Here is a 144,179-nt window from a genome sequence, read left to right as displayed (position 1 = left end):
TCAATGCTATAAAAATGCACTGATTACTGTATAAATGTCACTGTCAGGGAAGGGGTTAACACTAGGGGGCAATCAAGGGGTTAACTGTGTTCCCTATGTGTGTGTTCTAACTGTGGGGGATGGGACTGACTATAGGAGATGAGAGATCATGGTTCCCAGCTCGTAGCAACTCACGATCTCTCTCTCCTCTCCTCTCCTCACAGAACTGACATATGTGTGTTTACATATACATGTCCCAGTTCTGCCTCTCGTGCCCGCTATCACTCGTGGCCGGCGGTCATCACGACCATCAATCACGAGCATTGGCACCCCCGCTGTGCAGTGGGCACGTGCGCGTGCCTGCTATCCTGCTTAAAGGAAGCGATGTATAGCTAAGACAGTTTGCGGGATCGTGCCGACCTGCCGGAGTATAATGACAGTGGCTGGTTGGCAAGTAATTAAGAAGACTTTTTTTTTGGGGGGGGGGGGGATATGTAGTATAGCAAAAAGTCAAAAATATTGTTTCTTTTTTCAAAATTGTCATTTTTTTTTTGTTTATATCACAAAAAAATAAAAACCGCAGAGGTGATCAAATACCACCAAAAGAAATCTCTATTTGTGGGAAAAAAAGGACATCAATTTTATTTGGGTACAGCATCACATCAGTTAAAGCGTTATTGTCAGTTAAAGCTACGCAGTGAGGTAGCGCAAAAAATTGCCTTGTCAGGAAGTGGGTAAAACCTTCCAGGGCTGAAATGGTTAAAGAGGTGGAGATCTACCCAAACAACATGGGAGAAGTCAAAGATCACTGGGCTTCTCAAAGATTGTGTTGTTCAGAGGAGCAGCAGAGCCTGCTGCACTTGTGAATGAGCCCTTAGTTGCACCCTTAGGCCTCGTTCACGTGAAAGTTGGGGGGGAGGGGGTTTGTAAAACAGCAGGATATAATAGAAGTTTATGGCTAAATGCAGCTAACCGACAGGAAAGCTGCAGGTACACTGCACTGCACCTGTGGTGTGGGTAAACCGCAGAACATCAGTGTAAAAGCAGTCCTATACTATTAACCTCCCTGGCGGTTTTCCTCAGTGTGGCTCTGGGATAAATTTTGGTACCATTAACAGTAACCCCGAGCCACACTCGGGATTGCATTGCAGGATCCTGGTGAGGTATACTTACCTTGTCCCCAGGATGCTGCGACGCCCCCCCCCCCCCCGCTGTGTCCGTAGGTAGGGATGGCCTTGCGGTTCGCCCGGCGGTCAGTTCGCAGCGAACTTTGCTCGTTCGCGATTCGCCAAACCAGCGGATTTCTAGCGCTGTTCACGGCGGACATATTCGTTTACATTACGAAGGACTTTGACCCATGACAAATCCATCATGGTGTACAGGACAGCCAATTGAGACATTTCAGCACATGAACATACCTTTTAGCCCCTGTACACACGGTCGGACATTCTGCCAACCAAATCCATCGGATTTTGTCCGTCGGATTTTGCCCGTCGGATCTTGTCCGAAACTGTTGCCTACACACGGTCGGACTACGTTGTCGAAAAATCCGATCATTCAGAATGTGATGACGTAATTTTGTTACGATGGGACTAGTAGCCAATAGCTTTGATGTAGGAATTTGATCTGAGCATGCGTGGCACTTGGTCCGATCAAAATTCTCTACACATGATCGGATAATGTCCGATCAGGGCTGGTGCACCCACTAGGTGGATTAGGCAGCCGCCTAGGGCGCACTGCCGCCTAGGCGCGCAGCTGACCCTTGCCTCCCCCTTTCTTCCTCTTCTCCCACCCCCAAGCTCCCAGCAGAGCCACTGACAGGGGACCTGGAGAGCAAGGAGTTCAGTGTGGCGGGCGGGTGGTAGCCTTGCGCTGTGGTGTGCAGCTTCTCCCCTCTCCCTCCCAGGATTTCACAATGCTGGAGGGAGATGGACGTCTGTGTAATAGGCAGGCAGCCAATAGCGCTCCTCTTCTGAGTGGGAGGGCGTGACTGCTAAGTTGCTCCGCCTCCCACTAACTCCTTAGCCAATCATATTGTCCAGCCCGCCACATTTGACCAGAAGATGTTGGCCAGAGCAGGGCGGGATGGAGAGGACCTCACCCGACATACCTGAGCATGGTGAAGGTATGAGATAAAAGCTGTCACAATGCTGGCTGCAGACAGGTATCAGTGTTCTCCTTCTCTGGTGCTGTGTGTAGGATATGCAGAGATCACACTGATTGGATGACTTCCCCTTGTGCTGCTTCTTATCTGTGGTTTTATTTACACTGAACACAGGACAGGAGAATGCTGATTAGACTTCTGCAAGACCTGCAATGACTGCTGTTTCTATAGCTATATGTGTCCATCCATGATTTGTTTGACCTTTTATTTATCTTTGAAGGAATTAGGTTGGTCAGGCTGGGAGCGTCTCAGACCTGTTAACCATTTACTGTCCTCCTTTGCTTGAGAAATTACTGTTAGTTTTTTTGTTTTTTTGGCACATTGTTATATCTTGTAAACTCCTGTTTACACATATTGCAGTGATCAATGTTTTTCCACACTGGTCACTGCTAGCCTAGGAAAAGCTTGTACTATGTCCCCAGTCTCTGACCCTCTTCTGTACCCTGTCTGCAGTCTCTGACCCTCTTCTGTACCCTGTCCGCAATCTCTGACCCTCTCCTGTACCCTGTCGGCAGGCTCTGACCCTCTCCTGTACCCTGTCGGCAGTCTCTGACCCTCTCCTGTACCCTGTCGGCAGTCTCTGACCCTCTCCTGTAGTACGTTTTGCAGTCTGTGACCCTCTCCTGTAGTATTTCTGCAATAAAGGGGGGCTACAGGTATGTTGGGTGGTGAGGGAAGAGGGCTGTGGGTGCAGTGGGTGGTAAAGCAAGGGAGGCTGCAGGCACAGTAGATGATGAGGAAAGGGGTCCCAGATGCAGTGGGTGGGGATGAAAGGCATGCCTAGGCACAAGTGATGGTTAAGGCGGGCCTGTAAAGAAAAATTTAATGTATAATTCAGGTCAAGGGGCTTTATAATCCAGAGCCCACCAAAATCTTCAGCACCAGGCCCATGATGCTCGTAATCCAGGCTGAACGGTCGCACTTGCAATTGGCCCTGGTGTTCACAGTGAAATAATTAAAACTGACAGATTGTCACACAATACACACTGGGATCTGTGATCAAAGAGTGTGTTGTGCTATTATTTAATGACACTTCACAAAGCCATGCAGGGTATGTTTTTTTTTTTTTTTTTTTTGGGGGGGGGGGGGGGGGGGCGCAAGTACCTGGTCTTGCCTAGGGTGCAAAATAGTCTAGCACCGGCCCTGTGTCCGATCAAACTAGTTGGTCGGAAAATATTTCCAACATGTTGGAAAATTGGGTCCGACGGAGATTCGGACGGAATCAGTCCGATGCATACCACACACAGTCGGATAATCCGATGACACGGTCCGATAAGACGCATTCCGACGGATTCTCCGACCGTGTGTACAAGGCTTTAAATAGACCTGATCTGGTGGCCATCTGTCTTTTGTGAGTGTAGGGAAAGGACGCTGTGTGGATCAGGGACAGTCAGTAATCACTAGCTATTACTATTAGGTCCACAAAGGTCCTTTTAAGGACTGGTAGAGGTGTACAGTATATAGGGTTGTAATACACTTATAATATACTTTCTTTCAAATATAGAAAGCATATTATAGTGCACTGCAGTGCTGACCGATTCTGCAGCTGACTTTTCTCAGTGTAGGGACAGTTTGGTGTTTGGAGCAGGGACAGTCTGCAATTCACTAGCTACTAGCTAGCTACTATTAGGTCCACAAAGGTCCTTTTAAGGACTGGTATAGGTGTACAGTATATAGGGCTGTAATACACTTATAATATACTTTCTTTCAAATATAGAAAGCATATTATAGTGCACTGCAGTGCTGAAGTGAAGTGTACTATTTGGTGTGCCGTATATAGGGGTGTAATACACGTATAAAATACTTTCAAATATAGAAAACATAGTATAGTGCATTTCCACTGTGCAGCATTGTGACTGCTGAGCGGTTCTGCAGCGATACTACAAAGAGTGACAAACGCAATTAGAAAAAAGTATTATAACTGGTGTGATAGACCAGTGGCCCCCCAAAGCGACAGATTGAAGCGGAGTGTTATATACCTTCTTCCACATATACTGCACTTCTCTAGAGACTTTTGTCACGGGGTCATTTAAAAAATGACAGGCAGAGGAAGAGGCAGGCCCTTCCGCAGGGGTGGTAGGGGTAGGGCAGGAGCAACAGGCTTGAGCCAAAGTAGCAAATTGCAGAAGGTGCATTCGATTACATCAAAGGATGCACCTGACTTGTTTGAATGGCTCACTCAGCCTTACTCTTCTGCACCTTCCTCATCCTCTCGATCTGCACCCTCTTCACTCTCTGTTGTGTGCACCCCCAAAGACAAGTCTTATTATGTAACTATACTGTAAATTATTATTATTATTATTATTATTATCACTATACAGGTTTTATATAGCGCCAACAGTTTGCGCAGTGCTTTACAACACGATATATGGAACTAGAATCCACTTTTTGTCACCTGCATTTAACTATCAGAATTAGATAAACTCTGTAAGCCCTGTCAGGTTTGATCATGCAAGCATAAACCAAACCAAAAAACATTCAAAGTGATAGCGTAACAATCCATTTTTATTCTTTAAATTGCAGGATAGTAGAAGAAATTTGGAATAAACATCAAACTGGTAGAAATGACTTGCCAAATTCTGTAACCCTTTTCTCTTTCAATGTTTTTATTAAGGTTTTTCATGAGAAGTACATATCAATCAGTAGGCTTATACATGAGAAACAGTCAAAAATATGAATAAGAAAAATGAATATAGAAGTCACTGTATGGTTAACAAGACTCATATCCGAAAACAAGGCTTATAATAAAGTAGAGCCACTTAAAGAGCCAGAATTGGAACTCCCAAAGTGTTGGCGTACTTAATGAAACATGCCTCCGGACCACCCATCCACCCCTAATGGGAGCAAACTATGGATGGGTGGGGGCACAAATGTATAAACCAGGAATATTAATGGCAAAATTATATTATATATTGTAAAAAACATAAAGGGGTCCAGGTATTCAAACCGTAACCCTTTTCTATGTGGCTAAAAGGACTTTAAATCAAACTGCAATGCTAAGAATCAAAACCTAACATATGTTTCTCTTTACAGATCCAATATTTCCTCCAGCGGTGGTGATAGCCCAAGGTACGTAAGCTGAAGCACAATCACATCTTTTCTTTGTACACTTTCTGATATCTTATTATTTTCCATGTCTCATACAGTGTAAGATATAAAATGCACTGATCCCCAGTGGTGAGACAAACAGATGTGTGAGGACTTATATGGGAGCATGAAAATCACTGCCACACAATCCATTTTCTTTTAAATAGTGCTGCAGGGAGACTCAATGATTGGAGGAAGGGCCTGTCACTTGACTTTGGTGGGTCATGTGACCATAGAGTTGCCACCTGTCCAGGATTCACCTGGACAGTTCGGGTTTGGAATCAAGCGTTCGGGTTTCAGACTGCCTGAAACCCAGACACATTATTCAGACTGGACTATGGCTTCCCAGCAGGGTTGCTGGCTGCAGTTGTCTAAGCTGAGAGTGTATCTTACTCTTTCACAGCCCCTAAAGCCAGCATTAACAAACCCCACCCCCACCCCCCGAAACACACACATAGATGGGAGAGGAGAGAGGGCTCAGTCTGTACCTCTTCCCCCCCGCCCCTACTCCTCTGTGTCTGCCCACACTCCAAATTTCCAGCCCCAACTTTCTTTTTCTGAGGCATAGCGCCAGGGATAGAAGTCCAGCAGCCTCAGATACATCCGGATGAGAGGTGCTGAGTGCCAAGAGGTGAGTGAGCTCACCATACATCCCTGTCTGTGGCTGAAGTCTCCGCTCTTCTCTCTCCTGCCTCTGAGTAAGTACACTAAGGTAAATCTGGGTTCTCAGAGCACCCCTTACATCAGATTTCCCCTTTACACCAGAGGCCACAGTGTTTTCCCTTACATCAGAGTCCTCTCCATACAGAGTTCTCAGTGTTCCCCCTTAAATCAGGGTTCCCAGAGCATCCCTTATGTTAGAGTCCCTAGAGTTCTCCTTTACATCAGAGTCTGCAGAGTCCCCCCTTACAGTGAAAGGGAACTCTACGAGTTCAGATGTAAAAGGGGAACTCTGATGTAAAGGGAGACTCTTGTTATTAACTTCATATGATTAGAAATGTTATTTAACCCCTTACCTACCAGGCACCAACACCCCCTTGCTGCCCAGGCCATTTTTCAGCTTTCAGTGCTGTCGCATTTTGAATGACAATTGCGCGGTCATCCTACACTGTACCCAAACACATTTTTTATCACTTTCTTGACACAAATAGAGCTTTCTTTTGGTGGTATTAAATCACTGCTGTTTTTTTTTGTTTTTTTTTACAAAAAAAAGACCAAAAATGTTGGAATTAAAAAGTTTTTTTAACTTTTTTTCTGTCAGTGAATTTTGTAACTAAGTAATTTTTCACCTTCACTGATGTGCGCTGGGGAGGCAGCACCGATGGGCACTGATAGGCTGAACTGGTGAGCAGCGATGAGGTGGCACTTATGGGCACTGATGAGGTGGTACTTATGGGCACTGATGAGGAGGCACTAATATGCTGCACTTATGGGCACTGATAGGTGGCACTGATGAGCACTGATAGGTGGCACTGTTGGGCACTAATATGTGGCAGTGGTGGGCACTGAGAGGCGGTACTGGTAAGCACGGATAGGCAGCATGGATAGGTGGTACAGATAGGCATTGATGGGTGGAACTGATGGGTGACAATGATAGGCATTAATGAACAGCAGTGATGGGCATTGATAGGCAGCACTGACAGGCAGCAGTGATTGCCAGCACTGACTGGCATGGCTAATGGGCACTGATTTGTGGCATTTGTGGGCAGTGGTGGGCACTGATTGCTGCCACTGTTTGCTGGCATTGGTGGGCACTGTATTTTAAATGTTATTTATTTTTTTGTAATCAGGGCACTGATAAACAGTGCCCTGATTACATCCCTAGATGTCCCCCTGTGAGGAGATGCCGCTGATCGACTCTCCTCTCCTCACACTCTGTCAGTGTGAGGCAAGGAGAGCCAATTACCGGCATGTCCATGTTTACATTTGACTGGCTGTGATTGGACACAGCTGATCACATGGAAGCCGTGGAAGCAGCTCTTTACACAGATCGGGGTCACGCTGTGTCCTAGCAACATGGCGCGGCTGCGATGCGCTCTGAAGGTCAGATGTATCGCATCGGAAACTTCGGAGCTTCTAGCCGGAACCGAGGGTTCCCGCACGCATGTGTGGGAGTGACATCATTGCGGCTCCGGTCACTCCCAGAGCCGAGGCCCACGAACCCAGGAGGTGACACAGGGGGAACATGTAAGCCCCCTCAGCGGTGAACAAGCACCTCTGCGGGGGCTTCGTTCTAAGGTACGTATTTCAAAATGAGCTAGTATGTGGTGCATACTAGCTTATTATGCCTTTGTCTTACAGGGTTATTTTTTTTTGGGGGGGGGGGGTTCACATGGTTTACAACCGCTTTTAGGAGAACACAGGATCACTTTATTCCTGAAGTGAGAATTAATTTGCTAAATAAAAAAAAGCCTCTAGCGCTTTATAATAGAAACCCCTCTGTATGTGTTAGCAAATACACCTCTAATTTACTGTATCTTTCTAGTGCAGTAAATCTTTTGGGAATGTCACATTTGTAGATTTAGAAATGTTCTGCCGAGCGTGCAAGATATCAACTAACAAAATGTCTGTTTAACAATTTATTTTGTAATGTGGAGAAAAAAAAAAAAAAAAAAAAAAATATATATATATATATATATATATATATATATATATATATATATATATATACACACACATTATACAGTATACAGAATCAGGATGACAGGGGGGTTTCTGTGAGGATCCACAACATATTAAACATGTCATATAACTAAGATTTCATGTTTGCTGGGCCTGACCCTTTCAACTCATATACACAGAGGATTATTCTTAAATTCTTAAATAAGATTATGGTTTTGCATTTTATGATTATTTTAATTAATTTGAATACATTGCATCTTCAGATATTTCAGTAACTACCCCTGCAATCCCAACTACTTCTGAAGCTCCAACTACAACTGCGGCTCCAACTACTACTGCAACACCAACTACCACTGCAGCCCCGACAACTATAGCAACTCCAACTACCACTGCAGCTCCAACTACTACAGCAGCACCCACTACTACTGCAGCTCCAACTACTACAGCAGCACCCACTACTACTGCAGCTCCAACTACTACAGCAGCACCCACTACTACTGCAGCCCCAACAACTACAGCAGCACCCACTACTACTGCAGCCCCAACAAATACAGCAGCACCTACTACTACTGCAGCCCCAACTACTACAGCAGCACCCACTACTACTGCAGCCCCAACAACTACAGCAGCACCCACTACTACTGCAGCCCCAACAACTACAGCAGCACCCACTACTACTGCAGCCCCAACAACTACAGCAGCACCCACTACTACTGCAGCCCCAACAACTACAGCAGCACCCACTACTACTGCAGCCCCAACAACTACAGCAGCACCCACTACTACTGCAGCCCCAACTACTACAGCAGCACCCACTACTACTGCAGCCCCAACAACTACAGCAGCACCCACTACTGCTGCAGCTCCAACTACTACAGCAGCACCCACTACTACTGCAGCCCCAACAACTACAGCAGCACCCACTACTACTGCAGCCCCAACAAATACAGCAGCACCTACTACTACTGCAGCCCCAACTACTACAGCAGCACCCACTACTACTGCAGCCCCAACAACTACAGCAGCACCCACTACTACTGCAGCCCCAACAACTACAGCAGCACCCACTACTACTGCAGCCCCAACAACTACAGCAGCACCCACTACTACTGCAGCCCCAACAACTACAGCAGCACCAACTACTACTGCAGCCCCAACAACTACAGCAGCACCCACTACTACTGCAGCCCCAACTACTACAGCAGCACCCACTACTACTGCAGCCCCAACAACTACAGCAGCACCCACTACTGCTGCAGCCCCAACAACTACAGCAGCACCCACTACTACTGCAGCCCCAACTACTACAGCAGCATCCACTACTACTGCAGCCCTAACAACTACAGCAGCACCCACTACTACTGCAGCCCCAACTACTACAGCAGCACCCACTACTACTGCAGCCCCAACTACTACAGCAGCAACCACTACTACTGCAGCCCCAACAACGACAGCAGCACCCACTACTACTGCAGCCCCAACAACTACAGCAGCACCCACTACTACTGCAGCCCCAACAACTACAGCAGCACCCACTACTACTGCAGCCCCAACAACTACAGCAGCACCCACTACTACTGCAGCCCCAACAACTACAGCAGTACCCACTACTACTGCAGCCCCAACTACTACAGCAGCACCCACTACTACTGCAGCCCCAACAACTACAGCAGCACCCACTACTACTGCAGCCCCAACAACGACAGCAGCACCCACTACTACTGCAGCCCCAACTACTCCAGCAGCACCCACTACTACTGCAGCCCCAACAACTACAGCAGCACCCACTACTATTGCAGCCCCAACAACTACAGCAGCACCCACTACTACTGCAGCCCCAACAACTACAGCAGCACCCACTACTACTGCAGCCCCAACAACTACAGCAGCACCCACTACTACTGCAGCCCCAATAACTACAGCAGCACCCACTACTACTGCAGCCCCAACAACTACAGCAGCACCCACTACTACTGCAGCCCCAACAACTACAGCAGCACCCACTACTACTGCAGCCCCAACTACTACAGCAGCACCCACTACTACTGCAGCCCCAACTACTACAGCAGCACCCACTACTACTGCAGCCCCAACAACTACAGCAGCACCCACTACTACTGCAGCCCCAACAACTACAGCAGCACCCACTACTACTGCAGCCCCAACAACTACAGCAGCACCCACTACTACTGCAGCCCCAACTACTACAGCAGCACCCACTACTTCTGCAGCTCCAACTACTACAGCAGCACCCACTACTACTGCAGCCCCAACAACTACAGCAGCACCCACTACTACTGCAGCCCCAACTACTACAGCAGCATCCACTACTACTGCAGCCCCAACTACTACAGCAGCACCCACTACTACTGCAGCCCCAACTACTACAGCAGCACCCACTACCACTGCAGCCCCGACAACAACAGCAACACCAACTACAACTGCAGCCCCGACAACTATAGCAACTCCAACTACCCCTGCAGCTCCAACTACTACAGCAGCACCCACTACTACTGCAGCTCCAACAACTACAGCAGCACCCACTACTACTGCAGCCCCAACTACTACAGTAGCACCCACTACTACTGCAGCCCCAACTACTACAGCAGCACCAACTACCACTGCAGCTCCGACAACTACAGCAGCACCAACTACCACTGCAGCCCCGACAACTACAGCAGCACCAACTACTACTGCAGCACCAACTACCACTGCAGCCCCGACAACTACAGCAACTCCAACTACCACTGCGGTTCCCACTACTACAGTAGCACCCACTACTACTGCAGGCCCATCTACTACAGTGGCACCCACAACTGCAGCCCTGACAACCACAGCAACTCCAACTACCACTGCGGCTCCAACTACTACAGTAGCACCCACTACTACTGCAGCCCCAACAACTACAGCAGCACCCACTACTACTGCAGCCCCAACAACTACAGTAGCACCCACTACTACTGCAGCCCCAACAACTACAGCAGCACCCACTACTACTGCAGCCCCAACAACTACAGCAGCACCCACTACTACTGCAGCCCCAACAACTACAGTAGCACCCACTACTACTGCAGCCCCAACAACTACAGCAGCACCCACTACTACTGCAGCCCCAACTACTACAGTGGCACCCACAACTGCAGCCCCAACAAGTACAGCAGCACAAACTAGCACATCAGCTCCAACTACTACAATAGCACCCACTACAACTGCAGGCCCAACTACTACAGTAGCACCCACTACTACTGCAGCCCCAACAACTACAGCAGCACCATCTACTACTGCAGCCCCAACAACTACAGTAGCACCCACTACTACTGCAGCCCCAACTACTACAATTTCACCCACTACAACTGTGGCCCCAACTACTACAGTAGCACCCACTACTACTGCAGCCCCAACTACGACAGTGGCACCCACAACTGCAGCCCCAACAACTACAGCAGCACAAACTAGCACATCAGCTCCAACTACTACAATAGCACCCACTACTACTGCAGCCCCAACAACTACAGCAGCACCAACTACCACTGCAGCCCCGACAACTACAGCAACTCCAACTACCACTGCAGTCCCAACAACTACAGCAACACCAACGACCACTGCAGTCCCAACAACTACAGCAACACCAACGACCACTACAGTCCCAACAACTACGGCAACACCAACGACCACTGCAGTCCCAGCAACTACAGCAACACCAACTACCACTGCAGTCCCAACAACTACAGCAACACCAACTACCACTGCAGTCCCAACAACTACAGCAACACCGACAACCACTGCAGTCCCAACAACTACAGCAACACCAACGACTACTGCAGTCCCAACAACTACAGCAGCAGCAGCCGCAGGTACTAATAAATTACCATTTCTTACATCAGAATGTACATCTTGTACACCTCAAATTGCTAATTCAGGGAATTGTGTTAGAACATTTTCAGTTACAACTACTTGAGAAGCAATAACTATTATTTACTACTCACTTATCCAAACTATCACTATAGCTTCATGTACTAGTGCAGGCTGCTTTTCTTCTTCTTTTTTTAAACTACTACTTGCTCTAACCCCCCCTCAGTCAAAAGTGACATAGATTACATAGATTTATCAGTCCCTTTCTCTGCAACCTCAGCTGCACAAATTAATAAACAGTAAGCTCTCTAAGGCCGCGTACACACGGGCGGACTGTTCGCCCAACCTTGTCCGCTGAACAGTGTTTGGGCGGACAGTCCGCTCGTGTGTGGGCTTTCAGCGGACAGTTTCAGCGGACAGTTGGACGGACAAAGTCTTTCGGAAATTCCGAAAAACTGTCCGCTGAAACTGTGTTTGAGCGAACAGTCCGCCCGTGTGTGGGCCTGTCCGCTGTACTTTCGAAATGAGCGGACTGTTCCCTCTCGGAAAGTCCGCCCATTTCGAGCGCGTGTACAGGTAGGCGGGGCCCGCGAAGGAGACGTCGCGGGCTCCGCCGCCTGGAATGGGCTTAAAGGGGAACCCCAACGCCGAAAAAAATCGGCGTGGGGGTTCCCCCAAAGTCCACACCAGACCCTTGTCCGAGCACGCTACCCGGCCGGCCAGGAAAGGGGGGCGAGCGAGCGCGCCCCCCCTCCTGAGCCGTACCAGGCCGCGTGCCCTCAACATGGGGGGTGCCTTGGGGAAGGGGGGGCCGCGCGGCCCCCCCACCCCAAAGCACCTTGTCCCCATGTTGATGAGGACAAGGGCCTCTTCCCGACAACCCTGGCCGTTGGTTGTCGGGGTCTGCGGGCGGGGGGCTTATCGGAATCCGGGAGCCCCCTTTAAGAAGGGGGCCCCCGGATACCTGCCCCCCACCCTATGTGAATGAGTATGGGGTACAATGTACCCCTACCCATTCACCTGTGAAATAAAGTACAAAAAAAAACACAACACAGGGGAAAAAATATTTTATTGCACAGCTCCGGGGGTCTTCTCGCCGGACTCCTCCGCTATGTGTGTGTAGCTCTTTTACTAGCGGAGGAGTCCGGCTTTCTTCCTCCCCGCCGCCGGCCTCTTCTCCCGACTTCGGGGGTCTTGTCCCCCTCTTCGGTTCTTCTGCCGGGCCACCGCGCCTTCTTCTAGCTCTTTTACAGGCGGTAGCCCGGTCTTCTGTCGCCGCTGCCTTCCGTTCTTCTGTCGCCGCCTTCGGTTCTTCTGCCGGGCCACCGCGCCTTCTTGTAGCTCTTTTACAGGCGGTGGCCCGGTCTTCTGTCGCCGCTGTCGCTGTCGCCGCCTTCCGTTCTTGTTCTTCTTCTTCTTCTCCAGGCGATGTTGACACGTCGCTCCCTCCGGCCGGAATGCCAGAGCCGCGCTGTGCGGTCACTTATATAGTGACAATGGGGCGGGGTCACATGGTATATGTCACATGGGTTGGTCACATGGGTTGATGTCACATGGGGACTATGACATCGTAAGGGGGCGGGGTCACCATGTGACCAACCCATGTGACATATACCATGTGACACCGCCCCATTGTCACTATATAAGTGGCAGCGGAGCGTGTCCCTGGCATTCCGGCCGGAGGGAGCGACGTGTCAACATCGCCTGGAGAAGAAGAAGAAGAACAAGAACGGAAGGCGGCGACAGCGACAGCGGCGACAGAAGACCGGGCCACCGCCTGTAAAAGAGCTACAAGAAGGCGCGGTGGCCCGGCAGAAGAACCGAAGGCGGCGACAGAAGAACGGAAGGCAGCGGCGACAGAAGACCGGGCCACCGCCTGTAAAAGAGCTAGAAGAAGGCGCGGTGGCCCGGCAGAAGAACCGAAGAGGGGGACAAGACCCCCGAAGTCGGGAGAAGAGGCCGGCGGCGGGGAGGAAGAAAGCCGGACTCCTCCGCTAGTAAAAGAGCTACACACACATAGCGGAGGAGTCCGGCGAGAAGACCCCCGAAGACGGAAGACCCCCGGAGCTGTGCAATAAAATATTTTTTCCCCTGTGTTGTGTTTTTTTTTGTACTTTATTTCACAGGTGAATGGGTAGGGGTACATTGTACCCCATACTCATTCACATAGGGTGGGGGGCAGGTATCCGGGGGCCCCCTTCTTAAAGGGGGCTCCCGGATTCCGATAAGCCCCCCGCCCGCAGACCCCGACAACCAACGGCCAGGGTTGTCGGGAAGAGGCCCTTGTCCTCATCAACATGGGGACAAGGTGCTTTGGGGTGGGGGGGCCGCGCGGCCCCCCCTTCCCCAAGGCACCCCCCATGTTGAGGGCACGCGGCCTGGTACGGCTCAGGAGGGGGGGCGCGCTCGCTCGCCCCCCTTTCCTGGCCGGCCGGGTAGCGTGCTCGGACAAGGGTCTGGTGTGGACTTTGGGGGAACCCCCACGCCGATTTTTTTCGGCGTTGGGGTTCCCCTTTAAGCCCATTCCAGGCGGCGGAGCCCGCGACGTCTCCTTCGCGGGCCCCGCCTACCTGTACACGCGCTCGAAATGGGCGGATTTGCCTCCTCCTTACGTGGGCGAGTCCGTTCATTTCAAAAGTTGAGCGAACTGTTTGCCCAACCTTGTTCGTCAAACAGTCCGCTCGTGTGTGGGCAAGTCCGCTCATGCAAATTTTGAGCGGACTGTTTGCCGAAACTGTTTGACGAACAAGGTTGGGCAAACAGTCCGCGCGTGTGTACGCGGCCTTAGCCCTTGTACACACGGTCGGACATTCTGACAACCAAATCCGTTGGATTTTGTCCGACGGATTTTGTCGAAACTGTTGCCTACACACGGTCGGACAAAGTTGTCGGAAAATCCGATTGTACATAACGTGATGACGTTATTTCGTTACGACGGGACTACGTTCAGGCTAGTAGCCAATAGCTTTGGTCTAGGAATTTGATCTGAGCATGCATGGCACTTTGTCTGTCGGAGTAGGCTACACATGATTGGAGTATGTCCTATCGGAGCATTTTGTCGGAAAATTTTACCGGCAAGTTGGAAAAGTTGGTCCGACGGAAACAGTCCGATGGAGACCACACACAGTCGGAATATCCGACAAAACGGTCCGATAGGACACATTCCGTCTGAATCTCCGACCGTGTGTACAAGGGCTAAGGCTTCCCGCTCATTCACAAACTGAAGCATAGTAAATACAGTTTACTATTATTCAGTGATGAATGGACGCAGGAGTGATTGGCACCAATCACACCCTGTGTTCATTCGGGAAAGGAAGGGGCCAGAAAATGCCATATTTACAGGCACCTTTCCCATTCTCCCTCCTATGTGCCTGCAGCAGCTGCCGGTGGGAAAGGAGGGAAGCCAGCAGTGCTGCAGGGGAAAGGGGGCCTAGACAGATGGAAGCAGCGATTGTGCTAGAACCATTCTTCCTGCAGTGCAGCCGGAGGAAGAAAGAGGAGTAGAAGATGGCAGTGCTGCAGGGGGGAGGCAGAAGAGGATTGGTGTCTGCAATAACACTGTACAGCCAGCCCTCTTGCTCAGCAGATGCCTGGGCCCACCTTTTGAACTGATGGGGCCCAGGCCCAGTACAGGAGGGCTGGCTGTACTGCCTTATCAGCAGCCCTGGCAGTACCCACCACTATTGCTGCTTCTATAATAACTGCAAAAAGTCATCCTATTTCTTGAAAAAAAGACCTTATGGTCCTTACACTTCCTTTAAGTGTTGCAGCTTGAGTGTTTGGGCTTCATTATAGTGAGCCGTGACTGATAGGAATCTAGAGACAGGATGGCTCAGTAAAGCTTTGAAAACTCCAGGAAGTGGCCAGAGCTTTAAATGATAAGAAACAGCCAAGCATTTTGGCATACCAGGGGAAACTGCAGGCTGATACAGATATGGGTCCCTAAATTTTATACCTGGTGACAATTTTTTTATATTGAAAAAATCAGTGTCTTCTTAACGGTTTTCGCCATTTACTTCTAAAATCACAATTTTCATGCCTCAATTTGCATTTCATCATCATCATTATTGGCAAAAACTACCATTAAAGTTCATAAGAGCAGTGCAGCTCCAACTGCTACTGCAAAGTGCACAATTGTCACGGCCCAAATTACTCCACCACCTTCCAGCTTAACTGCTACCTTGACTATTGCAGTTCACTACTCCTGCTTACTACACTACTGTAGTGCAAATGGTTATTACTATATATAGTACAGTTGTCCCCTTGATCCTGCTCTCTCCTCTCTTTACTATTACTACCATCATATCTCCTAAATCCACTACTGTTACATATTGTACTCTGTTTAACCACTTAAGCCCTGGACCAAATTGCAGCCAAACGACCAGGCCCCTTTTTGCGATTCGGCACTGTGTCGCTTTAACTGACAATTGCACGGTCGTGCAACGTGGCTCCCAAACAAAATTGGCGCCCTTTTTTCCCACAAATAGAGCTTTCTTTTGGTGGTATTTGATCACCTCTGCGGTTTTTATTTTTTGCACTATAAACAAAAATAGAGCGACAATTTTGAAAAAAACACAATATTTTTTTACATTTTGCTATAATAAATATCCCCAAAATATATATATATATAAAAAAAAATGTTTTTCCTCAGTTTAGGCTGATACGTATTCTTCTACATATTTTTGGTAAAAAATAAAAATCGCAATTAGCGATTATTGATTGGTTTGCCCAAAAGTTACTTACAAATAGGGGATAGTTTTATAGCATTTTTATTAATATTTTTTTTTTTACTAGTAATGGCGGTGATCAGCGATTTTTATTGTGACTGCGACATTATGGTGGACACATCAAAACATTTTTGATACATTTTTGGGACCATTGTCATTTATACAGCAATCAGTGCTATTTAAATGCACTGATTCCTGTGTAAATGACACTGGCAGTGAAAGAGTTAACCACTAGGGGGGCGGGGAGGGGTGTGTGTTTTTTTTTTTAACTGTAGGGGGCATGGCTTGGCGTCTGACGGAGCTCAGGACCGGGTCGGGAGCACGTCGTTAGCGGCATGCTCCCAAACCACAGCTGGGCATTTAAAAAGCAACATACAGGTACGTGATTGTGCCCAGCCGTGCCATTCTGCCGACATATATGTGCAGGAGGCGGTCCTTAAGCAGTTAAAGCTAGCACCACACGCAATACTGTCAATGCTCCCACAGCAATACTGTCAATGCTCCCACAGACTTCTGCTGCTACCGTAACTGCAGCTAAGGCACCTAGTGCCAGCATTATCTCCAGGACTAATTTTACTTTCTTGGTTCCTCTATATGAGCTCTTGTTTTATGTCAAAAGGAACTGCTATGACTGTCATAGTGCAGCCACTTAATGACTTCCCTATAGGAAATTTAATGCTACAGGGAGGCCATTCTGTGCAGAATCACACATATATATATACAGATCAATGTAAACAATGCAGAGCACCTACCTGTCAGCGGGGATGTGCTAGATTTTGGTAATAAAATCCAGCACATCCTTAAGTGAAAGCACCATGCTGTGTACTCAAAAAACTGGTTAAGCACACATTTAACCCTTTGATCAGCCTAGATGGTTAACCCCTTCCCAGCCAGTGTCATTAGTACAGTGACAGTGCATATTTTTTTAGCACTGATTACTGTATTAGTGTCACAAAGTGTCAATAGTGTCAGTTAGTGTCAGATTGTTTGCCACAATATCGCAGTCGTGCTATAAGTCGCTGATCACCGCCATTACTAATATAAAAATAAATTAAAAATGGCAGTATATATACCATAGTTTGTAGATGCTATAACTTTTGTACAAACCAGTATACACTTATTGGGATTTATTTATTTATTTATTTATTTTACTAAAAATATGTAGTAGAATACATATTAGCTTAAATTTCTTAAGAAATTCAATTAACTATTTAAAGTGAAAGCAAAGCTGGAGTATGACTTTAAGTAATGGTGACTATTGCTGTTGCGGTATGTTTCTTCTTTAGCTGCCTCCAGTCAAGATTTAGACTTGATTTACAAGATTTAGCCCATGCAGTCAAAAGACAAATTCTGAGATCAGGTACTGATATTGGACAAGAACATCTGGCTCAAAATCAGCATTCCCACTTATTACAATTTTTGTTCAGTAGGGTTGAGGGGCATCAGAATTCATGTACATTTACACTGTTTAATTTTGTGGCAAGAGTTTAACTGTCAACATTTTTCATCCCATGTGAATCCAAACAGTAGTATTATATCGCCATCTTGTGAGCACTTAGTCAAACTGCTCTACTATCTATCTATCTATCTATCTATCTATCTATCTATCTATCTATCTATCTATCTATCTATCTATCTATCTATCTATCTATCTATCTATCTATCTATCTATCTATCTATCTATCTATCTATCTATCTATCTATCTTTGCCTAGAGATGCAGTACACTCAGGTTAAAAAAAAGTACAGAAGAACACTTTACTTGTTATTTAGCCTGCCTTCCTTATGCAATAAAAAAAATTATGGTACAATTAAGACTTTAAAAATGACCAGTTCTCTCTTAAAAAAATGCATTACTTTCAAAAGAAAATCAGCAATGGTGGCTTAAACATTTCTATAGGTTTTGGTTTTGGTTTTTCGACTCAAGTTTCTCAATATTAATTTAACCTAAACTACCTGAACAATTCTTAGGCAATATTTAGACCTATCTAATAGCATTTATACTCTCCAGTGATTGATCATTTACTATTCATGTCATGGGGCACAGTGGACCCTCAATGCACCAGCAGGGGTCAAAGAACTTTCACTGAGGTGCCACCTTATTGTTCCAGGACTGCACTGATGGTATAGTAATATAGGGAAACGTAACACTTGAAAAGGTATAGATGGTAAGCAAAAATGCCAAGCAAAACCAGGCATAGTGCAAGATGGTGAGGTGAAATCAGAGTCAGACAGGCTGGAGGTCAGAGCAGGCTATGGACAATAAAAATTGGTTAAACAAGCAGGTCAAGGTAAGGAGTGGGCAGGAATAAATCCATGGATAACCCAAGTCATAATCAAAATCAATATGAAGTACAGGGCAGTAAGGCAAACTGCAATCACATGTGATCAGACAAAGTTTATTGCACTAAGGCTCTAACTGACTTGAGCCACCGTGCTGTAATAAAGAAAATATAGTACTTTTGATATATAATTATTTTTAACCCCCATGTTAAATTATATATGTACTCGCTAAAAATGCTCAAAACATGTCAGTTTCTAGCTCACTATACAACACCAAAAGATTACTGATGGGTCAGATACTACAGTTTCAGAGAAAGTTTCAAAGGTTTCTGTTTTTCTGGTAGCCATTTAGGTAAGTGGATGTTTTAACACCAACTCAGGAATTGGTGTTAGAACATTAGCTCATACTGTCCCTTTGAGGACACAACTCAGAAGAGCTATAATAGTAAAAGCCAAAAAGTCTGGGTGTAGGAATAGGGTGCTAAATTAAGTCTTCTAGCTCAATTATAAGGTCTGTATACTATGTTACATCCATCAGTTTTCCCCAAAGTTCAGAATTCCAACTAGGTAGGCAAATGTTAGTTCATATAGAAAACAAGAATTTCACATTCTCTAAAATAATATGTTTATAAAAGGAGCGAGGTAAAGAATAAATTTAAGGTATTTTATGTTGGTTAGTGCAAATGAGAAAAGATTATTTATCAAACATTTGCCATCACACAAATAGTCCTGAAATGCCACCTTCATTTAAACAGGGTGTTTATTTTAGATGAGCTCAACCATGCCCAGATCCTAGTCCAAAAATCACCTAAGTGATCTTTCCAGGGAGCTGTTATTTTTACTGTGCCTATAAGAAGCCGCAGAGGCATTCTCCACCCTACAGCCATACATATACAGGAGGCACATGTGATGGCTGGGAGGGGCTGTGGAAAATGCCTCTGCCGCTTATGAATGGCCCAATGCAGTGACAGCTTCCTGACAGGATCACTCAAGTGGGTTTGGACTAGGATTCAATCATGCCCAAGCTCATCCCTAGTGTTTATAAGTTGCAAGAGGCGACTTATTCTTGCACTGAAAAACTCTGCTGGGCTTAGCTGTTACCAAGAAGTTCTTGAAACTCCTCAGACTTTTTCTCTAACATAGGTAGACAATACCAAACTGCCATAAGTTTATACAATGGGTAGGATTGCACCAAAAATATATTATTTTTATGTTTCAGCTGCAGGAGCTGGTGGCGGAGGACTTCCATACTACAGCAACCTTTTCATTGCTTTAGGTAGCGCTGCCGCAGCAATTCTACTTGTCTTGGGTATATTTGGGGTAAGTTGCAACCTAGTTAGGCATTTACTATTGAATTGGCATATGTATCTATGTAAAATGCTATATTCCCTTTCCTTCTTTCCTTCTTTTTATGTCTGTATGGTTCTGTCTGACATTTCAGTGTGAGGCAGATTGTCAGAAATATTGCTACGTCTGCTATAATTTCTCTTTAGAAAACCCATAATTCTCTGGGAATTGTTTACTGTAAAAGGTTTATCTGTAAAACAAAAATAGTTTTTTTCTTAAAAAAAGAGAACAGTTTTTTTAAATATATATAAAAGACTTGGCAGCAAATCATTATAGTATTTTTAAACATGTGAAATTCAAATGTATTGAAAATTCCATAACTTAATTTTATTAAGACGCTGACACTACCCATATTTTACTAGCTCTAGATTTTTGGATAAACAACTTGGTATGAATTCTGACCCATTCCTAGCAGGCCCTTTTTAAATTGGCTTACCTGCAAACAGGATATTGCCTTTAATTTGGTTCAAAGTTGATTTATCAAAGAGGGACTGAATTCTGGAATCTGTGGTCAAAAAAAGATAGGTAATGAGCAAAAGGACTATTTACCAGTATTGCCTGTGGCCTCCTTGCAGCTGATCTCTCCCTTTTACCAACTTACCATGCTGTGTCTCTGGGTGGAAGCAGCCATCTTGGTAGAGGCAGGGCTTGCTTCTTATGTCAGAGCCTCCAGTGAGGACATAAGTGAGCAGCACAGTCTTCAAATCTCCTAAGACTAGCAGTCAGAGGCAGCAGTGCCTTAGATCTCCCACTGCAGACATACGACTATGGTTTTGGTGGAGTGCCTCAAGTTACTTTCATACTAGGAAATGCACTTTAAATTTTCAGGAGACATTTCGACAAATAGTAATTTTCTATGAACTGCTTTACTTTTTTGGGGTATTACTACTTTAACTATGTTCTGCTGCTGTGGATTTATCACATATAGCATTTTCCAGTCTATGAAAGAACAGACAACTGATGTTTCAGGACAGCCTGAATTTCTGAAGTGCATGATTCTGTGACGATCTGATAGATTTGCTTGGAAATTGTTAAAAAAAAAATCAAAAACATAATAAACCACTGATTCTTCTGATTCAATACTCATGGCCAACCTTGAGATCCCACAATTTCCATTATCTCATGTTAATGCACTAGATCTACAATCCTTTAGTGATTGTATTACTATGAAAACATGAATATTATTGACTGTATAGACTTTGAGGTGGCACATACTTGGAAGTGACCTTGTTGCCTAGATTCTAAAATAAATCTGAGATACTATGGAAATACGTGTACATTATGTTATATAACTTTTAACAAAATGTTAATAGTTGTCCTTTGTTTTTCAGGTTCTGGCATTGCTAAATTCTTTAGGATTTCTGGGCTTTGGAGCCGCTGCTGCACCTGTTGCCGTGGCTGCACCTGTTGCTGTGGCCCCCAGCACCGTGGGAGTTACTACAGGTTATCTACCTGCTGCTAATGCAGCAAACTATCCATTATACCATCCTCACACTACAGCATACAATATTCCACGGGCTAATGTAGTACCACGTGAAACACTAGTTCAACCAACAAGACAGCCAGCAATTCAGCCACCAAGGCATCCAGTGCATAATCAACCACATGAACTACCACATCGACCACCGCATCACCATCAACCATCGCATCACCATCAACCATCGCATCACCATCAACCATCGCATCACCCATCATGTGAAACACCACGGCATTCACCGCATCAACCACTGCATCATCCATCCATTCATCATCATCCATCCATTCAACCACCACATCAACCATCACTTCAACCACCAGCTGGCCCTACAGCTTCCAACCCCCCAAACTTTAATGGAGTAAGAGGAAATTATGGATTATAAGCTTCAGCGTGGGTTTCAAAGACAATTTTGCATAATTTTTGGTTTTAATGATTGGTTAAAAATGAACTATGGCTTATTTTTTCCAACCAACAACCAAACCAAGCAATGTTACTCACATCCAGTGCTTTCAGCTGAACTGATTAAATTGCTGGTTAGACCAAGGGTCATCTTGGCGCTTACCTTGACAGAATTGTTCTCTGTAACAATATAATCTAATTACACTTCTTCTAATATATCAAACAATCAAACCAATCAGCTTGTTAATGGTCTTGCACTGTGGAAGAGAACATCAGACATGCACTTTTTTTTTTAATCTTTTTTTCAGATTGGTAAAGGGTTGAATAGATTTACCTTCATATTCATATTCAATGAAAGGAAAGTCAGATCACTGAGCAGCAGAGCTGGACACTAACATTCAGAGACTGCTCTATCAGTGTGCTCTAATGATGGAAGAGGCTGGTGGGTGATTCATTCTAAAAGAACCCATTCCACACCTTAAACTGACCCGCCAATGTAAACAGATATACATACCTCATTTTAAATCAGTTATGTGTTTATTAAAATGCCATAAAATTTACGCTTAAATAGTTCCGTATCTTAGCCTCTTGTAGTTTCCAATACAGCAAGATCTAGAGTGGAAGAGAAAAACACAGCACTCTAAGCCAATCAGACTTTCCTTCTCTGCACATAAAGCAGGCTAATACCATAGAAATGCATAGTGCTGACCTATCTGTGTGCTGCCCTTTCACTCTCAATTCACATGTAGTCCTTGATTAAGCTGTTTTGCTTTAACTGTAGCAAAGAAAAGCAAGGTTGGATCCTAGCAATGATGTTGAAAGAGATGTCGGGATTAGAAAACTGGTTAAACAAAGTTACTATCTCTTGGTAGGAAAAAATAGCCTCCAATACAGTTTGCTGTCCCTTCTTTAAAATGTTCTAAATTAATATGTTCTGAATTAACATTAATATGTTCTAAAATGTTCTATGCCATCCAGCAGTGCCGGCCTCTGCTTATGTGACAATCTACACAAAGTATTCAAAACTGTGGAATGCATTTTGATGTTCTGTGCCATTTTTTTTACAATTATGTTTTATACCAAAATGGAACAATTTGTATTATTATTATTTTTTCACTGGAAGTGAAAAATCTATTTATTTACATTACTGCGCAGTAAATCTAAATCATAGCTTAATATGTTGTGCTTAAAAATAAAGAATTGGCAAAATGATGTTAAAAATGTGATATTTATTGACTCAAATGGGTGAAGTCAATGTGTAACATAACGGAATCCAACATAACATTGAAGTTAAATAAAAGATGGGCTGTAAAAGATAATTGCATGGAATAACACTACATTTAAGTAAAAAAAGAAAAAAATTTGGGTAGTGCTACAACTGAAAATGCATCAACATTGAAGAAGTCAAGCACTTTTCGTCTCCCACTTCCTTATGGAATGCCACAGTCATCAGCAACACACTGCCGGTACACAAGGACCTAAAATTTACATTTCTGCTCATAATTTGCTTCTGTAAAGTAGAATTCAATGTTTTAAATCACTTTCATAGTTTGCTTTGGCCATTAAAAGATGTGCGTGCGGTAATGCACTGTGGTAGCATTAGCTACACACAGTAAGTGGTGCTATATTCTGGTAGCAATACGGGTGGCTTCCTGTAGGCTGCCAAAATTAAAGAGAATAGTGCTGAGCACTTCTCCTCCATTCAGGAGAAGCCATGTATCCTGATCAGTGAACAGAAGACTTCCTTTGATTAGCTGAGGTGGAAATTGGGATATCAGCCACCTGCCTTTCAACCTCGGCCAATCAGAGGAAGTCTTGTACTCATTGACAAAAATGCAAGGCTTCTCCTGAATGGAGATGAGGCACTAATCCTGTTTCTCATTAATTCCAGGAAGATTCTTTTGTGTGGGAGTACCCTATTAACATCTATATCAGACCCTCATCTATGATAAAGGTCTGGTATAGGTGAAGGCAGGGGCGTACCTAGAGCATTTGGCACCCGGGGCGGATCCTATATCTGGCACCCCCCCCCCACCATAAAATGTAAAAACACCCACCGTGTCCCCTGCATACCTCTGCATCCTTCAATATCTTTTTGTCACTACTGTGTACCCCCCCTCTCCACAACTGCACCTCTGGACCCCTTTAAATTACACAGCACCCTGCACCTCTGGACCACTTTACATTACACAGGACCTTGCACCTAAGGACCTCTTTACATTACACAGCCCCCTGCACCTCTGGACCCCTTTACATTACACAGCAGCCTGCACCTCTGGATCCCTTTACATTACACAGCTCTTGTACCACTGGACCCCTTTACATAACATAGCACCCTGAACCTCCTGACCCCTTTACATTACACAGCGCCCTGCACCTCTGGACCCCTTTACATTACACAGGACCTTGCGCCTAAGGACCTCTTTACATTACACAGCAGCCTGCACCTCTGGACCCCTTTACATTACACAGCTCTTGTACCTCTGGACCCCTTTACATAACATAGCACCCTGAACCTCCTGACCCCTTTACATTACACAGCCCTTGTACCCATGGATCCCTTTACATTACACAGCACCCTGAACCTCTGGACCCCTTTACATTACACAGCCCTTGTACCTCTGGACCCCTTTACATTACACAGCACCCTGCACCTCTGCACCCCTTTACATTACACAGCCCCTCACAGCTCTGGACCCTCTGCATGTTACACAGATCCCCTACAGTGCAGACCCCCCTCCCTACCATACAGACCCCCATCTACAGTGTAGACCCCCCTACAGTACAGAATCCTCCCCTACAGTGCAGACCCTCCTACAGTACAGACCCCTCCACCCTATAGCGCAGACCCCCCCCCCCCCTACAGTGCAGACCATCCTAAAGTACAGACCCACCCCCCTACAGCGCAGACCCCCCTCCCTACCATACAGACCCCCATCTACAGTGTAGACCCCCCTACAGTACAGAATCCTCACCTACAGTACAGACCCCCCTACAGTGCAGAATCTTCCCCTACAGTACAGACCCCCCCTACAGTGCAGGACCCCTTCTACAGTGCAGACCCCCCTACAGTGCAGGACCCCCCTACAGTGCAGGACCCCTTCTACAGTGCAGGACCCCCCCTACAGTTCAGGACCCCTTCTACAGTGCAGGACCTCTTCTACAGTGCAGGACCGCCCTACAGTGCAGGACCCCTTCTACAGTGCAGGACCCCCCTACAGTGCAGACCCCCTACAGTGCAGGACCCCTTCTACAGTGCAGGACCCCCCTACAGTGCAGGACCCCCCCTACAGTGCAGGACCCCTTCTACAGTGCAGGGCCCCTACAGTGCAGGACACCTATAGTGCATGACCCCTTCTACAGTGCAGGACCCCTTCTACAGTGCAGGACCCCCCTACAGTGCAGGACCCCTTCTACAGTGCAGGACCCCCCCTACAGTGCAGGACCCCCTACAGTGCAGACCCCCTACAGTGCAGGACCCCCTACAGTGCAGGACCCCCCTACAGTGCAGGACCCACCACAGTAAAGAACCCCCCTACAGTGCAGGACCCACCACAGTAAAGAACCCCCCTACAGTGCAGAACCCCTACAGTGCAGACCCCCCTACAGTGCAGGACCCCCCCTACAGTGCAGGACCCACCACAGTAAAGAACCCCCCTACAGTGCAGGACCCACCACAGTAAAGAACCCCCCTACAGTGCAGGATCCCCCTACAGTGCAGGACCCTCCCTGCAGACCCCCTACAGTGCAGGACCCCCCTACAGTGCAGGACCCCTTCTACAGTGCAGGACCCCTTCTACAGTGCAGGACCCCTACAGTGCAGGACCCCTATAGTGCATGACCCCTTCTACAGTGCAGGACCCCTTCTACAGTGCAGGACCCCCCTACAGTGCAGGACCCCTTCTACAGTGCAGGACCCCCCTACAGTGCAGACCCCCCCTACAGTGCAGACCCCCTACAGTGCAGGACCCCCTACAGTGCAGGACCCCCCCTACAGTGCAGGACCCACCACAGTAAAGAACCCCCCTACAGTGCAGGACCCACCACAGTAAAGAACCCCCCTACAGTGCAGGACCCCCCTGCAGACCCCTACAGTGCAGGACCCCCCTACAGTGCAGGACCCCCCCTACAGTGCAGGACCCCCCCTACAGTGCAGACCCCCTACAGTGCAGGACCCACCACAGTAAAGAACCCCTAGTGTACCTGGAGCCCAAGGCAGCGGCATTGCAGGGGGGAGGTGCGAGCAGCACCCGAGTGGAGTGTCACCTGTCGGCTCAGTGATCCGGGACCCGGCGCAATAATCCCCTTCTCTCTGTAGTCACGTGACTCACATCGCGCCGTTCAGATCAGTCTCGGGCAGCGGCTGTCACTCACAGCCGAGCAGAGTGAAGCCGCCTCCCCCTCCTTGTCTACACAGTGCTGTGCATGGAGGAGGGGGAGGGGGGGTGCGAGCAGCACCCGAGTGGAGTGACATCTGCCGGCTCAGTGATCCGGGACCGGCTCCCCTTCTCTCTGTGGTCGTGTCGCGCTGCCGTTCTGATCAGTCTCGGGCAGCGGCTGTCACTCACAGCCGAGCAGAGTGAAGCCAGCCGAGCAGAGAGAAGTCACTCTGCTCGGCTGTGAGTGACAGCCGCTGCCCGAGACTGATCAGAACGGCAGCGCGACGCGACCACAGAGAGAAGGGGAGCCGGTCCCGGATCACTGAGCCGGCAGATGTCACTCCACTCGGGTGCTGCTCGCACCACCCCCCCCCCCCCAATGCCGCCCACTGCCAGTGCCTCGGGCTCCTCACGGCGCTGTCTGACACTTCAGTTGCGGAGAGGGGAGGGGGGGGCGCTGGCCTGACACCCCCCCCAGTGTGTGGCACCCGGGGCGGCACGCCCCCCGCCCCCCCCACTTAGTACGCCCCTGGGTGAAGGGAATCCTTAGCCGTTTATCTACAAACAGAAGTAAGGTGGCTAAACCTGTCATATGCCCATAATTTAAACTGCTTTTTTTTGTAAATTTTAGTTTTGCTGTCATGCATCACTTCACAGGCAGATTAAGGGCATTGGCGAGGTATTTTATTTAAAGGGATTTTATTTTTCTATAAAGATTTTATTCAGTATATAAAGGTAAACATACAGAACAAATATGAAGTCACATGTCATCAGAAAAACAGGACAATAAAATAGTGTAATTTGGAGGATACAACAAAAAGAGCAACATGGAGGGCCGTGGTCAGGAACAGAATTAAGACATTCAGAATTAGCGTCTGAGGACAGAGGGTCACGTTCTCAATTTGCACCTCCCCCCAAATCCCCCCCCCCCTTGATCAGATCAAAGTAAAGGAGGACCTTATGATATCGTTCCTGATCGGTAACTAGAATGTATTGTAACTTATTGTAGCATACTAGGCCACTAGGATAGAGGTGTCGAACAGAGTGCGCGAAAGTTAAGGTAAGGAGAGAAACAGAAATGTAGAGAAAGAGAGACGGGATAGTAAAGGGGGGGGGGGGGGATCTGCCGTACAAGGGGGAAGGGAAGGCCGGGAATAAGGCTAAAGATAGAGGAGGAGGGGGAGCAAGTGAGGGGGAAAAGGTATATGGGGGTATTTATTGGGTTAGTCAAGGTGGGTCCACACTCGCATCCCGCCCATCCGCTAAAGGTGATCTGCAGCTCATCTAAAGATTCATAGAGCAACCCTATTGAGTATACTGATGATATTTATCAGTGGTTATAAAATGGATCCAGCAGGTCCATTTAATTGGAAATTTGTGCATTCTATCTCGCGAGATATGGATCAGCTCCTTCATATCCTTTATTTTGGAAATTCTCGCAAACCATTCACTGATCGTCGGAGTGCAGGTGGAACGCCAATATTTGGGGATACAGAGTCTGGCAGCATTGACCATATGCATGGCCAAGGATTTGTGAGTTCTTTTTTTGGGTAGGGAGGTATGATGTAGCAGGAACTGGCCTGGGGTGAAGTTGAGAGTGAACGTAGTGATGTGTGTGATGAGGTCATGGACCTCTCTCCAAAAAGGCTGGAGTTTCTCGCAGGTCCACCACACATGGAGCATGGTGTTAAAGGGATTTTTAAGTGTTGATGCAATATTAAATTTGTTGCTCTCTGCCAAACAGAATTTAAAAAAAAGTTTTGACACATGTCTCCCAGGGCAGTGACCATCCCCCGTGCCATTTTTTTGACAATCCTCTGCCTATTAGCTTTGTCATTGTAAAATTTGTCTTCCATTGACTTCAACTGGGTTTAGATTTGGCAGCCAAGCACTAGTCATGGTCTGTTAACCTGTCTTGAACCTAATCCAGGTACATTTAGCTCATCTCTACCTAACAGTGAATGTTTGGTGAAAATAACATTCAGTTATTTTCCTCTTACAAAATTCTTCCCAGCTGCCAATATTTTACACAGTTTGCATGGAATCCCTGCCCATGTTTGCGTATGAGAAAAAAACAAAATGAAAAAATAATACAAATTTTAAAAAGAACATTTTTTTAACAAAAATAAAAAAGGTGATGGAAGGAAGAAGTACAAGTGCTCCTCACTTAACGACCAGGTTGTGAAACGATTTGGTTGTTAAACAATGAGTCACAAGAAATCAATATTTTAAGCAATCTTAACTATTGTACTGTACTGTATTTTGAAAAAAAGGGCTAAACACATAACTCCAGCTCAATAACTTTGTTTTAAATTTAAGTACAGAACACAAATGAAAATTCTGTACTGTACTGTACTATACAATGATGTATAGTGCGTTGTTCAGGTGGGGAGAGCTGGTCGTAAAGTCGAGCAGTTGTTAAACAGGTAAATCGTTACACAAAGAGTATCTGTGAGTTAATGTGGGACATCCCAGGCTATGAACTAGAGGAAGTGGGCTTTATCATGTATAAATCAAGGGCACTATTCTCTTTGCTCACCTTAGTGTGTTATGTCATGGAACAGAATACAGGGGTCACTATTCTCTGCAAACTAACAAAAACAGAACACAACTATAAATTGTGTAAATTGCAGTATATTGCAGGAAAATCTGACCCACAGGGTTTAGTGAACATTGGATACATTCAGATAACAAATCTGAAACCCATCGAAATCAGTGGGATCCTAATCTGTAAAATCGTTAATAGATATTTTCTTGGCTATTAGGCTAAGGCAGTGTTTTTCAACCTTTTTTAAGTCAAGGCACCCTTTAGAATTGTGCACAATCCTGGGGCACATGAGTCTGAGGGCTCATTTACAAAAGTAGATGTGTCTGAGTGATTTTTTGCATGTTCTCATGTGTTGTTTTTCTTTATAGGCTGCTCTTTGCTCATGAAACATGTAAAAAAGGTGCTGCCATGATTTTAAGATCTCTGCCCATAAAAATGCATGATACTGCGGTACCATGGGTTGTAATGGGAGAATATTTACATGCAATTGGTGGATGTGTTGGGGGGGTGCTACCCACGCATCTGCAAAAGGCAGCACATTTTTGTGTGATGCTGGAAAATGCATGATTTCATTAACGTTTCTGCACTGTAAAACAGCCCTAAAAGGTAGTTTTTAAGGCATTTAAGTAGTCTGTACATTGTAAATACCCCCTGTTAGCAAAACTCCTCCAATCCCCTGGAGTAGGGGGGATTTGTTCAGGACTGTGCATGGTTAAATTATTGCCCCCACTCTTTGGACAGAGCAGTCTGGAGAGGAGAGGAAAGTAAACAAGTCCTTTACAGTCATATCATCAAAGTTTTATTCCATTAATGTCTGTGTACAGAAAGGATGAGAAGATCTCACCCTCACCTCCCTCGGCTCTCCCATCTTCTACGCTGTAATCCATACTCTTGCTGGCAAAACTGAAAGCTGTGTAAGCTGCCCGACCTGCCCTTTGCCACCGACGAAATCATCAGTGTTTAGGAGGGGAACAATTAGTATTATTCCCTACCTGCACAGTTGGATAAGGAAGTGTAAAAAAAATTGTGTAATAAAATTGTAATCTAATTTTATTTAATGGAGCTGCCCATTCCAAAGTTGTGATAAACTAGTAAGTGAAAGTATGTGTATGATGAACCGTGCTCCCTATGGGTTAATACCTTAATATAAAGTGCATACAGTGCAAAATAAAGTTATGTAACCACCAGATTCACTCTAATGGAAAGTAGATCAAAACACTAAATAATAAGCATAAGTGTACATAAAAATGTGATCAAACATATAAATTCCATCAACTTGGTAAGAGTCACAAAACAATAATGTCCAAATAACCAAAATAAACAAAATAGTTTAAGTCCAAAAAAGCTCATCAGATATTTTCCAGTAAGAAGGTGATTTCATAGATCCAATGAATGGGTGACTGTAGGAATCCTTCACCAACACCAAGCACTCAGCTTACTCACCAGATGGAGACGATCCCTATTACAGAGATCATAACATTTGGAAAAATGAATATTCCTGGAGATTCATCTCAGCAAGTCCAGTGATACCTCCGATCAAACATTTCAAGAAGAGATGGCCACACGTATCCGGGTCAGACATGAAACAAGGAACAAACTCCCATGGTGAAGTACGGTATATCATAAAAGGTTTACTTGATAAAAGTGTTTCTTATGCCGCGTACACACGTAGCCGTCTATCTGATGGACTTAGTCTGGCGGACTTCCCGCCAGACTGTCCGTCGGACTTCCCGAACGGGCTACTTGCCCACACACGGCACTTTTTCAGCGGACTAATACGGCGTACTAAGTCCGCCGTACTATCCGTCCTACTTTTGAAATGAACAGACTCGCCCACACACGCGGAGGAAAGTCCGCTCATTTCGAGAGCGTCTCCAGGTAGGCGGGGCCCGCGAAGGAGACGTTGCTGGCCCCGCCACCTGGTATGGACTTAAAGGGGAACCCAACGCCAAAAAAAATCGGCGTGGGGGTTCCCCCCAGGTCCACATCAGACCCTTGTCCGAGCATGCTACCCGGCCGGCCAGGAAAGGGGGGACGATCGAGCGCCCCCCCCCCCCTCCTGAGCCGTACCAGGCCGCGTGCCCTCAACATGGGGGGTGCCTTGGGGAAGGGGGGCCCCGCCACCCCAAAGCACCTTGTCCCCATGTTGATGAGGTCAAGGGCCTCTTCCCGACAACCCTGGCCGTTGGTTGTCGGGGTCTGCGGGCGGGGGGCTTATCGGAATCCGGGAGCCCCCTTTAATAAGGGGGCCCCCATATACCGGCCCCCCACCCTATGTAAATGAGTATGGGGTGCAATGTACCCCTACCCATTCACCTGTAAAATAAAGTACAAAAAAAAACCACAACACACAAGATAAAATAGTTTATTGCACAGCTCCGGGGGTCTTCCGTCTTCGGGGGTCTTCTCGCTGGACTCCTCCGCTATCTTCTTGTAGCTCTTTTGCTAGCGGAGGAGCCCGGCTTTCTTCCTCGCCGCCGGCCTCTTCTTCCAACTTCGGGGGTCTTGTCCCCCTCTTCGGTTCTTCTGCCGGTTCTTCTGTCGCCGCCACCGCCGCCGCCTTCTGTTCTTCTTCTCCTTCTTCTTCTCCTGGAGATGTTGACTCAACGTTCTCTCCGGCCGCAATGCCAGGGACGTGCTGCGCGGGTGACTTATATAGGTACAAGGGGCGGGGTCATCGGTTGATGTCACATGGGTTGATGTCACATGGGTTGATGTCACATGGCGACAGTCCCAGCATCATCTGGGACTGTGACATCGTAAGGGGGCGGGGTCACCATGTGACATCAACCGATGACCCCGCCCCTTGTCCCTATATAAGTCGCCGCGCAGCGCGTCCCTGGCATTGCGGCCGGAGAGAACGTCGAATCAACATCTCCAGGAGAAGAAGAAGAAGGAGAAGAACGGAAGGCGGCGGCGACGACGACAGAAGACCGGGCCACTGCCTGTAAAAGAGCTAGAAGAAGGCGCGGTGGCCCGGCAGAAGAACCGAAGAGGGGGACAAGACCCCCGAAGTCGGAAGAAGAGGCCGGCGGCGAGGTAGAAAGCCGGGCTCCTCCGCTAGCAAAAGAGCTACAAGAAGATAGCGGAGGAGTCCGGCGAGAAGACCCCCGAAGACGGAAGACCCCCAGAGCTGTGCAATAAACTATTTTATCTTGTGTGTTGTGGTTTTTTTTTGTACTTTATTTTACAGGTGAATGGGTAGGGGTACATTGTACCCCATACTCATTCACATAGGGTGGGGGGCCGGTATCCGGGGGCCCCCTTATTAAAGGGGGCTCCCGGATTCCGATAAGCCCCCCGCCCGCAGACCCCGACAACCAACGGCCAGGGTTGTCGGGAAGAGGCCCGCGGCCCCCCCTTCCCCAAGGCACCCCCTCTGCTGAGGGCACGCAGCCTGGTACGGCTCAGGAGGGGGGGGCGCTCGGTCGTCCCCCCTTTCCTGGCCGGCCGGGTAGCGTGCTCGGACAAGGGTCTGATGTGGACCTGGAGGTAACCCCCACGCCGATTTTTTTCGGCGTTGGGGTTCCCCTTTAAGTCCATACCAGGTGGCGGGGCCAGCGATGTCTCCTTTGCGGGCCCCGCCTACCTGGAGACCCGCTCGAAATGAGCAGACTATTCTCCGGGCAGGAAAAGTCCACTCATTTCAAAAGTGCGGCGGACTGGCACACACACGGCCGGATTGTTCGCCGAAATGCGAGTCCGGCGGGAAGATTGGAGTGCAAAACTACTTTCTATGTCCGCCGTACTTTCGGGTCAAAAAAGTATGCCGGAGGCTACACACGGGGGGATTGTCTGGCGGACTTCAGTTTGCCAGACTTTTCCACCCGCTTGTTTGATCATGTGTACGCGGCATTAGAGACATCCAGCAAAACAAGGGTAAAAAACATAAAAATGGACGTGCGGACGTTTGAACTTAAACTATTTTCTTTATTTTGGTTACCGTATATACTCGAGTATAAGCCGAGATTTTCAGCCTCTTTTTTAGGGCTGAAAGTGCCCCCCTCGGCTTATACTCGAGTCACCGCCGTCTGTCTACACGATCAGCGTGTCGTGCAGACAGACGGCAGCCATTCCATTATTCGAAAGCCGCGCATCCCTGTCTGTGATAGGCGGAACACTCAATTTCCCAGCAGTCAGTGGTCCGCCTATCACGGACATCTGCTCATCCTCATACTACGGACGAGGATGAGAGGATGTCCGTGATAGGCGGAACACTGACTGCTGGGAAATTGAGTGTTCCGCCTATCACAGACGGAGGCGCGGCTTTTGAACAGTGGAATGGCCGCCGTCTGTCACAGACGAGAAGGGGTGCGGCGATCCTGGCATGTTTTTACATGCAGATCGCTGCAGAAGGACAAAGGCACAGGACAAAGGCACAGGACAAAGGCACAGGACAAAGGCACAGGTATGGACGGACACACACACAGGAATGGACGGACACACACACAGGGATGGATGGACACACACACAGGGATGGATGGACACACACACAGGGATGGACGGACACACAGGGATGGACGGACACACATGGATGGACAGACACACAGGGATGGACGGACACACAGGGATGGATGGACACACAGGGATGGACAGGCATGTCTCACCCTCGGCTTATACACGAGTCAATAAGTTTTCCCTTTTTTTTGTGGTAAATTAGGGGCCTCGGCTTATATTCGGATCGACCTATACTCGAGTATATACGGTATTTGGACATTATTGTTTTGTGATTCTTACCCAGTTGATGGAATTTATATGTTTGATCACATTTTTATGTACACTTATGCTTATTATTTAGTGTTTTGATCTACTTTCCATTAGAGTGAATCTGGTGGTTATATAACTGCACTGTATGCACTTTATATTAAGGTATTAACGCACAGGGAGAGCAGTTCATCGCACACATACTTTCACTTACTAGTTTATTACCACATTTTTGCATTTCCTTATCCAACTGCACAGGTAGAGAAGAGCTAATTACCTGCAGCAATGGACATTTTTGATTATATGAGCAATAGAACACCTGATATGAAAGATGCCTTCTCAGCGGTACAAACAACAGTGTAAAAAGATCTGGATCAAAATTTTAAAGCATTGAAGAATGTGATGGATAAGAAAATACATGTTTGGTGGGACATAGCTACTTTGGAACAATATGGTAAAGGTAAAATGACCCCCCGACGTCTACGTTGGGCTCTTGGTCCCAATGATGGACTTATAGACGAGGAACTGGAGGGTGAGTGGTATGGTTTTTTTAATTGATGTAAACAAAAGTTATTGGACCTTATTTTTATTTCTAGGAGGAATATTAAATAACAGAAATTGGAAACTAAGATCATAGAGTTGAAAGAGGCATTAATTCCTTTCAAGGGCACACCTGAATATAAAGACAAAAATTGTCAGGTTCAGAAGTATTTAGAAAAATTGGATAGGGACACCAAAAATAAAAAGATAAAAAATATCAGAGAGCATGCTGTTTATAAATGGCAGGAAGAATCAGTTTGTTGGCTTTGGTCCAGTCCATTGAGTCTTCATCTGAGAGGGGTGAGGGGGCTGGAACAGATCCATACTCTACACCGATTTCTGGGAATAACTCAGGTAATTGTAAGAGTCCACGGCTTATTATTCATGCACCAATGGCACATTGCCGCAAGAGGAAATCTGTGCCAACTGAACATGCACCAAAGACGCCTCAGGGCATCAAATGTCTCAGGGCAGAAAACGTCATGGAAAAGGGCAGGAAAATTCCCAGGACACGCACAGAAAGTGTCCTCAGCCTGATGCAAAAAGGCGGGAAAATACCCAGGAGGAGCACAGGAAGTAACATTACCCTGAGGGAAAAAGGTAGATAATGCCCAGGAGGCGTACAGGACTTGACCTCGGCTCAGATCCCGGACTAAGGCTTGCATGGTGCTTCGCACCCCTGCCACTCGGTGTCCCCACCAAGTCTCTGTCTCCATCTCCAGAGGCTTTAAGGATCCAAGGTGCAAGGGAGGCCCCCCCCCACTACTTTGTTCTCATATCAGTCTCAGCCACGTCTGAGACTGAGGGGAGTGCTGCCGCCTTTGAGGCCTTATGCCAACAAGTGGCCTCTGTGTCACAGGCCCTAACGTTCATACAAAAGGGGTACTTTCAACTGGAAGGTCGGCTGACTGCAATGGCCAGTCCCTCAGTTATGAGCCCTGCGGAACCACCTGTTATGGCTATGGAGCAGCCCATCTCTACTCCAGCTACTGAACCACAGGGGTTCGCCACAAGTTCCGGGCTTTCAGGAATGCCTGTTGGATATACTTTACCTTACAGCCTAGGACCTTCTCCTCAGAGGATACACAGGTTGGGTTCATAGTAGCCTTACTTACAGAAGAACCTCAAGTATGGGCTCATCGGCTATTGGAAAAGGAGAGTCCTACATTGCACTTGCTGTCTTCTTTCTTGCCATGACAATCCTCTATGATGACCCACAATGAACCACCTTGGCTAAAACAGTGTTGACCTCTCTACAACAGGGGAAACACCGTAAGTGGTCTGCAGACACTGCATGGAACAACGCTGCCTTGTGGCATCAGTATGACTTGGGCCTGTCCGTGTGCCTCAAAGATAAAATAGCAAGAATGGGGCTCCCTGATACCTTGGAACCTAAAATTCAGTTGGCTATGAGTCTTGATCGCAGACTCAGAGAACGTTGTAGGGAACGATCTGGTATGGCCCGGCCCACATGGATGCTCCCACGAGTACCCATGGCTCCACACCTGAGAACCCCTGAGACCCACGCATCAACCACAAATCATAATGAAGGACCAATGCAACTTGGCTTAGTTTGTGTACCCCTCACACCTGAAGAGCGACAATAGCGTTGCCTGAACAATTTATGCCTGTATTGTGGTGGAGCGGGTCACTCTCTTCAGGAATGTTCCATTGGGCCGAGTAAGTGGATCGAACCCCCATCTGTTTCACTGCATGTTGTTAAATCCTCACATCTCACTCTCTACCTCTCTTTGTAGATACCGGGAATGATAATCCGAGTAGCAACCATTATTGACTCTGGGTTTGCAGCTGCTTTATTGACATCTACTTCTCCAAAAATTATGGAATCCCACTATGTAAGAAGCTCAGCCATTTACCATTATAACATGGGGACATGCACCACATACTGGACCAGGCTTAAGTTGGGGCTGTGGCAGGGAGAAGGCAAGCAGGACTGGAAAAGGGTGGCCGTGAGGTGGCTGATGTGCTCTCCTTCTCCTAACATTGACATGGCATGGATTAATTGTCATCACTCCTCAGGACTCTCTGCAGGGGGCACTCTGGTGGTACTATCTGAGTGCCTCCAGAGTTCCCCTTTACTTCCTCCAGAGTGCTCCCTTACTTTCTCCAGAGTGCCCCCCTACATCCTCCCCTTACTTCCTCTAAAGCGCCCTTTACTTCCTCCAGAGTGGGCACTAAGAGGCACCTTGGAGGATGTAAGGGGGCTCTGGATAAGTTAGTACTGCCAGAGATCCTCCTTTACAGCCTCCAATGTGCCTCCTTAGTGCCTCCAGAGTGCCCCTTTACTTTCTCCAGTTCCTCTGCTATAGTAGTGGCTGACAGACTATCATGAGGTGGTACTGCACTCCTGTCACTACATTAACTGCTCTCCTGTACATACTACCCACTGCCATACACTCTGGACTCCTCTCTTGTCATACTATCCACGGCCATACACTCTGCACTCCTCTCCTGTCATACTATCCATGGCCATACACTCTGCACTCCTCTCCTGTACATTCTACCCACCGCCATACACTCTGCACTCCTCTCCTGTACATACTACCCACGGCCATACACTCCACACTCCTCTCCTGTACATATTACCCACCGCAATACACGCTGCACTCCTCTCCTGTACATACTACCAACCTCCATACACGCCGCTCTCTTCTCCTGTATATACTACCCACCGTCATACACTCCACACTCCTCTCCTGTACATACTACCCACCGGCATACACTCCAAACTCCTCTCCTGTACATACTACTCACAACCATACACTCCAAACTCCTCTCCTGTATATACTACCCACAACTATACACTTCAAACTCCTCTCCTAAACATACATACTAGCCACCACTAGGGATGAGCTTCAAGTTTGAGTCAAACTCATGTCCGAACAATTTGGGGTGTTCGTGGCAATAGCGAACAATTTGGGGTGTTCGTGGCAAATTCGAAAAGCTGGGGAACACTCTGTACGAGTCTATGGGAGAAATCTAAAGTGCTAATTTTAAAGGCTAATATGCAAGTTATTGTCCTAAAAAGTGTTTGGGGACCTGGGTCCTGCACCAGGGGACATGAATCAATGCAAAAAAAGTTTTAAAAACTGACATTTTTTTGGGAGCAGTGATTTTAATAATGCTTAACCACTTGATCACTGGGCACTTAAACACCCTTAATAACCAGACCAATTTTCAGCTTTCGGTGCTCTCACATTTTGAATGACAATTACTCAGTCATGCAACACTGTACCCATATGAAATTTTTGTCCTTTTTTTCACACAAATAGTGCTTTCTTTTGGTGGTATTTAATCACCGCTGAGTTTTTTATTTTTTGTGCTATAAAAGAAAAAAGACCGAAAATTCTGTAAAAAAATGAATTTTTCCCACATGTCATCATTTATTTGCTAGAAAATTACATAGAACCCCAAAACATTATATATGTTTTTTTAACAAAGACCCTAGAGAATACAATGGTGGTCGTTGCAACTTTTTATCACGTACGGTATTTGTGCAGCAATTTTTCGAAAGTGTTTTTAAAAAAAAAAAAACAGTTTTGTGCTTAAAAAAAAAAAAGCAGCAAAGTTAGCCCAATGTTTTTGCAAAATGTGAAAGATGACGTTACAACGAGTAAATAGATACCTAACATGTCACCCTTCAAAATTGCACACGCTAGTGGAATGGCACCAAACATCGCTACTTAAAAATCCTCATGGGCGACGCTTTACATTTTTTTTTACTGGTTACATGTTTTGAGTTACAGAGGAGGTCTAGGGCCAGAATTATTGAACTCGCTCTAACTTTCGCAGCGATACATCACATGTGTGGTTTGAACATCGTTTTCATATGTGGGCGGGACTTACGTATGCGTTCGCTTCTGCGTGCGAGCACATGGGGACAGGGGCGCTTTACATTTTTTTTCTTTTTTATTGTTCATTTTACTTTATTTATTTTAGTTTGACATTTTTTTCCCCCAAAAATAAATTTTTTGATCACTTTTATTCCTATTACAAGGAATGTAAACATCCCTTGTAATAGGAATATGGGATGACAGGTCCTCTTTACAGTGAGATATGGGGTCAATAAGACCTCACATCTCACCTCTAGGCTGGGAAGCCTGAAATAAAAAAAAATGGCAGGGTATTGGCAGGGTATTTGGTATGGCAGAGTATTGACAGGGTATGGCAGAGTATTGGCAGTGTATGGCAGAGTATTAGCAGGGTATTGCAGAGTATTGGCAGGGTATTGCAGAGTATTGGCAGGGTATTGCAGAGTATTGGCAGGGTATGGCAGGGTATTGCAGAGTATTGGTGTGTATAGCAGAGTATCGGCGGGTATTGCAGAGTATTGGCGTGTATTGCAGAGTATTGACGTGTATTGCAGAGTATTGGCAGGGTATTGCAGAGTATTGGCGTGTATTGCAGAGTATTGGCGTGTATTGCAGAGTATTGGCGTGTATTGCAGAGTATTGGGTATTGCAGAGTATTGGGTAATGCAGAGTATTGGGTAATGCAGAGTATTGGCAGGGTATGGTAGAGTATTGGCAGGGTATTGCAGAGTATTGGGTAATGCAGAGTATTGGCAGGGTATGGCAGAGTATTGGCAGGGTATGGCAGAGTATTGGCAGGGATTGGCAGGGTATGGCAGAGTATTGTCAGGGATTGTCAGGGATTGGCAAGGTATTGCAGAGTATTGGCAGGGAATTAAGGGGTTCAATTTCGGTGAGCAGCGATGTGGGCACTGCAGATGCAGCCCACAGCGCTGCTGACACCGATCTCTTCCCCCTCCGCTGTACCGATCGGTACAGAGAGGGGGAGGGAGGAACCGGCATCATAACATGATGCGGTTTGTTTACAAGTGATAGCTCCGTCATTTGACGGAGCGATCATGTGGTAAACAGCCGCGATGAGCGGCCGTTTACCGTGATCCGGCGGTCACAGATGCTCTCGAGTGTGCGCCCCAGGGGGCACGCGAGAGCTGAATTCTGGGAGGCCATTAATTAACGGCCTCTCTGAGTTAGACAACCGCCCTGAAGCCGTTAATCGGCTATGGGCCGGTTGTTAAGTGGTTAAAGTGAAACAATAAAAGTGTGATATTCCTTTAAATTTCGTACCTGGGGTGTGTGTATAGTATGCCTGTAAAAGGGTGCATGTTTCCCGTACTTAGAACTGTCCCTGCACAAAGTGTCATTTCTGCAGGAAAAAAAGTCATTTAAAATCACTCGCGGTTATAATGAACTGTCGGCTCCCCACAATACAGAGAACACTCATTGAAAGCCATTGATAAAAAAAAATGCGTGGGATTCCCACAAATTCAATTACCAGGCCCTTCAGGTCTGGTATGGATATTAAGGGGAACCCCACGTCAATTTTTAAAAAAAAATGACGTAGGGTTCCCCCCAATTATCCATACCAGACCCTTCAGGTCTGGTATGGATATTGGATGGTTTAGGTAGATCCTCGTGTTACATAGTTTTGGTAGAATTGATCACTTGAACTCCAGAAAATTTTACCACCCTACATAACTTTAACTGCTAATTGCGCGGTCATACAATGCTGTACCCAAATTACATTTGTATCATTTTTTCACACAAATGTTGGTATTTGATCACCACTGTTTTTTTTAATGTTATTATATAAACAAAAAAAGATCAACAATTTTGAGAAAAAATAAAAATAAAATTATATATATATATATATATATATATATATATATATATATATATATATATATATATATATATATATATATATATATATATACGGTATATATATAGTGTGGGCTCATTGAGGGTAGGGACTGATGTGAGTGTGCAATGTACAGGGATAGGGACAATTGTAGACACTCACTCAGGTTGAACTGGATGGACTGGTGTCTTTATTCAACTTTACTAACTATGAAACTATATATATATATATTACTTTCTGCTACAAAACAAATCCAATAAAAAAAAAAATACAGTTTCTTCACAAATTTAGGCTAAAATTAATTCTGCTACATGTAATAAAAACCCAATAAGTGTACATGGAAGTGTTTGTGTAAATGGTAGTCAACAACAATCTATGGTATATATACTGGAATTTTAATTTTTTTTATATTAATAATGGTGGTGAAAAACAAAAACAAAAAAAAAAACCTGCAAGACAAAGGCAAAATGAACTAGTATGCATAGCATACTAGCTCATTATATATTACTTACCTTAGATTGAAGCCCCCACAGTGGTCCTCGATCACCGCTCCAGCCGGCAACAACGCTCCCGGAGTTACTCCTGGATATTGTGGGCTCCAGCGCTGTGATTGGCCAGAGCCACAATGACGTTACGGTAAAGGCACAGTCTAACTGAACCAATGGCACGTATGTTTGCTTGCACATGCAAATACAGGGGATATCTCCTAAGCCGTGCAGGTTTAGGAGATATCCTGGGTAGCTACAGGTAAACCTTATTATAGGTTTATCTGTATCAAAAAGTGGTCTGTAAGGCCCCTTTCACACCTGCGGACCGTTCAGATCTGCCTGTCAGTTTTTCAGGCAGATCTGAACGGGAGCTCCATGTACCTCTATGGAGTGTCGGATGTCAGCGGAGGCATGTTCGCTGACATTCGATCAGCCCCGATCCGATTCTCTCCGCTAAAACCAGACGGATGCAAACCCTATTTTTCATTGGTCTGGTGGATCAGATCGGATGAAAATGGACAGGCGGTCCGTAATCATCTGATCCCCCATTTTGGAGAGCGGGGCAAAGTGTAGAGACGGACTTGTCATCCACCGGCTCAGCAGGGATCAACGGAGGGATCCCCACTGAGCTATTTACGGGCTCAATGCGGACAGCCTCGTGTGATAGGGGCCTAAGGGTTTCCAATCACTTTAAGCCGCATACACACAATCTGATTTTCCAATGGGAATTGTGTGATGACAGGCTGTTGGCCAAAAATCCAATCGTTGGTATTCTCCATCAGAGGACTGTCAGATTTTCCACGGACAAAAGTTGGATGGCAGGCTTTAAAAAAAAATTCTAAGCGTGTGTACACAAGTCCGTCGGACAAAAGTCCAAAGTATAAACTCGCATGCCCGGAAGCAAGCCAGAAGTGGTCGGTCTTGTAAACTAGCATTCGTAATGGAGAAATGATTGAACACAGTGAGTGAGTGTGTTCACTGTAATCATTTAAAAAAGGAAGGGGCTGGTAAAGGACTCCATCCTGAAATGCGCTCTCCATCCTGAAACATCCCCCGCAACAGCCAGGAGGAGGGGAGAGGAGGGAAGCCAGCAACACTGCAGTGGCTTGCGTGCAACGGAGGGGGGGACCAGGGCAGAAGGGGAAATATGCACCACAGAGTGATTAGGGTGTGCCCAGGTACACCTGGCACACCCCCTATGCATGCCTATGTATGGAGTTCAGCTTTCAAACACTATCAAATTAGAACAGAATTGACCAGATAAACTTTGGTGCCAACATTTGAGTATATTAATAGACTGTGCATTCGACAACAGAAAGATTCATTTGGCATCTTTAATACAAACCACAAAACACATAATTTACCAATGTACTTTTTTTTATATAAAGCAATAGACAGATATATATAATAAATATACTAATCATGTTGAGAAAATAAAATTCTTCTTTTGTTAGGAATCTAGCTATTTACATAATACTACATTCAGGGATCTTATTTAAAAAGGCGTTGGAGTATGTCCACTCCTCAAACTGCAGAACATCGCTGTAAATACTAAATTAAATAAATACATTTTCATTTTCATTTTTCATTTATTTGGAGAACATACGCTGATAGGTGGTATAACATGTCAGGTTTTCTCTGCCACTTGGCACACTTTTTTCATTTATCATAATGAGTGAGGCTTCACTTGCTTCAGAGTCCTTGCATCCAACAAACACACAGCAATGCTTTATACATGTGCTGGAGTATAAAAAAGTAGTGACGGTAGTTAGGACATACAACTGCTTTATAAGTAGACCCCATTAGTTTAATAAATATGAATACATTTAGCATATAAATAATTCAGCATAATTTATTTTGCAATACATTGGACCTACTGTGGTAGGTCCGCTATATAAACTGCTTTATAAATTGGTCCCTTCTAATAAGTCTAATAAATATAAACACATTTAAACAGAATAAGATTTACTTATAATTAAATTGCAATGCATTTGACTGCATGGTTATGCTATAAGCCACTGATCCATTGATTCCTTTTCCAAAGTCACAGACCCCAAACTAGTATGGCAAACCAGAAGTTACAACTTCACTTGCTACATGCTTGTTCTGGGTAAGTGCATTACACTGGACTGTATTTCAAATAATAGCTTTTAAATGTAAACTTGTTCAAACATTTAATACATTCAAATTCACATCTTAAAGTGAATACACTTGCTGAACTCCAGAAAAATATGTATGTAGACTTTAGAAAGTTTATCATTCCATAATCATTCCCCTAAGCTTCATGCATTTATGCCGCGTACAGATGATCGGACATTTTGACAACAAAACCGTGGATTTTTTTTTTTCCAACGGATATTGGCTCAAACTTGTCTTGCATACACACGGTCGCACAAATTTTGTCAGCATTTCCGATCGCCAAGAACACGGTGACATACAACGCGTATGACGAGCCGAGAAAAATTAAGTTCAATAGCCAGTGTGGCTCTTCTGCTTGATTCTGCACACGCGTGGACTTTTTTGCATCAGAATTGTGTACACACGATCGCAATTTCCGACAGCAAGTTTTGTTGTCAGAAAATTTGAGAACCAGCTCTCAAACATTCATTGTCAGAAATTCCAACAATAAATGTTCTATGGAGCATACACATGGTCGGAATTTTTGACAACAAGCTCACATTGAACATTTGTTGTCGGAAATTCCAATCGGGTGTAAGAACTGTAAAGTTCCCAGCACGTATTCATTTTCTCTGGATTTCCCTCAGCTGTTAATAATGAAGGGTATGGAATCACAAGAATTATTAATGAACCAATTTTTATATTCACTTCTATATTATATTACTATTTACTGTAGGTCTGTTTGGTTTACAGATAAACATACACTTTTAGGACTCAAGCCAATTGTAATTCATGAACAGTATGATTCTTTTCATATTGAACTGGAGAGTGCAAAATCTGGTGCAGCTCTGCATAAAAATCTGTTTCCGTTTTTTTTTTTGTCAAAGCCTAACTGAAGAAGTTGAAAAAGAAGCTGACTGACCACCATTAACAGCTGTACCAGGTTTTGCACTCTCCAGTTTTAGTAAATCACCCCAGTAGCTGCCCTTTCTTTATAACAGGTCAGCTGGAGGCAAAGGAGTAGACTTATGCCACATACACACAATCAGACTTTCCAGCAGACTAGGTCCGCCGGTCTTCCCGACTGACTTTCGGCGGAGGACCGACGGACTTACCGAACGAGCGGACTTGCGCACACACAAACTGACTTTCTGGCAGACTAGGTCTGACGGACTTCCCAGCGGAGTTTCGACAGACTTTCAGAATGAACGGACTTGCCCACACATGGATTACAGTCTGTTCATTTTGAACGTGACTTCAGGTACGGTAACTAGAAAGGGAAGTCAATCTCGCAGCTTTCATCGGCGAGATTGACACCTTGCGAGCCCCTTTGCATGCCCTGGGACTGTGACGTCATGTCCTGGGACTGTGACGTCATACGCACCATGTCCAGGGCATTACAGCAGGAGAGAGCATTGTGTCAACATCGGAAGAACAGAAGAAGGAAGAAGAGGGGCTCCCAGAAAGGGGGCTCCCAGATTCTGATAAGCCCCCGCCTGAAGACCCCGACAACCAACGGCCAGGGAAGAGGCCTTTGCCTCATCAACATGGGAACAAGGTGCTTTGGGGTGGGGGGCACAGGGCGCCCCCCTTTCCCAAAGCACCCACCCCCCTGTGTTGAGGACATGTGGCCTGGTATGGTTCAGGAGGGGGGGGTTGCTCGTCTCCACCCCCTTTCTTGACCGGCCGGGCTGCATGCTCGGATAAGGGTCTGCTATGGACTTTGGGGGGACCCCCATGCCGTTTTTTCGGCATAGGGGGTTCCCCTTAAAATCCATACCATACTAAGGGAGATTGCCGCCTATCTCTCGCGCTAGCTGCGATAGGAAAATTAGTTTTTCCTATTGCAGCGAGCGTGAGATGTACAGTATCCTGCAGCCGAGAACCAGCGCGAAACATTCTCGCAGGCAGGTGCTGTAGCTGACCTTGTGTTGTATTTGGTCCGTCGGACCAGCATACAGACGAACGGGCTTCCCGATAGGAACTGAGTCTGGCAGACTTCCGGTGGGAAGATTTAAAACATGTTTTATTTCTAGGTCCGTCTGACTTTTGGGAAGAGAAAGTCAGACGGAGCCCACACACGGATTCCAGTCCAAGTCTGCCGGAAAGTCCGATCGTGTGTACGAGGCATAAATTTCCCTGTTCTATCTTAGAGCATCAGTATTGCAAGAAAGTTCAGAACCTGCAGAAGACATTGAATCGGGGTGAAAATGTCAGCTTTACCAATCCATAGGATGTCAGTACAGGTTGTGTCTTCAATGGAGAGGTTTATGCATTTAAGAATGAATATCTTGTAAGAAACATAACTGCATTGTTGGTGGGTGCTCTGTGGTCTAGGCACACTGGTTTGGTCCACAAATCTCAAGTTCATCTCTTTGGACTTCTGGTCTTGGAAAGCAAATTATTTCCCGTTGTATTACTCCCCCTTCTGGGTCTGTTAGTTGATTTGAAGGACTCCACCGTCCATAGTGTGTAGAGTAGCTTGGGAAGCTCCCCACTCTGTATATCACATAATGAGCACAACCCGCAAGCTGTATAAAAATAAAGTATAGATTTTTAACTTTGGTACCAAAATAAGTAAATAGCAAATGACTTATCATCAAATCATGCTGCATTTCTAAGGTTTATGGTTTAACCGCTTCCCGACCAGCGCATGACGATGTCGTCGGCAGAATGGCACGGGCAGGCAAATTGGCGTACAGGTACGTCCATTTAAAATTGCTCCGTGCCACCGCATGCGCACCGGCGGTGGCAAGCGCACGTGGCGCTCGGGACCCCGCAAGTCCAACCGTGGGTCCTGTGGAATCAATCGCCGCGGGGATACCTGCAAACGTCACATGGGGAGGGAGAACGGGAAGATGCTGATGTAAACAGCATCTCCCCATTCTGCCTAACAGCAAGTGACACTGATCTCTGTTCCCTATGATTGGAGCAGAGATCAGTGTTCTGTAAATCACAGCCACGCCCCCCACAGTTATAAGCACACCCCTAGGACACACTTAACCCCTACACTGCCACCTCCTGGATAACCCTGTCACTGCCAGTGTCATTTACACAGGAATCAGTGCATTTGTATTGCACTGATTGCTGTATAAATGACAATGGTCCCAAAAATTTGTCAAAAATGTCCGATGTTTCCAGCATAATGTCGCAGTCACAATAAAAATCGTTGATCGCTGCCATTAATAGTAAAACATTTTTTTATAAAAATGCCATAAAACTATCTCCTATTTTGTAAACGTTATAACTTTTGCGCCAACCAATCAATAATCGCTTATTGCGATTTTTTTTACCAAAAATATGTAGAAGAATACGTATCAGCCCAAACTGAGGAAAAAAATGTTTTTTCATATATTTTTTGGGGATATTTGTTATAGCAAAAAGTAAAAGTTTTCTTCAAAATTGTTGCTCTTTTATTGTTTATAGTGCAAAAAATAAACACCACAGAGGTGATCAAATACCACCAAAAGAAAGCTCTATTTGTGGGAAAAAAAGGATGTCAATTTTGTTTGGGAGCAATGTCTCACGACTGCGCAATTGTCAGTTAAAGTGACGCAATGGTCCGGGGCTTAAGTGGTTAAGTCTTTCTCTTAAAATGGATAATTAAAGTGGTTGTTGTTAAGCCACTATCTGATATTTATACTATCCCCTTTGTTAGATAACAACCTGTGTCCTAGTGCCTGTGCTTTATAAAAATAAAGCAGATTTCTACCTGTTATCCCAGAGCCTCCCAGTGCTCACGTGACTCTTTCCTCTCCTCATCTGACAGCTCCAGCGGGAAGGGCCAAGAACACCCGCTGAAGTCAGCCAGGGAGGCCGGGAGGAGAGAAAGAGAGAGCCGGGAGTTGTGTGAGTGCTTGGAGGCGCTGTGAAAACAGGTAGAAATCAGCTTTTTTTTATAAAGCACAGGCACTAGGACACAGGTTATTATCTAATAGAGGGGATGTATGAAGATAACATAGTTCTGTAGCAATGAGCAGGAGAGCAGAACTGTGCTAGTGAGAGCTGACAGGCAGGGAGGGGGGAGAGAGGACACAGGAGAGACAGGAGAGCTGCAGATAGCAGCGGATGGCGGAGGCATATAAACTGAACCTGGTGTCAGCTTAGCAGCCATGATATACCATGGTCCATGTACGGGGGGGGGGGCAGACAATGGCAGGATCAATCACGTATTTCAAGTGATAGAGTGGGTGAAATTACACACCACAAGCACTGTGCTGTATAACATGCTTTAACCACTTCAGCCCCCTTCCTGACCAGGCCATTTTGTGCGATACTGCACTGTGTTGCTTTAACTGACAATTGCGTGCTCGTGCGACGCTGTACCCATTGTTAGATAGAGCTTTCATTTGGTGGTATATGATCACCTCTGCGGTTTTTATTTTTTGCACTATACAGAAAAAAAGACCGACAATTTTGAAAAAAATATATATATTTTTTACTTTCTGCTATAATACATATCCACGAAAATGTAAAAAAAAATCGAATGTCTTCATCAATTTAGGCCAATATGTGTTCTGCTATATATTTTTGGTAAAAAATCCCAATAAGCATATATTGATTGGTTTGTGCAAAGGTTAGCTAAAGTTAGTTAAACGATAGCGTCTACAAAGTATGGGATAGATTTCTAGACTTTTTTTAAATTGCTTTTACTAGTAATGGCATTGATCAGTGATTTTTATCGGGACTGCAACATTTGTGGCAGACAAATCTGACAGTAAGTGACACTTTTTGGGGACCAGTGACACCAATACAGTGATCAGTGCTAAAAAAAAAAAAATGCACTGTCACTGTATCAATGACACTTCCTCACAGAACGGTGGCCCACCTTGTTTACAGACTGCCGTTCTGCCACTCCTGTGAACAATCAGTGGACCCGGTGGCCATCGCGGCAGCCGAACCTGTTGATTGGCTCCCGCTGTGTCCAATCACAGCCAGAGCCCTGGAAAGAAACAGGGAACAGAATCCATTTTTTTTAGGTTAATAAACACTTTAAGTAAAGTCTTGTGGGTTGAGTGAATCTTTATATTTTTATATGTCTAGATGGTTCAACAGTGAGGCCTACCTTCCTTGCTAATTATATACTTTGTACCTATCTACCTGGGATATTTGTGTGTTCCCACCTATATTTGCATCTTTATTACCCCTGGTGCATTCACCATGATATAAAGTAAATAAGTAAGCAAGGAAAAAAATCCATGCCAACAGGCATAGAGGCACCCCTCATAATGTCCCTGAGAGACATCAGAATTTGTCAAGTGGTTTAATTCTTCAGAATCTACCAGCTGCTAAAATAGTTTTGAGTGGACTACCCTCTAAATATTCCACACTCATAAGAAATTTGCTTGTAGTAATTTCAAAAGTCTGAGTTTAGATTTAGTTTATATATAAGGCCCTACACCAGCCTTTCTCAACCTTTTCAACACAGAGGAACCCTTAAAATAGTTCTCCAGTCTCGGAGAACCCCTGCTAAAAATTAGAAATACAACTCAACTCATGATACATTAGTGTGATGGTCAGTGGGAAGAATGGTCCTTACACTTTTGGTTATTGGGAAGAATTACCTCCTTACAGATAGCTAAAAAGATCAATGGTGTCAGTGGGAACTTATCTGAGAGGCAGAAACAGCCCAATGCTGAAGGAACCCCTAGCAACCTGTGGAGGAACCCTGGCTGAGAATTACTGCCCTACACTTTTGTGTTTCTTCCACTACAGATAGAGAGGCAGTTTAAGCTGAGAACAAAGAAAGCTGCTAACAAATAACAAAGGGGTTGATTTCTTAAAGACAAATAGGCATTGCACGTAATGTTGCACTTTGAAAAGTACTTTAGTACATTAGTCTGCTTAAAGAGGAAGTAAACCCTGATGGGTTTACTTCCTCTTTGTCTCCCTGCAAAGGTAAAGCATAATGGGATACTATACATGGCATAGTAGCCCATTATGTGTCACTTACTTGACACAGGAGCCAGCGATGTCACCGTTGTCCCCTGTAGTCCGGAGCGTCCATCTTCTTCCGGGAATCGCTGTTCCGGCAACTCCCAGCGCCGGAGCAGCCATGACGTCACTCCCACGTATGCGCACGGATGCCGCTGCTAACGGCGATAGTGCGCCTGCGCGCCGCTGTCTACGGCGCATGCGTCGTAGACAGCTGTGACTGTCTTTTAGTAAATATCTCCTAAACCGTGTAGGTTTAGGAGATATTTCTTGGACCTACAGGTAAGCCTTAATCTAGGCTTACCTGTAGGTCAAAGGGGTTTGTAAGGGTTTACAACCACTTTAAGGCCACTATTACTATAGTATACTCATAGGAATGGATGGTGTGTATGCAGTCTAAAAGGAAGACCTAGTTTGGGCATTGGGCAAGGCACAGGTTTGCTTTAAATCTGAACTCCAAGCACAAGCTACTAATTACACAGATGAATTACATATAGAATATATGAATCTGACAAAAGAATTTGTAATTCTATCCAGCCACATTTGTCATTGATAAACCTCAACCAGACAGCACAGTCATAAGGGAGATGTGACTTTCTGTTTTAGTGTAAAGGAATACAGTGGTGTTACTCTTCTGTCTCCAGCCTGCTGTTTGGACAGCAAAGAAACTCTCAAATACAAAAGTATATATTTCTATTAGGTTGAATGTTTCTCTAAATTCTTAATCAAACCTGATTTTCCCAAAGGTAGTCAATTAAGTACTTACCCCAAGAAGTAATCCCAGCAGCATTCCGGCAGCCAGTAAACCAAACAAGATAATTGCCCAAAGTGGTACTGTAAGAAAGAATAAAAAATTGTTCAAAGCTTGGGTTTCCCCCAGGAGGTCATCAGTATGAATGTAGCGATGACACTTTGGACAAAGTGTCTGTCATGTACCAATTTAGTTTTTTGCCTCAGAACAGTAAAGGGGTTCTGAGGGTTAATTGTGTAGGTTTAACTTTGACATCAGTTTGGCTGGGCTGTGTTAGAGTTCTGCCTGGTCATGTGTACAGTTAGGTGCACATGACAGGCCAGAACCAGGCCTGGTTGGATGTTTTGGGTAACAGCTTCCCCGGAGCCAATCAATGGGTGCGCCAGGCCCCGCTGAGGAGTCTGGGGAAGGGTACATAAGATGTTGAAGTCACGTGTTCTAGGTTCGTCCGTGAGGCCCTAGCAGTCTGTTCCTGACTCAGCTGGCTAGCCCCAATAGACCCGTCTGGTCTGGGGTAAGGATCTGTCTGTTCCCAAGTCTCGAAACCGGCTGGTCCGAGGTTCAGTAACTGAGGGAGGATTCAAGGCGTCCGGGTGTGCTCTCGGCTTGGAGGGGCACCGCAGCTCGTGTAAGCGACCGGAGGAGGACATGTCGGAGGAGGGCCAACAAGCTGGCATCCTGAGTAGTGTCTGGTTGCTGAGTTGTGAAGGACGCTGACGAATTCACGCTTTTTCCAGTACTGTCAAGGAGACCGAGAACGTTCCAGGTACTGAGGAAAAAGGTTCCTGTTCACTTCTGTTACCAGTTACTCAAGTTCAAGGATATCACAAGTTCTGGATCAAAGTGCTGACTGCCATCATCTCTGGCTAGAGATTTGTTCAGCCTTGAAGCGCCCAGCTGCGAATGGCTACTCTCGGGGTGATATTAGAGACTTTCTGATATTTGCAGTTCAAGGTGCCTGAGTTTCTTCACGCTTGCCCTCTGTTCCCATACGAGAATGTGTTGTTGGATGTTACCCCTGCAAATAAAACCTTTTCTAGAGGACTTTTATGGTGTCAGCATCCAAAGTTGTTGGCTACTAACTCTGGGAACCCCTAGACGTGGAAGAACCAGCCAAGCGGAGGTAACCAGTAAGCCCAAAAGTTAAAGCGGAGGTCCACCCTAAAATGGACCTCCGCTCATCGGAATCCCCCCCCCCTCCGGCGCCACAATTGGCACCTTTCAGGGGGGAGGGGGGTGCAGTTACCTGGATAATCCAGGTAACTGCACCCACTTCCGGGATAGCTGTCTGCAGAAAGGGGCGTAGATTACGCCCCTTTCCACAACTGCCCGCCCCTTTGCGCAAGTGCCCCGCTGCCTGCTGGGAAACACATAGTTCCCAGAGGCAGCGGGGACCGTCCGGATTGCGCCGCGCGGCTCGCGCATGCGCAGTAGGGAACCGGGAAATGAAGCCGAAAGGCTCCATTTCCTGATTCCCATACCCAAGATGGCGGCGGCAGGACCCGACAGACGACCTAGCGATCGGCTTCGGGTGCCGACATCGCGGGCACGCTGGACAGGTAAGTGTCACTATTTTAAAAGTCAGCAGCTGCAGTATTTGTAGCTGCTGGCTTTTAAAAAAAAAAAAAAACGCGGAGTCCCGGTGGACTCCCGCTTTAAGGCTGCCCTGCCAAGGGTTATGGCCGCTACATGAGTAAAGTCTTTAAGTGTAGAAATCAGTCAATTACACCATACTCATATATGTTGATGTGTAAATGGGGGTAGGGGGATTGAAAGTCCCAGAACCTCCTGGGGATGGTGCAAAGTAATGCAAGGGACTTCCCTCAATACCCATGCCCACACTATTTCCAGGATGACAAATCCTCAACTTTACTTTGAAGCACCTGGAATCACCAAAAAAGTGTAGAGGTTTAACAAACTTTAATTGTATTTTAGAGCCACAAATAGGAGTGGAATGAGATCAGGGTCTCAACAGGGCACTAACTCAGGGATCAAAGGGGTCATAATTGGAATTGAACTTTAAATGGCCGCTATAAAGGTCTGTTTTTTTATTTATTTTTTTGAAGCCTGAACATGTTTACATGCCCAAAGCACTATGGGCTAGCTAAAGAGATAGTAAAAAAAAACAATCATATTCTTTCAGGCACATAGACTCTCACTAAAATCTCCCAATGAGTCTTTTAAAAAAGGACGAGTCGCTGCAGTGATTTTATTGCCTGTGTGTGTAAATGTGTATTTTACAAACATTAGTATTTCTATCAAAAATAGATTCAACAACTATCAACAAGATTCCTTTACTAGTAAGAGGTGCTAATTTTTAATTCTACATTTGCTTTAGAATCTCCCTCAACGGTGAAAGTGACTCTTCCTACTGGTGACACCGACAACATTAAAAACCACTTCCAAGTTCCAACTAATGCCTACTCCTTTCGAGATTAGAAAAAAAGTTTTGACTCGAGTTCCACTTTAAAATACGTAAAATAAAATATATAGTACCTGTGCAGTAGGAAATATTAACTGCCTTTTGTTTGACTATCTGCTGAATAGAAATCCCCAACTGGCTTCTTGAAATTGTTACTTTGATGTATATTTGGCATAAGCCATTCACAAATTAATATTATGGTAGAGGAATTGCTTACATTGTACATTGTCAGATAATACAGCAGCGCCATTTGCTTGTCCGCTGGTAGGAGACTTAGTTGTAGTACTGGTGGTTCCAGAAGTTGTAGCTGTAGTTGTAGTAGATGCAGTGGTTGTGGTTGCTGTAGTAGAGGAAACTCCAGAGCTTGTGGACGTTGTAGATGATGTAGATACACCTACTGTGCAAAAAGAAGTGTTGCTGTAAAAGTTGTAATTTTGGGTAATTACTAATTCATCCTTGCAGATATAAGTGTTAAAGCGCTGTTGATGGCTATTAAGAATTTAAACAAATAACCAAAAATGTAATAAATTGCAGCTTAAAACAATTTCCTAGGTAAATATTAAGACCCCCTCCCACCAGACTAACCTATCCTGCTGTTTTTTTTTTCTTACCTTTTGAAGCAAGATCTACTCACCTAAGCCCACTATTTGGATCCCTCACTAGTGCCGATCCAAGATGTGTGGAAACGCTAAGCCAGCACTACAGTTGTGCCCATGCCAGCTGATCCCTAACAGTCCTCTGTGTCACTGATGTCACTGCTGCAGACTCCTCTTCTGGATCCCAAGAAGACCCAGCCTCTGGACAGCCAATAGAAAGTGTCTACATCACACAAACAGTGATGTAGAGACCCAGAAAAAGACCCTTCCTCTTGTTAACAGAAGAGGAGGGAAGACACTGGACTAGAAAGTTCATGGCTTTAGGTGACTAAAAAAGGGTATTTTTTTTTTTTTAGATTTGTGTAGCGCCGGCTCCTAAAGAGCACGCGCTATGTATTTTTTCTATTTAAAATTCCTAAAGCCACAGTTGGGTTTTAGGGTCAATTATACCAAGTTATGGTTTCAGTACCAGTCTGGCTGGATTTCACTGGGTTATGCTTGGCCACAGGTGTCGCTGTCACTACTGGCAAGTGTAAGAATGCAGTTTAGCTGGGCGCATTAAGTGCCATTCTTTCTCGGAACCAGCCCAGTGGGAGTGTCGCCCCTGCTGTGCATTCTGGGAGAGGGGTACTTACGGTACTGACATCACGTGCTTCTGGGTTTCCAATCCAGAAGAGCTTTCTGTCTGTTTGGTCCTGGTCCTCCTGACCAGCCCCCATGGCCCTCATGGCCTGGGGTGCGGATCCATCCAATTCCGAGTCACGGGGCTGCCCAGCTCGAGGCAAATTAACTGGAAGGAGGATTCAAAGGTGGTCCAGTGCCATCTTATCTGTGGAGAGGCCCAGCAACTGGAGAAGCAACCAAGGGAGGACTCTTCGGGAGAAGGCCACGCATAAGGCTGGCTTCTCATAAAGAGCCTGGAGGCTCCGTTGAAGAACACCAAGTGAATCTACACTCATACGGTATCACCAGACTGGCTGCAAGATACTGGTACCGTATGAAGGTTCTCTAAATGTATTTACATCCTTCAGTTACATCCAAGTCTGTGGCAGAGACTTTGTTCACAAGTGTTCTACATCCTTTCTGTGGCAGAGAATTTGTTTACAAGTGTTCTACATTAAAGTCTGTGGCAAAGACTTTGTTCAAGTGTTCTATATGCAAGTCTGTGGCAGAGGCTTTGCTTTGCTCAAGCACTCTTTCGGCTGCTAGGCTTAGTGAGAGGAGGTCTATCCAGTAGCTGTGAGAATCCAGTTGTGAGTGGCAATTCTCTGGATTTCTATAGTGAGAGACTTCCTAACTTTCACAGTTCCAAGAGTACCTGAACTTCCTACCTAACCCTCTACCCTTCATTGAGAGACTGTTCTGTCTACTTGTTGTCAAATAAATATACTAAAAGTGGATCCAGAGTTTCTGCAGTTCTTTGGGCCATCTACCTCGGCAAACCCCTAGACATACACGAGGTCAAGAAGGTAACGGTAAGCCCAACTAAACCAGCTACTCCTTCGGGGGTCAGTGCTACATTTGTTTTTTAGATTATTTTTTGTGATGCCATCAATCCATTTGAGGGGTTGGATGGGAAATGGGGAACCTGCTCTTAAAATCTCTAAATGTGATGGTAGCATTAGTATTTCTTGTTTAGGCCCTTTGTGTCTGTTATTTTTACCTGGTTGCACACTTCCTGTCTTACGGCAACAATGCTTACTCACTCTACTTTATTTTTCAAGGAGCATCATTGTCCCCTTAGGCTGTTCTACTGATTTGGACTACAAGCACCTAGGAGAAGGTGTATTTCAGTTCATAAAAGATTATCAGGAAGGCTGACAACATTGTTTGAGACACAAGTTCAGTGCACAAAAAGACACAAGGACACATGGTCAACAGGTATTTCTCTGTACTTGTAGAAAATGTTATTAGCCTGAAAAATTAAAACGAATGCAGACACATCTAAGGACCAGTAAGCTGCAATATATTACATTTTCTGTTCTTGGGTTTTGTTATACAGTACTTTAATGCAATACTTGATGTTTTTGTCATAGCAGCAGCTGGGCTAGTTATAGTAATGGTAGGTTATATCAGTGGTAAAGACCAGTGGCAGGATAAGTAAGTGCAGTGTGAGCAGTGGATGCTAGATTTTTAGTTGGTGCAACAAAGAAGGAAATACATCAGTAATAAATTAGTTACAGATACTGTAGCAGTACAACGTGCATAGTGAGAGCACAGTTATAATTTGTACTTTTTTTTTACTTTTTTAATTTTATTTTTGAGTTGTGATACTTGACTGGAGTAGTAGAAGCTCCCAATGTAATTGTAATTGATTGGTCTGACGGAATCATTCCGTCGGACATTACGATCGTGTGTGGGCTTCATTGGACTTTTTTCTTCAAAAATTCTGACGGACCTGGAAATAGAACATGTTTCAAATCTGTCCGACGGAATCAATTTCTGTTGGGAAAACCATTCGTCTGTATGCTGGTCCAACGGACCAAATACAACGCAAGGGCAGCTATTGGCTACTGGCTATTGAACTTCCTTTGCTAGTCCCGTTGTATGTCATCACGTTCAAAACGAACGGACTTTGGTGTGATCGTTTGTAGGCAAGTCAGTTCGGTCAGAACTCTGTCAGAACTCCATCTGCAAGACCGTCGGACCTTTTCTGCCGGAAAGTCCGCTCGTGCGTACGCGGCATTAGAGGTACTGGCACTGTAACAATAAATACTGATAGACATAGTGAAGAAAAGGATGACAATTATTTGAAAAGTTCACTGGCTCTGATTAGTGGGCTCACATGCAACCAGGACTACCCTCCAATGGATACCCAGAAGCATATCTCAGATATCAAACCAAATAGAGGAGTGCCAGACCAAATTCTTAAAGGAGCCCAAAAAAATTTCAATAATTTACATGACAGCCAATGCATTTCGGGGCAAAGCACACTCCCCCTTCATCAGGGCTCAAGATGTCTGAGAAATAATAAACCCACTGATTGCAATAGAATCAGATGGGACACAATTATGCCCCATCTGATTTCTTTGCAAACAGTAAGTTTAGAATTCCTCTAGCATCTACTCCTCTGAGTTTTGTTTTAAAAGGAAAAGCATGGACTTGTAAAAAAATAAACATACTGTACTTACTCACCATCATAGTGCAGAAGTCTAATGCTGGAGCTGTCCCTCGCCTGCTGTAAGCCTAAGAAGTGAGCAATTATATGACCACTGATTGCTCAGTTTTTGGTCTTCCTGGAGTAGAGAACAGTGACTGGCAGCGCCAGGCTTGGGTGGGTGTGGGAACAGCTGGCTGTGGCTCTCTGCAGCACACTGAGAGGTTAAGCTGGGTGTCTATTAGGCATCTGGGTGGATCCTAACAATATGGTCAGGATCCTTTGAAAGCCTGGAGTGGCTCTGTGATGTTAGCAGACAGCAGGCTGATTCTGGGTCACAGGGGAGCAAAAATTAGTGCACTCCTGTGACGCAGAAAATAAATATGACCAAGAAAACTTTGCCCATACTTCCCTTTTATACATTTGCAGACATTACTGAGCACTGATGAAGGGGGAGTGAGTTTTGCCTCTGAAACACGTTGGCTGCCTTGTGTGACTTATTCAAATTGTTTTGGACTCTTTATAAATTTGGTCTGGAACTCAGTCTTTTGGTTTAAGGCTGCATTCGCACTTCAGCGTTTTGAATCTACCCGCAATTTGAAAGCACCCATGTGTGAACGACAAATCACGAGACTCGCATTTGAGATGCCATTCATTTGAATGACACCTCAAATCATGGCGCGGGTCTTCCGTGATTGTTGCACGATAAATCACGCTACAATCATGGCAACACACGTCAAGGGAAGCATGTTGCCCAAAAGTAGCTTCTGAACTTTTTTTGGGGTGACATGCTTCCCGCGATGCTTGTAGCTGTGATTGCAGCGCGATTTATCGCATTACAATAGCCGCAGACTCTCGGCGCGATTTGAGGTGTCATTCAAAATGAATGGCATCTCAAATACGAGTCCCGCGATTTGCCATTCACACATTGGTGCTTTAAAATCACAATTGGAATAGAAGTAGAGCCAACAGAAGTAGTTAGTAATATAATGATAGTGGAATTTGCAGTAGTACTTAAGGCTTCAGTACTAATTAGTGTGGAAGTAGTCACTGCAATAATTATTGTTAAGTGTAGTACTAATTGGTGTCGCTGTTGCAGCTGTTGCAGAAATAGTTGAAGCAGCAGAGGCTGTACCTATAGTAGTTGTTGATACTGTAGTGGTGGTCTGAGCAGCTGTAGTAATTGAAGTGAAAGTAGTAGTAGTAGCAGTAATATTTGTAGTTTGCAATATTGTAGTGTTTAAGGCTTTAGTGGTGGTCGGCACTGCAGTAGTAGTAGGGAACAACAGTAGTAGTGAATAATGTTGTGAAAGTGTTTTTTCAGTAATAGTTGGGGATGCAGTACTACGTTGTGATGTGGTAAACACTGCTGTAGTGTTGATGTTGTGATACTAATTGTGTTTGCTGTAGTTGTAGCAGCAACAGAAGAAGTTAAAGCAGCATAAGTTATATCTGCAGATGTAGTTGGTGGTGAAGTGGGAGCAGAAATACTAGATGAAGCCAAAGAAGGGGTAAAAGCAGTGTAATGCCGCGTACACACAACCGGACTTTCCGGCAGAAAAGGTCCGACGGTCTTCCCAAAGCGGTACGCGGAATTAGTTGCCGTTGGTGATGTTTTAGTAGTAAGGGCTTCAGTGATGGTCGGCATTGCATTATTGAGTACAGTAGTAGTAAGTACTGCTGTGTTAGTGATTGGCACTGCAGTATTAGTTAAAGCTACAGTAGTAGTTGATGTACAGGTGTTGAAGTTGTAGTACTAATTGGAGTTGCTGTTGTTGTAGCTGCTACAGAAGTAGTTGAAACAGCAGAAGTTGTACTTGCAGTGTTAGTTGGTGCTGAAGCTCTGATCAGAGCAACGGTAGTAGTTAGTCAGTTGAAGTCAAAGAAGTGGAAGCAGAAATGATAGTGGTAGTTGGCAATGTTGTACTGGTTAGGGCTTTAGTGCTGGTTGACACTACAGTAGTAGTAGGGACAACAGCAGTGGTTACTAATGTGTTGGAAGTGATATTTTTAGTAGTAATTAGTAGTTGGGGCTGCAGTTTCTACTTTGTGCTGCAGTTTCTACTTTGTTCTGCAGTAGATGTTGCTCTACTAGGTGTTGAAGTTGTAGTACTTTTTGGGATTACTTCAGTTGTAGCAGCTGCAGATGAAGTTAAAGTAATAGAATTTGCACCTGCAGTAGTAGTTGGTGCTCAAGTGGTAGTGGGAGCAGAAGCAGTATATAAAGTCAAATGAATGGTAGTAGCAGTTAAAGTGATAGTTGGTGAAGTTGTAGTGGTTAGGGTTTTAGGGTTTCAGTGGTGAGATATACACCACCACTCAAAGTCAGGTCCTGGGAACTTAGAGATAATTGCTCCAGGTGAAGGGATCCGGGTGCGAACCATAGCATGCAGATAATGTGGATAATGACAGAACTCTGGACGGCTGCACTCCAATGCTAAAACGATGCTTTATTCAAATAATATTCAGGACACAGCAAATAACATCACAGCGAAAGATGCTAACAGCTGACACGTTTCGCACTAAGGCTAGTGCTTACTCATAGCTGGAACCAGCTGGTTTTAGCATTGGAGTGCGGCCATCCAGAGTTCAGTGCGGCCGTCCAGAGTTCTTTCATTATCCAGGGTTTCAGTGTTTGTTGACCCTGTAGTATTAGTAGGGACAGCATTAGTAGTTACTAATGGGGTGAAAGTTGTTTTTTCAGCAGTATTTGGGTTACGGTACTACTTTGTGCTGCAGTGGATGCTGAGGTAGTGGTTGTTGATGTTGTACTAATTGGGTTTGCTGTAGTTGTAGAAGCTACAGAAGAAGTTGAAACGGCAAAAGTGTACATGAACTAGTAGTTGGTGCTGAAGTGCAAGTGGGAGCAGAAGGACTAGATTAAGCCAAAAGAGTGGTAGTAGCAGTAATGGTTGTAGCTGATGATGCTGTAGTAGTGAGGGTTTCAGTGTTGGTTGTCATTGCAGTAGTGGGTACAGTAGCAATGCGTACTGTTGTGGTAGTGGTTGGGGCTAAAGTAGAAGTTAAAGCTGCAGTAGTAATTGATGTAGTGGTTGTTAAAATTGTAGTTCTAATTGGAGTTGCTGTAGCTGTTGTAAAGGTAGTTAAAGCAGTAGAAGTTGCACCTGCAGTAATAGTTGGTGATGTAGTGGTGGTCAAAGCAGCAGAAGCAGATGAAATAAAAAAAGTAGTAGTAGCAGTTATAGTGGTAGTTGGTGATGTTGTAGTGCTTAGGGCTTCAGTGGTGGTTAGTGCTTCAGAAGTAGTAGAGACAACAAAAGTTACTAATGTAGTGGTAATGAAATTTGCAGTAGTAGCTGGGGCTGCAGTGCTAGTTTGTGTTGCAGTAGTGGTTGTTGGTGTAGTACCAATTGGGGTTTCTATAGTTGTAGAAGTTGCTAAAGGAGTTAAAACAGCAGAAGTTTTCCCTTTATTTCCTGAAGTGGTAGTGGGAGCAGAAATAGTAGAAGAAGCCAACTTAGTAATAGTAGCAGTTATGATAGTAGTTGGTGATGTTGTGGTAGTAGGGGCTTCTGTGTTGATTGGCATTACAGTAGTGGGTACAGTAGTAGTAAGTACTGTTGTGGTAGTGGCTGGGGCTACAATAGTAGTTGATGAAGTTGTATATGTAGTACTAATTGGCGTTGCTGTTGTGGTTAACTGCTGCAGAAGTAGTTGAAGTAGAAGTTGTACCAGCAGTAATAGTTGGAGCTGTAGTGGTCTTTGGAGCAGCAGAAGAAGTTGAAGTTAAAGGAGTGGTAGTAGCAGTTATAGTGGTAATCGGTGATGTTGTTGTGCTTACGGTTTTAGTGGTGGTTGGCACTGCAGTAGTAGTAGTGACTACATTAGTAGTTACTGATTTAGTGGAAGTGAAATTGACAGTAATAGTTGGGGCTGCAGTACTAGTTTGTGTTACAGTAGGTACTGCTGTAGTGGTTGTTAATGTTGAAGTAGTAATTGGGGTTGCTGTAGTTGTAGTAGCTGCAAAAGAAGTTAAAGCAGCAGACATTGTACCTGCAATAGTAGATGGTGTGGAAGCAGTAGTGGGAGCAGAAGTAGTAGATGAGGTCAAAGGAGTGGTAGTAGCAGCGATAGGGCTAGTTAGTGATGTTGAAGTATTAAGGGCTTCAATTGTGGTTGGCATTTCAGTGGTGAATACAGTAGTAGTAGGTACTGTTGTAATAGTAGGTACTGCAATGTTGTTAGAACTGTTGAAGTAGTGGGTATAGTGGTTGAAGTTGTATTGCTAAATTAAGTTGCTGTTGTTGTAGCTGCTGCAGAAGCAGTTGAAGCAGAAATGGTTGTACCTGCAGTAGTAGTTGGTGCTGAAGTGGAGGTCAAAGCAGCAGTAGTAGTTAAAATCAAAGGCGTGATAGTAGTAATTATAGCAGTAGTTGGCAATGTTGCAGTACTTAGGGCTTCAGTTGTGGTTGACATTGCAGTGGTAGTAGGGACAAGAGTAGTAGTTACTAATGTGGTGGTAGTGGGATTTGCTGTAGTAGTTGGAGCTGCAGGACTAGTTTGTATTGTAGTGGTTACTGCTGTAGTGGTTGTTGGAGTTGTAGTACTAGTTGGAGTTGCTGTAGTTGTAAAAGTTGCAGAAGTAGTTAAAACAGCAGAAGACGTTGTTTCTGAAGTGGTAGTTGGTGCTGAAGTGTTAGTGGGAGCAGAAGTAGTAAATGAAGCTGAAGGAGTAGTAGTAAGAATTATAGTGGTAGTTGGCGGTGTTATAGTAGTCAGGGCCGTCTTTAACGAGGGGAAAAAGGGGCAGCTGCCCAGGGCCCTGTCATTGTTGGGGGCCCTGCGCTGCCCACCTTTTGAGCCCTGCACTGCCTGCCGGAGTTTGGCCACCTCAGGTGCTGGTTGCATGTTGGCTACTTGCTAATGTCACTTGGAAAAACAGAAGCACTGCTTCTGTGTTTCCAAGTGACAGTGCTCCTCTCCCGGCGGCCGCTCTGATAATTCTGATACACACACAAGCGCATCCCTGCACTCTATACCTAGCATACCCCTGAATGCTGCATTCTGTACATAGTGCACCCTTCAACCCTGTGCGTATGTAGCACACCTTTTAACTATGCACTCTGTACAATGCTAGTGCAGTTTAGCCCCACTAGCAATTTGATGCAGAGGTTATGATGTGCAGTAACCTCTAGCAACCAATCAGTGAGTATAATAATGATTTGCAGTAACCTCTATCAGCCAATCACAATCGCTACCTGATCTGCTGCAGTAAACTCATTTTAAGTCTAGCTGGGGGGTGGGGGGGGGGGCTTTGGTGGGGCATTAAAATGTTTGTCCAATCAATATTAAAGACCGTCCTGATAGTAGTGAGGGATTCAGAGATGGTTGGCACTTTGATAGTAGTTGGAACAGCAGTAGTTAGTACTGTTGTGCTAATAGGAACTGCAGTAGTAGTTAATGTAGTGGTTGATGAAGTTGTAGCAATAATTGGAGTTGCTGTTGTTGTAGCTGCTGCAGAAGTAGGTGAAGCAGCAGATGTTATACCTGTAGTAGTATTTGTTGCTGAAGTGGTGGTCAGAGCCGTGGAAGTAGTTGAAGTAAAAGGAGTGGTAGCAGAAGTTATATTAGTAGTTGGTGATGTCGTAGTGGTTAGAGCTTTAGTGGTGGTTGAAACTGCAGTAGTAGTAGTAGGGACAGTGGTAGTAGTTACTAATGTACTGGAGATGGGATTTGCAGGAGTAGTGGTTGCTGTAGTAGATGCTGCTGTAGAGATTGTTGAAGTTGTAGTACTAAATGGAGTTGATGTAGTTGCAGCATTTGCAGAAGTGGTTAAAGCAACAGAAGTTGTTCCTGCAGTAGTAGTTGGTGCTGAAGTTGTAGTGGGGTTAGAAGTAGCAGATGAAGCCATAGGAGTAGTGGTAATAGTTAAAGTAGTTGGTGATGTTGTAGTAGTTAGGCCTTCAGTGGTGGTTGGTATTGTAGTAGTGATAGGGACTACAGTCGTGGTTAATATTGTTGTGGAAGAGGGAACTGCAATAGTAGTTGGAAACTCAGTAGTAGCCGATGTAGTGGTTGCTGAAGTTGTGGTACTAATTGCAGTCGGTGTTGTAGCTGCTACAGACATAGTTGAAGCAGCAGATGTTATACCTGTAGTAGTATTTGGTACTGAAGTGGTGGTTAAAGCAGTGGAAGTAGTTGAAGTAAAAGGAGTGGTAGTAGCAGTTATAATAGTAGTTGGTGATGTTGTAGTAGTTAGGGATTCAGTGCTGGTTGAAATTGCAGTGATAGTAGTTACTAATGTACTGGAAGTGGGATTTGCAATAGTACTGGGGGCTGTAGTAGATGGTGCCATAGTGGTTTTTGAAGTTGTAGTACTCATTGGAGTTGATGTAGTTGCAGCATTTGCAGAAGTAGTTAAAGCAACAGATGTTGTTCCTGCAGTAGTAGTTGGTGCTGACGTTGCAGTGGGGTTAGAAGTATCAAATGAAGCCAAAGGAGTAGTGGTAATAGTTAAAGTAGTTAGTGATGTTGTAGAAGTTAGGCCTTCAGTCATGGTTTGTATTGCAGTAGTGGTAGGGACAACAGTTGTGGTTAATACTGGTATGGAAGAGGGAACTGCAGTAGTAGTTGATGTAGTGGTTGTTGAAGTAGTAGTACTATTTGGAGTTGCTGCTGTTGTAGCTGCTGCAGTAGTGGTTGATGCTAAAGCTGTAGTGGGAGTGAAAGTAGTAGAAGAAGTCAAAGGAGTAGTAATACCAGTTATAGTGGTAGTTGGCAATATTGTAGTAGCTTGAGTAGTTGTTGAAACTGCAGTAGTAGAGGAATTTGCTGTAGTAGTTGAGGGTACAGTATTAGTTTGTGATGTAGTAGACACCGCTGTAGTGGTTGTTGAAGGTGTAGTTGGAATAGTAGTAGAGGTTGGTATTGTAGTAGTAGCAGGAACTGTTGTAGTAGTCAATGCTTCAGTAGTAGTTGAAGTCACAGAAGTAGTTTGTTGTGTAGTAGTTGCTGGAAGTGTAGAAGTGAGTATTTCAGTACTGGTTGACACTGCAGAAGTAAATGGAACATTAGTGGTAGTTGGTATTGCAATAGTAGTAGAAGTTGCCATAGTAGTGGAGACTTTAGTAGTACTTGTTGGGGCAAAAGTAGTAGTTTGCTGAGTGGTAGTTGGCAGTATTGTAGTGGTGAGGGTGTCAGTACTGGTCTGCTGTGCAGTAGTTGTAGCAACAGAAGTGGTAGTTGGTGTTGTAGTTGTTGAAAGAGCTACAGTAGTTGGTAGCATTGTAGTAGTAAGGGGTTCAGTACTGGTTAGGACTGCAGTAGTAGTAAGACCAACAGTAGTAGTTGGTGTAGTGATTATTGAAAGAGCTACAGTAGTTGGTAGTATTGTAGTAATAGGAGACTCAGTACTGGTTGGCACTGCAGTAGTCGTAAGAGCAACAGTAGTAGTTGGTGCTGTATTTGTTGAAAAAGCTACAGTAGTTGGAAGTATTGTAGTAGTAGGGGGTTCAGAACTGGTTGGCAATGTAGTAGTAGTAAGAGCAACAGTAGTAGTTGGGGCTGTAGTAGTTGGTGTGGTTGTTGGGGCTTCAGCAGTACTTGTTGGGGCCAAAGTAGTAGTTTTCTGTGTGGTAGCTGGCAGCATTGTAGTAGTAGGAGGTTCAGTACTGGCCGATACTGCAGTAGTAGGAGACACAGTGGTAGTTGGTGTTTCAGTGGTTGTAGGAGCTGCAGAGGTAGTAACTGGTGCTGCAGTAGAAGTAGTAGTAGTAGCATCAGTAGTTGGCAGTATTGTAGTAGTAGGAGGCTCAGTACTGGTTGACACTGCCGTAGTAGTAGGAGCAACAGTAGTAGCTGGTACTGTAGTTGTTGAAAGAGTATTTGGGGGTATTGTAGTAGTAGGAAGTTCAGTACTGGTTGGCACTGCAGTAGTAGTAAGAGCAACCGTAGTAGTTGGTGTTGTAGTTGTTGAAAGAGCTACAGTAGTTGGAGGTATTGTAGTAGTAGGGGGTTCGGTACTGGTTGGCACTGCAGTAGTAGTAAGAGCAACAGTAGTAGCTGGTGTTGTAGTTGTTGAAAAAGCTACAGTAGTTGGCAGTATTGTAGTAGTAGAAGTTGCTGTAGTAGTAGAAGTTTGAGTGGTTGTTGGGGCTTCAGCAGTACTTGTTGGGGCCAAAGTAGTAGTTTGCTGTGTGGTAGTTGGCAGCATTGTAGTAGTAGGAGGTTCAGTACTGGCCGATACTGCAGTAGTAGGAGCCACAGTGGTAGTTGGTATTTCAGTGGTTGTAGGAGCTGCAGAGGTAGTAACTGGTGCTGCAGTAGAAGTAGTAGTACTAGCATCAGTAGTTGGCAGTATTGTAGTAGTAGCAGGTTCAGTACTGGTAGTAGTAGTAGTAGGAGCATTGGTAGTAGTTGGTATTGTAGTTGTTGAAATAGCTATAGCAGTTGGTAGTATAGCAGTAGTAGTTGGTTCAGTACTGGTTGGCACTGCAGTAGTAGTAAGAGCAACAGTAGTAGTTGGTGCTGTAGTTGTAGTTGAAGTTGGCGTGGTTGTTGGGGCTTCAGGAGTACTTGTTGGGGCCAAAGTAGTAGTTTGCTGTGTGGTAGTTGGCAGCATTGTAGTAGTAGGAGGTTCAGTACTGGTTGGCACTGCTGTAGTAGGCGCAATAGTAGTAGTTGGTGTTTCAGTTGTAGTAGTAGCTGCAGAGGTAGTAACTGGAGCTGCAGTAGAAGTAGTAGTAGTAGCATCAGTAATTGGCAAAATTGTAGTAGTAGGAGGTTCAGTACTGGTTGACACTGCAGTAGTATCAGTAGGAGCATCAGTAGTAGTTGGTACTGTAGTTGTTGAGAGAGCTACAGTAGTTGGCAGTATTGTAGTAGTAGGAGGTTCAGTACTGGTTGACACTTCTGTAGTAGGAGCAATAGTAGTAGTTGGTGTTTCAGTGGTAGTAGGAGCTGCAGAGGTAGTAACTGGTGCTGCAGTAGTAGTAGTATCAGTAATTGGCAAAATTGTAGTAGTAGGAGGTTCAGTACTGGTTGACACTGCAGTAGTAGTAGTAGGAGCATCGGTAGTAGTTGGTACTGTAGTTGTTGAAAGAGCTACAGTAGTTGGCAGTACTGTAGTAGTAGGAGGTTCGGTACTGGTTGACACTGCAGTAGTAGTAGGAGCATCAGTAGTAGTTGGTACTGTAGTTGTTGAAAGAGCTACAGCAGTTGGCAGTATTGTAGTAGTAGGAGGTTCCGTACTGGTTGACACTGCAGTAGTAGTAGGAGCAACAGTAGTAGTTGGTTCTGTAGTTGTAGTAGAAGTTGGTGTGGTTGTTGGGGCTTCAGTAGTACCTGTTGGGGCCAAAGTAGTAGTTTGCTGTGTGGTAGTTGGCAGCATTGTAGTAGTAGGAGGTTCAGTACTGGTTGGCACTGCTGTAGTAGGAGCAATCGTAGTAGTTGGTGTTTCAGTGGTAGTAGGAGCTGTAGAGGTAGTAACTGGAGCTGCAGTAGAAGTAGTAGTATCAGTAGTAGCATCAGTAATTGGCAATATTGTAGTAGTAGGAGGTTCAGTACTGGTTGACACTGCAGTAGTAGTAGGAGCATCAGTAGTAGTTGGTACTGTAGTTGTTGAAAGAGCTACAGTAGTTGGCAGTATTGTAGTAGTAGGAGGTTCAGTACTGGTTGACACTTCTGTAGTAGGAGCAATAGTAGTATTTGGTGTTTCAGTGGTAGAAGGAGCTGCAGAGGTAGTAACTGGTGCTGCAGTAGAAGTAGTAGTAGTAGCATCAGTAATTGGCAATATTGTAGTAGTAGGAGGTTCAGTACTGGTTGACACTGCATTAGTAGTAGGAGCATCGGTAGTAGTTGGTACTGTAGTTGTTGAAAGAGCTACAGTAGTTGGCAGTATTGTAGTAGTAGGAGGTTCGGTACTGGTTGACACTGCAGTAGTAGTAGGAGCATCAGTAGTAGTTGGTACTGTAGTTGTTGAAAGAGCTACAGTAGTTGGCAGAATTGTAGTAGTAGGGGGTTCAGTACTGGTTGACACTGCAGTGGTAGTAGGAGCAACAGTAGTAGTTGGTGCTGTAGTTGTAGTTGAAGTTGGTGTGTTTTTTGGGGATTCAGTAATACTTGTTGGGGGCAAAGTAGTAGTTTGCTGTGTGGTAGTTGGCAGCATTGTAGTAGTAGGAGTTTCAGTACTGGTTGGCACTGCTGTAGTAGGAGCAATAGTAGTAGTTGGTGTTTCAGTGGTAGTAGGAGCTGCAGAGGTAGTAACTGGTGCTGCAGTAGAAGTAGTAGTAGTAGCATCAGTAATTGGCAAAATTGTAGTAGTAGGAGGTTCAGTACTGGTTGACACTGCAGTAGTATCAGTAGGAGCATCAGTAGTAGTTGGTACTGTAGTTGTTAAGAGAGCTACAGTAGTTGGCAGTATTGTAGTAGTAGGAGGTTCAGTACTGGTTGACACTTCTGTAGTAGGAGCAATAGTAGTATTTGGTGTTTCAGTGGTAGTAGGAGCTGCAGAGGTAGTAACTGGTGCTGCAGTAGAAGTAGTAGTAGTAGCATCAGTAATTGGCAAAATTGTAGTAGTAGGAGGTTCAGTACTGGTTGACACTGCAGTAGTATCAGTAGGAGCATCAGTAGTAGTTGGTACTGTAGTTGTTAAGAGAGCTACAGTAGTTGGCAGTATTGTAGTAGTAGGAGGTTCAGTACTGGTTGACACTTCTGTAGTAGGAGCAATAGTAGTATTTGGTGTTTCAGTGGTAGTAGGAGCTGCAGAGGTAGTAACTGGTGCTGCAGTAGAAATAGTAGTAGTAGCATCAGTAATTGGCAATATTGTAGTAGTAGGAGGTTCAGTACTGGTTGACACTGCAGTGGTAGTAGGAGCAACAGTAGTAGTTGGTGCTGTAGTTGTAGTTGAAGTTGGTGTGGTTGTTGGGGCTTCAGTAATACTTGTTGGGGGCAAAGTAGTAGTTTGCTGTGTGGTAGTTGGCAGCATTGTAGTAGTAGGAGGTTCAGTACTGGTTGGCACTGCTGTAGTAGGAGCAATAGTAGTAGTTGGTGTTTCAGTGGTAGTAGGAGCTGCAGAGGTAGTAACTGGTGCTGCAGTAGAAGTAGTAGTAGTAGCATCAGTAATTGGCAAAATTGTAGTAGTAGGAGGTTCAGTACTGGTTGACACTGCAGTAGTATCAGTAGGAGCATCAGTAGTAGTTGGTACTGTAGTTGTTAAGAGAGCTACAGTAGTTGGCAGTATTGTAGTAGTAGGAGGTTCAGTACTGGTTGACACTTCTGTAGTAGGAGCAATAGTAGTATTTGGTGTTTCAGTGGTAGTAGGAGCTGCAGAGGTAGTAACTGGTGCTGCAGTAGAAGTAGTAGTAGTAGCAACAGTAATTGGCAATATTGTAGTAGTAGGAGGTTCAGTACTGGTTGACACTGCAGTGGTAGTAGGAGCAACAGTAGTAGTTGGTGCTGTAGTTGTAGTTGAAGTTGGTGTGGTTGTTGGGGCTTCAGTAATACTTGTTGGGGGCAAAGTAGTAGTTTGCTGTGTGGTAGTTGGCAGCATTGTAGTAGTAGGAGGTTCAGTACTGGTTGGCACTGCTGTAGTAGGAGCAATAGTAGTAGTTGGTTTTTCAGTGGTAGTAGGAGCTGCAGAGGTAGTAACTGGTGCTGCAGTAGAAGTAGTAGTAGTAGCATCAGTAATTGGCAAAATTGTAGTAGTAGGAGGTTCAGTACTGGTTGACACTGCAGTAGTATCAGTAGGAGCATCAGTAGTAGTTGGTACTGTAGTTGTTGAGAGAGCTACAGTAGTTGGCAGTATTGTAGTAGTAGGAGGTTCAGTACTGGTTGACACTTCTGTAGTAGGAGCAATAGTAGTATTTGGTGTTTCAGTGGTAGTAGGAGCTGCAGCGGTAGTAACTGGTGCTGCAGTAGAAGTAGTAGTAGTAGCATCAGTAATTGGCAAAATTGTAGTAGTAGGAGGTTCAGTACTGGTTGACACTGCAGTAGTATCAGTAGGAGCATCAGTAGTAGTTGGTACTGTAGTTGTTAAGAGAGCTACAGTAGTTGGCAGTATTGTAGTAGTAGGAGGTTCAGTACTGGTTGACACTTCTGTAGTAGGAGCAATAGTAGTATTTGGTGTTTCAGTGGTAGTAGGAGCTGCAGAGGTAGTAACTGGTGCTGCAGTAGAAGTAGTAGTAGTAGCATCAGTAATTGGCAATATTGTAGTAGTAGGAGGTTCAGTACTGGTTGACACTGCAGTGGTAGTAGGAGCAACAGTAGTAGTTGGTGCTGTAGTTGTAGTTGAAGTTGGTGTGGTTGTTGGGGCTTCAGTAATACTTGTTGGGGGCAAAGTAGTAGTTTGCTGTGTGGTAGTTGGCAGCATTGTAGTAGTAGGAGGTTCAGTACTGGTTGGCACTGCTGTAGTAGGAGCAATAGTAGTAGTTGGTGTTTCAGTGGTAGTAGGAGCTGCAGAGGTAGTAACTGGTGCTGCAGTAGAAGTAGTAGTAGTAGCATCAGTAATTGGCAAAATTGTAGTAGTAGGAGGTTCAGTACTGGTTGACACTGCAGTAGTATCAGTAGGAGCATCAGTAGTAGTTGGTACTGTAGTTGTTGAGAGAGCTACAGTAGTTGGCAGTATTGTAGTAGTAGGAGGTTCAGTACTGGTTGACACTTCTGTAGTAGGAGCAATAGTAGTATTTGGTGTTTCAGTGGTAGTAGGAGCTGCAGAGGTAGTAACTGGTGCTGCAGTAGAAGTAGTAGTAATAGCATCAGTAATTGGCAAAATTGTAGTAGTAGGAGGTTCAGTACTGGTTGACACTGCAGTAGTATCAGTAGGAGCATCAGTAGTAGTTGATACTGTAGTTGTTAAGAGAGCTACAGTAGTTGGCAGTATTGTAGTAGTAGGAGGTTCAGTACTGGTTGACACTTCTGTAGTAGGAGCAATAGTAGTATTTGGTGTTTCAGTGGTAGTAGGAGCTGCAGAGGTAGTAACTGGTGCTGCAGTAGAAGTAGTAGTAGTAGCATCAGTAATTGGCAATATTGTAGTAGTAGGAGGTTCAGTACTGGTTGACACTGCAGTGGTAGTAGGAGCAACAGTAGTAGTTGGTGCTGTAGTTGTAGTTGAAGTTGGTGTGGTTGTTGGGGCTTCAGTAATACTTGTTGGGGGCAAAGTAGTAGTTTGCTGTGTGGTAGTTGGCAGCATTGTAGTAGTAGGAGGTTCAGTACTGGTTGGCACTGCTGTAGTAGGAGCCATAGTAGTAGTTGGTGTTTCAGTGGTAGTAGGAGCTGCAGAGGTAGTAACTGGTGCTGCAGTAGAAGTAGTAGTAGTAGCATCAGTAATTGGCAAAATTGTAGTAGTAGGAGGTTCAGTACTGGTTGACACTGCAGTAGTATCAGTAGGAGCATCAGTAGTAGTTGGTACTGTAGTTGTTGAGAGAGCTACAGTAGTTGGCAGTATTGTAGTAGTAGGAGGTTCAGTACTGGTTGACACTTCTGTAGTAGGAGCAATAGTAGTATTTGGTGTTTCAGTGGTAGTAGGAGCTGCAGAGGTAGTAACTGGTGCTGCAGTAGAAGTAGTAGTAGTAGCATCAGTAATTGGCAAAATTGTAGTAGTAGGAGGTTCAGTACTGGTTGACACTGCAGTAGTAGTAGTAGGAGCATCGGTAGTAGTTGGTACTGTAGTTGTTGAAAGAGCTACAGTAGTTGGCAGTACTGTAGTAGTAGGAGGTTCAGTACTGGTTGGCACTGCTGTAGTAGGAGCAATAGTAGTAGTTGATGTTTCAGTTGTAGTAGGAGCTGCAGAGGTAGTAACTGGTGCTGCAGTAGAAGTAGTAGTAGTAGCATCAGTAATTGGCAATATTGTAGTAGTAGGAGGTTCAGTACTGGTTGACACTGCAGTAGTAGTAGTAGGAGCATCCGTAGTAGTTGGTACTGTAGTTGTTGAAAGAGCTACAGTAGTTGGCAGCATTGTAGTAGGAGGTTCAGTACTGGTTGGCACTGCTGTAGTAGGAGCAATAGTAGTAGTTGGTGTTTCAATGGTAGTAGGAGCTGCAGAGGTAGTAACTGGCGCTGCAGTAGAAGTAGTAGTAGTAGTAGTAGTATCAGTAGTTATTGTAGTAGTAGCTTTAGTAAATGCTGTAGTGATAGCTCCAGTAGTTGTTTTGGCATTAGTTGTTTTGGCATTAGTAGGTCTCCGACCTGTAATAATTATAGTAGGATTAGTTTGAGCTGAAGAACATGTTTAAATAATAAAAATAATTTTGAAATGAAAATAAAATGAATCTCATAACATACAATATTTATTCTCTGCAGGCTGAGTAGGTTTAAGGCCGGGTTCACACCGCTGCGATGCGGGAACGCCGCGAATCCGCGGCGTTTTCCCGCATCGCATTACTCCCGCCGGCAGTTCACACTGCCCTATGCGGACGGCTGGGAGTGTCAATGAAATGTTAATGACACCCCCAGATCCGTCCGCATATCGCAGTGCAATCTGCCGACTCGCACAGGAATCGGATCGCATGGTGTGAACACCCATGCGATCCGATTCTGCTGCGGACCAAAAAAAGGGTCCTGTGCGAGTTTGCTGCGGGAGCGATGCGAATTCAGCCATACTATCTGTATGGCTGAACTCGCATCGCTACGGAGATCGGATGTGATTTGCGGTGCGAATCACATCCGGATCTCCCCCCGCAGCAGTGTGAGCCCAGCCTTAAGGGCACATGTCTATCATGTCCCACCAAAATACTATTCATTTTACCAGTTCTCACAGTGGTGAGAAAATCCCTGAACAAGTGCAGGTAAGGTGACTGTAGAGGGTTGTGAGCCGCCTGAAATTCAATTGGCATATCACAGCTTTTTTTCAGCGGGAACGCGGGGGGGGGGGGGGGGAGACGCGGGGGGAACGCACCTCCAGCACCGAATGTTTGTACTGGAAAGGGGTGTTGCAGGGTCTACTGATGCTTGCTGCTTGGGTATCTATTATTGCTGGTGGGGATCTGTTTTGGGGGTGGGTGTCTATTGTTGCTGGTTAAGTTACTATTGCTTGGGGGGGGCACTTATCTTGCTGGGGGGGTCAATTGTTGCTGGGTGGGATCTACTGTTGAGGGAGAGGTCTAATGTAGCTGGTTGCTGGAGAGTCTAGTGATGCTGGCTACTGAGAAATCTGTTATTTCTTGTAGGGGTCTATAGTTGCTGGGGTGGTATTTTGTTGTAGGGGGTCCCATTGTTGCTTGGGGAAAGTCTTTTGTTGTGTGGGGGATCTTTTGTTTCTGGGGATCTATTGTTGCTGCGGAAGGTCTATTGAGCCCGGGAGAAGACGCCGGAGAGCGGGAGAAGATGCCAGACACCGGGAGAAGAGGTCGAACAGAGCAGAGCGGAGAAGTCGTCAGAAGACCCCCTGACGTCAGAAGAAGACCCCCGGAGCAGCTTAATAAAGGACTTTTAAAACTTGTGTTGTGTTGTGTTTTTTGTTGACATTTTTTCACCAGGTGAATGGGTAGGAGTATGATGTACCCCTTACTGGGGGGCCCCCAGATCCCGGCCCCCCACCCTATTCACATAGGGTGGGGGGCTGGGATCTGGGGGCCCCCTTATTAAAGGGGGCTCCCGGATTCCGATAAGCCCCCCACCCACAGACCCCGACAACCAACGGCAAGGGTTGTCAGGAAGAGGTCCTTGTCCTCATCAACATGGGGACAAGGTGCTTTGGGGTGAGGGGGGCCACCCTTCCCCAAAGCACCAACCCTCCCATGTTGAGGGCACGCGGCCTGGTATGGTCCAGGAGGGGGGGTCGCTCGCTCGTCCCCACCCCCTTCCTGAAGGGTCAGGCTTCGTGCTCGGATAAGGGTCTGGTATGGATCTGGGGGGGACCCTCACGCCGTACTAAGGGCCTGGTATGCTCCCAGAAGGGGAACCCACGCCGTTTTTTTTTTTTTTTTTTTGGCGTGAAGTTCCCCCTTGAGAGCTCATTCTCTGATTGGCCACGGCAAAAGTCGCCTGGCCTGGGGCAACCTAAAGTGGTGTTGTAAGTCGCCCGAAGTCGTGTTGACAAGTCGTGTACAAGTTACCTCCAAAAGTCGTGTTGGAAGTCGTGTTGCCCCTGTGTGAACTGGCTCTTATGGACTGGCCGCCACTGATAATACTACAAGCCAAGGAGATCATGGAAATCCTCTGCTGCCCCGGAACCAGATTATTTATATCAACATCAATACTTTTATGTGGTTGTAAAGCCTGAAGGTTTTAATGCATTCTCTGCATTAAGGGAAAACACTTTCTATGGTCAGCGCTCCCCCAACCCCCCAAATACTTACCTGAGCCAGATCTCCATCCAGGGCTCTCTCTATCTTCTCATTGGACATGAAGGCAGCAGTGGGAGACATTGGCTCCTGCTGTTGTCAATCAAATCCTGTGAGGAGGGATCAGGTGGCTGGGCTGAGCCGCATTGTGTGTCACAATAGATGCATACAGCCCGGCTCAGGCCAGGCCACACACAGGTAAATATGACATGTTTGTTATTTAAAATAAATAACTTTACATATATTTTAGGATAACAATACCAATAAGATAACATTACTGGTCCAATGTTATTTTTCCACTTTCCTCAACTTTGCAGAAACTTTGAGCATCAGTGGGCCAATAAATGTAAAAAGAAGGGTATTTGCGTCGTAATGATGTACCCATAAGACCGGGAATCATGTTTTTTTTAAAAAGATAAGCTTGCCTATTGGTCTATTTACTAAGCACTGGATGGAGGGGGCATAAGTATGGGGGTCACAATTGCAGCTCGGCCCCATCCTTCAGGGAAATTGTGCATTTCCCCTGTATACCTGGATAGGAGGGGGGTGGGGTGGCATATAAAGGAACTGATCCACTCCATGTTACTCCTGCAGAAGCTGAATGCCCGCTTCTTCCCCTCTCTCTCCCACAGGCATTCAGTGGCTGAAGGAGGAACATGGAGGGGATCAGTTCCTCTACAGTATATGCAGCCCCACTGCCCCTCCTATCCCTCTTTCTTCTGCTGTCTTGTGGCCCCTATTCTCTCTTCCAGCCCCCCATCCCCTGCAGCTCCCCCCTCATCCCCTGTAGCTCTGCCAAGTTCCTCCCCTAATCTGTGGGGAATGTTTCAGGATGGAGAGCAGAGAGGGGGTTGGTAAACATGTAATTTACCGGAACCTTCCTTGTCTGAATAGACAGAGTCAGTAATCGGTTACAATCACTGACTCCGTTCAATCATACTGTAACTGAGCCATAGTAAACTATGTTTACTATGCTTCAGTTGTGACTGAATAGGAAGCCTTAAACAGAGATATTTCTGTCCATTCATTCTGTGCAGCTGAGGCTGCAGAGAAAGAGATTGAGGGATGTGTCCTCAATCTCCTTTCTGTGTCTGAAATGTGGAACATCAGAGGTGTCTGTTTAGACCCCTGATATTTCATCAATGCCCCCCAACAGGGCTCCTAAAAAAAGTGTAAAAAATTATATTGTAAAAAAATAAAATAATAATAATAATAATAATAGAATAAAATGCTGAATCATAATAATAATTAAAAAAAAAACTACTGACACCAGTGGTGGAACTATCAGGTTCGCAAAAGTCGCACTTGTGACCTGGCTCTGGCGTTGTGCCACTGGGCTTGGAGGGAAGGGCCTCAGCAGGGGGTCAGGGGGGCACTTCATGGTTTCTTGCAATGGGGAACTGAAGGTTCTAGATATGCCTCTGGATCTGTGTCAAATATCCAGGCACTGAATCAGCATTGTTTCATTCCGAATTAATTTTTCTACTAAATTCGACAAATTTGTTGACTTGGAAATATTCTAATTAACGGAAACATGTTGAAATTTTTTTTCAGAAATTTCAGAAATTACAAAAAAATTTGAAAGCGCAAAAGAATGAAAATCTGAAATTCAAAAATAATAATGAAAATCCGAAGATTCAAAAACTCAAAAATTTGAAAATCCAAAATAATAACTAACTAACTTATAATAACTACCGTATTTATCGGCGTATAACACGCACTTTTTTCCCCTTAAAAGCAGGGGAAAATCGTGGGTGCGTGTTATCCCCCGAAATTCTGAGCCTTTGGGTGGCTTTCAGCCGCCTTCGGCTCTTCAAGGTGACTTTCGGCCGCCTTTGGCCATTATCGGCGCTTTCGGCCATCTTCGGCCGTTCTCAACAGCTTTCGGCCGCCTGCGGCTCTTCTCGGCAGCTTTCGGCCGTTCTCGGAAGCTTTCAGCCGCCTTTGGATCTTCTAGGCGGCCGAAAGCTGCCGAGAATGGACGAAGGCGGCCGAAAGCTGCCGAGAAGAGCCGAAGGCAGCTGGAGGCCCGCCGAGAACTACCGCACGCTGCCGAGATACATATCCGTCTCTGTATCTCAGCGGCGGCATTTTAAAAAAATAAAATAGACACGGCTGCAATGGGGGACACGGCTGCAATGGGGGACAAGACTGCAATGGGGGACAAGACTGCATAAGGCTACAATGGGGGACAAGACTGCACTGGTGGACAAGGCTGCATAAGGCTGCAATGGGGGACAAGGCGGCAATGGAGGACAAGGCTGCAGATGACACTGATGGGCATATAAATATACGTTTTTTTTTTTCCCCTTAAACTTCCCTCCTAAAAGTTTTTTTCCTTAAAATTCCCTCCTAAACTTGGGGTGCGTGTTATATGCCGATAAATACGGTATTACTAATTATTAAATTATAGGTATTGGAATTTCCTTTAAAATTTGTCTGTTAGTGAAGGTAACAAATACGAACTTATTTGAAGTTACAAATTATCCAAAATAATGAATATATAGTTACATAGTTACATAGTTAGTCAGGTTAAAAAAAGACACATGTCCATCCAGTTCAACCACAAAAAAAAACACATCTAAACAAATGGAACACATCAAATTAACCACTTAACAACCGCCCATTGCCGATTAACGGCATCAGGGCGGTTGTTTAACTCTAAGAGGCCGTTAATTAACGGCCTCCTAGAATTCTGCTCTCGCGCGCCCCCTGGGGCGCGCACACGAGAGCATCCGTGACCGCTGGGTCCAGTGGACCCGGCGCATCACGAATCACAGTAAACGGCCGCTCATCGCGGCCGTTTACCACGTGATCGCTCCGTCAAATGACGGAGTGATCACTTGTAAACAAGCCGGCGTCATGTTATGACGCCGGTTCCTCCCTCCCCCTCTCTGTACCGATCGGTACAGCGGAGGGGGAAGAGATCGGTGTCAGCAGCGATGTGGGCTGCATCTGCAGTGCCCACATCGCTGCTCACCGAAAATTAACCCCTCAAATCCCTGCAAATACTCTGCATTACTCTGCAATTCCCTGCAAATACTCTGCATTACTCTGCAATTCCCTGCAAATACTCTGCATTACTCTGCAATTCCCTGCAAATACTCTGCATTACTCTGCAATTCCCTGCAAATACTCTGCATTACTCTGCAATTCCCTGCAAATACTCTGCATTACTCTGCAATTCCCTGCAATTCCCTGCAAATACTCTGCAATTCCCTGCAAATACTCTGCATTACTCTGCAATTCCCTGCAAATACTCTGCATTACTCTGCAATTCCCTGCAAATACTCTGCAATTCCCTGCAAATACTCTGCATTGCCCTGCAACACTCCGCAATGCCCTGCAACACTCCGCAATGCCCTGCAACACTCCGCAATGCCCTGCAACACTCTGCAATGCCCTGCAACACTCCACAATGCCCTGCAACACTCCGCAATGCCCTGCAACACTCCGCAATGCCCTGCAACACTCCGCAACGCTCTGCAATACCCTGCAACACTCTGCAACACCCGCCAATACCCTGCAACACTCTGCAATGCTCTGCAACCCCCGCCGATACCCTGCAACACTCTGCAATGCTCTGCAACCCCCGCCGATACCCTGCAACACTCTGCAATGCTCTGCAACCCCCGCCGATACCCTGCAACACTCTGCAATGCTCTGCAACACCCGCCAATACCCTGCAACACTCTGCAATGCTCTGCAACACCCGCTAATACCCTGCAATGCTCTGCAACGCAGTACTCTGCAACACCATGCTCTGAGATACCCAGCCATAGTCGGTGATACCCTGCAATACCCAGCCATAGACATCTCCCGCCGCCCTCCGCCCTCCGGTGCTTCTACCGAATCGCTAATACGATCAAAGCCAGAATCTTTTTTTTTTTTCAGGCTTCCCAGCTTAGAGGTGAGATGTGGGTCTTATTGACCCCACATCTCACTGTAAAGAGGACCTGTCATGCCATATTCCTATTACAAGGGATGTTTACATTCCTTGTAATAGGAATAAAAGTGATCAAAAAAATTATTTTTGGGGAAAAAAATGTCAAACTAAAATAAATAAAGTAAAATGAACAATAAAAAAAAAATGTTTTTTTTTAAAGCGCCCCTGTCCCCATGTGCTCGCATGCAGAAGCGAACGCATGCGTAAGTCCCGCCCACATATGAAAACGGTGTTCAAACCACACATGTGAGGTATCGCTGCGAACGTTAGAGCGAGAGAAATAATTCTAGCCCTAGACCTCCTCTGTAACTCAAAACATATAACCAGTAAAAAAAATGTAAATCGTCGCCTATGGGGATTTTTAAGTAGCGACGTTTGCCGCCATTCCACGAGCGTGTGCAATTTTGAAGAGTGACATATTAGGTATCTATTTACTCAGCGTAACTTCATCTTTCACATTATGCAAAAATTGGGCTAACTTTACTGTGTTTTTTTTTTTTTTAAGCACAAAACAGTTTTTTTTCCAAAAAAAAGCATTCGAAAAATTACTGCGCAAATACCGTGCGAGATAAAAAGTTGCAAAGACCACCATTGTATTCTCCAGGGTGTTTGCTAAAAAAACATATATAATGTTTTGGAGTTCTATGTAATTTTCTAGCAAATAAATGATGATTTTTACATGTAGGAGAGAAATGTCAGAATTGTCCTGGGTGCTCCAGAACGCCTGATGGCGCTCCCTGCATGTTGGGCCTCTGTATGTGGCCACGCTGTGTAAAAGTCTCACACATGTGGTATCACCATACTCGGGAGTAATAGCAGAATGTGTTTTGGGGTGTAATTTGTGGTATGCATATGCTGTGTGTGAGAAATAACCTGATAATATGACAATTTTGTGAAAAAAAAAAAAAAAGTAAAAAGAATCTTGATTTTGCAAAGAATTGTGGGAAAAAATGACAACTTCAAAAAACTCATCATGCCTCTTACTAAATACCTTGGAATGTCTTCTTTCCAAAAAGGGGTCATTTGGGGGGTATTTGTACTTTTCTGGCATGTTAGGGTCTCAAGAATTGAAATAGGCCGTCAGTCCTTCAGGTGTGATCAATTTTCAGATATTGGCACCATAGCTTGTGGACTCTATAACTTTCACAAAGACCAAATAATATCCACCAATTTGTACTTATTTTTACCAAAGATATGTAGTAGTATAAATTTTGGCCAAAATTTATGAAGAAAAAATTTCTAATCTGCTAAATTTTCTAACAGAAACAAAGAAAAATTCGTTTTTTTACAGAATTTTCGGTATTTTTTCTTTTATAGCACAAAAAAAAAAAAACCCAGCGGTGATTAAATACCACCAAAAGAAAGCTCTATTTGTGTGAAAAAAAGGACAAAAATTTCATATAGGTCCAGTGTTGCATGACTGAGTAATTGTCATTCAAAATGCGAGAGCACCGAAAGCTGAAAATTGGTCTGGTTATTAAGGGTGTTTAAGTGCCCAGTGGTCAAGTGGTTAATAATAATAATAATAATAATAAATAATAATAATACATTTTTATTATTAGTTATATTTATTTTTTATTATTTATTATTTGTATTACAATTATTATTATTAAAATTATTTATTATTATGAATTTGTTACTTCATTATATTTGTTATTTCAGATCATTCATAACTTCGGATAAATTTGTATTTGTTACAATCACTAACAGCCAAATTTGAAAGGAAATTCCAATAACTATAATTTAATAGTTAGTTTTTATAAGATAGTTAGTTATTTTGGATTTTCGAACTTTTGGATTTTCAAGTTTTTGGATTTTCTAATTTTCTGATTTTGGTTCTTATTTTTGAATTTTGGTTCTTATGTTTGGATTTTCAAATTTTCCAATGTTTGAGCTTTTGGATTTTTCGAATTTTGGATTTTTACTAATTTATTTAAAGTAACGAATTTCAATCATAACAAATGATCCGAAAATTCCTATTGCGTATGGCAGCTGGTTCAACAGAAGTCGGCTGAATGTCCGATCAGCATCCAATTAGCATTCTCAGCCAATGGCTGATCCGGTGTGTTCTGGCGGGGGGGGGGACGTCCTGTCTGACATGGACTCACTGTGCAAATCAGATCACAACACATCTTTCTGCCTTTTCACACGTACGCATACATATGTGTGCTTACACGCATATACAGCAGTGGTGTCGCTACTGGAGCTACAGCCTGAATCTGGGGCCCATAATCCAGAGTCCCTAGGCCAGGGGTCGACAGCCCGCAGCCCGTGGCCCGCACCTGGCCCACCACCGCTGAATGTGGCCACCCATCCCATGGACATTTTCACCTGTGTCCTCCTCCTTGGTGAGCGGCCAGTACCACAGGGCTGGATGGGCAGGAACTGCTGGAGTTAACTTTTTACTTTAAACAGCAGGTGATTGGTTGCTACAACCAATCACCAGCCTGTTATTGTGAAAAGCTTACTTTAGTAGTTCCTGCCCCATCCAGCTCTTTGACACAATCTCTGCTGCTGCTCTGCTTGCTGTACACCAGTGTAAGGTAGAATAGTTCTACCTACACAGTGTGTGTTTGTGGGGTGGGGTGCAGGGGACAGAAGACACTACAGTGGGGGAGATGAGGGGATATATGACACTACAGTGGGGGGGGGGGTGCAGGGGACAGAGGACACTACAGTGGGGGGTGCAGGGGACAGAGGACACTACAGTGGGGGGGGAGGAGACATAGACACTACAGTGGGGGGGAGACATAGGACACTACAGTGGGGTGTGCAGGGAACAGAGGACACTATAGTGGGAGAAGGAGGGGGGAGGGGACATAGAATACTACAGTGGGGGGTGCAGGGAACAGAGGATACTATAGTGGGAGAAGGAGGGGGGAGGGGACATAGAACACTACAGTGGGGGGTGCAGAGAACAGAGGATACTATGGTGGGAGGGGGAGGGGACATAGAACACTACAGTGGGGGGTGCAGGGAACAGAGGACACTGCAGTGGGGAGTGTAGGGGACAGAGGATACTACAGTGGGGGGGGGGGATTGCAAGGGACAGAGGACACTACAGTGGGGGGTACAGGGGACAGAGGAGGGTGCAGTGCGGAGCACTGATGAGGCTGCATAGATGGGCACAGTTGAGCCATGCATTCTTTATGTAGTGCACTCTTGAGGCCTTGGGCTCTCTGGGGACTCTGAAGTAAGCGGGAGGCTTTCTGGGGACCCTGGTGTAATAAGGGAGGCTCTGGGGACCCTGATGTAAGTAGGCAGGTTCTCTGGGGATCCTGATGTAAGGGGGGGGGGGTTCTGGGGACCCTGATGTAAGTAGGGAGGTTCTCTGGGGATCCTGATGTAAGGGGGGGGGGGGTTTCTGGGGACCCTGATGTAAGTAGGGAGGTTCTCTGGGGATCCTGATGTAAGGGGGGGGGGGATTCTGGGGACCCTGATGTAAGTAGGGAGGTTCTCTGGGGATCCTGATGTAAGGGGGGGGGGGGTTCTGGGGACCCTGATGTAATGAGGTGGGCTCTAGGGACCCTGATGTAAGGGTATGTAGCGATATCTTATATATATATACAGTGGTGTGAAAAAGTGTTTGCCCCCTTCCTCATTTCCTGTTCCTTTGCATGTTTGTCACACTTAAGTGTTTCGGAACATCAAACCAATTTAAACAATAGTCAAGGACAACACAAGTAAACACAAAATGCAATTTGTAAATGAAGGTGTTTATTATTAAAGGTGAAAAAAAATCCAAACCATCATGGCCCTGTGTGAAAAAGTGATTGCCCCCCTTGTTAAAACATACTATAACTGTGGTTGTCCACACCTGAGTTCAATTTCTCTAGCCACACCCAGGCCTGATTATTGCCACACCTGTTCACAATCAAGGCATCACTTAAATAGGAGCTGCTTGACACAGTAAGGTCCACCAGAAGATCCTTAAAAGCTACACATCATGCCGAGACCCAAAGAAATTCAGGAACAATTGAGAAAGAAAGTAATTGAGATCTATCAGTCTGGAAAGGGTTATAAAGCCATTTCCAAAGCTTTGGGAATCCAGCGAACCACAGTGAGAGCCATTATCCACAAATGGCGAAGACATGGAACAGTGGTGAACCTTCCCAGGAGTGGCCGGCCGCCCAAAATTACCCCAAGAGCGCAGCGACGACTCATCCAAGAGGTCACAAAAGACACCACAACAACGTCCAAGGAACTGCAGGCCTCACTTGCCTCAGTTAAGGTCAGCGTTCATGCCTCCACCATCAGGAAAAGACTGGGCAAAAATGGCCTGCATGGCAGAGTTCCAAGGAGAAAACCACTGCTGAGCAAAAAGAACATCAAAGCTCGTCTCAATTTCTCCACAACACATCTTGATGATCCCCAAGACTTTTGGAACAACATTCTGTGGACCGATGAGACAAAAGTGGAACTCTTTGGAAGGTGTGTGTCCAAGTATATCTGGCGTAGAAGGAACACTGCATTTCATAAAAAGAACATTATACCAACAGTAAAATATGGTGGTGGTAGTGTGATGGTCTGGGGCTGTTTTGCTGCTTCAGGACCTGGAAGACTTGCCGTGATAAAAGGAACTATGAATTCTGCTGTCTACCAAGAGATCCTGAAGGAGAATGTCCGACCATCTGTTCGTGTACTCAAGCTGAAACGAACTTGGGTTCTGCAGCAGGACAATGATCCTAAACACACCAGCAAGTCCACCACCGAATGGCTGAAGAAAAACAAAATGAAGACTTTGGAGTGGCCTAGCCAAAGTCCTGACCTGAATCCTATTGAGATGTTGTGGTATGACCTTAAAAAGGCCGTTCATGCTCGAAAACCCTCTAATGTAACTGAATTAGGACAATTCTGCAAAGATGAGTCTGCCAAAATTCCTCCAGGACGCTGTAAAAGCCTCATTGCACGTTATCGCAAACGCTTGGTTGCAGTTGTTGCTGGTAAGGGTGGCCCAACCAGTTATTAGGTTTAGGGGGCAATCACTTTTTCACACAGGGCCATGATGGTTTGGATTTTTTTTCACCTTTAATAATAAACAGCTTCATTTACAAATTGCATTTTGTGTTTACTTGTGTTGTCCTTGACTATTGTTTAAATTGGTTTGATGTTCCGAAACACTTAAGTGTGACAAACATGCAAAGGAACAGGAAATGAGGAAGGGGGCAAACACTTTTTCACACCACTGTATATATATATATATATATATATATATATATATATATATATATATATATATATATATATATACATACACGTATATTATATACATGTGTATGCCGGTCCAAGTGTATGATCCTTCTTTACTTCGCTGCTATGGGCTCTAGCCCCAGATCTTTTGTAGACCTAGCAACTTCCCTGATATACAGTATGTGCATTTATGCACATATGTGGCTAAAATACCAGCAACCAGCAAATCCCTTTTTGTGGGATTTGTTTGCTAATCTATACACAATGGACGGCATTTAATTTAGAAAATAAAAAAAGCCTGATTCCCTTAAAGCATGTCATTTTTAGGTGTCGTTCTGCAAGAGGCCCTATGGCAACTTTTGAACAATTTTGTCATAATGTAGGTAAATAAAAATCTTGTTTTAACAATGTAATTTTTATGGTTAATAGTATAACACCTTGCCGACCAGCGCACGCCGATGTACGTCGACAGAATGGCACGGGCAGGCAAATGGGCATACATGTATGTCCCTTTAAATTTGCCGCCCTGCCATCGGGAGCACGCCGCCGGCGACGCGCTCCCGCGCTGGTCGGGACCCCCGTGAGTCCGGTCGCGGGACCCACAGACTCGATCGCCGCGGGCATACCCGCGATCGTCTCACGGAGCGGCCAAATGAAGAAATGCCATTGTAAACAGCATTTCTCCATTCTGCCTAGCAACTAGTGACACTGATCTCTGCTCCATGTGATTGGAGCAGAGATCAGTGTTCACTAAATGAAAGCCCAACCCCCCCACAGTTAGTAACACACCCCTAGGAACACTTAACCCCTACACTGCCACCCACTGGTTAACCCCTTCACTGCCAGTGTCATTTACACAGGAATCACTGCATTTATATAGCAGTGATTACTGTATAAATGACAATGGTCCCAAAAATGTGTCAAAAATGTCCGATGTGTCCCCCACAATGTCGCAGTCACAATAAAAATCGCTGATCGCCGCCATTACTAGTAAAAAAAAAAATAATAAAAAATTATTAATAAAAATGCTATAAAACTATCCCTATTTTGTAAACGCTATAACTTTTGCGCAAACCAATCAATGATCGCTTATTGCGATTTTTTTTACCAAAAATATGTAGAAGAATACGTATCAGCCTAAACTGAGGGAAAAAAATGTTTTTTTATATATTTTTGGGGGATATTTATTATAACAAAAAGTAAAAAATAATGCGTTTTTTTCAAAATTGTCGCTCTATTTTTGTTTATAGCGCAAAAAAATAAAAAATGCAGGGGTGATCAAATACCACCAAAAGAAAGCTCTATTTGTGGGAAAAAAAGGACGTCAATTTTGTTTGGGAGCCACGTCGCACGACCGCGCAATTGTCAGTTAAAGCGACGCAGTGCCGAATCGCAAAAAGTGGTCTGGTCTTTGGCCAGCAAATTGGTCCGGTCTGAAAGTGGTTAAAGTCCCAAGTGGAGCAATTGTTACAATATTATTTATTACTGGGATGTGGTGATCAAATAAGAATAGATATAGCAACACTATCTTTTGGGCTTTGAGATTTTTTTATAGACAATCAGGGAAAACAAAATCGCACGTTGTCACTTTAGAAAATTTCAGGGGCACAACCACAAGCATGTGCAAATTTAACCGCAAATGTTGCTATTTTGGCCTTTTGTCAAAGTACTGTACATCCAAAAAAGTAAAAAAACAAAACAAAAAAACCCACAATTTTGTTTTACTGTTATCTTATATTTTTGTTGTATTTGCTTTATATATGCTAAGAAACGTTAAAAAAATGATGGTGAAAAAAAAAAAAATGGTATATACAATAAAAATTTAATTTCTCACGGTGCTATTTTTGTATCTTTTTCACACCTATTGTCTCAAATAACATACTATGGCTAAAAACAAAACACTATACATAAACAAAAAAAAAAACATGCAAAATAAAATTTCCTTAAAGTGATTATAAAGACCCAGTTTTTATTTTTGTAATTAAAATAATAAACATAATACCTCCCTACTCTGTGCAATGGTTTTGCACAGAGTAGCCTAGAACCTCCTTTTCTGAGGCCCCCCCCACTGGCGCTCTCGACTTCTCCTCTCTTGCAAGTGCCCTATAGCAAGCCGCTTGAGGTCACTTGTACGGACTAAATCCAAGCTGGGCTCTGTGTGTCTAAAGATGCAAACAGCTTGGTTTGGTCCTGCCCCCTGCTTCCTCCTCACAGGATTTGATTGACAGCAGCAGAAGCCAATGACCTACTGCCTCCATGTTCTATGAGGAGATAGAACAGCAATACTGCTCTCGGGCACATCGCTGGATCGAGATTAGCCACGGGTAGATATTTGGGGGAGGATGGAGGGGAGATGACCATGGAAGTTTTTTTTTTACCTTAATGCAGATAACGCATTAAGGTAAAAAACAAAACAAAGGCATATAAATATGTGAAGTAATTAGTATAACATCTATAACACTGCAGTGTTATGCATCACATATCTTTTGTTAGGCCTGTGAAGTACACAGCAATCCATCTTTTAAGGGACATTTTGAAGTTGTTGGATATAATAATAAATGTATATACTCATTTTGAAACGACTATCTTATGCATATAAGATTTTGCTTTTCACAATGTACAGAGCTCTACTTTTAAATGTTTTAATAGGTGGTTTCTGAATGCAACAGTGAAGTAAAGTACAAGAAAATATTTGTGACAAAATTATAATATTTACAGCGGCTCTTCCTGCTAGTGAACATGCTTAACATTTTTTATTGATTAATCCCTTAAATAACATTCATAATCAGTCTGAAAATCTCACTAACAGAGAAGTGTGGACATAAAAAAAATCAAACCTACATACTCACAGAAGTGGATTTGACATCAGTCAGATGCTGCATCTGTCCCCGGCCACCTCCAAGCCTGAGAACTGAGTGATCAAAGACCACTGATCACTCAGTTCTTGGTCTTCAGTGAGCAGAGAACTGATGACTTTTGGTCTCTGGCTTTCTGATTTGCCCCTCCAGCCCTCACCGGTGTGCCAGACTGTGGAGAGGGTGGGAGCAGCGTGCTGAGAGGCTGAGCCAGCTGACCCTCAGGCATTTGGGTGGATTCCAACATTAAAGTTGGGATTGATCCAGAGTCAGAATCAGCTGAGTGACGTCAGCTAAGAGCAGACTTTAGCCTGCTTTGAGCTGAATCAGTGTCACAGGCATGCAGAACCAATTGCATTCCTGTGACTCACAGGAAAAGTACGGCCAAAAGAGCCTTGGCCCTACTTCACCTTTAATGGTAATTTTAGCCATGACCTGCTTGATCCAAAAAAAAAAAAAGATTTGGACGAAATTTGGCTTTATGACCAATTTTCAGAAAAATTTGGTAAACTGTTAAAAATTTTGATAATAGTAAGTGTGGGTATCTTACAGTAGCAAAACCCAAAACTACTCTTGGATCTACCAGTCAATACAGAACTACGGCACAATTGTTAATTTATTTTGCACAAGCATTACTGAACATAGGAAAAACATGCTGCTTGAAAGAGTACTATTACCTGCTGTGCTTTAGCAACTTTGTCATTTAGGATTAATCTTTAAATAGTGTAAGATCTGCAGGAATTACAGAGCCAAGCTTCCTCCAGGGCTCAGCAGATTTAGAACAAATTACAATTCTTTTTTTCCAACAGCAACTGCATTTTACTCCACCTTCTACACTAGAAATAATTAAACATTGAAGGGTTGCTATAGGGAAGTAGACACTTTTTATAATTACATTTACAGTTGACTTCTATGTTATGTAGACCATGAGATGTAATGGTTTTATTTAAAAAAAATATATATATATTTTTCTTTAAAAGAAAAACATGTAACAGAATGTCAAAATCACAGAACATGTAATAATATTGTGTATATACTTTTTATATATCAATAATTATGTTTAAAAATTACATACCTGGAGTTTGGGCACCTGGAAAGGAAAAAAAAAAAGATTTAGTATCTTATGTAAATAAATCACAAAAACAAAAGTAAGTTATTCTTTGGTGAGTAAAAGTATATTTGGCAATATTTTTTTTCAAGCTAGAAAATACCATTCTCTTCCTAGGCAGATTCACCAAGACCTAACAACAAGGCGATTAATAAACAACACTCAAGCAATAATAATTGATACTGTACATTAATTATTTATCATTAGGGATGAGGTCCAGGTTTGCTGCTACCATGGGTTTGTGGTGTCTGCAGAAATCCACTAAAGTAACCATAATGCACTTTTCAGCCTTTGAATACAGGTCAGATGCCCCAATATTGGGGCTTTGGATAAGCAAGTCCCTTCACTATAAAAGCTGTGATAGAGAAAGTAGACATTAGGGTTGGATTTGGGTGCATTGACAGGTCTCTTAAAGGAGATGAAAACACTTACTGAATGTTCGGTTTTTAGTTATTTTATCCTTTGTTACATCTTAAAGCGGAGTTCCGCCCAAAATTGTAACTTTCGCTTTAAGTACCGGTGACCCCCAGGCATGCCATATTTGACACGTCATTTGTGGTTCAGAGGAGAAATCTGCAGAAGAGGCCATAGAGGAAGAAGAAGAGGAGGGGTGGAGGAGAGAGCTGTGGCAGAATCACCTCTAGAATTGTGGAGGCATGGTGGCGGAACAAGCTCCAACAATATCGAACCCTGCCCTGCATCCTTCCTAGCTGCCAGCAGAATTTCTTTTTACGGTTTAGCTACTGGGGTAGGAAAATTTGTCTGCTAAAATCAGATGGAGGTGTACTTATAGCAGAGTGGCTGCAAGTACTTGGGACACCTATTGCTATACCTTCGATCCTCTCAATGCAGGTTTTTGAGAGGACTGGAGGTATAGTGGGGTTGGATATCCCAGATGAGGAGCAAGGAGAAGTCCGCCTTTTTCTTTGATGTGGGTCTTTCAAGTGCTGTTGCTAACGGACTGCATGGGAGGTCGTCATATGTCTGGTCAAGCATGTGGTGCCCAAGCAGCTGCTGTTCTGACCATGCTTGATCCGCTTCAGAAATAGGTTGCAAACAGCAATGGCGCGATCTGCTGCATACATGTCAAAAAAGGTCCACACCAAGGAACTTTTCAAAATCAGCGGGGAGTCAGTGGTGTGATGCAGTAGGGTGGCTGCCCGTAGGCTGCCTCCTAGAGGACATCCTGCCTTATTGGAGTTGTGCCTCCTCCTCCTTCTCTCTTCTAACAGGCACCCAAGTAGAGTCAGTGACCTCATCATCCCCTCCCTCCTCATCACTGGAGCAAACTTGGCAGTATGCTGCAGCTGGGGGAACACGACTGCCAGTTTCTTGTCCTTCTTGGGCACCCCCTGTCTCTAGGCTCACATTACTCCTGTCCTCAACCTGGGAACCAACATCGGAGCCTTCTAATCGCTGCAGATACTCCAGCAGCATGTTCGGGGGTCCCTCCGTGCATGATGGTGGGGCTACGGAAGGAGTGACTTTGGACAAGGAGCCGGTGGAATAGGCCCCCTTGGCAGCCACATTGGAAGGCAAACTACTCTGAGCCTGGGTGACAGAGGATGAGGAGGATGAGGATGGCTTTGTTGTCCACTCCACCAACTCTTTGGCAGGTTCTGGCTCAATAACACAGCCAGCAGCAGAAAAAAAAGGACAAATGTGCCCCACGGCCACCTGCAGAGGATGCACCTTGTCCACGACTAGCACTATTGACTGTAGAGACAGAGCCTGCTTGCCCTCTTTTAGAGGCCTGTGAGCGTATGCCTCCCATTGGTGGCCTTCCAGGCATGATGTATATTTTGTTTTGCAACATCACACTGCACTGTATTGTGTACTGTGTACATCACCAGAAAAGTAGTAGCAACTGCACTGCGGCTGCACTGTATTGTGTAATGTGTACACCACCAGAAGTGAAGTTGCAACTGCACTACAGTTGCACTGTATTATGTAATGTGTACAGCACCAGAAAAGTAGTAGCAACTGCACTATGGCTGCACTGTATTGTGTAATGTGTACACCACCAGAAGTGTAGTTGCAACTGCACTACGGCTAGACTGTTTTGTGTAATATGTACACCACCAGAAGTGAAGTTGCAACTGCACTACGGCTGCACTGTATTGTGTAATGTGTACACCACCAGAAGTGAAGCTGTAACTGCACCACGGCTGCACTGTATTGTGTAATGTGTACACCACCAGAAGTGTAGTTTCAACTGCACTGTATTGTGTAATGTGTACAGCACCAGAAAAGTAGTAGAAACTGCACTACGGCTGCACTGTATTGTGTAATGTGTACACCACCAGAAGTGTAGTTGCAACTGCACTACGGCTACACTGGATGCTGCAGAATATATATATATATATATATATATATATATATATATATATATATATATATATATATATCAAATACACTGCCTGAAGTAGATTAGAAATAGTACACCACGGAATGTACTGTAGAATGTAGAGCTTCACTGACTGGATGCTGCAGAATATATATAAATATATATATATATATATATATATATATATATATCTATATATACACACAAGACTATACACACATGAGACTATATATCAAATACAACGCCTGAAGTAGATTAGTACACCACTGAATGTACTGTAGAATGCAGATCTATAGTAGTTCACATCTACATCTACGTTAGCAAGCTATGCTTGAGACCGCGCTGGTCGGGACCCCCGTGAGTCCAGTCGCGGGACCCACAGACTCGATCGCCGCGGGCATACCCGCGATCGTCTCACGGAGCGGCCAAATGAAGAAATGCCGTTGTAAACAGCATTTCTCCATTCTGCCTAGCAACTAGTGACACTGATCTCTGCTCCATGTGATTGGAGCAGAGATCAGTGTTCACTAAATCAAAGCCCAACCCCCCCACAGTTAGTAACACACCCCTAGGAACACTTAACCCCTACACTGCCACCCACTGGTTAACCCCTTCACTGCCAGTGTCATTTACACAGGAATCACTGCATTTATATAGCAGTGATTACTGTATAAATGACAATGGTCCCAAAAATGTGTCAAAAATGTCCGATGTGTCCCCCACAATGTCGCAGTCACAATAAAAATCGCTGATCGCCGCCATTACTAGTAAAAAAAAAATAATAAAAAAATATTAATAAAAATGCTATAAAACTATCCCTATTTTGTAAACGCTATAACTTTTGCGCAAACCAATCAATGATCGCTTATTGCGATATTTTTTTACCAAAAATATGTAGAAGAATACGTATCAGCCTAAACTGAGGGAAAAAAATGTTTTTTTTATATATTTTTGGGGGATATTTATTATAACAAAAAGTAAAAAATAATGCGTTTTTTTCAAAATTGTCGCTCTATTTTTGTTTATAGCGCAAAAAAATTAAAACCGCAGGGGTGATCAAATACCACCAAAAGAAAGTTCTACTTGTGGGAAAAAAAGGACATCAATTTTGTTTGGGAGCCACGTCGCACGACCGCGCAATTGTCAGTTAAAGCGACGCAGTGCCGAATCGCAAAAAGTGGTCTGGTCTTTGGCCAGCAAATTGGTCCGGTCTGAAAGTGGTTAAAGTCCCAAGTGGAGCAATTGTTACAATATTATTTATTACTGGGATGTGGTGATCAAATAAGAATAGATATAGCAACACTATCTTTTGGGCTTTGAGATTTTTTTATAGACAATCAGGGAAAACAAAATCGCACGTTGTCACTTTAGAAAATTTCAGGGGCACAACCACAAGCATGTGCAAATTTAACCGCAAATGTTGCTATTTTGGCCTTTTGTCAAAGTACTGTACATCCAAAAAAGTAAAAAAACAAAACAAAAAAACCCACAATTTTGTTTTACTGTTATCTTATATTTTTGTTGTATTTGCTTTATATATGCTAAGAAACGTTAAAAAAATGGTATATACAATAAAAAATGTATTTCTTACGGTGCTATTTTTGTATCTTTTTCACACCTATTGTCTCAAATAACATACTATGGCTAAAAACAAAACACTATACATAAACAAAAAAAAAAACATGCAAAATAAAATTCCCTTAAAGTGATTATAAAGACCCAGTTTTTATTTTTGTAATTAAAATAATAAACATAATACCTCCCTACTCTGTGCAATGGTTTTGCACAGAGTAGCCTAGAACCTCCTTTTCTGAGGCCCCCCCACTGGCGCTCTCGACTTCTCCTCTCTTGCAAGTGCCCTATAGCAAGCCGCTTGAGGTCACTTGTACGGACTAAATCCAAGCTGGGCTCTGTGTGTCTAAAGATGCAAACAGCTTGGTTTGGTCCTGCCCCCTGCTTCCTCCTCACAGGATTTGATTGACAGCAGCAGAAGCCAATGACCTACTGCCTCCATGTTCTATGAGGAGAGAGAACAGCAATACTGCTCTTGGGCACATCGCTGGATCGAGATTAGCCACGGGTAGATATTTGGGGGAGGATGGAGGGGAGATGACCATGGAAGTTTTTTTTTTACCTTAATGCAGATAACGCATTAAGGTAAAAAACAAAACAAAGGCATATAAATATGTGAAGTAATTAGTATAACATCTATAACACTGCAGTGTTATGCATCACATATCTTTTGTTAGGCCTGTGAAGTACACAGCAATCCATCTTTTAAGGGACATTTTGAAGTTGTTGGATATAATAATAAATGTATATACTCATTTTGAAACGACTATCTTATGCATATAAGATTTTGCTTTACACAATGTACAGAGCTCTACTTTTAAATGTTTTAATAGGTGGTTTCTGAATGCAACAGTGAAGTAAAGTACAAGAAAATATTTGTGACAAAATTATAATATTTACAGCGGCTCTTCCTGCTAGTGAACATGCTTAACATTTTTTATTGATTAATCCCTTAAATAACATTCATAATCAGTCTGAAAATCTCACTAACAGAGAAGTGTGGACATAAAAAAAATCAAACCTACATACTCACAGAAGTGGATTTAACATCAGTCAGATGCTGCATCTGTCCCCGGCCACCTCTAAGCCTGAGAACTGAGTGATCAAAGACCACTGATCACTCAGTTCTTGGTCTTCAGTGAGCAGAGAACTGATGACTTTTGGTCTCTGGCTTTCTGATTTGCCCCTCCAGCCCTCACCGGTGTGCCAGACTGTGGAGAGGGTGGGAGCAGCGTGCTGAGAGGCTGTGCCAGCTGACCCTCAGGCATTTGGGTGGATTCCAACATTAAAGTTGGGATTGATCCAGAGTCAGAATCAGCTGAGTGATGTCAGCTAAGAGCAGACTTCAGCCTGCTTTGAGCTGAATCAGTGTCACAGGCATGCAGAACCAATTGCATTCCTGTGACTCACAGGAAAAGTAGGGCCAAAAGAGCCTTGGCCCTACTTCACCTTTAATGGTAATTTTAGCCATGACCTGCTTGATCCAAAAAAAAAAAAAAGATTTGGATGAAATTTGGCTTTATGACCAATTTTCAGAAAAATTTGGTAAACTGTTAAAAATTTTGATAATAGTAAGTGTGGGTATCTTACAGTAGCAAAACCCAAAACTACTCTTGGATCTACCAGTCAATACAGAACTACGGCACAATTGTTAATTTATTTTGCACAAGCATTACTGAACATAGGAAAAACATGCTGCTTGAAAGAGTACTATTACCTGCTGTGCTTTAGCAACTTTGTCATTTAGGATTAATCTTTAAATAGTGTAAGATCTGCAGGAATTACAGAGCCAAGCTTCCTCCAGGGCTCAGCAGATTTAGAACAAATTACAATTCTTTTTTTCCAACAGCAACTGCATTTTACTCCACCTTCTACACTAGAAATAATTAAACATTGAAGGGTTGCTATAGGGAAGTAGACACTTTTTATAATTACATTTACAGTTGACTTCTATGTTATGTAGACCATGAGATGTAATGGTTTTATTTAAAAAAAAAATATATATATTTTTCTTTAAAAGAAAAACATGTAACAGAATGTCAAAATCACAGAACATGTAATAATATTGTGTATATACTTTTTATATATCAATAATTATGTTTAAAAATTACATACTTGAAGTTTGGGCACCTGGAAAGGAAAAAAAAAAAAGATTTAGTATCTTATGTAAATAAATCACAAAAACAAAAGTAAGTTATTCTTTGGTGAGTAAAAGTATATTTGGCAATATTTTTTTTCAAGCTAGAAAATACCATTCTCTTCCTAGGCAGATTCACCAAGACCTAACAACAAGGCGATTAATAAACAACACTCAAGCAATAATAATTGATACTGTACATTAATTATTTATCATTAGGGATGAGGTCCAGGTTTGCTGCTACCATGGGTTTGTGGTGTCTGCAGAAATCCACTAAAGTAACCATAATGCACTTTTCAGCCTTTGAATACAGGTCAGATGCCCCAATATTGGGGCTTTGGATAAGCAAGTCCCTTCACTATAAAAGCTGTGATAGAGAAAGTAGACATTAGGGTTGGATTTGGGTGCATTGACAGGTCTCTTAAAGGAGATGAAAACACTTACTGAATGTTCGGTTTTTAGTTATTTTATCCTTTGTTACATCTTAAAGCGGAGTTCCGCCCAAAATTGTAACTTTCGCTTTAAGTACCGGTGACCCCCAGGCATGCCATATTTGACACGTCATTTGTGGTTCAGAGGAGAAATCTGCAGAAGAGGCCATAGAGGAAGAAGAAGAGGAGGGGTGGAGGAGAGAGCTGTGGCAGAATCACCTCTAGAATTGTGGAGGCATGGTGGCGGAACAAGCTCCAACAATATCGAACCCTGCCCTGCATCCTTCCTAGCTGCCAGCAGAATTTCTTTTTACGGTTTAGCTACTGGGGTAGGAAAATTTGTCTGCTAAAATCAGATGGAGGTGTACTTATAGCAGAGTGGCTGCAAGTACTTGGGACACCTATTGCTATACCTTCGATCCTCTCAATGCAGGTTTTTGAGAGGACTGGAGGTATAGTGGGGTTGGATATCCCAGATGAGGAGCAAGGAGAAGTCCGCCTTTTTCTTTGATGTGGGTCTTTCAAGTGCTGTTGCTAACGGACTGCATGGGAGGTCGTCATATGTCTGGTCAAGCATGTGGTGCCCAAGCAGCTGCTGTTCTGACCATGCTTGATCCGCTTCAGAAATAGGTTGCAAACAGCAATGGCGCGATCTGCTGCATACATGTCAAAAAAGGTCCACACCAAGGAACTTTTCAAAATCAGCGGGGAGTCAGTGGTGTGATGCAGTAGGGTGGCTGCCCGTAGGCTGCCTCCTAGAGGACATCCTGCCTTATTGGAGTTGTGCCTCCTCCTCCTTCTCTCTTCTAACAGGCACCCAAGTAGAGTCAGTGACCTCATCATCCCCTCCCTCCTCATCACTGGAGCAAACTTGGCAGTATGCTGCAGCTGGGGGAACACGACTGCCAGTTTCTTGTCCTTCTTGGGCACCCCCTGTCTCTAGGCTCACATTACTCCTGTCCTCAACCTGGGAACCAACATCGGAGCCTTCTAATCGCTGCAGATACTCCAGCAGCATGTTCGGGGGTCCCTCCGTGCATGATGGTGGGGCTACGGAAGGAGTGACTTTGGACAAGGAGCCGGTGGAATAGGCCCCCTTGGCAGCCACATTGGAAGGCAAACTACTCTGAGCCTGGGTGACAGAGGATGAGGAGGATGAGGATGGCTTTGTTGTCCACTCCACCAACTCTTTGGCAGGTTCTGGCTCAATAACACAGCCAGCAGCAGAAAAAAAAGGACAAATGTGCCCCACGGCCACCTGCAGAGGATGCACCTTGTCCACGACTAGCACTATTGACTGTAGAGACAGAGCCTGCTTGCCCTCTTTTAGAGGCCTGTGAGCGTATGCCTCCCATTGGTGGCCTTCCAGGCATGATGTATATTTTGTTTTGCAACATCACACTGCACTGTATTGTGTACTGTGTACATCACCAGAAAAGTAGTAGCAACTGCACTGCGGCTGCACTGTATTGTGTAATGTGTACACCACCAGAAGTGAAGTTGCAACTGCACTACAGTTGCACTGTATTATGTAATGTGTACAGCACCAGAAAAGTAGTAGCAACTGCACTATGGCTGCACTGTATTGTGTAATGTGTACACCACCAGAAGTGTAGTTGCAACTGCACTACGGCTAGACTGTTTTGTGTAATATGTACACCACCAGAAGTGAAGTTGCAACTGCACTACGGCTGCACTGTATTGTGTAATGTGTACACCACCAGAAGTGAAGCTGTAACTGCACCACGGCTGCACTGTATTGTGTAATGTGTACACCACCAGAAGTGTAGTTTCAACTGCACTGTATTGTGTAATGTGTACAGCACCAGAAAAGTAGTAGAAACTGCACTACGGCTGCACTGTATTGTGTAATGTGTACACCACCAGAAGTGTAGTTGCAACTGCACTACGGCTACACTGGATGCTGCAGAATATATATATATATATATATATATATATATATATATATATATCAAATACACTGCCTGAAGTAGATTAGAAATAGTACACCATGGAATGTACTGTAGAATGTAGAGCTTCACTGACTGGATGCTGCAGAATATATATAAATATATATATATATATATATATATATATATATATATCTATATATACACACAAGACTATACACACATGAGACTATATATCAAATACAACGCCTGAAGTAGATTAGTACACCACTGAATGTACTGTAGAATGCAGATCTATAGTAGTTCACATCTACATCTACGTTAGCAAGCTATGCTTGAGACCGCGCTGGTCGGGACCCCCGTGAGTCCAGTCGCGGGACCCACAGACTCGATCGCCGCGGGCATACCCGCGATCGTCTCACGGAGCGGCCAAATGAAGAAATGCCGTTGTAAACAGCATTTCTCCATTCTGCCTAGCAACTAGTGACACTGATCTCTGCTCCATGTGATTGGAGCAGAGATCAGTGTTCACTAAATCAAAGCCCAACCCCCCCACAGTTAGTAACACACCCCTAGGAACACTTAACCCCTACACTGCCACCCACTGGTTAACCCCTTCACTGCCAGTGTCATTTACACAGGAATCACTGCATTTATATAGCAGTGATTACTGTATAAATGACAATGGTCCCAAAAATGTGTCAAAAATGTCCGATGTGTCCCCCACAATGTCGCAGTCACAATAAAAATCGCTGATCGCCGCCATTACTAGTAAAAAAAAAATAATAAAAAAATATTAATAAAAATGCTATAAAACTATCCCTATTTTGTAAACGCTATAACTTTTGCGCAAACCAATCAATGATCGCTTATTGCGATATTTTTTTACCAAAAATATGTAGAAGAATACGTATCAGCCTAAACTGAGGGAAAAAAATGTTTTTTTTATATATTTTTGGGGGATATTTATTATAACAAAAAGTAAAAAATAATGCGTTTTTTTCAAAATTGTCGCTCTATTTTTGTTTATAGCGCAAAAAAATTAAAACCGCAGGGGTGATCAAATACCACCAAAAGAAAGTTCTACTTGTGGGAAAAAAAGGACATCAATTTTGTTTGGGAGCCACGTCGCACGACCGCGCAATTGTCAGTTAAAGCGACGCAGTGCCGAATCGCAAAAAGTGGTCTGGTCTTTGGCCAGCAAATTGGTCCGGTCTGAAAGTGGTTAAAGTCCCAAGTGGAGCAATTGTTACAATATTATTTATTACTGGGATGTGGTGATCAAATAAGAATAGATATAGCAACACTATCTTTTGGGCTTTGAGATTTTTTTATAGACAATCAGGGAAAACAAAATCGCACGTTGTCACTTTAGAAAATTTCAGGGGCACAACCACAAGCATGTGCAAATTTAACCGCAAATGTTGCTATTTTGGCCTTTTGTCAAAGTACTGTACATCCAAAAAAGTAAAAAAACAAAACAAAAAAACCCACAATTTTGTTTTACTGTTATCTTATATTTTTGTTGTATTTGCTTTATATATGCTAAGAAACGTTAAAAAAATGGTATATACAATAAAAAATGTATTTCTTACGGTGCTATTTTTGTATCTTTTTCACACCTATTGTCTCAAATAACATACTATGGCTAAAAACAAAACACTATACATAAACAAAAAAAAAAACATGCAAAATAAAATTCCCTTAAAGTGATTATAAAGACCCAGTTTTTATTTTTGTAATTAAAATAATAAACATAATACCTCCCTACTCTGTGCAATGGTTTTGCACAGAGTAGCCTAGAACCTCCTTTTCTGAGGCCCCCCCACTGGCGCTCTCGACTTCTCCTCTCTTGCAAGTGCCCTATAGCAAGCCGCTTGAGGTCACTTGTACGGACTAAATCCAAGCTGGGCTCTGTGTGTCTAAAGATGCAAACAGCTTGGTTTGGTCCTGCCCCCTGCTTCCTCCTCACAGGATTTGATTGACAGCAGCAGAAGCCAATGACCTACTGCCTCCATGTTCTATGAGGAGAGAGAACAGCAATACTGCTCTTGGGCACATCGCTGGATCGAGATTAGCCACGGGTAGATATTTGGGGGAGGATGGAGGGGAGATGACCATGGAAGTTTTTTTTTTACCTTAATGCAGATAACGCATTAAGGTAAAAAACAAAACAAAGGCATATAAATATGTGAAGTAATTAGTATAACATCTATAACACTGCAGTGTTATGCATCACATATCTTTTGTTAGGCCTGTGAAGTACACAGCAATCCATCTTTTAAGGGACATTTTGAAGTTGTTGGATATAATAATAAATGTATATACTCATTTTGAAACGACTATCTTATGCATATAAGATTTTGCTTTACACAATGTACAGAGCTCTACTTTTAAATGTTTTAATAGGTGGTTTCTGAATGCAACAGTGAAGTAAAGTACAAGAAAATATTTGTGACAAAATTATAATATTTACAGCGGCTCTTCCTGCTAGTGAACATGCTTAACATTTTTTATTGATTAATCCCTTAAATAACATTCATAATCAGTCTGAAAATCTCACTAACAGAGAAGTGTGGACATAAAAAAAATCAAACCTACATACTCACAGAAGTGGATTTAACATCAGTCAGATGCTGCATCTGTCCCCGGCCACCTCTAAGCCTGAGAACTGAGTGATCAAAGACCACTGATCACTCAGTTCTTGGTCTTCAGTGAGCAGAGAACTGATGACTTTTGGTCTCTGGCTTTCTGATTTGCCCCTCCAGCCCTCACCGGTGTGCCAGACTGTGGAGAGGGTGGGAGCAGCGTGCTGAGAGGCTGTGCCAGCTGACCCTCAGGCATTTGGGTGGATTCCAACATTAAAGTTGGGATTGATCCAGAGTCAGAATCAGCTGAGTGATGTCAGCTAAGAGCAGACTTCAGCCTGCTTTGAGCTGAATCAGTGTCACAGGCATGCAGAACCAATTGCATTCCTGTGACTCACAGGAAAAGTAGGGCCAAAAGAGCCTTGGCCCTACTTCACCTTTAATGGTAATTTTAGCCATGACCTGCTTGATCCAAAAAAAAAAAAAAGATTTGGATGAAATTTGGCTTTATGACCAATTTTCAGAAAAATTTGGTAAACTGTTAAAAATTTTGATAATAGTAAGTGTGGGTATCTTACAGTAGCAAAACCCAAAACTACTCTTGGATCTACCAGTCAATACAGAACTACGGCACAATTGTTAATTTATTTTGCACAAGCATTACTGAACATAGGAAAAACATGCTGCTTGAAAGAGTACTATTACCTGCTGTGCTTTAGCAACTTTGTCATTTAGGATTAATCTTTAAATAGTGTAAGATCTGCAGGAATTACAGAGCCAAGCTTCCTCCAGGGCTCAGCAGATTTAGAACAAATTACAATTCTTTTTTTCCAACAGCAACTGCATTTTACTCCACCTTCTACACTAGAAATAATTAAACATTGAAGGGTTGCTATAGGGAAGTAGACACTTTTTATAATTACATTTACAGTTGACTTCTATGTTATGTAGACCATGAGATGTAATGGTTTTATTTAAAAAAAAAAATATATATATTTTTCTTTAAAAGAAAAACATGTAACAGAATGTCAAAATCACAGAACATGTAATAATATTGTGTATATACTTTTTATATATCAATAATTATGTTTAAAAATTACATACTTGAAGTTTGGGCACCTGGAAAGGAAAAAAAAAAAAGATTTAGTATCTTATGTAAATAAATCACAAAAACAAAAGTAAGTTATTCTTTGGTGAGTAAAAGTATATTTGGCAATATTTTTTTTCAAGCTAGAAAATACCATTCTCTTCCTAGGCAGATTCACCAAGACCTAACAACAAGGCAATTAATAAACAACACTCAAGCAATAATAATTGATACTGTACACTAATTATTTATCATTAGGGATGAGGTCCAGGTTTGCTGCTACCATGGGTTTGTGGGGTCTGCAGAAATCCACTATAGTAATCATAATGCACTTTTCAGCCTTTGAATACAGGTCAGATGCCCCAATAATGGGGCTTTGGATAAGTAAAGCAAGTCCCTTCACTATAAAAGCTGTGATAGAGAAAGTAGACATTAGGGTTGGGTTTGTGTGCATTGGCAGGTCTCTTAAAGGAGATGAAAACACTTACTGAATGTTCGGTTTTTAGTTATTTTATCCTTTGTTACATCTTAAAGCGGAGTTCCGCCCAAAATTGTAACTTTCGCTTTAAGTACTGGTGACCCCCTGACATGCCATATTTGACATGTCATTTTTGGTTCAGAGGAGAAATCTGCAGAAGAGGCCATAGAGGAAGAAGAAGAGGAGGGGTGGAGGAGAGAGCTGTGGCAGAATCACCTCTAGAATTGTGGAGGCATGGTGGCGGAACAAGCTCCAACAATATTGAACCCTGCCCTGCATCCTTCCTAGCTGCCAGCAGAATTTCTTTTTACGGTTTAGCTACTGGGGTAGGAAAATTTGTCTGCTAAAATCAGATGGAGGTGTACTTATAGCAGAGTGGCTGCAAGTACTTGGGACACCTATTGCTATACCTTCATTCCTCTCAATGCAGGTTTTTGAGAGGACTGGAGGTATAGTGGGGTTGGATATCCCAGATGAGGAGCAAGGAGAAGTCCGCCTTTTTCTTTGATGTGGGTCTTTCAAGTGCTGTTGCTAACGGACTGCATGGGAGGTTGTCATATGTCTGGTCAAGCATGTGGTGCCCAAGCAGCTGCTGTTCTGACCATGCTTGACCTGCTTCAGAAATAGGTTGCAAACAGCAACGGCGCGATCTGCTGCATACATGTCAAAAAAGGTCCACACCAAGGAACTTTTCAAAATCAGCGGGGAGTCAGTGGTGTGATGCAGTAGGGTGGCTGCCCGTAAGCTGCCTCCTAGAGGACATTGGAGTTGTGCCTCCTTCTCCTCCTCTCTTCTAACAGGCACCCAAGTAGAGTCAGTGACCTCATCATCCCCTCCCTCCTCATCACTGGAGCAAACTTGGCAGTATGCTGCAGCTGGGGGAACACGACTGCCAGTTTCTTGTCCTTCTTGGGCACCCCCTGTCTCTAGGCTCATATTACTCCTGTCCTCAACCTGGGAACCAACATCGGAGCCTTCTAATCGCTGCGGATACTCCAGCAGCATGTTCGGGGGTCCCTCCGTGCATGATGGTGGGGCTACGGAAGGAGTGACTTTGGACAAGGAGCCGGTGGAATAGGCCCCCTTGGCAGCCACATTGGAAGGCAAACTACTCTGAGCCTGGGTGACAGAGGATGAGGAGGATGAGGATGGCTTTGTTATCCACTCCACCAACTCTTTGGCAGGTTCTGGCTCAATAACACAGCCAGCAGCAGAAAAAAAAGGACAAATATGCCGCACGGCCAACTGCAGAGGATGCACCTTGTCCACGACTAGCACTATTGACTGTAGAGACAGAGCCTGCTTGCCCTCTTTTAGAGGCCTGTGAGCGTATGCCTCCCATTGGTGGCCTTCCAGGCATGATGTATATTTTGTTTTGCAACATCACACTGCACTGTATTGTGTACTGTGTACATCACCAGAAAAGTAGTAGCAACTGCACTGCGGCTGCACTGTATTGTGTAATGTGTACACCACCAGAAGTGAAGTTGCAACTGCACTATGGCTGCACTTTATTGTGTAAAGTGTACACCACCAGAAGTATAGTTGCAACTGCACTACAGTTGCACTGTATTGTGTAATGTGTACAGCACCAGAAAAGTAGTAGCAACTGCACTATGGCTGCACTGTATTGTGTAATGTGTACACCACCAAAAAAGTAGTAGCAACTGCACTGCGGCTGCACTGAATTGTGTAATGTGTACACCACCAGAAGTGTAGTTGCAACTGCACTACGGCTAGACTGTTTTGTGTAATATGTACACCACCAGAAGGGAAGTTGCAACTGCGCTACGGCTGCACTGTACTGTGTAATGTGTACACCACCAGAAAAGTAGTAGCAACTGCACTGCGGCTGCACTGTATTGTGTAATGTGTACACCACCAGAAGTGTAGTTGCAACTGCACTACGGCTATACTGTTTTGTGTAATATGTACACCACCAGAAGTGAAGTTGCAACTGCACTACGGCTGCACTGTATTGTGTAATGTGTACACCACCAGAAGTGAAGCTGCAACTGCACTACGGCTGCACTGTATTGTGTAATGTGTACACCACCAGAAGTGTAGTTTCAACTGCACTGTATTGTGTAATGTGCACAGCACCAGAAAAGTAGTAGCAACTGCACTACGGCTGCACTGTATTGTGTAATGTGTACACCACCAGAAGTGTAGTTGCAACTGCACTACGGCTACACTGGATGCTGCAGAATATATATATATATATATATATATATATATATATATATATATATATATATATATATATGTATATATATCAAATATACTGCCTGAAGTAGATTAGAAATAGTACACCACGGAATGTACTGTAGAATGTAGAGCTTCACTAAATGGATGCTGCAGAACATATATAAATAAATATATATATATATATATATATATATATATATATATATATATATATATATATATATATATACACAAGACTATACACACATGAGACTATATATCAAATACACCGCCTGAAGTAGATTAGTACACCACTGAATGTACTGTAGAATGCAGATCTAGGCTACACTGACTGGATGCTGCAGAGTGTATATATATATATATATATATATATTGTAATGTTCGGGGGACCAGGTAGATCGCAGGACACAGGCTTTTCACACAGCAAAGGGTTTATTAAACTTAAATAGCTTTACAGCAGCCAAAAACAAAAGGAAAAAGGTCTATAGTCTCACCGACTTGCAAAGTCCAGAATAACTGTCTCTATCAAACAGTGCTTGATCTTGATGGCAGGTAGCTTCCCCTGCCAGGAGCCTTCCAAACAGGACACTGCTGTCCACTTCAGTTGCTGCAGTCCAAAATAAACACCATCCACCATCCACCATGTCTTCTCCACTCCTCCACTCCCATCTACCACTTCCTGTCTTGTTTTTTAAAGACACTTCCTTAACAGGTGGGCTAATCAATTTTATTCCCTTAAAGAGACCTCAACCCAAACAGAGGGGACATATAGCGTCCTTCCAGGACCCAGCCACGGCGTCCTGTACATATCCCCCCCCTGTGCCCCAACGCCAAGGAGGTGGAGGCAACAGTGGAGCTCAAACAATGGACTCGGGAGAGGGCATCTACATTTTGATGCAGTCTCCCGGGCCTATGCTCCACTACAAACTTAAATTCCTGGAGTGCCAGGAACCACCGGGTAATCCTGGCATTAGTCCCTTTTCCCTGTCTCAGCCACGTTAAAGGGGCATGGTCAGAAATCAACCTAAACTTCCTCCCCAAAAGGTAATATCTGAGGGATTCCAGAGCCCACTTAATGGCCAGACACTCTCGTTCAATTATGGCATCGTTTTTCTCCGCTGGTGTTAACTTCCTGCTGAGGAAGACTATTGGGTGTTCCTCGCCATGAATAACCTGTGACAACACCGCTCCCAATCCTACATCGGAAGCATCAGTCTGGACAACAAACTCTTTTGAAAAATTGGGTGCTACCAGGACAGGGTGTTGGCACAGCGCCGACTTGAGCTCCAAAAAAGCCTTCTCAGCGTCTGCATTCCACTCCACCATGACCGATTTCCGACCCTTAGTCAGATCGGTCAACGGGGCCGCCAACATGGCAAAGTTGGGTACAAACCTCCTGTAGTATCCCACCATGCCAGGAATGCACGTACCTGCTTTTTTGTGAGAGGGCGGGGCCAATTCTGTATAGCCTCTATCTTGTTGACCTGCGGTTTCACTACCCCTCTACCCACGATATAACCCAGGTATTTCACCTCCTCCATTCCCAAAGCACATTTTTTAGGGTTTATTGTAAACCCCTCCTTCCAAAGAGAGTCCAGCACTGCCTGCACTTTGGGCAAATGTGATTCCCAGTCTTTGCTAAAAATGACTATATCGTCCAAGTATACTGAGGCATACTTCCGGTGAGGTCGTAAAATCCTATCCATTGCTCTCTGGAACGTGGCTGGAGCAGTTTGCAATCCAAAAGGCATCCTTTTGTACTGAAAACTCCCCTCTGGGGTAGAAAAAGCAGTTTTCTCTCTAGCGGCCTTAGTCAACGGTATTTGCCAATACCCCTTGGTAAGGTCTTACGTAGTGATATACCTGGCTGGACCTAGTCTCTCGATAAGCTCATCTACCCGGGGCATGGGGTAGGCATCAAACCGGGAAACTTCATTAAGTTTCCGGAAATCATTGCAAAATCGCAGAGTCCCGTTGGGCTTCGGTACCAACACAATCGGGCTTGACCACTCACTCTGCGATTCCTCAATAATCCCTAGGTCTAACATCTTTTTTACTTCCTCTGAAACGGCCTTCCTTTGAGCCTCTGGGATGCGGTAGGCCCGGACAAAAACTTTGACTCCTGGTTCTGTGATAATATCATGCTCTATGACACTAGTGAGCTCTGGCAAGTCTGAAAATGTTTCTTTATTTCTCTGCAAGAACTCCTTTGCCTGCTGACTTTGGGTTTTAGACAGGGTATTTGCTACTTGGACACTCTCCACCCCAACCCGAGGCTCAAGTTTTGTACTAGCCAGGGAGGTCACTGGTTCCCTGTCTGTCCAGGGCTTTAACAAGTTTACATGATATATCTGGAAGGGTTTCCTCTTGCCTGGCTGGTGGACTCTATAATTTACCTCTCCCACTTTTTCTACAACCTCGAAAGGGCCTTGCCATCTGGCCAAGAACTTACTTTCCACAGTGGGGATCAACACTGCTACTCGATCCCCCACTTGGAAGTTCCTAATTTTGGCTGCCCTATTATAGACCCGTCATTGAGCCTCCTGGGCTTTTTGTAAATGTTCCTTAACTAGCGGCATCACAGTTCGGATCCTCTCCTGCATTTGAGAGACATATTCAAGAACACTCTTATGCTGAATTGGTTCACTTTCCCATTCTTCTTTAACAAAGTCCAGTAATCCACGAGGTCTCCGCCCATATACCAATTCAAAGGGCGAAAACCCAGTGGAGGCCTGGGGCACTTTTCGGATAGCAAACAGGAGAGCTGGTAACAGGCAGTCCCAGTCTTTCCCATCCCTTTGTACCACTCTCTTGAGCATAGACTTAAGGGTCTTATTAAAACGTTCTACCAATCCATCTGTTTGGGGATGGTAGACCGATGTGCGCAGCTGTTTAATCCGGAACAGTTTGCATACATCAGCCATAACCTTCGACATAAACGGGGTGCCCTGGTCTGTGAGAATTTCCTTGGGAAAACCTGTCAGTGTAAACAACTGGAATAACTCCCATGCAATAGCCTTAGAGGAGGTATTCCGCAGGGGTAGCGCCTCAGGATATCGAGTGGCATAGTCGAGGATCACCAGTATGTAAGAATGACCTCGAGCCGACTTTACCAAGGGACCCACTATATCCATGGCTATCCTCTCGAATGGGACCTCAATTATGGGCAGAGGGACCAACGGGCTCCGGAAATGGGTCGCCGGAGCGGTCAACTGACAGGTGGGACAAGAGGTACAGTATCTCCTTACCTCTGCTTTCAAGCCTGGCCAGTAAAACCGGTCGGCGATCCGTGCCTCCGTCTTTTCAACTCCCAGGTGTCCCCCTAAAACATCATCATGGGCAAGGTCCAGGACCTTGCGTCTATACTGTTGGGATACCAATAATTGTTCTACCACATTTTCTCTCACTTTAGTAACCCGATAAAGCAATTCATTACATATTGAAAAATGTGGCCACCGCTCATTAGCACCTGGCTCTTGGGGCTCCCCATTTATTACTACAACCTGTTCCCGTGCCCTGGCCAAAGTGGGGTCCTGCATCTGGGCAGTACCAAATGCCCCCTGGGGAACACCCAAATCTGGCAGGTCAGGGGTAGAGGCCATTTCCTCATCCTCTTCCCCCAGCATTACCTGAAGCGGGGAAGGTTCCCCCCCCCCCCTCAGTGTTCAGGTAGGTCTGAGAACCCCACATATTGACATCCTTAACAGTATCAGCATTATTTTCATCATTATTAACCAAAGTCTTTTTATCAACTGGGTCCATATCACGAATATGTGGCATCGCAGGGTTATTACCCTCAACAACAGGAACAGAGGGACTAGTTTCTTCCCAGTCTCTGGACCTTTCAGATAGTTCTCCTTGTCTCCAAAGTTTTGCAAATAACGGACAGTCACGTCCTATGATAACGTCATGTACCAAGTTCTTTACCACCCCCACCTCTTGAGTACCAGTGCCACATGCTGTGGAGATGGACACCGAGATGAGAGGGTACTCTCTAGTGTCCCCATGAATGCACACAACCCGCAAAATTTTGCTTACCGGACCGATCTTCCCAATTACTCTAGGGTGAACCAGGGTTACCATGCTTCCAGAGTCCAGCAAAGCCTGTGCAGGGTTGTGGTTCACTTGGACTTCACACTCAAACTTCCCCTCTCCAAGGTCAAGATGTGTTGTACACGCTTTATGGGCATAAAAAGACCCCCTCCGAAGAACCCCGCATTCCATGGGTTCTTAATGCAATGGGCAGTGGGCCCGGGTATGGCCCCAGGCATGACATCGCCAACATTGTACATCCCCTCCTCTTCGATCAGGAACAGGTCGCTGAGGGGGTAACGGGTGTGACTCTTGGCCTTCCGGGGTGTTGGTTCCAGGGCTCCTGGGGACATCCTTTCGAAGGGCGGCAGTTGGTCGGAAAGGCCGTGGCAGACTGGGCCCTTGACGCTTGGTGGGGCCAAGCAGATCCTTCACCACTGTATATCGTTCCACCATCTCGACAAGGCAGTTCACGGTTTTGGGGTCTCCATGGCTCACCCACCGTTGAAGGTCGCCTGGCAGTGACCTCAAGTATCGGTCCAGCACGACCCGCTCCACAATTTGGGGGCTAGACAACACTTCGGGCTGCAGCCATTTTTTTACTAGTTGCACCAGGTCATGCATTTGCGGTGGCCGGTTTGAACGATACTTCCATTGGTGCACTCTTTGGGCCCGAACAGCCGTAGTCACTCCCAACCGAGCCAGTATTTCTGCCTTTAGTTTTTGATAATCTTTAGCATCTTCTGGTGGTAGGTCAAAATAGGCTTTTTGAGGATCTCCGGTGAGGAAAGGAGCAATTAAGCCGGCCCACTGGTCCTGGGGCCACCCTTCTCTCTCTGCCGTCCTCTCAAATGTTGGCAGAAACGCCTCTACGTCATCACTCAGGGACAACTTCTGCAAAAAATGGCTTGCCCTTATGGTCACCTGGTTGTCAGGGGCAACGGCCACTTGTTCACGGACCTGAGAAAGCTGCTGCACTGCTTCTTTTAAGGAATCCATCTGAGCCTGCATAACCCCTTGTTGGGTCGCTTGCTGGGCTGCTAACTGGGCCACCAACAGGTGAGTATTTTCTTGCTGCAGAGCCAGCGCCTCGTTGTGGTGCGTTTTTTGTACCTCCAGCTGGGTTGCTAAGCGCTGATTAGCTTCCTCATGGCGAGTCTGCGCTTGCATATTAGCCATGGACAGCTGTTTAATTAGCTCCTCCATTGTTTCAGCTTTCAACAGTTGTACAGCTTTAACCCAGGACATAAATTCACTGTACTATCCCTTTAAATGTCAGTTCAAATCCAATGCAAAAAAATAAAAAATAGCAAGAAAAACGCCTGTTACTTTGTCCTGCCCGCATTCGAGCACCACTTGTAATGTTCAGGGGACCAGGTAGATCGCAGGACACAGGCTTTTCACACAGCAAAGGGTTTATTAAACTTAAATAGCTTTACAGCAGCCAAAAACAAAAGGAAAAAGGTCTATAGTCTCACCGACTTGCAAAGTCCAGAATAGCTGTCTCTATCAAACAGTGCTTGATCTTGATGGCAGGTATCTTCCCCTGCCAGGAGCCTTCCAAACAGGACACTGCTGTCCACTTCAGTTGCTGCAGTCCAAAATAAACACCATCCACCATCCACCATGTCTTCTCCACTCCTCCACTCCCATCTACCACTTCCTGTCTTGTTTTTTAAAGACACTTCCTTAACAGGTGGGCTAATCAATTTTATTCCCTTAAAGAGACCACAACCCAAACAGAGGGGAAATATAGCGTCCTTCCAGGACCCAGCCACGGCGTCCTGTACAATATATATATATATATATATATATATATATATATATATATATATATATATATATATACTAGACTGACTGTATATACAGTGGTGTGAAAAAGTGTTTGCCCCCTTCCTCATTTCCTGTTCCTTTGCATGTTTGTCACACTTAAGTGTTTCGGAACATCAAACCAATTTAAACAATAGTCAAGGACAACACAAGTAAACACAAAATGCAATTTGTAAATGAAGGTGTTTATTATTAAAGGTGAAAAAAAATCCAAACCATCATGGCCCTGTGTGAAAAAGTGATTGCCCCCCTTGTTAAAACATACTATAACTGTGGTTGTCCACACCTGAGTTCAATTTCTCTAGCCACACCCAGGCCTGATTATTGCCACACCTGTTCACAATCAAGGCATCACTTAAATAGGAGCTGCTTGACACAGCAAGGTCCACCAGAAGATCCTTAAAAGCTACACATCATGCCGAGACCCAAAGAAATTCAGGAACAATTGAGAAAGAAAGTAATTGAGATCTATCAGTCTGGAAAGGGTTATAAAGCCATTTCCAAAGCTTTGGGAATCCAGCAAACCACAGTGAGAGCCATTATCCACAAATGGCGAAGACATGGAACAGTGGTGAACCTTCCCAGGAGTGGCCGGCCGCCCAAAATTACCCCAAGAGCGCAGCGACGACTCATCCAAGAGGTCACAAAAGACCCCACAACAACGTCCAAGGAACTGCAGGCCTCACTTGCCTCAGTTAAGGTCAGCGTTCATGCCTCCACCATCAGGAAAAGACTGGGCAAAAATGGCAGAGTTCCAAGGAGACAACCACTGCTGAGCAAAAAGAACATCAAAGCTCGTCTCAATTTCTCCACAACACATCTTGATTATCCCCAAGACTTTTGGGACAACATTCTGTGGACCGATGAGACAAAAGTGGAACTCTTTGGAAGGTGTGTGTCCAAGTATATCTGGCGTAGAAGGAACACTGCATTTCATAAAAAGAACATTATACCAACAGTAAAATATGGTGGTGGTAGTGTGATGGTCTGGGGCTGTTTTGCTGCTTCAGGACCTGGAAGACTTGCCGTGATAAAAGGAACTATGAATTCTGCTGTCTACCAAGAGATCCTGAAGGAGAATGTCCGACCATCTGTTCGTGTACTCAAGCTGAAACGAACTTGGGTTCTGCAGCAGGACAATGATCCTAAACACACCAGCAAGTCCACCACCGAATGGCTGAAGAAAAACAAAATGAAGACTTTGGAGTGGCCTAGCCAAAGTCCTGACCCGAATCCTATTGAGATGTTGTGGTATGACCTTAAAAAGGCCGTTCATGCTCGAAAACCCTCTAATGTAACTGAATTAGGACAATTCTGCAAAGATGAGTGGGCCAAAATTCCTCCAGGACGCTGTAAAAGCCTCATTGCACGTTATCGCAAACGCTTGGTTGCAGTTGTTGCTGCTAAGAGTGGCCCAACCAGTTATTAGGTTTAGGGGGCAATCACTTTTTCACACAGGGCCATGATGGTTTGGATTTTTTTTCACCTTTAATAATAAACACCTTCATTTACAAATTGCATTTTGTGTTTACTTGTGTTGTCCTTGACTATTGTTTAAATTGGTTTGATGTTCTGAAACACTTAAGTGTGACAAACATGCAAAGGAACAGGAAATGAGGAAGGGGGCAAACACTTTTTCACACCACTGTATATATCAAATACACTGCCTAAAGTAGGTTAGAAATAGTACACCACGAGATGCACTGTAGAATGTAGATCTAGGCTACACTGACTGAATACAGAGTATATATAGATATATATATTCGACTGACTGTATATATATATATATATATATATATATATATATACCTCTTAAATACACTGCCACTAACTGAATAATCTAAATTAAGCTATCTCTTCGTCCACGCCAACCACACTACACAGTGTTGTTGGCAGCATTATATAGTGTGGGGCATGGACTTAGTCCTCCTCAGCCACCCTACCTTTGGCTGGTGATTAAAGTAGAAATAGGCTAAGCAATATTTTCAAATTAATGCTTGTATGAGATTTTGGTGGTTGGGTTTACATCTACGTTAGCAAGCTATGCTTGAGTTTTGGGCTGCTGGGGGGAATTCATCTTATGTACCCCATCAGTGTACACCAATGGTTCTCAACCCTCTCTTCATGTACCCCCAACAGGCCATGTTTTTGGAATTTCTCTTAGATAAAATAGCTGTCCAAAATACCAAGCCATTGACTCTGATTTAAAGCACCTGTGCAAGACAAAGGATAACCTGCAAACATGGCCTGTAGGGGGTACTTGAGGACAGGGTTTAGAACCATTGGTGTACACAGATCTGTACTCCCAAAAATCATTTTAATGACAAATCTCTGTCCAAAACAACTGATTTATAACACATTATTCATTTGTCAAGACTTTAGCTATAATACTTTTTTCTATTAATTGGGTTCTTTTCCCTTTCTGTTTTTTTTTTCCATTGTAGATAGTACTTGGTAGAACTTGGGCACAGACCGCCAGACTTATGGATAATTATAACGTTTTCATTTTTCTGCAACCGTGTGAAGCTGCACTGTCCAGCCATTTTGCAGTATTTGTGGCTGTTGTCTCTCAAATAATATACTCAAATTTATATTTAAAGCTAAAACCTATTTCATCTCTCCCTTTTATATTGTGGGCCAATCAAGCTGCTTACAAATGCATACAGCCTCTGAACAATATTTGTGCCTTTTGTCTCTCAGATAATACACATTCATTTTTATTACAAGGTAAAACCTGCCTTGTTTCTATTAGTTGCCTATTCAAGTGCTCAAATACTGTTATGATGATAGCCAGTTGCTATTAACCACATACCTAAAGTCTATATTTTGAATATTTTGGGAATAATTGCGTATATAAGGATAGGAGGGGCACAGGGAATGGGGGATTTCAGTATTGAAGTGTGCTTGTACACTCTGTTTCGACATTTTAATTTCTTTATCGAAAAAATGTCATGTAGTGGTACTGTGCAAAAAGAAGTTCACAAACGATACTATTAAATTATTTTGTCACTCCCCAATTTGTATGAAGTTGAGGGCTTTAGATGTTTTTTAAGTGTAAAACTTCCTGTAGCTCCCCATGTCTTTCTTAGCAAAGATGTTTTATATAGAGAATAAGATTCAAAATCAAATTAAATATTTTAGAGCAAACTTTTTTAAATCTACCTCTACTGCCTTTCTGTGGAAAAAAATCACTCATTAGTCCATAGAAATAACATTAACCAGGTGCGCATGCGCGGGACTTCCGGAACGAAGCACTAGCCGGGAGCTCCGCACCGCTCCGGTCTTTCGCGGCACCTCACGAGCGCTATAGTACGCAGCCAACTCTGGGGAGACCTCCCCCGTACAGCGGAACACCCCGTGCACCTACACCTATGCCGGGAAAGGTCTCCAAGAAGGACGTTAGCCGTCAGCTGGACTTTGGCCCGAAGGCCCCACAGCCTCCCAAGATGGCGGCCGCCATTCCCACATGCGGTGAGAACGTGACGCTGACTAGCACAGCTACCTATGCTACGATCGCAGCTTTGCCTGTGATCCACCAGCAGAACCCCTTACCCTCTCCAGCTTCCACAGAATCACTCCTGGGCAGACTGCAAACGGAGAATCCATTCTCCCCGCTGGCTAGCACACCTAACAGTGCTGTGGATTCCCTGCTAACCTCCCCCATCCTACCTGATCATCCCCCTGACATGACCCAGCTATTGAACAGCTTCTCTGATATGCTAGCTGTCGGTCTTGCCCAAAACGCTGCACAAATCACCTCTGCCATTAAAGCTGACATCCAGAGCCTGGGAGCCAGAATGGATGCCATTGAACAAACAGTTGATAATGCAGCTGCTCGCACAGACCAGAACACGGCCTGTATTCAGACCCTACAAGACCAGCTTGACACAGCCCTCTCTAAAATTGACGATTTAGAGAATAGAAGTAGACGTTATAACTTTCGCATCAGAGGCATTCCAGAATCGCAAACAGATACTCAGGCGATTGTCCGAGCTCTAATTAAGGATCTCATCCCTGACATCTCTGAAAGCAGACTTGAGCTTGACAGAGCCCACCGAGTTTTACAGCCCCCCCGCCAGGATGGCCTTCCTCGGGACATTGTGGTCAAGCCGCACTATTATAGTGTTAAAGAGGAAATAATGAAAAGCTCCAGAAACAGGGGAGACATCTCCCTCAACGGCGCCAAAATTCAAATCTTTGCGGACATATCGCCTACTACTATCCAGAAACGAAGAGCCCTCAAACCCCTACTGGATATTCTCTCGCAGAAGATGATCAAATATAGATGGGCCTTCCCTTTCCGTCTGCAGTTTACCTTCAAGGAGAAATCGTATAACATCACGAATTTCCAGAATGGCGAACGTTTACTTCTACACTTGGGGCTCATCTCTCAGGAACTTTCTCCCCAACACATGGAGACCCGTCCGAGTTCCTTCAAGAGGCCATCGCCGACCAGCCCTCTGACCCCCCTCTGGGTTAAACAGCAACCGAAGAGACAGAGGGACGCCGTCCCACCAAGATGAACTCCCGCCCTTCCCGACCCCTTGGGGTCTGACCCTTTCTCTCCACCCTCGCCAGATCTTCTCTGGGCGCAGGATTCCCCAACTCAACCACTGAGTCCACCCGGGACATTTTTCCAGTAACCCTTTATTCCCTGTTTTCTACCCCCCTCCCCCCCCCCCTTCCCCTTTTTTGAATTATCAGGGACATGCATGCACGGCCAAGAACCGTGTTTTCTCAACGTGTCACATTCTGAATCCTGGGGGCCTCCCCCTAGGGACTCTTTTGTTTTCAAATATTTTTTGCTGTTTTGGTTAACAATTTTTTGAAGTTAATGTTATGTTGTTATTTAAAAAGTGCGGACCGCCGCTCGACCGGAGCGGGTATGCCTGCCACTCCACCTGTTGTAGCCCTGGGGATTTATTTTCCCATGGTGGCACCAGGAATGCAACCTTCTAATGGGTTGCCCTTCTACCGATCCCTACAATCCAAAGGGATCCGGAGCAGGCTCCACCCTGCCTTTCCCTTCCATGGGGAACCCAGGTCTCCTTTCTTCCTGGACCTTCCCCCCTTCTCCTCACTCTTTTCTTTCCTTTTCTGGTTTCCCTTTCTTCTCTCTACTCATTTGTCTTCTCCCCCACAGATGCCTTCAAGGAGAGCTGGACGTTTTGAACCTCCCCGGTTTACGAGAACAGAACTTGCCCTCAACCTCGAGACCAGGACCCGCTCGGGACAGGTAACCAAAGCCAGCACATGCTCGCACCTTACACCTCATGTCTATGGCTGATGATATACCCCATACACAATCCCTTAAAGTAGCATCCCACAACACCCAAGGTCTAAACTCCCCCATCAAAAGGCGCAAGGCCCTACATAGCTACCATTCTAAGAACTTTGACATTGTTCTTCTACAGGAAACACACTTCCCGAAAAGTTTTAATCCCTCCTTCCTTCACCGTAATTATCCCACCTTTTACCTCGCCAACGCTGACGATAAGAAAAGAGGGGTCGCTATCCTCATTTCTAAACGCACATCCTTTACCCTATCTCATACGATTAGGGACACAGAAGGACGTTACATTCTTGTCAAGGGACTTGTTAATGGGTCTCTTTTCTCCCTCATTTCTTATTACGCCCCTAATAAAGGCCAAACTAGGTTCTTTTCTTCAATGTTGACCTCCCTTTCCCCTCACCTGGAGGGTAAGGTGATTATGGGTGGCGACTCTAATGTCGCCTTCGATCACGTGCTAGACAAGTCCTCCTCGAAGAGGTCTCTCTTGAAGAGGCCTCCCAAGCAGAGTCTTCGCATTGCAAGGCTCTTTCACGCTTTGGGCATGATAGACTCCTGGAGGGAGCTGAATCCCTCAGCCCAAGATTATACGCACTTTTCTGCACCCCATAGTACCTACGCCCGCATAGACCACATTTTCATTCACTCCACTGATATTCCTCTAACCTCCCATGCCGCCATAACTGATGTCCCTTGGTCTGATCACGCAATAGTCTCCTTGAAGATTTCCGGGTGCCTGAATCGAACAACTCCTCCGCAATGGCGGCTGAAAGAGTCCTTGCTTTCTCACCCGGCACACCGCACTAGCCTCGAAATTGACCTAAAAGACTATTTCCGTACTAATGACACTGAGGACATTTCCCCCAGTGTTCTGTGGGGGGCACATAAGGCAGTTATGAGGGGTAAGCTCATTCAGCTCTCCTCCCGCCTTAAACGGGAAAAACAAGCAGACATTGTCAACTTGGAGAAAAACTTCCAGATCCTATGTAAAGAGCACAAAAAACACCCCTCTGCTTCCTCCCTTGCTCGCCTCGATGCTGCCAAGATCGCTCTTAACACCGCCCTCACATCCAGCGCCGAGAACCATACCCGATGGGTGAGCGGTAGATTTTATCTTAATTCAGATAAATTCGGACCACTCCTCGCAGCGAAACTCTCCCCCAAATTTAGAGCTCAGGCCCTCCCAAAAATCAAATCACCATCTGGTGCTCTTACACAAAACCCCAAACATATCCTGAAGGCCTTCCACGAATTTTATGCTAAGCTTTACTCTAGCCCGAACCATATTAGCTCTCAGTCCACCGAAAACTACCTAGATAGCGTCCCTCTCCCAAAGATATCGGACTCTCATCGTTCAATCATGGAGGCCCCCATCTCGGAAACAGAAGTTAGAGCAGTCATTAAAGACCTTAGGAAGGGGTCTGCCCCGGGCCCTGATGGATTTTCAACACATTATTATAAGACCTTTTCCGACATATTATCTCCTTATCTGGCCCGATTTTTTAACTCATTGTCCCAAGCTTCACCCCTAGACCACACAACAAATTTGGCATATATCTCGGTTATCCCTAAACCGGGGAAAGACCAGAGTCTAGTTAGTAACTATAGGCCCATCTCCTTAATCAACAACGATCTGAAAATAATGACCAAAATTCTCTCCAACCGACTGGGATCTTTCATTAGCAATTATATCCATAAGGACCAAGTGGGATTTATTCCCGGAAGACAGGGACCGGACCAGATAAGGAGAGCGGTGGATATTATTTCCCTTCTCAACTCAGGGTGGGACGGAGGGCCTCCTCAGGAGGGCTTCCTTCTTTCTATAGACTTGCAGAAAGCGTTTGACACTATCACATGGCCTTACTTATTTGGCGTTCTACGAAAATGGGGTTTTGGTCCCCACTTCACTCACCTCCTAGGGGCTCTCTACTCTCACCCTCGGGCACAGGTTAGACTCCAGGGCCACCTCTCAGACCCCTTCCTAATCAGTAAAGGAACCAGACAGGGATGCCCACTCTCCCCCCTTCTCTTCGCCATTGGTATTGAAACATTAGCTATATCCATCAGGAATCATCCGGACATTCAGGGAGTACGTTGTGGCAATACGATTCACAAATGCGCTCTGTTCGCAGACGACGTCCTCCTTTTTATTACCTCCCCCACAGTCTCGACCCCTCATGTCCTTCAACTCCTCCAAGAATTCGGACAAGCCTCAGGACTCCAAGTTAATATGGCCAAGTCAACAGCCCTCAATGTTTCCTTAACCCCTGAAGTAGTAAATAGGCTAAAAGAACACTTCCCTTTCGCCTGGAGCTCTCCCTCTATCCCATACCTAGGGATTCAACTTACATCTAACTTTGGCCAGTTGTTCCACCAGAATTACCCACCCATGATCAAAAAACTTAAAAATGATCTTGAACAATGGTCCCTTCATAAGATATCCTGGATAGGGAAAATTAACGCTGTAAAAATGACCCTTCTTCCTAGGTTACTGTACCTCTTCCGCTCTCTACCCATTCCGGTACCTAAGTCTCTTATACAGAACCTTCAATCGGCAATTATTAAATTTACCTGGGGCAAATCCAACCACAGACTCCCCAAGAAAACATTATTTAGACCCAGAAGAAAAGGCGGTCTAGGTCTGCCCAATCTATGGTGGTATTACCAAGCAGCACAACTCTGCCAGATATCTAATGTTTACTCAAGCGGGCCTAAACCCGAATGGATAGAGATGGAAAGACAGGCTATCCCTAAATTTACTATCGATTACCTCTTATGGCGCCCTCCAAAATCTAGACCCCCAGTCATGTCTCCTACCCTCTCTCACTCCCTTGCTCTTTGTGATAAGATTTACAAGTCCACTACGCTTACCTCCAGGTGGCAACCTCTCGCACATATCTTCAATAACCCCTCATTTCAGCCGGGGCTGAATATCAAAGCATTCCAATGGTGGATAGACAAAGGTCTTTATAGAATAGGACATTATCTTAATCCGGCAGGACCACTTAAGTTGAAACAATGCATCTCTAAGTTGGAGATGCCTCCTACAGAAAGGTTCCGGTTCCAACAATTATCCCACTTTCTGCATAAACTAACTTCCCAATACCCCCTTCCCCTCACAGTTTCGCCTTACGAACTCTGGTGTTCTTCAGCCATAGACATGAGGGGAGGGATTTCGCTGATATATTCGGCATTTGCCGAACCAACGGATAAAGCGCAGTACATGCTGAGCTGGGAACACGACCTAGGAATCGAGTGGGACCTGGACTCCTGGCACACCCATTTCAATACTGCATTTAAGGGGATCCTCAACACATCTCTGGTGGAGGCGGACGTCAAAGTCCTTACCCGTTGGTACCTTGTACCCACACGCCTTGCTAAGTTTTACCCTCAATCCTCCCCCTTATGTTTCAGAGGGTGTGGGCACCTGGGATCGCTCATTCACATATTGTGGGAGTGTCCCAGGATTAGAAACTTTTGGAATAAGACGTTTGCACTGATCCGCAAGGTCACCGGCCAAGCAGCTCCCCAATCCCCAACATTCGCCCTCTTAAATGAAGGAATCCCCCACATCTCCAAACATACTCAGTCTTTGATTCACTTCATCCTATTGGGTGCTAAATTGACTATAACCAGGTCCTGGAAATCCCCTAGGGTTTCCTTCCCGAATCTGAAACAAAAAATTACCTGGATTATGTTTCAAGAAAAAATTTCCTACACTATTCTGGACAAAACGAGTAAATTTAAAAGGGTTTGGGAGCCCTGGGCTAGTCACATTGGGATCCTTATTTAGTTTTTGGTCTCGGTGTTTTGTTCTAGAGATTGCTCTATATTTTGAGCTACTCTCCCTTCTGTTCGCCTCCGGCTCTCCTTGACCCAGGCTCATTCAGTTTATCATGGTTCCCTCCCCCTCTTCCCCTCTCCTTTTCTCTTTCTTTCTTTCTCCTTCTTGTCCCTCCCCTCCCCCTCCCCCTGGTCAGGCCAGGCTGAGGGGGGGTGGGGGACGCTTTCCTGAACATGCTCTGGCTTAACAATTATATTTAGGCATGTATTTTTATAACAATATCCTTTGTTTGCTTGGCTCTCCCAGGGGCCTGACATCATGTCCAGCTGGGAGCTATGCCTTTGAACAGGACCCCCTTGGGGACTTCCCCAGGTTCTTCCTATTAGTTTTTATGTTAGTCATGTTTTCAGTTTACACTAAACGGGGTATGATGTGACCTGACATTAGCTTATCCTCGGTCCCAGGTGAGCCATGGGGCTCCGACACAGTGAGATCCCTGTCGGGGTGTCGGGGCACCAGGCCGCCGGGAGAGGGGGTTCATTTATGCTTATTATTTTTTAATTTGTCTTTTCTTTTGAGCACGCCTAGTACTCCTAGTTCCTTTTCCCTGTCACATCTCTACCATGGTTTTCTTCAGGAGTTTATTTTTCACTTTAGTTGTGCAGGTTAAACTATACTCCTGACCCACCCCGGTACTAGGTTCTCCCTGCTGTTACCCCTATAGTTTTATACCTGATGACGGAGTAAGAAACTTACTCCATATTGTTCATGTGTACAACCTGTTGTGTTATCTATTCTTTTTTTTTTATGGCTTTCCCCTGCGTGGGAGCTTCAACTCTGTTATGCCAACTTTTTTTCAATAAAACTCTTTTAAACTTAAAAAAAAAAAAAAAAAGAAATAACATTAACCAGTTGCAAATGAACTGTGTTCAGCCAAACTAAGTCAATCTGCCTTTATTAAAAACTCTACCTTTTGCATCGTTTAATTTATCTCCTACATTTTAATTAACTGAAAAATGAACCTGAACTGGTCGAACAGGGTATAATTTTGTGTGATACATTTTCGCAATTTGATGATTATATTAAGTGGAGTGCACAAATCACACAGATTAGAAATTACTGGAAGTTGGATTGTCTGCAATAAGACATGGATGATTTTAAAAGTACTTTTCTTGCTTCTTTTCAATTAATGAGCAAATGGAATGGCCTAAACTCTTCAATTTGAAGCCAGATTGCAAATAAAAAGACGCATTGACATTTAAAGTATAAAATTCTATATATGTGTTCATAGATAGACTTATCATCATAAAACACATACATTTAAATACAAATTTGAAAAAAAAAAGGGCAGACTTGATGGACCACTTGGTCCTTTTCTGTCATCACTCTTCTATGTTTCTAAAAATCAAGTTTCTTTAAGCCCTTGTACACACGGTCGGACATTCCGACAACAAAATCCATTGAATTTTGTCCGACGGATTTTGTCCGAAACTGGTGTTGCATACACATGGTCGGACAAAGTTGTCAGAAAATCAAATCGTTCATAACGTGATGACGTAATTTAATTACTACAGGACTACGTTCAGGCTAGTAGCCAATAGCTTTGGTCTAGGAATTTGATCTGAGCATGCGTGGCACTTTGTCCATTCGGAATTCTCTACAAACAATTGGACAAAGTCCGAAAATTTTATAGCCCAGCTCTAAAATTTTGTCGGACGGATATTCCGATGGAAACAGTCCGATGGAGCCCACACACGGTCGGATTATCCGACAACATGGTCCGATCGGACATTTTCCGTCGGAATGTCTGACCGTGAGTACAAGGGCTTACAAAGCTCACTATCAGGGCAAGGTTTTGGTGATGTCCAGTGGTGCGATGAAAGCTATAAATCCACAACAATCCAGACCTAAAATACTTTCAGACACCTTGAAAATGGTACCTAAAGCAAAGTTATGCATGATTTTTGTACCATAAGCTACAGTGCCTTGCGAAAGTATTCGGCCCCCTTGAACTTTTCAACCTTTTGCCACATTTCAAGCTTCAAACATAAAGATATAACATTTCAATTTTTTGTGAAGAATCACCAACAAGTGGGACACAATTGTGAAGTGGAACGAAATCTATTGGATAATTTAAACTTTTTTAGCAAATAAAAAACTGAAAAGTGGTGCGTGCAAAATTATTCGGCCCCTTTACTTTCTTTTTTTTTTTTTTTTTTTTTTAAGTTTCAAAAGTTTTTTTATTGAAGTAATGAAAAAACAACATAGACTTATCTCCCGCGCAGGGGATTTCTGGAAATATATTGCTAGACAGGTATGACAGAGAATAAAAAACGAGTGTAAGACCCTTCCTAATGAGGAAGAGGCTCCATGCCTAACAACATAAAGACCGTCTAATGGGTAATAACCAGTATTCCGAGCAATTATAAACAAGAAAAGAAAATCTTCCAGACAAAAAAGAATAGTCCATCTAAAGGTAAAAATTAACATAAGAGCCAGTGGAGAAAACCGCTAGGCGGACCGAGGCCCCGACACCCCAACTGGGAGCACGCTGTGTCGGAGTCTCAGAACCCCCCAAACCTGACGATGGAACGGGAGGCCTTATTGCCTAACCTTAGCGTATAATGTCTGGGTTAAGTGACGTTAAATGAACTTGGTAGGGGCCTCTGAAAGTCCCAACTGCTAACATAGCTTCAGACAACGTGTGAAGATAAGACCCAGAAACGGTAAGACCGATAGTGCAAAGCTAGTGAGTTTAAGGCCATGAGGAAATAAAACTGCCATGACCTGTCCTAAGAACTAACATTCCCCAGAACCCAGTCCAGCTGGGCTTGAAGGAGGAGATGACAAAGACGAGAGAGCAGGGCCGGCGCTACCACTAGGCGAAGTAGGCAGCCGCCTAGGGCGCACTACCACCTAGGGCGCAACTACGGCCTCTGCCCAGTGTGAGCTCCTCTTCTGCTCTCTCGCCCCCCCTGTGGTGTTCCACCGGCGCCACCAATCCCCCATGTTTCCCGCTGAGCGCCCCACCGTACTCATCTCACAGCGCCGCTCCGGGACTCCTTTGCTCCAGCCTGTCCCTCTGGAGCGGCGCTGTGTGTCTGTGTGAGTGCAGCGGAGGGGCGGGGCTCGGCGGAGATGGGAGCTTCGAGAGGTCGGTCAGCTGACCTCCTGCCCGGCGGGGACATCATGGAGCGGGGTTGACGGCGCTGGCCTGGTCCCGGCGGGGATATGATGGAGGCGGAGCGGATGGATGGCGCTGGTGTGGCCCCGGCGGAGCGGGTGGACGGCGCTGGTGTGGCCCCGGCGGAGCGGATGGATGGCGCTGGCGTGGCCCCGGCGGAGCGGGTGGACGGCGCTGGCAGTGCGGAGGAGTCGGAGAGGCCCGGTGGGATGATGGTCGCTGAAGGCAGCATCAAAGAGCAGAGGTAAGGAGGAGGATGGATCCATTGAGCTGTATGGAGGGGGTTTGTGTGTGAGTAATGCAGGAAGTAGGAGTCAGGTAGGTCAGTGTGATGTGTGTCAGTGTCATGCCAGTGTGCTGTGTCTGTGTATGTGTCATGTCAGTGTGATGTGTCTGTGTATGTGTCATGTCAGTGTGATGTGTCTGTGTATGTGTCATGTAAGTGTGATGTGTCTGTGTGTGTGTCATGTCAGTGTGATGTGTCTGTGTATGTGTCATGTCAGTGTGATGTGTCTGTGTATGTGTCATGTCAGTGTGATGTGTCTGTGTATGTGTCATGTCAGTGTGATGTGTCTGTGTATGTGTCATGTCAGTGTGATGTGTCTGTTTATGTGTCATGTCAGTGTGATGTGTCTGTGTATGTGTCATGTCAGTGTGGTGTGTCTGTGTATGTGTCATGTCAGTGTGATGTGTCTGTGTATGTGTCATGCCAGTGTGATGTGTCAGTGTATGTGTCATGTCAGTGTGATGTGTCTGTGTATGTGTCATGTCAGTGTGATGTGTCTGTGTATGTGTCATGTCAGTGTGATGTGTCTGTGTATGTGTCATGCCAGTGTGACGTGTCAGTGTATGTGTCGTGTCAGTGTATGTGTCATGTCAGTGTAATGTGTCAGTGTATGTGTCATGCCAGTGTGATGTGTCAGTGTATGTGTCGTGTCAGTGTATGTGTCATGTCAGTGTGATGTGTCTGTGTATGTGTCATGTCAGTGTGATGCGTCTGTGTATGTGTCATGTCAGTGTGATGTGTCTGTTTATGTGTCATGTCAGTAAGGTGTGTCTGTGCATGTGTCATGTCAGTGTGATGTGTCTGTGTATGTGTCATGCCAGTGTGATGTGTCAGTGTATGTGTCGTGTCAGTGTATGTGTCATGTCAGTGTATGTGTCATGTCAGTGTAATGTGTCAGTGTATGTGTCATGCCAGTGTGATGTGTCAGTGTATGTGTCGTGTCAGTGTATGTGTCATGTCAATGTGATGTGTCTGTGTATGTGTCATGTCAGTGTGATGTGTCTGTGTATGTGTCGTGTCAGTGTATGTGTCATGTCAGTGTAATGTGTCAGTGTATGTGTCATGTCAGTGTAATGTGTCTGTGTCTGTGTATGTGTCATGTCAGTGTGATGTGTCAGTGTATGTGTCATGTCAGTGTAATGTGTCAGTGTATGTGTCATGTCAGTGTAATGTGTCAGTGTATGTGTCATGCCAGTGTGATGTGTCAGTGTATGTGTCGTGTCTGTGTATGTGTCATGTCAGTGTAATGTGTCAGTGTATGTGTCATGTCAGTGTAATGTGTCTGTGTATGTGTCATGTCAGTGTGATGTGTCTGTGTATGTGTCATGTCAGTGTGATGTGTCTGTGTATGTGTCATGTCAGTGTGGTGTGTCTGTGTATGTGTCATGTCAGTGTGATGTGTCTGTGTATGTGTCATGCCAGTGTAATGTGTCAGTGTATGTGTCGTGTCAGTGTGATGTGTCAGTGTATGTGTCATGTCAGTGTGATGTGTCTGTGTCTGTGTCATGTCAGTGTGATGTGTCTGTGTATGTGTCATGTCAGTGTGATGTGTCTGTGTATGTGTCATGCCAGTGTGATGTGTCTGTGTATGTGTCATGCCAGTGTGATGTGTCTGTGTATGTGTCATGCCAGTGTGATGTGTCAGTGTATGTGTCATGCCAGTGTGATGTGTCAGTGTATGTGTCATGCCAGTGTGATGTGTCGTGTCAGTGTATGTGTCGTGTCAGTGTATGTGTCGTGTCAGTGTAATGTGTCAGTGTATGTGTCGTGTCAGTGTATGTGTCATGTCAGTGTATGCGTCAGTGTATGCGTCAGTGTATGCGTCAGTGCCATTGTATGTGTCAGGGTATGTGTTTTCAAGGTATGTGTTTTCAGGGTATGTGTTTTCAGGGTATGTGTTTTCAGGGTATGTGTTTTTAGTGTAGGTGTCAGCGTGATGGTCACTGTAGGTGTCAGCGTGATGGTCAGTGTAGGTGTCAGCGTGATGGTCAGTGTAGGTGTCAGCGTGATGGTCAGTGTAGGTGTCAGCGTGATGGTCAGTGTAATTGGCAGTGTAGGTGCCAGGTGGGTTGGTGTAGGTGCCAGGTGGGTCGGTGTAATTATCAGGTGGGTCAGTGTAGGGGTCAGTGTGATGTGAGTAGTGCAGGAAGTAAGAGTCAGGTGGATTAGTTTATGTGTCAGGGGGTCAGTGTAGGGGTCAGATAGGTCATGTGTAGCAAGGGCAGGGTAAGGTGGAGTCATGGGCGCAGCCGGGGGGGGGGGGGGGGGGGCTGGGGGGCAAAATTAGGTTTTCGCCTAGGGTGTCAACGATCCTTGCACCAGCCCTGCGAGAGAGAGATAGGAAAGAATAGAAAAGAGAGGGAGGGAAGAGAGAAAGAGAGATAGGTGTGCAGAGAGGGGTGCCTAAGCCAAGGAGAGTCGGATCTGGGAGCTAAGCATGAACCGAGCCATGAATCTGGTCTTATATGAGAATATTAACTGTACACGAAAGGCCGCGCTTATGGAGCAGGTCACAGTCACACAGGGATATATGTGAATGCCTGTATCTCCCCCTGACTCTATTGATAATGTATTACTAGTTGCAGTATTTTATGAGGTATAGCAGTGTAGAAAATACATATATAAAAGTTGGACCTATTTATATTAGTCACTATGAGGTTGCTGCCTCCCTAAGAACACAATCTGAAACCCAGGTTATGTTTAAAAGTTAAATGGTAATGATAGGCTAATGGCGCTACCTCAAACCTATTGTTTTTGTGTTTATATCCAACTAATTCTTTCTATTATTCCAAATTCAACCATGTGCCACTACAAATCAGTTATATTCCTTACCCTAAAAAGGTGAACGCGCACAGTTCTTCACTAACGTGATCGAACACTCAATCAGAATCCCTAAAAAACACCCACACTACATGTAAAATCCAAGGATCCCAAACAATATTCAAACTAATTTTGTGATAGTGATTTTTGTGATCCCAAAAAATATATTAGTATACTACACAGCCGACTACCACACACAGTGTGCAAAACCCCTATTCGGGGGAGAAATTACACTTATAATCGCACTGCGTTTGTGCAGTTCCTGTGCAATTGCTATCACTGTGCACAATTTATATTACCACTATAATACCCCGTGGATGAAAAAAATATATTACAATGAAAGAAACAAAAACCACCGAGACCATGAAAAATACAAAAAATATAAGACTATAAAAATTATAAAAATAGAAAAGTCAAAGGCAAAAAAATAAAAAAATAAAAAAATAATAATAATATAATAAATAAATGTGCGGGGTGATTCCTAACCCCCTTTCGAATGTGAAAAATACAAAAACCTAAAAAAAGGTGTAAATAGAATCCAAAAAATATCAATAGATTTATGTATCTATATATATAAGGTCCACAAGAAGTCTCTTATCATGTGCTTTCAACCATGCGATTATTCTTTTTCAAATAACAGGAAGGTGACTTTTGTGATTAAGCCTGCTTATTGGTGACTTCCGTGCTCGTTCCCCCTCAAGGGTCCCCACTCACCGAATCCACGCACCCCCTAGGGGGTATATTGCCTGTAATCTGTGCTCCACTAGGTTGAGGATTCTTCTGATTAGCTCTATCTTCAGCTGGTCTTCCCCAGGGTTTATTGGAAATGATGAGAGAAGGAGGCTTTGTTATCCGCCAATAGGTCCTCAAAAAAGAAAAAATCTGCTCATGGTGTAGTATTCTCAATAACGGACCACTTGAGAGAAAGGGAAACGGGCTACAAAAAAAGTTCTTCAAAAATAGGCTTTCCCAAAAAAATAGCTTCTGCAATAATTTATATACCTTATTAATATGTATATAGCAGAGGACTAATGGTCACTCAAAATATGCTTTATTACAAAAATGTTATATAATTACAAAAAAGAGAGAGAGCTTTCGCATATGCTAAAAAATTAGTTTACAGTGCTTAGTGCAAAGAAACGCTTTTTTACAAAAATGTCCCTTTAAACCAGAAATGGGATCTACAGCAATTGCACTATAAGCCTGTAAATTTAGTATATATATATATACCAATAATGCATCTCAGAAAAGTTTAACAAAAAATGGCAAAAACAAAAATAAAATAAAAACCCGAACAGCAGGAAAATATTAAAAAATAAAAAGTAAAAAATAAAATATATCTTAAAAACAACAGTCCTTTTTAGTGCAAACCAGCGCTATACACAGTTGTATGGAGCCTAAGTACCCAATTTTCTGGGGGGTCCCGTTTGTTTCTGCGCGTTCACCTTTTTAGGGTAAGGAATATAACTGATTTGTAGTGGCACATGGTTGAATTTGGAATAATAGAAAGAATTAGTTGGATATAAACACAAAAACAATAGGTTTGAGGTAGCGCCATTAGCCTATCATTACCATTTATATGAGAATATATAAGTTGGCCCAAGGTTCCCACACCCGTTTAAATTTGTCTATTTTGTCTAGAATTGAATGAGAAGTTTTTTCGTGGAACATAATCCAAGTAATTTTTTGTTTAAGTAATGGGAAGGAAACCCTGGGGGACTTCCAAGATCTGGCTATTGTCATTTTAGCTCCAATGAAGAAAAAGTGGATCAGGACTCGGCTATGTTTGGGGGTTAGAGGTATCGATTGATTCAGGAGGGCGATTGCTGGGGATTGAGGAATAGCATGACCAGTGACTTTACGAATTAGGCCAAAGGTCTTGTTCCAAAAGTTTCTGATTCTGGGGCATTCCCACAGGATGTGGAGGAGCGACCCTAGATGGCCGCAGCCCCTAAAACATAGGGGTGAGGACTGGGGGTAAAATTTAGCTAGACGGGTCGGGACCAGGTACCAGCGGGTGAAAACTTTAATGTCTGCCTCCATCAGGGAAGTGTTGAGGATCCCCCTGAAGGCAGTCGATAAGTGGGAGTGCCAAGAGTCCAAGTCCCACTCAATACCCAGATCGCGCTCCCAGCTCAGCATGTATTGCGCTTTTTCCTTTGGATCGGCCAAAGCAGAGTAAATCAGAGAGATGCCCCCCCTCACGTTCATGGCTGACGAGCACCAGAGTTCATACGGGGAAACATAGAGGGGGAGGGGATGGTGGGAAGTCAGAGTGTGTAAGAAATGGGCTATTTGATGGAACCTAAATCTTTCTGAGTCCGGCATCTCCAGTTTAGAGATGCAGTGACCAAGTTTGAGTGGCCCAGACGGATTGAGAAACTATTCTATAGAGGCCTTTGTCTATCCACCACTGGAACGCCCTAATATCCATCCCTGGTGGAAATGAGGGGTTATTGAAGAGATGCGTGAGAGGTTGCCACTTTGAGGTGAGGATGTTGGATTTATAAACCGTGTCGCATAAAGTGAAGGAGTGGGAGAGGGTAGGGGCCATGATCGGGGGTCTAGATTTCGGGGGGCTCCACATCAGAAAATCAATAGTGTGCTTAGGGATAGCTTGTCTTTCCATTTCTAGCCATTCAGGCTTTGGACCTCTCGAATACGTTAGAAATCTGGCAGAGTTGCGCCGCCTGGTAGTACCACCAGAGGTTAGGTAACCCAAGTCCGCCCTTCCGTCTAGGTCTAAATAACGTTGTCTTGGGGAGTCTGTGGTTAGACTTGCCCCAGGTAAATCTAATAATCGCTGACTGTAGGGTTTGGATGTGGGATTTGGGGACCGGTATCGGTAGTGAACGGAAGAGGTACAATAACCTAGGGAGGAGAGTCATCTTGATGGCATTGACCCTCCCTATCCATGACAGCTTGTGGAGGGAACATTGCTCAAGGTCCTTTTTGAGTTTCTTAAACATGGGCGGGTAGTTATGTTTGTATAAATGTTCGATGGTGGGCGTGAGCTGGACCCCTAAATAGGGAATGGAAGAAGTGCTCCAGGAAAATGGGATGTGCTCCTTGAGCCTGTTTACTAGGTCTGGGGGTACAGATACATTGAGGGCTGTCGATTTGGCCATATTAACATGCAGCCCGGAAACCTCTCCAAATTTTTGGAGGAGTTGGAGGATGTTAGGAGTAGAGGTGAGGGGAGAGGTTACGAAGAGGAGGACATCGTCCGCAAACAAGGCGCATTTATGTGTTGATTTTCCGCATTTAACTCCCTGAATGTCTGGGTGATTCCTAATGGAAATAGCTAAGGTTTCGATGCCAATGGCGAAGAGGAGGGGGGATAGCGGGCAGCCCTGTCTAGTGCCTTTACGAATCAAAAAGGGTTCTAAAAGGTGGCCCTGGAGTCTGACCCGTGCCCTGGGTTGGGAATAAAGGGCTTCCAGGAGGAGAATAAAGTGTGGGCCAAAGCCCCATCTTTCTAGCACGCCGAATAAGTACGGCCAAGTGATAGTGTTGAATGCTTTTTGCAAATCTATAGAGAGGAGGAAGCCCTCCTGTGAGGAACCCCCGTCCCACCCCGATTTAAGTAGAGAAATAACGTCTACCGCTCTTCTTATCTGGTCCGGTCCCTGCCTCCCTGGGATGAAGCCAACCTGGTCCTTATGGACATATGCCCCAATAAAAGAACCCAAACGGTTCGAGAGAATTTTCGTCATTATTTTCAAATCGTTATTAATCAACGAGATAGGTCTGTAGTTGCTGACCAGGCTCTGGTCTTTACCCAGTTTTGGGATGACTGAGATGTATGCTAAGTTGGCTTCGGGGTCTAAGAGTGACGCTCGGTTCAGGGAATTGAAGAACCGGGCCAGATAAGGGGACAGAACCTCAGAGAAGGTCTTATAATATGGTGTTGAAAACCCATCTGGTCCAGGGGCCGAGCCATTCTTAAGGTTTTTAATGACTGCTTTAATTTCTGCTTCTGAAATGGGGGCTTCCATCATTGAACGGTGTGCTTCCGAGATCTTGGGAAGAGGATTATTATCCATGAAAGTTTTAGACAACTGTGTGTTGTCCGGGTCTGGGCTAGAATAAAGCTTTGAGTAGAATGCATGGAACGCATTCAGAATATGTTTTGGGTTTTGTGTGAGGGAGCTAGAAAGAGATTTGATTTTAGGGAGAGCCTGGGTTCTAAATTTAGGAGACAGCTTCGCAGCGAGGAGAGGGCCGAATTTGTCCGAATTGAGATAAAATCTGCCATGCACCCATTGCATATGCTTTTCAGCACTAGAGGTAAGGGCAGTGTTGAGGACGATTTTGGCTGCATCCAAAAGAGCCAGGGAAGAGGCCGTGGGACGTTTCTTGTGCGCTTTACTTAATGCCTGAAAATTTTTCTCTAGGTTAATAATGTCAATTTGTTTTTCGCGTTTAAGACGCGAGGCTAGTTGTATAAATTTGCCCCTCATAAAACTGTCTTCAATATCATTTATGCGAAAGTATTCCTTGAGGTCAATTTCAAGGGCAGTACGATGAGCTGGGTTGGATAGCAATGCTTCCTTCAACCGCCATAGTGGGGTATTCGCTTGGGAGAGGCAACCCGAGATTTTCAGGAGAACCAATGAATGGTCCGACCAAGGCATCTCAACTATAGTGGCGTGAGATGCCAGGTGGATGTCAGAGGAATGCAGAAAGATATGGTCGATACGGGCATAAGTCCTATGTGGAGCAGAATAGTGGGTGTAGTCCTGGGCTGAGGGATTAAGTTCTCTCCAGGAGTCAATCATACCCAAGGCATGAAAGAGCCTAGCAATGCTGAGACTCTGTTTGGGAGGTCTTTTCAGGAGGGCTTTATTATGGGCAGATTTGTCTAGCACATGATCGAAGGCGACATTAGAGTCGCCACCCATGAGCACTTTACCTTCCAAATGTGGGGAAAGAGAGGTTAGCATGGAGGAAAAGAATTGAGTTTGGCCCTTGTTGGGAGCATAATATGACACGATAGAGAAGAGTGATCCATTAATATGTCCTTTGACTAATATATATCTTCCCTCCTCATCCCTGATAACTTGGGACAGGGCGAAAGGGGTGCGTTTTGAAATAAGGACAGCTACTCCCCTCTTCTTGTCATCAGCATTGGCCAGAAAAAAGGTAGGGTAGTTTCGGTGCAGGAAGGAGGGGTTAAAGCTTTTAGGAAAATGCGTCTCCTGGATGAGGACGATGTCCAAGCTCTTGGAGTGGTAGCTGTGTAGGGCTTTGCGCCTTTTCATAGGGGAGTTTAGGCCCTGAGTGTTATGAGATGCAATCTTAAGTGGATGTTGTTTGGGGTCGTCATCAGCCATGGACATGAGGGAGAGAGTGCGAACACATGCTGGCATTGATTACCTGATCCAAGTGACCAATGGTCCCGATCCGGGGGATGCGACCTTGACCCAGTATCCAAAGGGGTATGAACCAACTTACTCTCCTTGGAGGCACCTGAGGGGGAAGAGACACGTAAGTACCAGGAAGAAGGGAAGGACAAAGAAAGAGGGAGAGCCCAGACGGAAAAGATATCTGGGCTCCCCGGGGGGGGGGGAGTGGCAGGTCCAAACCTGCTCCGATACCCTCTGAATTGCAGGGATCGGTAGGAGGGCAACCCTCAGCGGGGTTGCGGTCCTGATGTCACCAAGGGGGGGTGAGGCCCCAGGGTCACAGCAGGTGGAGTGGCAAGCAGGCCCGCTCCAGCCGCGAGGCACTCGCCATCTGTAAAATGACACCTAAAATAAAACGTAGTTAACATAGAAACGTAATTAACATATAGGAAGGGCAACTTTAACATACACATAGTAACCATAACACAGGGGGAGGCCCCTAGGGAGGAATTATTTCCTCTTTAACCCCATAGAAGTGTGGCTTGACTACAATGTCCCGAGGGAGGCCATCTTTACGGGGGGTTGCAAAACTCTGTGTGCTCTGTCCAATTCAAGCCTCTGGTCTGGGATGTCAGGGATAATTTCTTTAATCAGGGCTTTAACAGTGTCATGTACATCCTCTTGCGATTCCAGAATCCCTCTGATGCGAAAGTTGTATCGCCTGCTTCTGTTCTCTAAATCGTCGATTTTCGATAGGACAGTGTCTAGCTGGTCTTGGAGAGTCTGAATACAAGCAGTGTTCTGATTTGTGCGGGCTGCGTTTTCATCCATTGTCTGCTCAATGACATAAATTCTGGTTCCCAAGCTCTGGATGTCAGCCTTAATAGCTGATGTGATCTGAGCAGCATTCTGGGCCAGACCCACTGCCAGCATGTCAGAGAAACTGTTCAGGAGCTGTGTCACGTCAGGGGGGTAGATGGGCTGAATGGGGGAAGCTTGTGGAGAATCAGCCATGCAGCTGGGGGCGTTAGACAGCGGGGAGAATGGATTCTCGGTCTGCAGCCTGCCCAGGAGAGATTCTGTGGATGCAGGAGAAGGGGAGGGGTTCTGTGGGTTACTCACAGGCACAGATGGAGTTGTCCCAGGGGTTGTCATGATTGTGGGGATTGCGGCCTCACCGCATGTTGTTTTAGTGGCCGCCATCTTGGAAGGCTGGGGGCCCATCAGGCCGAAATGTAATTTGCGGCTAACATCCTTCTTATCGGTATTCCCCGACATTCAGAAAGTTGCCCTGAATCTTCCAGTGCACGGGGAGGGTCTCCCCGTAGGTGTCCGCTGGGGATAGCAAGGGGAATGTGCCGCGGATGGCCGGAGCGGTGCGGAGCTCCCGTTCAGAGCGTCTTCCCGGACGTCCCGCGCATGCGCATGCGCACCCCGCCCCTTTACTTTCAGTGCAGCAAACTCACTCCAGAACTTCAGCGAGGATCTCTGAATGATCCAATGTTGTCCTAAATGACTGATGGTGATAAATAGAAGCCACCTGTGTGTAATCAAGTCTCTGTATAAATGCACCTGCTCTGTGATAGTCTCAGGGTTCTGTTGAAAGCGCAGAAAGCATCATGAAGACCAAGGAACATACCAGGCAGGTCCGTAATACTGTTGTGGAGAAGTTTAAAGCCGGATTTGGACACAAAAAGATTTCCCAAGCTTTAAACATCCCAAGGAGCACTGTGCAAGCGATCATTTTGAAATGGAAGGAGTATCAGACCACTGCAAATCTGCCAAGACCTGGCCGTCCCGCTAAACTTTCAGCTCAGGCAAGGAGAAGACTGATCAGAGATGCAGCCAAGAGGCCCATGATCACTCTGGATGAACTGCAGAGAACTACAGCTGAGGTGGGAGAGTCTGTCCATAGCACAACAATCAGTCGTACACTGCACAAATCTGGCCTTTATGGAAGAGTGGCAAGAAGAAAGCCATTTCTCAAAGATATCCATAAAAAGTCTCGTCTAAAGTTTGCCACAAGCCACCTGGGAGACACACCAAACATGTGGAAGAAGGTGCTCTGGTCAGATGAAACCAAAATCTAACTTTTTGCCCACAATGCAAAACGATATGTTTGGCGTAAAAGCAACACAGCTCATCACTCTCAACACACCATCCCCACTGTCAAACATGGTGGTGGCAGCATCATGGTTTGGGCCTGCTTTTCTTCAGCAGGGACAGGGAAGATGGTTAAAATTGAAGAGAAAGATAGATGCAGCCAAATACAGGACCATTCTGGATGAAAACCTGTTGGAGTCTGCAAAAGACCTGAAACTGGGACGGAGATTTATCTTCCAACAAGACAATGAACCCAAACATACTGCAAAATCTGGAACAGTTCTACAGAAGAAGCCGCGCTTATGGAATGGTCCACGATAAACAGGGATATAGGTGTTTGTTTATATACCCCCAGAGATTTTCTCTCTTTGCTATTTTTTATTATTATTTATTAATTTTAAATTATATTAATTTTAAGAGTTTTTATTGGTTTTAAGAGGTTGCTGCCTCTTTTTTTGTTGAAATAAGTGACGGATCTTCTTAGTTCACTTATGGTAGTTGATATAAAGTGGTGGGCAATCATTTTTTTCTGATTAAGGGTACGAGGAATTTTTTAGTCAAACCACTAAAGTTGGTGTATAACACTAAACACGATTGTAATACATTTAGCCCCTAGAGACAGTTAATGGTGATTGAAATAGGTTTAAATTTAATATTGTGAACAGAAATAGCCTGAGGTAGCGCCAGCAGCCCACAATAACTATCCATACTGCAAAATCTACAAAGGAATGGTTCACAAATAAACATATCCAGGTGTTAGAATGGCCAAGTCAAAGTCCAGACCTGAATCCAATCGAGAATCTGTGGAAAGAGCTGAAAACTGCTGTTCACAAACGCTCTCCATCCAACCTCACTGAGCTCGAGCTGTTTTGCAAGGGAGAATGGGCAAGAATTTCAGTCTCTCGATGTGCAAAACTGATAGAGACATACCCCAAGCGACTTGCAGCTGTAATCACAGCAAAAGGTGGCTCTACAAAGTATTAACGCAAGGGGGCCGAATAATTTTGCACGCCCCACTTTTCATTTTTTTATTAGTTAAAAAAGTTTCAAAAATCCAATAGATTTCGTTCCACTTCACAATTGTGTCCCACTTGTTGGTGATTCTTCACAAAAAATAAAAATTGTATATCTTTATGTTTGATGCCTGAAATGTGGCAAAAGGTTGAAAAGTTCAAGGGGGCCGAATACTTTCGCAAGGCACTGTATATTACATATGCCAATGCTTGTTTTGACTTATGCTTACAATAATTAAAAAAAAAAATCTCACTTTACGTTGTTCACATGCTGACAATCAGCATTGTTTTAAACAATTATACTTTTTTTTATTGGCCTTTGTAATGTAGCAGAATGTACATAGGACATTGGGTGTGTACATGCAGAAGAGCCTTAGAGCTACCTAAAATGTAGATAAACTATACATATAATGTGGTCATAAACTTTGTTTTTAAATGTTAAATATTATACATGACCTTTTTAAATATATGTATAAACAGCTTTGAGACATATAAAAAACCTAGCAGATTGTCCTGTTGTTTTACAATAAAATATGATACCAATTCTTATAATATAGATGACGCATTACTTAAAGTGTATTGCATTGTTGTTGTTATTTTTACCAAGATGGATGGATTTCATTTAAACAATCAATTCTATAAATGGGCCATCTATCAAATAATTTAAATTGTATTGTAATCCTAATGGTTTCACAAAAAGGTATCTTCTAATGGGCAAATATAAGATGTGTGGCATTCAAATCAAAACCTTTGGCTGTAAAATTGTTAAGTTTATCAATTTGTACAAATCCTTCATAAATAGCTTTAGATGTTTTGATGGACTTGTAAAACAGCTTTTATATGGGCTAAAACAGTTGCAGAAAGCAATCCCTAAGCAACCAAAGTTAGAGGTAGGTCTTAAATGGATTATATCCACCCTGTGGCATGCATTTAGATATAAGCCACGGCAGTTCATTGTCTATGGGGCACTTCTTAAAAGAAGAAGCAGATTTGTGGGTTTGGATGAGAAAAATATTTTGTTGAATGGATTACTTTCAATCTAAGAACTAAAGATCTCCATGTATATGTACGGTATTTAAAAAATTACAATGAAAAGCAAAAGGTCTTTTTGGTTTTCAAATATATTCAGTTTTAGTGGATACATTGTCCCAAATTAGCATTTAATATTGTTTTGTGAAAAATGTAATCTATAGTGTAATGTTTTTTTTTTGCATGAACCACAAGCTATCACTATTCTAATGTCATCTAGTCATGCACACAATACAATCATTACATTATAAATTTAGCACATTTGTCTTCATTCTCATATTGTACTTTTATACAAACTTTTGTTTAAACCAATATAAACTATAAAAGCATTTTTTTAGGTAATACATGTGTATATATTTTTTAAGTTTCTTTTGGCAAAGGAATACACATTTATTTTTTAAAGTCACTATGGAATAATTAATAGGTAAAAGCAGAACCAACAGTATAACATACAGTATGTTAATAACTTACCCGTACTGGGAACCATGGCCAAGAGTAGTAGTAGACACAAAGTCAATAACAGAGACTTTGAAGTCCCCATATCATGCAGGATTTAATTCTTTCAGTGCCAACAAAATATCCAAAAGAGCATCCACAAAATAACTGTATAATAATGTACGGTGCAGGGGTTTTAAGTCAACTGAACTTAGGACAACCCATCTGTGACATTGTTTAGTAGTGACACTGACAAACAGATTCCATCAGTGTATTTTTTTACATTTTCTCCTTAAACAATTAGCTAGAATAGCTACAGTGCAGGAGTTATGACACATAATGTAAGTATGGAATTCAGGCTAATTGGCAGAATGAGGAGTGACTACAGGCACATAAGATTGAGTGTTCTAGGTGGTGTGTTGAGGACAACAGAATCAGAGATTAGTGTGTATGTTAGTCATTTTGCACATTTTATAGAAACCTTTTATCATAATATGTTAAAAAAATTATTTTCTGTAAAACTTTGTTAATGTTGATAGATAGATACATGCTTTTACATTATGTTGTCATTAGGTAAAATAGTTTTATGCAGGGTGAGAAAAATCTAGCAGTACCAATGCTTGTTCAAGGTCATTGACTGATGAGGGAAAGAAGAAGCCATGGTATGACAGCCCTAGAACCTTCAAATAAACAAATAAGCAGCGGTAGCTGCTGCATTTCCATCACCAAAGGTTCACTTTAAATGTAAAAAAAATATTTGTAAGAACATACAGTATATCTGTCTTAAATAGCACAATTCTTTAATCTCAAGAGATGCATAAAGAGACGTGAGGTAACTGAGGATGATTTGTTAAAGGAGTTGAGAATCTTCACACAAATTTTTTGTGAATTATTACTTTAATTATCCAATCACGTGAAAACCAGGGTTCTGTTTACTTCTGCATCTGCATACAACTTGGTAGCTGAAGTGAATATCCTTTCAATTTATTGTGTGAAGATCTTCAATTTCTTTCATAAACCAGCTACAATTGTATTATCACCTATATGTCATTTTTCTTTCCAAAGGTCTTAAGAGAAACATTTAATTGTCCATAGAAAATCCCATAATAGAATCAGAACGAGGATCTAATGCATAGTCTAAACCCGAAATGAAACGAATGCAGCCACATCTAAGGACTGGTAAGCTGAAATATATACAATTTTTATAGATATGCTTCTATGCCCAGCCAAAAGCATTGATAGAAAAGATTAAAACAGCATATACAGTGCATCTATGCAATATATGCATATTACTCCATGTTTTAGCCTTTTAAATACCCTACAAGTAGAAACATATACCAGATGACCTGACAAAAATAATCACAACTTGTAATTTCCTGTTCCTAAATTCCACAGGTTTGTGTGGACTGAAATTGCAAGAAAATGTATCAGCCCTCCCCTGCTGTCTTTTGCTCATCTGCTGAATCTCCTCATATCCACAACATCGAAAGTTGTAGCCCAAGATAACAACTTTGAGGTTTAATTAGGATCTTTGATATAACACAGGAAGTGTGCACAGGACAGCTCTAAATTTCTACCAGGATCAATCAATATTATTTTTCTTTTATTGAACAGATATTAACCACTTGCTGACTAGGCTTTTTCTGGAACTTTTTGTTTTAAAATAGTATTTTTAAGAACCCCCGAACATTATTGATTTTTTTTTAGAACAGTTATAGCAGAGACCCTAGAGAATAAAATGGAGATCATTGCAATATTTTGTGTCAGGCTGCATTTGCGCAGTGGTCTTTAAAATGCAATTTTTGGGGGGAAAATACACTGAATTAAAAAATAAAATAAAAACACTAAATTTAGCCAAATTTGTAGCATGTGAAAGATGATGTTATGCCGAGTAATTAGATACCTAACATGTCATGCTTTTAAATTGCGCACGCATGTGGAATAATGACAAACAATGGTACTGAAAAATTTCCATCGGCAAAGTTTAAAATGTTTTAAAGGTTACCTATTTAGAGTTACAGAGGAGTTCTAGTGCTAGAATTATCGCTCTTGCTATAACGATTGTGGCAATACCTAACATGTGTGGTTTGTATACCGTTTACATATTAGGACGCAACTTATGCCTGCACTTTTATCTGAAAGAGAATCACCCACAGTACAAAACAATACAGGGGTAATGGCAGCTAGTTGCTGCCATAACAACAGTATTTAAAGTATAAATGAGTAAAAGGGAGCAAATAAGAGTTGGGAATTGTTAAGCTGTTAGGGATGACACACACTTTAAATCTGTGATACTCACACAAGTGCAAATCTATTTTATTACATAGCTATATTTGACAATGTTATGTTCATTATGTTTTAGTTCTGACACTGTGATTTTATTTTTTTTCTCAAATAAATAAAAGCTTTTTTTTTACTCTTATTTTGTGAATGTGAAAGTATATTGGGGGGGGGTTGCGCTATGGATAGAAACAGTATGTTAGTGGTATGAGCTGCCTCTGCCTGATATCACCACCGCATGGATGGAAATATATTACATGTATAAGGGAAGAGACAGACCTGGCGCTATACCTTTAAAATTGAAGGTTAAATAAAAATTGGAAAAATAAAGAAATATGTGTACTTCTATTATTTAACTTCTATTGTGATTGAATAGATATATATTTGTAAGGTGTAACCAAGTGCGCCTGTCAAAGCCACATTCTAGTGTAGAAAATATCAGTGAAAATGAAAAATAAATAAATCAAATTATATCCGTGCAAAATTGTACCAATCCTAAAAAGAAAAAGGAATAATGATAACCGTGCAAAAAATATACCAATAAAAATATATGAATCAAATAATCAAATAATGTCCATGCTTGATTATGCAAAAAAAAAAAAAAAAAAAAATATATATATATATATATATATATATATATATATATATATATGTCAGTGTATACAAGCCCAGTATACAATCATTACTCTAAATATCTATTCAATCACAATAGAAGTTAAATAATAGAAGTACACATATTTCTTTATTTTTCCAATTTTTATTTAACCTTCAATTTTAAAGGTATAGCGCCAGGTCTGTCTCTTCCCTTATACATATTTTGTGAATGTATTTGCCATAAGGTAATCTAATGACTTTTTTCAGAACATTCCACAGTCTTTGTACAAGTGACATTCATGTAATAATAGTATTCAAACCTATTATTATAATAGGAGTGGAAATCAATTCTTGGAAATTCTTTTACTGAATTTTCCTTCTTTCATTTTTTCATTTTTTTTCAAATAGATACAGTGAGTACAAAACTTTTTTATGAGCTAGTAAGCAGCCACTGTGGGATTTACAATGTAATATACTTTCTGCTGCAAACTCATTTTTACAAGCCTTTACTGTTCCTTTGATGCTGCCGAACAATTGGCAGCGGCTGAAAGAACGTGTGTCTGTGTAGGGAGTGGTAATGCACGTTTCTCTGCTGTGTACAATTAAGTTATTAAGATTTTTTTACTCCACATCTTTCTGTTGTTTGTACATTCTGTTCAGATTCATTTTCCTCAAGTGCTTATTCCTGTCACATTCCACGTACTGGTATGGTAAAGTCCATCTAATCCATTCACTGATTTTCCATTAAAAATAAAAAAACTGCACCTTCAAGGCAAACTGGCATGTTTTTTTTTTGTTTCAATGTTTTTATTGATTATTATTGATAAAACAAAAATTGCATGCTACATACACATAGTAAAACATAATTCTGAATATCATTGTAATCATGAAATACAGAATTTGAAAATAAACTAACAATATGAATTAATATTTGGCATAAGGTAGAAATGCATAGATCAAATAAATATCTATCATATAGATGAAATTACTCCAAGCTGCATAAAATTGATTTAAAGCGGAGCTCCACCTGATTTAAACATATATCCTAAAATGCATATACTGACTTTCAGCTATCCAAAACGGTAGTTTTTTTTTTTTTTTTTTTACAGTACCTTTTTTTTTTTCTGCTGACATGCTGACTTCCTGGGTATGTGATCGCGGATATGGGCGGGGATATTGCGGCTATTTCACAATATCCCCTATCCGCACTGTCTCCTGGGAGCTTGTATCATAGTTCCCAGGAGTCATTGCGGTGGCCTGAGTTGTTGTCTGCGCTCCGAATTGACGTCACTGCGCATGCGCGAGATCGGAAGAACAGCGCACAGTGCATGCTGGGACTAAAGTGACACTTTATCTCGGAAGAGGATGCCTGTGGGCTTCACATGCACGCAGGCAAGATGAAAACCACAGAACATTTGCTATATAACTTTATTTATATAGCTAAAATCGATATCTTAAAGACTTATAAAATGGGACAAGTGAGTACTAATTATGATTAATTTAATCAATGTCATTGCATTTAAAAAAAAAAACGATTTAGGCAGTGGAGCCCCGCTTTAAACAACATATGCGTATATATTGAGTCATATTAGTCGCATACCTACATCTCATAAGAAACCAAAAAAAGGTGTAACAAACTAGAGTAACAATGAATCTGTGAATTCCATATTATCTCACGCACCCCTAATGGGATCAAACTGTGCGCGAAAATAATTTGAGTCCTAACATCAGACTATATATAAGGTAGTGGTCTGTATGGCTTTAATCTGAGCTACAACCAACATGGTTGTCTACCTTATAAGGGATTAGTATCCAGAATTGAGCACAAGCTGCTATATAAAAGCAGTGAAATGTAATTTATTATATTATATTAAGTTGGGGGTCCCCAGGTCAAGCTAAATAGGGACAGATATTAGGGTGTTATATGTAGTCGAGCACTTAAAATGTGACCAACATGACCACGTTTTATGAAATTTAATATGGGTATCTTTCGCTTGAGAGATCAAGCCCTCCATTTCAGCTATTTTCTCTATTCTGCGGAGCCATTCGGAAATAGTGGGGGGAGAGGAAGAACGCCAATGAACGGGGACGCAAAGCTTTGCTGTATTTATAAGATGTAATGTGAGGGATCTTTTATAAGTCGATTGAGGAATAGATGTATGATGCAGGAGGTATTGAGCAGGCGTGTAGTCTGGGGTATAGGTTGTGATTTTAGTGATGAGCTTATGGACATCCTTCCAATATGGTTGGACTAAAGGACAATCCCACCATATGTGGAGAAGAGAACCATGCGCTAGATTACATCTCCAACATGTGGGAGGAATAGTAGAATGGAATTTGTGAATTCGGTCAGGCGTTCTATACCATCTAGAGTATAATTTGTATCCATTTTCTTGAGCGGTAACATTTAGGGAGCCTGAATGTATGTGTGTATATATGTTTTACCAGTCCTCGTGTGTTAAATCCAAGGACAGTTCTTTTACCCATTTCTTACATGTGGTGTCATTTGAGAAAGAAGCATCTGGGAACATTAAAGAATAGGTAAATGAAATGAGGTGTCTTTGAGGGTCTGTTTTGGAGCATAAGTTTTTCGAACGGCGTATGGTCTCTATACCACAGAGATTGGGAGTTAGAGCTTTGCAAAAAATGTCTTATTTGAAGGTATTTAAAGAAAGGAATCTTCATTCCAGGGAAATTAGCTAAAATTTATTGAAAAGATAAAATCTGACCATTGTGATAGAAGGATTTAGCTCTCATGGGTTCCACTGCAGATATGTCAGCATCGGATTTAGGCGAAATACCAGGAGGGAAGTTCGGATTCTGGTCAATTGGGGTTAGTGGGCCCGGAACTGAGGCAATGTGTAGCTTCTTGCGAATTGAATGGAAGATTTATAACGTGGGAGCTATTAGAGGATGTGATCTGAACTCGTGTTAATTTTTGTGGATTGATCCATGTTAAATAAAACATTGGTAAATGGAGGACAGCTTCTTCGATACCTATCCAGGCCTTTGTCTTGTGATGTAAATGCCAATCTAATATTCTAGTCAGATGACAAGCCCAGTAATACTTTTGAATATCCAGAAGACCTATTCCCCCCTTCAATTTTGGGGACACTAGCTTACCCCATTTGACCCGTGAAGGTTTCTCTGTCCAGATAAATTTTAAACATAATCTTTTGTATGTGGAGAAGAAAGCTGGTGGTAGTTTTATAGGAATTGTTTGGAGTAAATATAAGAGTCTAGAGAATACATTCATTTTTATAATCGCTGCCCTACCAAACCAGGAAAAATTGCCTTTGTTCCAGTCTTGAAGGTTCTTCTGTATGGTTTTTAAAATGGGGGTGAAATTTTTATTGTAAAGATCAGGTAGTTTTGATGGTAATTGTATCCCTAGGTTGGTTATGGCTGATGCATCCCAACCAAACGGGAAATTGGACTGACATTGCGATACAATGGAATCTGACAGAGAAATGTTGAGTGCTTTCGATTTGGATAAATTTATTTGGAGGTTGGAGATTTTTTTGAAAAGGTCAAAATCCTTCAATAAGTTCGGAATTGTTATGATGGGATCAGTAAGAAAAAGAAGAATATCATCGGCGTAAGCCACTAATTTGTAATGAGTATTTGCTATTTCAACTCCTTTAATATCTCTGTTGGCTCTAATTTTGCTTAGAATGGGTTCCATGGTTAGTATAAATATAAGGGGGGATAAGGGGCAACCCTGTCTAGTTCCATTTGACACGGAGAAAGCGTCTGACAGAAGACCATTAACTCTGATTTTTGCTGTTGGGGACGAATATATGGTTAAGATATAGTTCATCATGCGTTCCTTGAAACCTATTTTGCGTAAGACTTCCGTCATATAGTCCCAGGCCACTCTGTCGAACGCTTTCTCCGCATCGAGGGAAAGGAAAAATGCAGGGGTGTTGGAAGATGTCAGCCAATGATGAATATTGAGTGCCTTCAATGTATTGTCCCTAGCTTCTCTGCCTGGGACAAATCCCACTTGGTCCAGAGAAATCAAAGAGGACAGTAGAGGAAGTATACGATTAGCTAAAATTTTTGCATAAAGTTTCACATCGACATTTATTAAAGAAATGGGCCTGTAATTAGAAACTATAGATGGATCTTTATTTGGTTTTGGTATCATAACTATATGGGCTTCTAAAAGATCTTTATTTTTATCTGAGAGGGTAGCTAGGGAATTAAAGGTATCTAAGAACCTTGGTATGAGAACTTCAGTGAATGTTTTATAGTAACTAACCGGAAGGCCATCTGGGCCAGGGCTTTTGTTTGGCTTCATAATTTTGAGGGCTTCCAGCGTTTCTTCCCTGGTAAGAGGTTTATCTAAATCATCTGCCTCCTCTTCAGTGATAGGGTGTGGACCATATTGTGTAAGGAAATCTTGTATTAATCTTATCCTGTCCTTGTTTGAGCCTGTCTGTGAATGGGATTGTATGTTGTAAAGTTTAGAAAAAAATTGTTTAAATTGATTTGCAATTCCACTGGATGATTCTATTTTATTCCCTTTGGGGTACGTTATGTAATGAATGATAGTATTTGCTTTTTTAGATTGCAGGGCTTAAGCTAGAAATTTGCTGGATTTATTCCCAAACTCATAGAAGGTTTTTTGTGATAGGGCATATTTGCGACTTATGGATTTCCCTAGTTCTTCTAGAAGTTCTTCCCTAGTTTTTAATAACTCTTGAAAAGTTTGATCAGCCAATGATTGTTTATGCTGTCTTTCCAGGGAATGAATTTTATCCGATAATTTGGATATCAGAGCTTGTCTAGCTTTTTGACATTGAGCGTTTATGGAAATTAGTTCTCCCCGCATGACACACTTATGTGCCGTCCAAAGGGTAACCGGGGTAATTTCAGAGGAATCATTCTCCTGAAAATACTGCAACAAGCGATCATTTATACGCTTTATATTTACTGGATCCGTTAAAATAGAGCTATTCATTCACCAGATTAAATGTCTAGTGTTGGATGTAAAAAATTTGATTGTGACAGAAATAGGGTGATGATCTGAAATTACCATTGGGTCAATTGTAGCTTGATGAAGTAGATCCAAATCCGGTTGTGATAAGAAGAAGTAGTCTATTCTTGTGTATCTACGATGCGGAGGGGAATAGAAAGTGAAATTTTTAGAGTTTGGGTTTAATGTGCTCCAAGTATCGTATAACTCCAGGTTAGATAGCTGTGTTTTTATTGCCAGAAGAGCCCTATGCGTGATAGAGGAGGCACCTGAGGACGTATCAAGTGAGGGGTTCAAGGCCAAATTGAAATCACCCTCGACGATGAGCATGCCTGCGTGAAATGTACTAAGGTTTTGTAAGGCTTCACGGAAATAAGGAACGTGTTGTTTGTTAGGGGCGTACAAATTAGCCAAAGTAACAAGTTTGTTATGCAATTTGCCTTTTAGAAAAATATATCTTGCATTAGTATCAATCAATGTATCTTGGATCTGCAATGGACATTTTTTAGATATCAGAATAGATACTCCCTTTGATTTGGAGTCTGGATTAGTGGCATGAAATACTGTTGGATACTCTGGATTGAAAAGTTTGGGGATATTATCTGATCTAAAATGTGTTTCTTGGAGGTATACAATGTCTGCTTTAGCTTTTCTTAGTAACATAAACAACTGAGATCTTTTTTCTGGAGTGTTAAGACCCCTTATGTTTAAAGAATATGACCTGGGGAGGAGGGCAGTGCCTTCCTGCAAGAGACATTGTATGTTTTGATTAGTAGCTTTCTTTTTGGATTAACTTTGGCAGTAGGGGAAAGGGGGAAGGGGAATAGACCAGGTTATGTGATAAGGCTAAGATGGTGTAATGTGGGGAAAGGTCTGAAAGCAATAACCAAGCAGGTTATTGGATCTACCCAAGACCTGCGTAAAATTAATCGGAGAAGTACAAATCAAGGCCAGAGAAAGCCTACATAACACAGGCCAACTCTGGTCCAAGCTACTGTGTGGGGGTTGGATAAAACCTCACTGACACATTCCAGTGGGTGTGAGGATAGGTTAATGTAGAATCCTGGGATGGACTTATCAAGTGCTGGAAGTAAAATAGCCATACCTAAGCACTAACTAGGACAACAGCACAAATAATAATGCAAAACTAACAATTATAAAATGTGAAGAGTCTCACTTAATGTTTTGACCGTAGTGTAATTCAATAAAGCTTTCTAGTATTTCATCCATAAGAACGAGACATAACCATTATGATGATTCCACTAAAGTGGTAAACTATAACACTAATATTGAAATTAAAATTAAAATTAAAGGGCAATTTTACCTATGATGGCTTAAAAAATGCAAAAAAAAAAATGAAAAAAAAAATAAAAAATTAATAGCGCTTCCGATTTTCCTTGGGCCTTATTGGACCACCTTTATGCCTTACATCTCATTTAAACAGTGCCTAGCTTGACTGTTTCTAGGTATCATACAGAGGATGATACTAGTTCATTGGTCTCCTCAGAGCAGGATAACCGAACACAAATCCTAATAACCGTAGTCCTACGGGTGTGATGAGGGGGGAGGGGAGTTCTGCATTGGAAAACCTTATATAGGACTAATCAACTGCTGGAAATTGAACGAAACAGACTGAGCAGTAACTGATATCAAAGCACTATAAATGAGGATGATAAAAACTGTGCAGTAGTACTTTCCTATGTACTCTTCTAGTGGGAACATGAGATTTGAATTGTGTAAGAGAATTTATCATATCCAATCTATAACAGTAACTTAACCCCAGAATTTATATGATGTTGACAATCTCTAATCAGTTTAACCAAAGCAGATGAGTAAAGTCGGTGTAAAGAGGCTAGAAAAGGCATCTTGTACTATGCAATAAAACCATTGAACTAGGAGATTATAAACAACCATGGATTAAACCAGTACACTCTCCAAGCTTGATTGTTAGCGCTGGTAAACATGGTTGCGCTGTGACCCGTGGTCCCTTCTGGCCCTTCTAGGTTGCGGGGGTTCAGGTGAGCTTGTACCATTGTGCTGTCTTCTAGTGGACACTGAAGACCTGTCGTCTGATGGAGATCTGCGACAACGGTGTCGGGTCTCCTGTGCCTCCATAGGCTCTTCGTGTTGTTGTTCTTTTTTAGTAGCAGATTGTCGGAATTCAGCGTACAAATTTGGGACTTCTGCTAGAGGAATGCCCATTGTGTTGCAAAAGGATGGTAGGTCCTCGGGCACTCTCAGCAGAGCTGTGCGACCTTGATATGTAGCTGAGAGCCCAAATGGGAATTTCCACCTGTACAGAATATTTTTGGCACGCAGTGTGTAATAGGGGTTTTAGGTCTCTTCGGTTCTTCAGAGTAATGCCAGAAAGGTCTTGGTATATATGAATCTCTGCTCCCTCAAACATAATGTGAATTCTGTTTCTCACTTTGTGAAGAATGTCTTCTTTAAGTTTATAATCAACCAAACAGCACACCACATCCCTGGGGGGATCATTCTCTCTGCCTTTAGGTTTGAGGGCTCTGTGAATTCTTTCTATTGCTATATTTGTGTGCACTGGTCTGTCTAGCAGGTCATTGAATATAGTAGTAATGGCAGACAGTAAATGATCAGAATCCACAGCCTCTGGTAAACCTCTAACACGCAGATTATGTCTTCTCCCTCTATTATCCAAATCTTCTGTGTGTCTTTGTATGTCTCTAAGCTGTAGTGTGTGGGCATCTATTTTATGGGACATTCTGCGCAGAATTGTATGATGCTGGGCAGCTGTGTTTTCTACCACAAGAACCCTGTCAGGAATGGCACAGATGTCTAGACGCAGGTTTGCAATGGCAGCTGAAAGTGTATCCTTTATATCTGCTGCTACTGTTCTGAGGTCTAAAAGACTTGGGTGTGTAGCAGCTAGGGCAGAAGCAGAGGCCACTGAAATATCTGAGTCAGCGGGGTGATAATCTGGCTGCATTCCAGGTATTCTCTGCTGAGGTAACTGGGAGTTCTGTGAGGAAGTTTGGCGGGAAGCCGCCATGTTAGAGCCCTGTGTCCAGAAAGGGTCAGGAAAATTGCTGTTTGTGCCACTTTGGTTACTCCTCGTGAGCGAGAATGGGAGGCGGAGGATGTCTGCGATACTGTCCCCATGTCAGCTGGACCGGGTAAGCAAAGAAAAGTCTCTCAGCAGCAAAGCAGCAGTTACCACAGCGGGAGCTAACCTGTTATGCGTCCATCTTCCTGTGAGGTCCGGCCACGCCCCCCACTGGCATGTTATATGTCTTCAAAGATATATAATTTGTCTTTTTTATGGTAAATGCAGCTGAGAAGCTGGATTTCTCTTGCACTCTGCTAGACAAATATAGAGGGGATGTGTCACAAACCTGATAGGAGACTGAAATTACAAGGTTGACCTCTCTTCTACCTCTGGCCCAGGCACTCTTGATGGACAGTGCCAAGGTACAGGAGGAACGCAAATGCAGGTAGATGTTGATGGCAGAATTTTGGTCTGGAAATGCAGATTTGGAATATTCAGCAGACTAACTGGTTAGGGACATCAACACCACAAGAGGAATCAGCTGAGATTAAAGGGGAACTCCAATTGCATTGCCTATTCAGAAGGTGGAGTGCATTAGTGCTTTCAGTGGGCCTGCAACAGGAACACATAGAGATGACTTGAGCTGATGTGAGATCCAGTCAGAGTAGGTAATGAGTAATAGCGCGATGCCAAGTTGGAGAAAAAAGCAATAGCCAGGGGCAGCGAGTGGGTAGTGAGATGCAGAATCATAATCCATATCAGTGTTGTGAATAAAGCTGAGGTCAGGAACCGATAAGCAACAGTAGAAGCAGAATCCAAGATCAGGTCAGTATTGAGCTGCGTTGGTAGGAGAAATCAGATACAGGACACAAATTAGAGCACAGGGTACACATGAAGACCAGTCAGCCACTAACACTAAGTTAGAGCATCCCTTAAATAGCCTGTCTGGTGCCAATGATTCTGGGTTTGAACTCCATGCACACACTGTGATACATTTGCACACCCACGTACATGCTTATGCACTCACGCCTGGCTAATGTTTGTGCGGAAGTATGCACATATGCATGCACATTTCTCTGAGCCAACTGCCATTCCCTGATAGGATTGGGGGGAGTGGTAATTCGGGGCTTTTACAGAATTTCCTTAACCTCCCACAGATGGAACAATATGCTTTCAATATAAGGGCTGTGGGCAGAGCTAGGCATGGCTTTTCACTGATTGGGCTATTACTGCTACAGAAAATTAAGCAGCTGCAGCAGCAGCAAGTGTAACAATGCTGCAGTGACTTCACAGCAGAATGAAGAGCACAGCCACCAAGGAATAGAAAGTCTCCATCTGATGGTTCTAGTTCCAGGATTTTTACAATTTCTAAAGATGTAATTTGTTTTAAAACTTCTAAAATGACAAAAAATAAAGTTGCACTTTTTGGAAAATAATGACACTTTCAGGGGTATTTATAATTTGTTAAGGTAAAAGTAAACTCATCATTAAAAATCCCATATATACAGTATGTGAGTTTGCCGGGGCAGTCGATACAAAGGAGAGGAGAGGCAGCTTTTCTGTGGACCTGGATATATTCAGGCAGTTTTAGCTGGTGACCTGGATATCTAGATACAGGGAAGAGATTTCTGGTGAGTGGAGCAATCAGAGGGGGAGCACGAGTGGAGACACCGGGCACACCGCATGGTTACATGCTCACATGTATTTTGGAGCACTATTTACAGCACTTGTCACTTTTATTTTCTGCATTTGGTTGAATTAACAAAAGATTATTGAACTATTATATGCAGCACTGGACACTTTACAAATGTAATTTGCACAAAATATGAATGAATTATGTACAATATTTCACAAAAGTTAGTACACCCCTCACATTTTTGTAACTATTGTATTATATCTTTTCATGTGACAACACTGAAGAAATTACACTATACTACAATGTAAAGTAGTGAGTGTACAGCTTGTCTAACAGTGCCAATGTGCTGTCCCCTAAAAATAACTCAACACACAGCCATTAATGTCTAAACCACTGGCAACAAAAATGAGTCCACCCCTAAGTGAAAATGTCCAAATTGAGCCCAATTAGCCATTTTCCCTCCCCAGTGTCATGTGACTCATTAGTGTTACAATGAGAAAAGAATTCTGGTCCAAATTTCAACAGTGATTTTTCTCATTGGATCACTCTACAGCATCTCCTGATTTTTCTGTTCTCCTGAGCCTGGCTGCCTGTTTTTGATGTGAACTCACATTACATTCTAGGTACATCTGACCAGAGTATAGCCTTTTGGTGATCATGGATGCATGTTCTTACTTTTTTACTTAATTGTTTGATTTTTATTCATACATCTTTTTATTACATTATGTAATAACATTATCTTATGGGCACCAGTACATGTGGCTTCACTACAATCAGGAACAAAAAACCCTTTTCTATCGATCTGGGGCATAATCCATGTGACAGTGTCCTTCTTTTAAAATGAATGTGGATGTTCTCATGTATATGCAACTGAACAAAATGTAAGTTACCAGTACTTATGGCCTCTTCATGGCTATTCATTATTGGATTGTATACTAACTTTTTGTTGATTATTTGTATTTGAATTTGACAGAATATATATTTCCTGTTAACCCTGATGAAAAAGACAATATCTGAAACGCGTTGGGTATAGGAGACTGTATCTTCATTTTGCATATCTTGATTCATGACCATGTTCAATATTTCATGTATTTTTCTATAATAAATTAAAATATTTTTTTTTACTTTCATTATCTTTGGTAGTGCCTTTAAAATTCCATCCTCGGGGGCTGTTGTGAATGGTGTGTTAAATTTGGTGTTATCGCTCATGCTC

At 43.8% G+C, this 144,179-nt stretch overlaps 1 protein-coding gene across 1 annotated transcript; it reads right to left on the bottom strand.

Annotated features, from left to right (window-relative positions):
- Positions 1–34,228: 34,228 nt before the first annotated feature.
- Positions 34,229–125,429, bottom strand: LOC143987577 (uncharacterized). The gene is made up of 8 exons (XM_077486410.1): positions 124,307–125,429; positions 60,594–69,346; positions 59,617–59,950; positions 58,898–59,395; positions 56,283–56,378; positions 51,729–51,908; positions 49,105–49,172; positions 34,229–34,240 (listed from the first exon to the last, which is right to left on the bottom strand). The coding sequence occupies exons 1-8, from the start codon at positions 125,427–125,429 to the stop codon at positions 34,229–34,231; spliced, it is 11,064 nt and encodes a 3,687-aa protein (XP_077342536.1).
- Positions 125,430–144,179: the final 18,750 nt, after the last annotated feature.

This window comes from Lithobates pipiens, unplaced genomic scaffold (genome assembly GCF_037356315.1).
Source record: "Lithobates pipiens isolate NorthernLeopardFrog02 unplaced genomic scaffold, aLitPip1_a1.2 Scaffold_1, whole genome shotgun sequence".
NCBI classification, from domain to species: Eukaryota; Metazoa; Chordata; class Amphibia; order Anura; family Ranidae; genus Lithobates; species Lithobates pipiens.
Note: the sequence above shows the minus strand (reverse complement) of the source record. Positions and strands in the feature narration are given on the sequence as shown.

What these genes read in the sequence shown, in the direction of transcription:
- LOC143987577 (XM_077486410.1), bottom strand. Translation starts at nt 125,429, where the DNA reads ATGGGTGGCGACTCTAATGTCGCCTTCGATCATGTGCTAGACAAATCT. An exon ending in AACCACAACTGAAGCCCTAA is followed by an intron (nt 59,396 to 59,616) that starts GTACTGCAACAT and finishes ACAACATTGCAG; the next exon opens with TACCTACTATTACAACAGTA. An exon ending in TGCAACAGCGACACCAATTA is followed by an intron (nt 51,909 to 56,282) that starts GTACTACACTTA and finishes CTTTTTGCACAG; the next exon opens with TAGGTGTATCTACATCATCT.